Source organism: Mixophyes fleayi, chromosome 4 (assembly GCF_038048845.1).
Source record: "Mixophyes fleayi isolate aMixFle1 chromosome 4, aMixFle1.hap1, whole genome shotgun sequence".
In the NCBI taxonomy this organism is placed as follows: Eukaryota; Metazoa; Chordata; class Amphibia; order Anura; family Limnodynastidae; genus Mixophyes; species Mixophyes fleayi.
The window spans coordinates 79314311-79423611 of record NC_134405.1 but is presented as its reverse complement, the minus strand read 5'-3'; the positions used below and the strand labels follow the sequence as shown (position 1 = coordinate 79423611).

General features: G+C 41.5%; 2 protein-coding genes across 9 annotated transcripts; both read left to right on the top strand.

Moving 5' to 3' along the window:
* Positions 1-33737: 33737 nt before the first annotated feature.
* Positions 33738-64488, top strand: GLCE (glucuronic acid epimerase). Of its 3 annotated transcripts, XM_075207551.1 has the most exons (5): positions 33738-33945; positions 38841-38880; positions 57091-57662; positions 58496-58738; positions 60498-64488. In XM_075207551.1, exons 3-5 carry the CDS (start codon positions 57104-57106, stop codon positions 61520-61522), a joined length of 1827 nt encoding a protein of 608 aa, XP_075063652.1. In that variant the 5' UTR covers positions 33738-33945; positions 38841-38880; positions 57091-57103; the 3' UTR covers positions 61523-64488. The 3 variants fall into 3 exon arrangements, with proteins under 3 accessions (XP_075063652.1, XP_075063651.1, XP_075063653.1); XM_075207550.1 differs by lacking the exon at positions 38841-38880 and having other exon boundaries at positions 33740-33945; XM_075207552.1 differs by lacking the exons at positions 33738-33945; positions 38841-38880 and adding an exon at positions 55390-55502.
* Positions 64489-83449: 18961 nt separating this feature from the next.
* Positions 83450-106986, top strand: PAQR5 (progestin and adipoQ receptor family member 5). Of its 6 annotated transcripts, XM_075207544.1 has the most exons (10): positions 84352-84508; positions 94559-94722; positions 96060-96192; positions 96270-96397; positions 98786-98991; positions 99595-99721; positions 103500-103544; positions 104644-104740; positions 105658-105802; positions 106559-106986. In XM_075207544.1, exons 3-10 carry the CDS (start codon positions 96142-96144, stop codon positions 106792-106794), a joined length of 1035 nt encoding a protein of 344 aa, XP_075063645.1. In that variant the 5' UTR covers positions 84352-84508; positions 94559-94722; positions 96060-96141; the 3' UTR covers positions 106795-106986. The 6 variants fall into 6 exon arrangements, with proteins under 6 accessions (XP_075063648.1, XP_075063645.1, XP_075063647.1 ...); XM_075207547.1 differs by lacking the exons at positions 84352-84508; positions 94559-94722 and adding an exon at positions 83450-83466; XM_075207546.1 differs by lacking the exon at positions 94559-94722.
* The last annotated feature ends 2315 nt before the right edge of the window (positions 106987-109301 follow it).

Sequence of the window (109301 nt, the reverse complement as noted above, 5' to 3'; positions counted from 1 at the left end):
GATTTGCTTGGAACAAAGAAAGGAGAGATGCAGCCTATTCTTGGTAGTGTGGTAATGTGGTCTAGCTAAGAGGTGTAATGCTGTGAGTGATACAGTGGTGTGTGCAATGGGAAGGTAAAATCAATGTGTGTCCGACGGACATGGACTAAGGAGAATTAATGAGTGGTAGTGAATGTATGGGGGATGTAAGAAATCGCTGAGTGATTGGAAGACGTGTGGCAAGTGAAAGACTATTTAAGAGTCCATTATAAGCAGTATAATGAAGTATTGCATGATTTTGAGAAGCGTGGGACTATAATATAATAATATGAAAATAATATGCAGATATAGAGACAGATGTATAACTAGTGAAGTAGAATATTTACAAGCAGTGGTGGAAAAAACTGCAGTAAGCACAGTGCTCAAGCTGCTTGCATAGGGCACCCATAATATTGAAATGAAAAACCAGACACCCATGTGACCTGAAATTTTCTTAGGCCATGAAATCATCCCATAGTACAATGTGTTTGCCAAATAAAGTTAAAACAGTTCTATAAAGCTTTTCCCACAATTTTGAATGTATCAGGAGTCTTAATTGTGGGGAAATAAGAACTACGAGTTAAAGATTTTGGGTGGAAAAATGTGGTGTGCCCTGTGAAAACCAGGACAAATATCTTACATGTCATAGTGCTGTCAGCTCTCTGGATAGAACTGCTATCCAGGGATTATAGTAGTATTACTGCGGTAATAATCAAAGACACATCACATCCAGCCATGCCATTTAGTCCAAAGAGGACTAGTCGTCAGGTACAAGAGGGTAGAATAGCAGTGGATGAAGCCAAAGTCAAGGAATTGTAGAAGGTAGAATAGCGATGGTTGAAGCCAAAGTCAAGGAATTGTAAAAGGTAGAATAGCGGTGGTTGAAGTAAAAGTCAAGGGATTGTAGAAGGTAGAATATCGGTGGATGAAGTAAAATTCAAGGGATTGGAGAAAGGAGAATAATGGTGGGTGAACCTGAGGTGAGGTGACTAGCTAGATTGCTGCTCTTAGCAGAGTGCTGATTACAGGATGGAGAGAGGGTTTGTAGCTATCATTGTGAACTGTTTTCTGACAGCTGTCATCTGGAGCTAGCGTTGTGAATCCTCAAACTACACTAGCCTGTAGTGCTGAGATACTACAATCCATTGGGACTTTTGACCAGGAAAGAAAACTCCACCCTATCTGCATTTACTTCCTGTCTAGCCCCTGCCTACGTACTGAAGGCCCCCGTTTTCAGAGAACTGGGAGCAGAGTTCGGCATTTAGGGTGGAAGAATACTGCAGCACAGGACAGAGGTATAGTTTTCTATCCGAAACAAGTATATATATATATATATATATATACAAGTTAACCCGTGCATGATACTCATGCATTTTTTTGTCAAATAATGTCAGTATACCAAATTTCAGGTCATTCGGATGAGCCCTTTCTGAGAAAATAGTTTTTTCCACAGACACACACACACTAACACACGCCGCTACTCATGCAGGGGCGGATCTAGAAAATGTTTGTTCCCCGGGGGGATGTTAGGGCGGGGTGATTTAGGCCCTGCCCCCTTTCCGACTTCTGAGGCTGCCGGGGGCTGCACAGTATGTGCAGGTCCGCTCGGCAGTGACAGGCAGAGACAGTGTGCTGCCCGGCTGCTCTGATTGTGTTTAAAACACAGCAGCACACTGTCCCTGCCAAACGGACCTGCACATCCTGTGCAGCCGTCGGCAGCAATCCCCTGCTAGGGGGGAGCGATTGCACACATGTGTGTTCATGAGGTAAAATTACCTCATGAAAATGAGTTTGACCCCTCAACTCGTCAATAATGTCAGTATACCAAATTTCAGCCCTTTTTGAGGGTTTTTTTCAACACACACTAAGAATTTAGTAGGTCAGTTAACCCGTGCATGATACTCATGCATTCTAGTCAAATCAAGCTACTTAAGGTGTTAAAAACTCCCCACTGTCACCCCCGGCCAGGCCCGGCGCTCCCATTAGGCAAGGTTAGGCACTTGCCTAGGGCGCCGGGCTCTGGAGGGCGCCACAGAATGGTAAATGACTTTAAAATTGTGCGGCGACCGCTGACCATACCTGTCATGGCCGCCGCACAGCATTCAGATGCACACGGGGAGGGGGGAAGAGGCTATTGCTCACCACCGCCGCCTCTCTGCTCCGTCTCCTCCCCTCCACTCACTGTCAGTGAGTGGAGGGGAGGAGACGGAGCAGAGACGCGGCGGTGGTGAGACAAGGTAAGGAAAGACAGGGTGAGGGGGGAGGAGGGCGACGATTTTTGTGGGGGGGCGACGATTTTGTAAAAATGCCTAGGGCGCCATGGACCCTAGCACCGGCCCTGCCCCCGGCAACCACCAACCACTCCCAACTGTCACTTCTCCTTCAAGAAATATATAGGTCAGTGTATAACTCTGCCCAGCAGGTGGCGCTGCAGCTTGTTTTTTTTTCCCACACACGCCACTAGGCATTTATATAGTAGATAGTAGATATATATATACAAGCTAACCCGTGCATGATACTCATGCATTCTTGTCAAATCAAGCTACTTAAGGTGTTAAAAAGGTTCTTGTCATGCATTTGGGCCTAGCCCAGGCCTCCTCAGGGGAAGAGCGTTACTTCCCGACGCAAGCGCCCTTTTTTAACGTGGTTTTGTCCACATGTCACCACCTCATCATTTTTCTCCATCACCTCATCCTTCATCTTCATCGCCACATCCTTCATCAAGCTACTTAAGGTGTTAAAAACTCCCCACTGTCACCCCCGGCAACCACCAACCACTCCCAACTGTCACTTCTCCTTCAAGAAATATATAGGTCAGTGTATAACTCTGCCCAGCAGGTGGCGCTGCAGCTTGTTTTTGTTTTTTTTTCACACACACCACTAGGCATTTATATAGTAGATACATAACAGTAACAAAGTTGTGGAATCAGGACACCTTTGTGCATCTAGCGGTAGAAGAGACCAGATGCATCTGTAAATGAAAGAAGTATAAGTAAAGCAGAAAACTCCTTTAAAGTTTACTTGTTACGTACTTGCAACCATTTTGTAGGCTGCACCAATATTCATGCTAATACAGCATAGAAACTAGTGACAACATGAGGAATGAAGCACTTTGAGCTTCGTTGATGTTACTAGTCCAAGGTTATTGACAGGCTGAATATTTTGCGCTCCATGAAACAACTATGTATATTGTGTGCAGGCGACTGGTGAGCCTAAAACTAATTTTGTCATCAGTTGTCTCCAGATTATATGAAACACTTCAGCCGCTGATCTGTTTAACAGCTGGGTTTATTGCTGTGAGATATCTGAATTATTCTAAGCAGTGTTCTGTCTCGGAATTCCCTTGGCTCTCTCACAGCTTATCGCTTGCTCACTGGCAGATGAGCCAATATCCTATCTTGTGATTGAGCAGGGAAAAACCTGAGTACCCCGACAAGTGCTTATGTCTTCCACTCTTGTCCTCCCAGTGGCCCCCTTCAATGTCTTCATTTAGACAGAAGAATAACAAGTTGCTGCTAACAGTCCAAATAACAAGTGCACCTCGTCTTTTAATCGGTTTCTTATCTGCTCACACAGCCTCACGGCATTGCCAATCTGTCTCTGTGGGGCCTTCACAGCCAAAGCATCTTTGTTTATATTAAACAAAGTGAGAGGAAAGCCATTTATGAAGACATTTCCGTGCCAATAAAGCAGAACACTTTATTTATTTATTTTGCATCTTCAAACTGAAAACTGTTCTTCCACTGCCACCAGGTTACTCTGCATAATCACATGCAAATAAGAACGCATAATGACAGTCTTTTTCGAGTCTGTCTACTTGAAACGAAAATTGCACCCACTAAGAAATGTGTTTTGTTTCCTTGAGCTGAGATGAGAACGCAGCCTTCCCCAAAGCCGTGCTTGACAATCTACAACCTTTCATAGAAAACTACAAACAAAGGCTCAGGAGCGTACGCTAAGCACAGGGAACATACTTACTACAATTAGATATATAATATATCCTATAAGCGCACTCTCCACCTGTCAAGAATGTGTGCTGGTCAAGAGCAACCTCCTATCTCTCTCTTGTAATTCATAAAAAATAAAAGATCCCCAATGCACAGCAACCTTGAATATTTACATCTCAATAAACGAACTATACACCTATAACCATAAAGTATGACTTTATTACAATAGGGAAACTCCTGCGTAAAATAGTTCATATGTGTTGATTCTCCAGTATAGAACCATCAATATATTGTCTCCTCGATGCAGGCAATGAATCTACAAAACAAAATTGTATCTTGATATAAGAATATACAATTGTATCAACTATAATACACAAATGACCAATATCTAATGACTAAGAATCAACACATAAGAACTATTTTAGGCAGGAGTTTCCCTATTGTAATAAAGTCATACTGTATGGTTATAGTTCGTTTATTGAGATGTAAATATTCAAGGTTGCTGTGTACTGGAAATTGATCTTTTATTAATTAGATATATAGGTTCGGGATTTATTTTCCAAAATGTTTAATAGTAGGATATTCTAGATAAGGTGGCTTTCTGTCATTTGGAGCAACATGCCTACAATATACTAAATTACATTTAAAACTGACCCGTTTCTCACCACTTCCTAGTGGGCCCCGCAGCACCCTCAGTGGAGTTGGTTACATCAGTTTGTATAGTATGAATGATGAAACTTTGCACTGCACATACCCACAGGGAGAGCACACTTATTGTGCGTGTGACGTGGTTGTGTGTATGCGTATGTGTATGTGGCTGTATGTATGCCTGACGTAAACCTGCGTATATGATGCAGAGCTAGAAAGCTCTTGGAATGAGTGAGACTCAGCATATGGGCGTAAAGAGGCTATTTTTAATTTTTTTGAGCGTAAGTTACAGCCAACATGCGTCCAACTCGGCATCACCCCCTTTAATGTTACTGTGTACATGACATTATTACAGAACAGCTATGATTTTTTACGTTTTTTTTTTTTTTTTTTTAAACTTTATAGAATGGAGATTCCGTACCTTTATATGTATAGTAAATTCTGTAACATCCTTATGTAATATAATTTTACAATTAGACATTTTAATCAAATTGTAAATGCCCAACTATCTCACCAAAGTGGTTTCATTCAGATGGGTAGCTGCACTAGTGTAGCCTACAGTTGAAGCTCATTTGTAGTACGTAGACAAATGCCACTGAGAGGCGGGGGCAGAACTATAGCTGTCCCAGGGGTGAGATGGTCAGGTGCACTGAGGTGAGGGGTGCCCAGAGATCCTGTTCATTCCCTTGATTTGCATTTCTTATACATATATATCCCATAATGCATAGTATGCTCTCAGTGATTAATGTGTGCTCCTGAACTGTGTAGCACCTTTCCATACATTTGATACGGACAAACCCCTGATTCTGTGCCACCATTCCTACAGTTCTGTTTTCCACCATGGGCCTATCTGCACAGGTGCTTAAAGAAAACTGTTTTTGCCACGTCTCTCATTTTCCAGTGGCACAATGCAGCTGGCATGTAAAACGTTTGTACACCATACCCAGGAATTCTGCTGACACATAGATTAAGTGGTAGTGAGGGTCACACTCTTGACAGCCCGCCAGGTTCTGGTTATTTTGAAAACAAGGTAGGTAAAAGTGACTTTCTCCTCTGTACATATGATTTCTGTGCAGCCTTTCTAGTAATTATGTCTTGCAATGACTAATATTACATTATGGGGGGAATTCTATAACTGAAATTACCGTAATAACGGTATTTAAGGCCATTTAATTGAGTGCATGCTATGAAGAGTAGAGCGGAGGCATGGGAGGATAGACTGCATGGGAGGATGGACTGCATGGGAGGATATACTGCATGGGAGTATGGACTGAATGGGAGGATGGACTGCATGGGAGTATGGACTGCATGAGAGGATGGACTGCTAGGGAGGATGGACCGCATGGAAGGATGGACTGCATGGGAGGATGGACTGCATGGAAGGATGGACTGCATGGAAGGATGGACTGCATGGAAGGATGGACTGCATGGTGCGTGGGAGGATGGACTGCATGGAAGGATGGACTGCATGGAAGGATGGACTGCACATGGAAGGATGGACTGCATTGTCCCCACACCCACAAAAAATTGTTATGGAGGTCGGTGATGTAGTGATGTAGTGTTCCACCCCTGCCCATACTTTTAGTAGGTTGGACTTTGAAGAGACAATTCACTTATTCACCACATATATTTTCTGGTGGAAACAAAAATCCACAAAGCTAGGCACAGATTGATTCTCCAGGGGCAGTTTCAATTAGATGAGCAAATTGAAATGCGCTGGGTGGACAAGTACATAACAGAGCATTGTGGGACTGCACATACATACAATTTGTAAAATGTCCTTACTGAGGGTCAGTCACTAAAAGTAAAACACTGTGTAGAGCAGCTAACTGTTTACTAAATCATTAGGCCCTACCTAACTTTAATTTTGGTATTTTTCTTCTAAAATACTACTCTTTTCACTACATTTACCTTAATGAATGGAAGGGAATATTATGTCTTGCCTTTTCCTTTTATATGTGTCTAATGCAGTGGTCGAAGCAGAGATTTCGAAGTGGTGGTATGGAAATATAGATGTGACGGTGTGGAAAATGTAAGGGAATGGAACTTTATAGCTTTACAATTAAAGCAGTAGAAGTGGTGGCGATGATATACCACTATATACTGGCCTATTTCAACCACTGGTCTAATGGATAAGCTTTGCGCATTGAGCCTATTTCTGCAGATCCCGTGTTACAGTACATATGCTTTCATGCACAATAGGACATTTTTCTGGTTAAAATGAGAATTTGCATAAACTATTTGTTGTAAGATTATTCAGCCCACCAATAGGTCCACAGCCTGCAGTTTTTGTCAGGCTTCATATACTCACAATCAGCACTACTTCCAGAGTATTATGATGTGTATGTGGGGAATACATCAGTTTTTGTAGTATAAATATACACATTTCTGTACTGTGCATGTTTACCAACATGCTTCTGTATCTAGATTTGTGTGTATCTTATAGTTGCTGCTCCTTAAGGGAAGGGGGGCAGGCATGCTTAAAATGAGTACAGTACGGGTGTGTACAGGTGTGGACCAATGAGATTTGGACGCATCCCCATATACCCTTCTTAGGAGGCCTGGTGTAAATATACATGATTATGATGATGAGAGTACTCCATTCATCAGCATTGTGGCTATATTATGTAATATGTGTTTGGATTACTAATTTGTTTCTATTTGGAGTAGAGAAGGAAAGAATATTCCCATTTGGTTTATAAAGTGGTAAACAATTGATGTCAGTACTTCATTACAGTTTACATGGAAAATATGACTTTCGTGTTTATTAATAACACTGTCAAAAATATTCTCTCTCGTGTATATGGCACTGCGTTACATACTGTTTATAATTAGAGTAATGTTTACTCATAACACAGTCAAGCTGCATCTCTATGCTATCGTGGGAAACAGGTACAAGCACATGTACATGATGGGATATACTTCTGTGCATTGAGTTGGATATACCTTGACTGAAGTACATGTTTTTGCGACAACGTTTTTACGCGTACGTAGTGGTAGAAGTGGGCTGCTATACGGTGGCATGACATACCACCAGTTCTTCTAATGGTCTTATTGTAAAACTATTCAACTCAAAATCCAGTCACTTACATTTTCCATAACACCACTTCTAAATTTCCACTTCGACCACCATCCAAACACACAAATACTTACGCTGTCCTATAAATAAATAAATAAATATATATATATATATAGCACATGGTCTGTAAAGGCTGTTTTGTCAAAGTTCTAGTGGATGTGGCTAAATGACCTTCAATCAGGGCCATAAAGTAAGATAGGGTGAGACTTGGAAGAGCTGTGCAATTTAGGATGCAAAGCTTCCTACATTAGTTTAGTCCTTTTGGTTGCTAGACCTTAATATTTACATTTATATGTACATCTATTTTGGAATCTGACCTGTATAATGATCTTGTAATGATGTAATTACTCCCCTCTCAGGGGCGCACGCAGGATTGTCATGCGCAGCAGCTCCGTTTCAGCAGCGCCGTCCTATACTGCTGCCGCGGCGCTGTCAAAGAAGCGTCCAAGGCAGTACCGCGGCTGCCACTTAGTTAGCGGGGGGGTTTTCTGGAGACTCAGAAACCCCCCCTGCGTGCGCCACTGCCTCTGATTGGACCACTGCCTTCGCTTCCTCTCCCCCTCACCTTAATCATATTTTAATATCTCAATGTTAAATTAAGCCTAATCTCCTGATCTTGACTACTGTCTATGAATAGTCGATTCACATGTGGTGACAGCTGAAATCAAACTTTGTAAAATCAATAAAAAGACATTAATAAAATGATGGCAACTGTACAATAGTAAAAGTGATGCCGACATAAAAGAGAATTACAACAGAACAAATGTAATGTAAATAAAAATCCAGCCACAGTAATATTACACTGCATATCCGGGGACAAAGGGGAAAAATCAGTGTGACAGATAGCAAGGTAGTAGTTTTAATCGTACAGCTATATTGTAAGTAAACCTTAGAGCCAGAGGCAGAACTAGCGAGCTGTGGCCCCGGTGCAGGGAAGCGGGGAGGAGGGAACCGGGGCCCACAGCATGCTAGTTCCGCCCCATTATCTCCATGGGCCACTGCACCAATGGTAGTTCCGCCAGTGCTTAGAGCAGTGACTCCCAATACCAGTTCTCAAACACCCCCCTCTCCCCTAAACAGTCCAGGTTTTCAGGATATCCATGCTTGCACAAATACGGCTGAATCCAAATAACTGGCAATAATGAAGTCTCCTGTACTCAGGCACTGATATCCTTAAAGCAAGCTTTTATAGGAGTTTGAGGACTGGAGCTGGGAAACACTGATTTATGGATTCTTCACACAATGACCAAGTTCCCTTTTGCATTCTGTTGTTTCCTTTTAAATGATCCACAGGGAACAATTGTTAAAAGATAATTTTCCCCAGCAGGGCCTCTTTCTCTGGCTTGATTTATAAGGGCTGTGTTTGCCAATGCTGTGGAGTACATCTGTAATTGACCCTTCTTATTCACAGACATTAGATATTAATGACCCCGACCCATGAACTACATATCTGCGATCTTCTCTCTGGAAGGATTCAGCATATACAATAAAATACACTGGCCTTGCAGAGGCAGGAGTTATGATCAGCGTTAATTAAACCAATGGATGTCTCCTGTCAAATGCAATTGAAGTACATAGGACTTAAGATTTAAGTTCTCATATTTTTTTATTCTTTTTATTTATGTTGTTTTGTTTTTTTAAAATTTGATTAAACTATCTGTGATACTAATTGACTCACCTTTGCTTCTGAAGAGTGATCCTAAGACATATGCATTTTAAAAGGATGGTTTAGAGCAGAGATGGCCAAATGGTGATTCTGCTAAATAATACACTGACACACAGACTTTACAGGCTTTATACTTTATTACCTTTTGTTATTGAGTCAATTAGGACTAAATTAAGACCATCGTTTTAAAATAGCAAATCTGACATGGACATTGCCTGGTATGGAGTTGTTATTGGTTGAGCTAAAGGATAAATCCACTTTCCTGGACTTTCTATGGGTTAAATGTGAAAATAACCTCTTATCCTATGTTTAATGAGTTGCAAGATATAATAGAGTTTATCTAGTCCTTACCTGTCTTGCAGTTTTTGGAATCTGTGGTGGGCCCTTGATTCATCTTACTGCAATGCCAATTCATTTGCGCAAAAAAACAATTTTCTCTACTTTTTTCAAACCTGATAAAGTTTGTGACAATGCGACAGGGGCTGTCTTTACCAAGATTATTCTAGGGGTATGGACAGCCTAACAGTGTTTTAATAATCGGCATAAAAGGTAAGAGTGACCCTACTTAAGGGTCTCACTAGCAAACCATTACAAGTGCAAAATAAGAGGATTAATCTACCTTGCACACTTAAGCCCTAAAAAAGAGAAAATAAAGACCACAAAGGTGTACAGTCATGGCCAAAAGGTTTGAGAATGACACTATTACTTTTCACAAAGTCTGCTGCCTCAGTTTTGATGATGACAATTTGCATATACTCTAGAATGTCATGAAGAGTGATCAGATGAATTGCAATTAATTTCAAAGTCCCTCTTTACAATGACAATGACCTTTATCGGAAGAACAACATTTACACTGCATTTCAGCCCTGCCACAAAAGGACCAGCTGACATCAGGTCAGTGATTATCTCGCTAACACACGTGAGAGTGTTGACGAGGAGAAGGCTGGAGATCAATCTGTCATGTTGATTGAGTTAGTGTCACAACTATGTGTTGCGTACCTGCTAATGTTGGCACTACTCGGAGGAAGGTGCTTAATCTAACATGCCCCTGGTATTCACCAGGGACCCCCGCAAGGAGGTATGGACTCCGCTGCAGGAGACACGCAGGTCCCGGTCCTTCCCCAAGTCGGATAGCGAGGCATGTGAGAAGAGTTGCCAGACAAGCTGGGTCGGTAACAGTGCTGGCAACAGAATTACACAAGGAGTATTCGGAGGGATGGAGAGACAAGCCGGCCGTCGAGAACTAAGAGTAGCGTTCCATTGCCTAGCAACGTGACGTGTGTGGACAGCGGGGCCGGACGGCCGGAAGTGACGCGTCTGGTTGCCAGGCAGGAGGAGACAAAACAGATGGCCATTCCGGAGAGATCGCGGGATGGCGCCTGGCAGTTAGAATAACAGACTGAAAGCTTTAAAAGGAGGGTGGTGCTTGAAATCATTGTTCTTCCTCTGTTAACCATGGTTATCTGCAAGGAAACAGGTGCAGTCATAATTGCTTTGCACAAAAAGGGCTTCACAGGACTGTCTCCTAAAGTTGATTCAGCTGCGGGATCGGGGCACCACTAGTGCAGAGCTTGCTCAGGAATGGCAGCAGGCAGGTGTAAGTGCATCTGTACGCACAATGAGGCGAAGACTTTTGGAGGATGGCCTGGTGTCAAGAAGACCAGCAAAGAAGCCACTTCTCTCCAGGAAAAACATCAGGGACAGACTGATATTATGCAAAAGGTAGAGAGATTTGACTGCTGAGGACTGGGGTAATTTTCTCTGATGAATCCCCTTTCAGATTGTTTGGGGCATCTGGAAAAACGCTTGTCCGGAGAAGGAGAGGTGAGCGCTACCATCAGTCCTGTGTCATGCCAACAGTAAAGCATGCTGTGTGGGGTTGCTTCTCAGCCAAGGTAGTGGGCTCACTCACAATTTTGCCTAAGAACACAGCCATGAATAAAGAATGGTACCAAAACATTCTCCATGAGCAACTTCTCCCAATCATCCATGAACAGTGTGGTGACAAACAATGCCTTTTCCAGCATGATGGAGCACCTTGCCATAAGGAAAAGTGATAGCTAAGTGGCTCGGGGATCAAAACATCAAAATTTTGTGTCCATGGCCTGGAAACTCCCCAGACCTTAATCCCATTGAGAACTTGTGGTGAATCCTCAAGAGGTGGGTGGATGAACAAAAACCCACAAATTCTGACAAACTTCAAGCATTGATTAGGCAAGAATGGGCGGCCATCAGTCAGTATGTGGCCCAGAAGTTGATTGACAGCATGCCAGGGCGAATTGCAGAGGTCTTCAAAAAGAAGGGTCAACACTGCAAATATTGACTCTTTGCATAAACTTAATGTAATGGTCAATAAAAGTCTTTGACACTTATGAAATGCTTGTAATTTTACTTCAGTGTACCATAGCAACATCTGACAAAAAGGTCTAAAAACACTGCACAGACTTTGTGAAAACCAATATTTGTGTCATTTTCAAAACTTTTGCCCATGACTGTATTAATGCTCATTATCATTGTCCATGCATATGTGTTTGTTTTTATCTGTGTCATGTGTATAACAGTAAACACAGACTAAGACATGGGGTACACATTGTAGATAAACACAAAATAGATAGACATGGGAGCGTGCTTATATATACATGTGTTTATATATAAGAGAGATATACTGTATATATATATATATATATACATATAGGCATATTACATACAAGCAGATGCAAGTCAGATATGGGTGACACATTAAAGATACAAAAAATAAAGGATACACCACAAGTAGGCACATAGTCATTGAGGTCAAAGTCCATCCATTTTTTTTTTACTAAGTGGAAGTCCAAGTTGGGACTTTAGGTTCCACCGCGCATGCATGAGCCAGCTAGCTGGGCAAGTATTTGTATTTAGACTCCCCCGAAATGCAGTAAGTTAGCCCCTATCGCTCGGGTAAGTATCACCAAGGCAGCTGAGTATTAAGTGGCGATAGAAAATCAATCTTATTGCCTAAAAAGTAAAAAAAAAAGCTACAAAATGTAAAAAAAAATACAATATTATAAAGCTGTTGCCGAATGTACTAAATGCCTTATTGAAACAATAAAGCGTATTTTTTCCATTCATTAGCTTATGTTATGGCCATCCAGTATGAATAAAGTAACTCAGTAACAGTGAAGTGTACTCAGCATACTGTTACAGAATGGGCATCCACCTCTATAGTGACAGTAACTTCTGCCCTGTTTGGTACCACATCTGAGCTGAATACAGGATACAAAATCCCCAGGGATCACAAGTGCCAGTGGTAACATTGACACCTGTCCATCCTAGTGTCATAAAACAATGGGGGGTCATTCCACATCAGATCACCCAAAAAAACATGGTTTGTCCACCACCCGTCTCAGATTTTTTTGAAAATTTTTTAGTTAAGAGAGGATGTCAAAACAACTATTTCTGCCAAATATCTCGACTGTCTGACAATTAGTTGATTATATATTGATTTTTCAATTTATTAAATAATTTACTAATCGCGGCTTCTTTATCTAGTTTATTTGAAGTATTACAGGTGTTAATTAAGGAATCAACACAAAATTTGGACACCTAAGGTGAATAAAGAATCAACTTTAAATTTCAGTGTACAAATAAGCTATCAAGTATATGTGTGCTACATGAAAAAACAGTCAGTATTTAAGTAATGTGCAAAACAGAACACTCATTTGCACCCCTTGCATTGTAACATGGTTTTGTCCAGGAGACTGAAATAAGAAGTTTCTCAAGTTAAGATCCTTAATGAATCAGGCCCAAGATGTGCTGATACACTTAATGAAATCAAATAAACAAATGTGCTGTCCTGGTCTTCAAGAGATAAGTGTTTTGTTCCTTTTATTCACGTCCTCTGTGTAACGGAAGTGCCTGCTATCCAAGGAAGTACTGGACGGCAGTATACACTTTCTGCTATCACTTTAAGGAAAATTACAGACCGTTAGAAACAAGGGAAAAATAATGAGATTGTTGACTCAACTTCAGTTAAGGGCTTTAGTTATGTTAAAGGTTTTAAATTTCATGATTTCTTGTGTTAATTATGTATGCGATGCAATAGTAATCGAACATCAGCATCAACTTCATTATTTTTTTTCTCCACTATGGAACAGAGTACCCTGCTGATTTTTTTTTGTGGCAGTAATTTATACCTTTTTTAATCACCCCCCAAAAAATGGGATCCCTAATGTCAAATGTAAAGTGGTGTCAGCTATGTAATCCAATGGTTTTTGAGTAAATAGTAATATGGCAGTCCGTATTTAAACTAGGGATGAGCGCACTCGGATTTATGAAATCCGAGCCCACCCGAACGTTGCGGATCCGAGTCGGATCCGAGACAGATCCGGGTATTGGCGCCAAATTCAAAAGTGAAACTGAGGCTCTGACTCATAATCCCGTTGTCGGATCTCGCGATACTCGGATCCTATAAATTCCCCGCTAGTCGCCGCCATCTTCACTCGGGCATTGATCAGGGTAGAGGGAGGGTGTGTTAGGTGGTCCTCTGTGCTGTTTAGTTCTGTGCTGTTTAGTTCTGTGCTGTTTAGTTCTGTGCTGTTTAGTTCTGTGCTGTTTAGTTCTGTGCTGTGCTGTGCTGTGCTGTGCTGTGCTGTGTTCTGCAGTATCAGTCCAGTGGTGCTGTGTGCTGTGCTCTGTCCTTCTGAGGTCAGTGGTGCTGCTGGGTCCTGTGCTGTGTCCTGTTCAGTCCAGTGGTGCTGTGTCCTGTGCTCTGTGCTTCTAAGGGCATAGTTATTTCCCCATTATTCCCAAGTTTTTAAAAAATAAAAAAAAATAAAAAATTTAAAAAAAAAAAAAAATATATAATAATTATAACCAAATTTGCAAAACCAATCCAGCAGTATAAGTCCATTGGTACTGCAATATTACCAAGTTCACACATTCTGCAGTATCAGTCCAGTGGTGCTGTGTCCTGTGCTCTGTCCTGCTGAGTTCCGTAGTGCTGCTGGGTCCTGTGCCGTGTCCTGTTCAGTCCAGTGGTGCTGTGTCCTGTGCTCTGTGCTTCTAAGGGCATAGTTATTTCCCCATTATTCCCAAGTTTTTAAAAAATAAAAAAAAAGTGAAAAAAAATAAAAAATTTAAAAAAAAAAAAAATATATAATAATTATAACCAAATTTGCAAAACCAATCCAGCAGTATAAGTCCATTGGTACTGCAATATTACCAAGTTCACACATTCTGCAGTATCAGTCCAGTGGTGCTGTGTCCTGTGCTCTGTCCTGCTGAGTTCCGTAGTGCTGCTGGGTCCTGTGCCGTGTCCTGTTCAGTCCAGTGGTGCTGTGTCCTGTGCTCTGTGCTTCTAAGGGCATAGTTTTTTCCCCACTATTCCCAAGTTTTTTAAAAATAAAAAAAAAGTAAAAAAAAATAAAAAATTTAAAAAAAAAAATATATATAATAATTATAACCAAATTTGCAAAACCAATCCAGCAGTATAAGTCCATTGGTACTGCAATATTACCAAGTTCACACATTCTGCAGTATCTTGTGCTACATATAATGGAGACCAAAAATTTGGAGGATAAAGTAGGGAAAGATCAAGACCCACTTCCTCCTAATGCTGAAGCTGCTGCCACTAGTCATGACATAGACGATGAAATGCCATCAACGTCGTCTTCCAAGCCCGATGCCCAATCTCGTAGTACCGGGCATGTAAAATCCAAAAAGCCCAAGTTAAGAAAAAGTAGCAAAAAGAGAAACTTTAAATCATCTGAGGAGAAACGTAAAGTTGCCAATATGCCATTTACGACACGGAGTGGCAAGGAACGGCTTAGGCCCTGGCCCGTGTTCATGACTAGTGGTTCAGCTTCACCCACGGATCTTAGCCCTCCTCCTCCTCCCCCCCCTACAAAAAATTGAAGAGAGTTATGCTGTCAGCAACAAAACAGCAAACAACTCTGCCTTCTAAAGAGAAATTATCACAAATCCCCAAGGCGAGTCCAAGGGTGTTGGTGGTTGTCAAGCCTGACCTTCCCATCACTGTACGGGAAGAGGTGGCTCGGGAGGAGGCTATTGATGATGTAGCTGGCGCTGTGGAGGAACTTGATGATGAGGATGGTGATGTGGTTATTGTAAATGAGGCACCAGGGGGGGAAACAGCTGATGTCCATGGGATGAAAAAGCCCATCGTCATGCCTGGTCAGAAGACCAAAAAATGCACCTCTTCGGTCTGGAGTTATTTTTATCCAAATCCAGACAACCAATGTATGGCCATATGTAGCTTATGTAAAGCTCAAATAAGCAGGGGTAAGGATCTTGCCCACCTAGGAACATCCTCCCTTATACGTCACCTGAATAACCTTCATAGTTCAGTGGTTAGTTCAGGAACTGGGGCTAGGACCCTCATCGGTACAGGGACACCTAAATCCCGTGGTCCAGTTGGATACACACCAGCAACACCCTCCTCGTCAACTTCCTCCACAATCTCCATCAGATTCAGTCCTGCAGCCCAAGTCAGCAGCCAGACTGAGTCCTCCTCAATACGGGATTCATCCGAGGAATCCTGCAGCGGTACGCCTACTACTGCCACTGCTGCTGTTGCTGCTGTTAGTCGGTCATCTTCCCAGAGGGGAAGTCGTAAGACCGCTAAGTCTTTCACAAAACAATTGACCGTCCAACAGTCGTTTGCCATGACCACAAAATACGATAGTAGTCACCCTATTGCAAAGCGTATAACTGCGGCTGTAACTGCAATGTTGGTGTTAGACGTGCGCCCGGTGTCCGCCATCAGTGGAGTGGGATTTAGAGGGTTGATGGAGGTATTGTGGCCCCGGCACCAAATTTACTACCGGGGCCACTCCACTGTGCAGTCCATATTTAGGTGTATCAGATATTAAACAACGGTGACAGTTGATGCCCAATTTTTTAATTATATTGTGGCCTCGGTACCAAATTGTGTACCGGGGCCACCACACTACGCAGTCCAGATACTTGTTTGGTGGAATTCAGACCAGTTGAGGGTTTTATTATTATATTGTGTGGACCACTCTATCTATACCACACTACAACTCTATACCACTCTATTTCATACTTTAATTCTATTTCATACTTTAATTCTATTTCATACTTTAATTCTATTTCATACTTTAATTCTATTACTAAATACCATAAAGAGGAACAAAATAAACCAATTTTACCAAAAGTATAATATGACTTAGACTTACAAACACTACACTTGAAAGATCGTGCCTTTAAATGAAAAAGTCAGTCTTCATTGCACGACTATGTGCAACAGGGACAGTTTTTTGGGTTTACAAAGTCAAACAATAACACTTTGACCCTGTCTGTCTGGGATCTCAATGACGAATTGTCTGTACCATGTTTGGAGGAGGTATTGTGGCCCCGGTATCAAATTGGGTACCGGGGCCACCCCACTATGCAGTCCAGATACTTGTTTGGTGGAATTCTGACACGTGGAGGGTTTTTTAATTATATTGTGGCCTCGGTACCAAATTGTGTACCGGGGCCACCACACTACGCAGTCAAGATAGATAGATGCGTATTGCGTATCATAGATAAAGTACATTCAGTGGTGTGGGGCAAATTGAAAAATATTCAAAATGCACTGACATTATCAAAAACAAGAGGTTGTCACACGCTAAAACTCCAACATGTATATGATGGAGAGGATGGAGGAGCAGCCGTATGTGTAGTGTAATGCAGATCTGTTGAAGGTTTTTTATATATTTTATTGTGGTGCCCAGTGCCCACTCCTCTACGCAGTCCAGGTACATTTATTGGTGCGAATCATAAAAGTTCAGGGTTTTTAATATATATTGTGGTGACCCACTCCTCTACGCAGTCCAGGTACATTTATTGGTGCGAATCATAAAAGTTCAGGGTTTTTAAGATATTGTGGTGACCCACTCCTCTACGCAGTCCAGGTACATTTATTGGTGCGAATCATAAAAGTTCAGGGTTTTTAATATATTGTGGTGACCCACTCCTCTACGCAGTCCAGGTACAATTATTGGTGCGAATCATAAAAGTTCAGGGTTTTTAATATATTGTGGTGACCCACTCCTCTACGCAGTCCAGGTACATTTATTGGTGCGAATCATAAAAGTTCAGGGTTTTTAATATATATTGTGGTGACCCACTCCTCTACGCAGTCCAGGTACAATTATTGGTGCGATTCATAAAAGTTCAGGGTTTTTAATATATATTGTGGTGACCCACTCCTCTACGCAGTCCAGGTACATTTATTGGTGCGAATCATAAAAGTTCAGGATTTTTAATATATATTGTGGTGACCCACTCCTCTACGCAGTCCAGAAAGATACCTTGTTGCAACGTTTTGGACTAATAACTATATTGTGAGGTGTTCAGAATACACTGTAAATTAGTGGAAATGCTTGTTATTGAATGTTATTGAGGTTAATAATAGCCTAGGAGTGAAAATAAGCCCAAAAACTTGATTTTTAAACTTTTTATGTTTTTTTCAAAAAAAATCCGAATCCAAAACCTTAAATCCGAACCGAGACCTTTCGTCAAGTGTTTTGCGAGACAAATCCGAACCTCAAAAATAACGAAAATCCGGATCCAAAACACAAAACACGAGACCTCAAAAGTCGCCGGTGCACATCCCTAATTTAAACGACTACCAAATGAGCAGCTGCCATGATTGACTCTTTCTGTGTCTCCCTCTCTCTTTCTCTGGAAAGTTTCAGTTTTGGTCTCTCTAAAGAGAATCCCCTTCCCATAAGTTTCTGTTTGTTTCATTTCCTTGTATGGGAGTTTTATCCCATTGCCTCAGTTAAGTTCACTTTTTTGGTATGGTTTTTAACATTGTGTAAATTATGTATGCTGTACAGCAGTAATCGAGCATCAACTTCATTATTTTTTTTCTCCACTATGAAAGAGAGTACCCTGCTGATTTTTTTTGTGGTAGTAATTTATACCTTTTTTAAACACCCCCCAAAAAATGGGATCCCTAATGTCAATTGAATCTAGCGTTTTTAATGATATTTGAAAAATGTGCGTTTTTGCTGTAACGCAAAACATGAGGCAGATACAGTAATTTGGTTTGGATTTTTGTATTCGGGAGGAAGAGTCACCTTAGGGGTCCAAATTTTGTGTCGATTCCTTAATAAACACCCGTAATACTACAAATAAACTGGATAAAGAAGCTGCGATTAGTAAATTATTTAATAAATTGAAAAAACAATATATAATCAACTAATTGTCAGACAGTCGAGATATTTGGCAGAAATAGTTGTTTTGACATCCTCTCTTAACTAAAAAAAATTCGTAGAAATCTGAGACGGGTGGTGGACAACCCTGGTTGAACTGACATGGAATGACCCTGGGGCAAACAAGGATGAGAAGAGTTACATCGATGTTTGAGAACAATGATATTCAGAAGAGGAAAAGAACAGGATGAAAGCTTCATAAATGAATAGAGGGCTAATATTTATTTTATCCCATCACCAAAACATCAAGCAATGTTTAATACTAATACAAGCCATAAATATGTGCATATAACAACATAGATATTCATTCTGCACCAACAGAAAGTCCTTAAGAAAATATGACAACTTGTCATCGCTTATGATTGAGCCTTTACTATACCTGACAGCGCCTATTTTATAAATGCTTCTCTTGGACTCAGCTCTGAAAGTTCCCTTTTCCATCCACGCGTGTGAGTTCATGTTTCTGTGATGAAATAATAACTTGTCTTAGCTTGAGCTGTTGACAGACATGAGATACAGAAATATTTATGAAGGTTAAAATAGTTTTATCAAATAAGAACACGTGTAGTTTAGCTGTAATTGTCAGCTCTGTGCCACAAGTACATCAATTTTCAGCTAGTTTCTCATTTTGCCTCATACTAATTAAACATAATATTCTGATTAGCACTTTTACTGAAGTTTTATGCTGCATCTTCGTTCAGAATATTTCTGTTGAAACAACCTGTTTGTGAGGAAACAGAGATGGATGTTTCATGTTAATGTGACCGGTACTTTAATTACCTTCCTCTGTTTGACAGAGTTGATTAGAATGGTCAATATATCTTATTTCCGAGCGATTGTCTGTTCAGCAATTATAAACATGTCTCTAGCTATTCTTGTGATCTCAAGCCACATCAGTACTCTTATGTAGTGAAACATCCTTCAGAGCTTAAGATGGACCAGTCATCACAAATGAACCAATATCCTCAATGTGCCTCATGCCTCAGTAATGTCACTGGTTCCTTGTGAATGTATAGGCTGCATTCTCGCAAATCTTAGTTCAGCTCATAAAATGGCTGCCATCACAGGTCAAAATGTCTGCTACGCAGTACAGACAAGACACAAGAATACCACCACATGGGTTTATGGAGGAACAGAAATTTACACAGGCAGAGGGGAGGAGTTGGGCGGAGTGAAGACTATTCTAGTAGAGCATGGAGTAAGCAGGACAGGAATGAGATTCCGTTAGACCGAGATATTGAAATGAGTTAAAGGGATGTAGAAGTTGCATTTTTAGCGGGATTTTCTTGCTGTGTGGAGGGACACACACGGTTTTGCATTCTGCAAAACAACTTGAATTTTGCCCCAGGCCAGAACTGGCGGTCTTTAGGTCTTGACCTATACTTTTAATGGGACCCAGTTTAACCCTCCATGTTGCTCTATATGATAGGAAATAAGAGACAAGGATATTAGTAAAGAAATGGGGGGATGGGGTTTCTGTGATTTTGTTTTGCGTGTGTGTTGATAAGAATTTCTAGGCACACTCTGAGCAATGTAAAATACAACTTCAAATGCACAAATATGCCACATGTAATGAAGGGCAGATATACTCTCAGGGCTAGATTTACTAAGCTGCGGGTTTGAAAAAGTGGGGATGTTACCTATAGCAACCAATCAGATTCTAGCTTTCATTTATTTAGTACCTTCTACAAAATGACAGCTAGAATCTGATTGGTTGCTATAGGTAACATCCCCATTTTTTTTAAACCCGCAGCTTAGTAAATCTAGCCCTCAGTCTCATTAATTTGAGTCTAAACCAAGCCGTATTTTGAGAGGCATTTTATGGTGGACACCAGATGATCTCCTAGCCTCCCACCAAATCTGCAGGTCATCCTCAGTTATCACCAGAGTCAAGGTGCCTAACAATAGGGGTGTAGCAGCTAAGGGGCCCAGAAGCCCCTTCTGGATGACCGCCATGCTCTATAAAGAGTACAACGGAGGTCTCTCTGAGCTGAAAATATACATAGGGTGCATGCACTGGACCACATATGCTCTGAAGTGGCCTCCAGGAGGCAGGAATGGCGTTGACGGGCATCTGCCCAAATTTTGCTTTGGGTGCTTGACCAGAGAATGTGTTTGCAGTGTTTGTCAACCATTCTTCCAACATCTGTTTCATGCTATAACCCATAGCAACCGATATGAACCATAAACATTCAAGTGTATACAGATAAGTACAAACTAATATTTGGTTAATGGTACAGGCTACATTAAGGAATTGCAAATTTGCAGCATCTTTAAATTATGCAATACCATCAAACAGTTGTATTAAATATGCCTTCTATCTCATTTGCATATGTTGTTCCCTGGACCATTGTAGTGATACACTGTACGACAGCTGTGCAGGTGGATGATCCTAATGACTCTCAGTCAGATTTCCACAGCTTGGGAAGCCGCCACTAGCAGCGTAGCCAGACATTGTAATTATAACCCATGTGCTGGAGCAGAAGGTCGGTCTATTAAGCTGTCAGGTCTAAAAGCAAAGGAAAGAAGATGTTACCATGTTTCCAAGATGACATGACCTACACATCTAGCAGGGATGCCGCCTCCATACAGCTTGTGCATAGAGAGATGATGTGAAACATTAATGACTTGTACACACAGACGTTCATTTCCTGTGTTCTGCACATGTTCTTAAAGCTTATGAAAAACACTTTGATGCTGATAGATAAACTAACACTGATAGGGTATGGACCTGTACACACACACTTTCTGATCAGCATTTGCTTTGATTCATATTAATTTTAATGTTGGCAGCAGCATTCTAAAGTATTGTCTTTAAAATACAATGGAGTTCTATGGGAGCGCTCATGAAGTAGATAGTACACTATACTGAAGGAAGCTTTCAGGACTCACTTTGAAAGCTCGGTTAAAAGCAACGACAAAGTACAAGGGTTTTGTGAGTTTTTAAAAGATCTTTTATTATTATTTATTTTTTAATATATAGTATATTCTATTAAACTGTAGACATATAGAGGGAGATTTAATTTGACACGAGGTCTCAGGAACGTCCGTTTTCACGCAGGTGTTATGGCAGGAATCTCACGCACACCACAGAGGCACAATAAAAAATGAGCAGAGATTCATACCGTAATAGCCGGCAATGTACATTGCTTGACATTGCGGTGATGTCCGCATCATCATCATTTATTTATATAGCGCCACTAAGTCCGCAGCGCTGTACAGAGAACTCATTCACATTAGTCCCTACCCCACTGGAGCTTACAGTCTAAATTCCCTAATATAGACACACACTCACACACAGACACAGACAGAGAGGGAGAGACTAGGGTCAATTTTGATAGCAGCAAATTAACCTACCAGTATGTTTTTGGAGTGTGGGAGGAAACCGGAGCACCCAGAGGAAACCCACGCAAACAAAGGGAGAACATACATTTGTATCAACTTTGAAAAATATAGCTGAAATTTTTAAATATTTTTGACACGTCGCTGGCAGTTGAATCTCCCCCATAGAAGCACAAAAATGTAAACGAAAGCTAATAGTCAATTTGACAACAGGTTACACAGGAATAGAGCAGCTTTGAGCTGTCCTGTTGAGACATGAATGAGCAAGGAAATGTTCTCTTAAAATGTAATGCAGATGTTTAATATGTCACTGCTGCTCTATCTGTCATGTTAGTGGATGGCTGTCTATTCAGGGCCGGTGCTAGGGTCCGTGGCGCCCTAGGCACATTTACAAAATCGTCGCACCGCGCCCCCCGCCCGGCATTTTCAAAATCGGCGCCCCCACCCTGCACACTTACAAAATAGTGTGTAAGTGTGCAGGGTGGGGGCGCCGATTTTGAAAATGTGCGTCTTTTCTTACCTGCTTCTAACTTGCCTCCTCTCTGCTCCGTCTGCTCCCCTCCACTCACTGACACTGTCGGGCCGTGATGATGATGTCACGCCCGACAGTCAGTCAGTGAGTGGAGGGGAGGAGACGGAGCAGAGAGGCGGCGGTGGTGGTGCGCAATAGTCCCTCTCCCCCTCCCTGTGGATGTATGTGAAGCTGTGCGGCGGCCGTGAAAGGTATGGTCAGCGGTCGCCGTACAGTTTTAAAGAAATTTTTAATCTGTGGCACCCTCCAGAGCCCTCCAGAGCCCAGCGCCCTAGGCAAGTGCCTAACCTTGCCTAATGGGAGTGCCGGGCCTGTGTCTATTATATATAGATAGCAGATCAAACTTTGTTCATTTTAGAATAATTTACACAGTCTTTAATAAATCATTAACAAATAAAATAGAGTACACTGTGCTCAAAATACAGGCTACACGGTTTAACACATGAGCAGTGGAAACAAGGTATCCCTCCTTGATGTGACAAGACATATTTTTTAATCCAACTGCACTCGTATTAAACTTAATCAAACTGAAATTGATAAGTCTTCTAAATCTCAATAGCCCGGAGAGGACCAAGCCGAGAATGGGAGCAAGAGATCTTAACAAAATATTATTTGCAATCAGTAACACATATATATTGCTCGTTAAGGAAAGAGATAGGTCTATTTAACCACAAATGGAATTATTCCAAACACAAGTTGACATATACGAGTGTCCAACAATACATAAAAGTCCAAAATTAGTAAGTTGATCAATCGCCTAAAAGCAATTACAGAACTAAAAGTGTCCAAACGTACCACACTTTCGTCAAAGTGGTGGTTGATCTGTTGTGAAAAGCTGCTGGTGGTGATCACAACTTAAAATAACTTGTGGACAATGTCTTATTGGAAGCTTCTCTATATTCGTGTTCTTAATATGATACTTGTAAATCTTCTAAAGTTCATCTTTGGACAAAATAGAGTTAATTGTATGGTCGTATAGCATTCATGAGGTAAATAGTAGATTTATATCCAGTATTCCTCAAACAGAACAAATAGTGGGGTCAGAGATAGGAGACTTTATTGGTTCTCTCGGGGGTATTAAGATTTAGAAGACTATCAATTTCAGTTCGATTAAGTTTAATACGAGCGCAGTTGGATTGAAAAATACTTACGTTTTAATAAATCATTAACCCTACAACGGTATGTAAAATCTAGTCAGGGCCGTAACAAGGCTGGTCTGGCTGTCAAGGGCAGCTGTAAAGGGTACAACAGCTGACTGCTGTATGCCGAATGACCAGCCCCCAGGTAAACATTAATGCGGTGCAGGGCTGTACTTGGCCGGATCCCAGCTCTCTTGAACGTCGCTGATGTGCAAAACACTGTCAGAGGAGCTGAAATGAGCTAGCAATCAAGAAAGGAGTAGAGAGCAAGGGGAGAGAGTTGGCTGGGGAGAATAGGCAGGAAAGGTGGCTGGAGAGAACATGGGGGATCTGGAGAGAACAAAGGAAGAATCAGGGGGTTGGAGAGAAGGGTGATTTTCTTTTCTTGTGGTACATAAATATATAGTACATAAATACTATAAAACATAATAGGTAATTACATATAACTATAAAAAAATAAATCCGTAATATATTCAAAAGGAGGTGATGTCTTTATTAACAATAATAATTTCAATTAAACGTGGGGGAAATTTATAAACCATTCATCTGAATTTTGGTATAGTGGGGGAAACAGACCTTTTTGGTAATTGGGAATACTACTAATTTAATGTTGAGGTGGTGGGGCAAAATAGATCTACATATTAATTTGGAATACTATTCATTTAATGCTGGGACTGATTGGAAGAATGGGGCTGATTTATTTCACTTTTTGATGTCGGACTGTTAATGGAGAAGAAGTTCTCATTATTAAACATAGGTGCAATTAATTTAATATTGGGCTATATTGGTGATATATTTATTAAATGTGATTGGGACTGATTGACTGGACGACAACCTGTTTATTAAACAAAAAAAGCTACTGATTTAATTCTGCTGTTTGAGGGGGGGGGGGGAGGCCTATATAGTTGATTCGCTGCTCGGCTGTTCTGGAAGTGAATAGAAACTATCTCTTTTCCAAACAGGGCATCAATCTTCCAGAATCAGGCCAAGCAGAAACTGAGCTTAAGACCCTAGCAGCAGCACCAGGTAGTTGTTTATTGTTTATGGGCAGTTCTGTTTGATTTATTGGATCTACATTATGCACTGTACTCTGTGGTAACTGCTATGTTTGTTACATATTCTTTTACTAAAAACTTAATAAAAACCTTTTGAGAAAAAAAAAAAGCTGTAAGAACAGGTAGGAGAGAGCAGCACAGGGTTGGAGAATGGTCTTGCACTGATAAAGACACGTCCCTCTACTCCTACCAATATGCAGTAAGGGGGGAGGTGTCAGTGATCTCTCTTGCCCAGAGTACTAAAACGTGTCTAGTTCTTCAGTTAGTGAAGGTCATGTCACTGTTATAGGAGTCAAGTACAATGTACTATATTTGGTCAAATTATCCCATTGGTTGCATGGTATATATTGGCCTACAACTAGATAAAAGCTTGTTAATAAACCAGGAGGTGTATTGTAAATTGTTAGTTGCAGTTTCTTTAATTTGAGATATGTATAGACATTTTCCATGTAGTGAGAACATTTTGAAAAAATGATGAGTGATTGTGCTGCATGGCCATAGGTGTGTCCCTGACCATCCTGGGCTACTTGATATATTGTTCCTCACTCACCTTTTGGTTATCTGCCAGCTCAGGGTAGCTATGTGACTAGTGGTTTTCTTTGACATCATGCTTCATCGTCATCAACATTTATTTATATAGCGCCAGCAGATTCCGTAGCGCTTTACAATTGGGAACAAACATTAATAAGACAATACTGGGTAATACATACAGACAGTGAGGTAAGAGAACCCTGCTCGCAAGCTTACAATCTATAGGATAATGGGAGTTAGAAACACAAGGGCATGTGCTACATCATATTGCACAATGGACCAGCCAGACTGCAAAGGTAAAAGTACTGAGTGGGTTATGTGTGTTGCAGTGTTGGTCAGAAGGTTGTTGTCTTGCGTTAGCAGTGTAGAGGATGGTAATAGGGTAATCTAGGGAAATTAAGATGATGGTTGAGGAATATCATAACCTTGTCTGCTTGCTGCAAGATACAGAGCCAGGACACTTGTCTGCGCATTTGCAGGTAAGTAGATCCTGAAAATAATCCTATCTGTGGTCTAATAACACTCACTGGCACCGCCATGTAATTTCCCACTGCCTTCACAAATGTTTAATGGATACATGTATATATGTATGTGTGTGTGTGTGAGCATTACTAGTAGGTTCTTTAAATAAGGTATCTTACATTACAGGTTTAGGGGGCCTTTGAAGCACTAAAAAATGCACAAACACAAAAATAGTTAGCAATGGTGAGGCTGACAGGATTCATCTTCTATAGCATAACTTTCAGACGTAATTCTGTAAGGAATAAGAAGTTTGGGCTGATATTCCACATGTTTTATAGCTAAAATGACTAGGTAATAGTGTACTTTCTACTAAATGAGAGACACGCAACTTAATAGCCAAGAGTATCCAGCAAAAGATGTCCATTTTGTTTTCTATGCAGATAATTGGCAGTTCCTTAACCTTCAGTGACCAGTAGCTCCATTTGGTACAAATAATATTTAGAGCTGTGAAATACTAAGTATATGTGTAAAAAACAATATGCATCAGAGTCACATGTTGTTGGCTTTCAAATCTTGAGCTTCAAACTAGGGCCAGATTAAGATTTGTGGCGGTCCCAGGGAGAGCAATTTGTGGGAGTGGGGGGGGGGGCTGCTACCATAAGGGAATTGCATGCAGTTAATGCTGTCTGGCCTCATCACATTGCTGAACAGTAGACAAGCGCTACTCTCTGAAGATTACACGGCGTGCTTCGCACCATGAGCAGGATGAGCTTGTTCAAGGGTAGCTATTATAAAAAGACAAGTTAACCCGTGCATGATACTCATGCATTCTAGTCAAATCAAGCTACTTAAGGTGTTAAAAAGGTTCTTGTCATGCATTTGGGCCATAGCCCAGGCCTCAACCACCAACCACTCCCCACTGTCACCCCCGGCAACCACCAACCACTCCCCACTGTCACCCCCGGCAACCACCAACCACTCCCCACTGTCACCCCCGGCAACCACCAACCACTCCCAACTGTCACTTCTCCTTCAAGAAATATATATATATTTTTTTAAAATCTTTATAAACACTTTTAACAATTAACAAATTAAATTAACAAATTAAAAACATCTTAGTATACCAAATTTCAGCCCTTTCTGAATTTTTTTCCCCACACACACTAAGAATTTAGTAGGTCAGTGTATAACTCCGCCCAGCAGGTGGCGCTGCAGCTTGGTTTTATTTTTTCCACACACACACACACACACACACACAGACAGACTAACACACGCCACTAGGCATTTATATTATAGATGGTTTTTTTAAAGAAATAAAAATGTGTCATTTTCAACTAAAATATTGTAAATAAGGTTAATTATAGGTGCTGCTGTCAGATTTCATAATTGCACATCCACGCCCCTTATTTAAAACAGCCCTCCCTGAACTCTGCCTGTGAGTCACTTTGGCTAATATAATAGTTCTTAGAGAATTCTGGTGACAGAACAATCTCTTCTCCATACTAACATGGAACCTGACTAGTGACCATAAAGCGGTCATGTGACTGAGACCACTCATGTGATTAGTGAAGTGGCCAGCACAGAAGTGGCATCTGTCAAACAGGTAGAGGGCTTAGTACATTTTACACAAAGCAAAATATCATTCATGATATGTGCTTTCTTTTCTAATACATCCTTTTGGTTCATGCACACCTGACCACAAGGACTGTATTTGACCAAATCTGCACTAAATGCCATCTTAGTAAAGGTAAGTTTATTAATCTCCCCCTACTCACATCTTCCTATATAGAAGGCTGATCTAGGTGGGGGTATAGAATTAGATTACTAGTCTAAGATTTGCAATAATCCCATTAAGAGCTCCATTAATAGATCATTCCTGCGGGCAAATTATAAAGTCCTTATGAGGTGGTATATGCTATTCAAGCATTATTATTAATATTAATATTTATTTTTTTTGTAAGGCGCCACAAAGTGTCCTCAGCATCATACAGGAACAAACAGGACAGTACAGGGTACACATCACGGTACAATAAACAAGAAACACTATTACTCAGGTAGTTCAGCGCACAGCTAATAAGAAGGGTGGGGGAAAGTCAGCACAGCAGGGAACCTGTGCCCAAGAGTGTGGGCGCAGCTAACAGGTTAAGAGCTACTGACAGGGTAGTTGATGGGATAAGTGAAGCATTATGCCTCACTTATCCCATCAACCTCTGTGCTTCAGAGGATGTGCAAGGAGAGATCCTTTATCACAGACTAAAGGTCATAGATTCTGGGTCTGTGTATATTGTATGATGAAATGAATCTCGCATGTTAATCTTTATCTCTGTTAAATGAACTGACCCCAAATATAGTCACAAATTGAAATTACTTACTGGCTTTTTAGTTAGCAGTGGCCAAATCATTGTGCTGCTATAACATCTATCTAGCACAAGTCAAATTTACATGGATTATAATGAATGAAAAAGTATGTGACAATTTATTTGATGATCAGGGTATTTTCAAGAAAGTTTGGGAACCTTGGATATCATATATGCTACCCACATTGATTATACCAATATGTGACTTCATGGTGGGGTCCAGCAGGGATGGGGAATGTCCACCCAGGTGGCTCAGTGCATGCCACACCAGAGAAGAAATAGCCAAGCCACCGAGGGGAGTGCCTAGATCGCCCTCCAAACGCCTCCCTCTCCAATCTTCCTGCAAATGCAACACACTAGTGTTCAGTACGTCCAATGCAGAGCAGCATAGAATTATGCCCAATTATCCCTTTAGACTCCATTGTCCCTGGCTGTGTATCTTGACTATGGACACTTGCGAGATATGTGAATACCATGACCCTCCCACCCCCACCTTTCCCTTGTTCATCATCATCATTTATTTATATAGCGCCACTAATTCCGCAGCGCTGTACAGAGAACTCACTCACATCAGTCGCTGCCCCATTGGAGCTTACAGTCTAAATTCCCTAACATACACACACACAGACAGAGAGAGGCACACACAGACTAGGGTCAATTTGTTAGCAGCCAATTAACCTACCAGTATGTTTTTTTGGAGTTACACATTATGCCCCACACTGCAGCAAACAAATGATTCTGCAAATCATTATAACAAAACTATTTAAAAAGGAATCATTTTCTCACACAGCCCCTGAGCTGCATTATGCAGAACACAATGTGAGAGGAGGCAATTATTATATATATATATATCACTGTGCGTGCTGCATGCTGCCTCTCTCCAGAATGACAACACATTTATAGAGGGAGGTGGAATTAAACTTGTTGGGTCTTAGAAGAATCCACAATACACTCATTGCAACTCAACACTCCAGCAAAAAATTATTCTGCCACTGTATGTAAAAAACAAACAATTCAGATTTACACAAACAATTTTAAATATTATTTTTTGTGTTCTTCACAATCATCCACTGATGTTTATAGTTTAATGTGGGGCATTGAGTTATCCTTCGAACAGCTCATATATATTTAGTCAAGTCCTCAGCATCTGTAGCATCTCTGGTGGAGAAAGGGGTCACAGGGCTGCCTCTGCTCATCCATGTGGAGGGAAGGAGACTGTGCCAGTGCCTGTGGCTCCCTATGATGATGTCATCAGCACGCTGCACATACTCATTTCACCCACATGAAGCAGCCCTCTGACCCCTCCTCAAAAAACAAGGTAGGCTGGTGGAGGGCATAGACAATCATGAAGGCTAATATACAACCAGCCCCAGGGCATATGCCTCCGTGGTCCTGTGGTCCCTGGCCTAGATTGACCCTGGCGGCCAAGGATGGCAGAACTAGGCTGTTCTAATATAATGATACTATCAGCCTGATTGCATTTCTTGCAAGGGTGTAACTGGAAATTACTGGCATCCCACATAAGAAAAATAAGTTCATCTTAATTGATAATTTTTTTCTCAACTCACCTCCCTCTAACCAATGGTACTTTCCTCTTGAATGAGCTGTCAATCTCAGTTTAAGCTTTAAAGTATAGATCTGCATCATCGCGGCCCCACTGTGTAATGTCGCTGATGGGGGATCCGGAAGGGTGGGAGAATGCTACGAAATTCCTGGGGCTCTTGGACATTCTTGAAGAATAGGGAAGTATGGTTTATCTGTTGAACCATAAAATAGTTTTCCCTATTAATTGTTGGATGAGGAGTAGGGTATTCATGTAATGGTAATGTTGTGTTTAGATAAGTACCGTAATGCTTCTCAAGGTAGATTAGTTAATGAACATAAGACTAAGACTGATGTACACACAATATTTTTTAGTAAGAGAAAAATTGTACACTGGAGGGGAATGCCCAGAGATGTAACTTAAAATTTTAGTGCCTGGGGCGGAAAATAAAAATACCGCCCCCCTAGCCCTCAATTTTAATCAAGTAAAACTAAAATGTTTATAAACTGCGCCCTCCTTCAGTGTTGCGCCCTGTGCGGTTGCCCCTATCACACAGCCCTGGGAATGCCCATACACCAGTGTTCCTTTAAGGTGGAGCTTCCAAGGCCCAGCCTACCCTGCAACTTTCAGTAACAGGTTTCAAGCTGAAGACACTAACCAGGGTGGGGATGAGGACTCCACGCATACTGGAGAAGGTGGCAAGAGGCCCCTGTTTTTTTAGCCTGCATCCCGACTAACCACTTTCTCCCTGTGGAATCCTCATCCCTACTCTGGTTAGTGGCTAATGTTCCTCTCTCGCCGGTCTACATCTGCCTCCCCTCTAGCAAGCATTACACTGTCTCCCCCTCTGCTTTAGAATCCTCTTTAAACTCCTTTCCCTCATCTACAAAACCCTCTCTAACTCCACTGCTATTTACGTCTCCCTCTTGCCCTCTACGATCTGCCAACGACAACCGACTCACGTCCCTTATGGTTACCACGTCTCATTCCCGCATACAAGATTTCTCCTGTGCTGCCCCCCTTCTCTGGAACGATCTCTCACATTCTATGCTATCCCCTAGCCTGCTAATCTTCAAACAATTCCGCAAAATCCACCTGTTCAGGAAAACGTACCCTTCATATGCCTAACCTCCTCTGTCCCCTCCTCAACCCAGCTCTTCTTGATCCTTCTGCACTCACCATAGAACGCTTCTCTTTTCCTCCTCTGCTACTCATACTACCCTTCTGCTCATCTCTCCCTCCCAAGTACTATCCTAAAATTAGTATGGGAAAGGTTACTGTTGGTAGGTTAGTGGAGGGAAGGAAGAGGAGAAGGGAGTTTGAGTATGTGTAATAATTATAATTTAGTATTTGTGAGCTTAGATAACCAGGGGCAAATGCAGGATTTGTAGAGGGGAGTTTCCACCCCACGCCACCAGTGGGTGTGACCAGCATGCATGGGGGCGTTGCTATAATATTAGACAGTGCTTGGCTGCTCTCCAACTCTTCCTATCCCTATAATATACATGGGCAATGCTGCATGCACTACTGTTAGGTGCACGCAGCTCTCCCTTTTCAAGCAGGTTCAGTCACCTCAATTATACAAGGCACCAGGCTTGGAGGGGGGTTTCCAGGCACTAGGACCCCCTCGGTTCCAGGAGATATTTGCGGGACATCTGGGTATTTTGGAGTTATGTAGATAGCGTATTAGGGTTTTTATAGATTGCTTTGTGAGAGGGAGGTTTTCATAGCTAATTAAATATGTAAACTAGTGGAGGGAAAGTCAGCAACTAAGCTCTTGGATAGGTCTGCTCAAAGTTGATTTGTGAGCTCTCCAGGTTAATGATGGTCTAAAATGTTGAGAGATGAAGATTGTTGAATTGTGCTCATAGCACCTAGGTTTGTTAAAGGGAGTATGAGCTGTTCCCCATTATACTGGTCATTAGCTTCATCTCATATGTATTTCAGATCTTCTTAATGAGAGTAGATAGTGTTGAAGGGTTATGCTTCTTCCAAGAGGCAGGTAGACGCAGTGAGCACATGACTGCATAAATAAAACAAAGGGTAGATAAATCCTGCTCATGAAAGAATCATCATCATTATCAGCTATTAATATAGTACAACTTAAGTTGGGTACACACTACAGAAATTTCGACCAACTTTTTATGCCGAGCTTTTACATGCGACCGATGGCCCGATCGCTCGGTCCATGGACTGCATACACACTAGCCTTGTTTAGGACGATAAAGTGAAGAGTAGACGTCCCTTTAGCGACTTTTTACAGCCATGTTGTCGTGAGCAATGACTGTAATTTCGTACTCACTGTTGTGGATCAGTCGGAAGTTTATACACACTGCACAGCGGAAACGAGATTGGGCCGAAAATATTAAACGGTACGACCAACCAAATGAGGCGATAATCGTCCATTTGGGCAGACTTTCGACAATCGTGTCACTGCACACACTGACCCGACTTTTGAACGAGCGGTCGTATGTCCGCTGTTTGAGCCAATTATTGGACGAAAACAGTGTAGTGTGTGCCCAGATTTATTCCACAGCAAATTACAATCTAGGGAAAAAAGGGTAGAACGAAGACAATTGGCTCAGAGTGCAGATTGGGACAGTGATGTGGGTATACCAATATAAGTAGCACATACCTCCCCACTGTCCCAATTTACAGTCCACATTTGAAGGCTGTCCCTTTGGGACAGTTTTATCCGACCAGGTATTAAAAATATTTTATCGCTTACCAATAAACATTGTATGCTGCAATTGTTGTGGTTCCAACTCACACTGCGATTTATTAACACAAGCAAAAGAATAATAATTCAATAAGTACAGCCGATTACATACGCGGACGCTCTGGATCCAGCATACAGCCATTCAATCCTGAAGTCTGTGGTCAGAAGACTGTTAGCCCCAGAGCCCCTGCTTATATACAGTTAGTGATACAGTGAAAACAATACAGATGATTTGGCATGTTTCCATAGGTTCAGGCTCCAGGACATTCCAGTTTAGTGTAGTTCATAGGTCAGTTCAAACGACGCCCTCCAAGGGTGGGGGTCAGCTCTCTAAAAGATGCATACTAATCTTCCCACCGAAAGCTGGTTAAAACTGGTCTATTTATATTACACACACAATACCATTCTGATTTATTCCCTTTAATCCTTATCTTGCATACGTGATCCTTAGGTGATTGACCCGGACGTCTTAGGATAAATAGGGGATTAGAATGATACTAGTCATGATCTGTTTCCTGTGGCCTGAACCTTATATCTCACTAAAGTATATATAACATTATAATATTTAAACATAAACTCTGCTACATTTGGTCATAAATGTGTTGGAACTATTTTTAATATGAACTAATTACAAGTGTATGTGTAACTGTATGTGTGTGTTATCGTGCGATGGTGTGATAACACGTGGTACACTGATCGCAATCGCATTGGTAAAACAATATTAATCAAAATGGTTCACTTCATCCAATTATTTGACTTCGACACAAGCCTTAAAGTTAGCAGAGCAGCAGTGAATGGGTGCCATGTGCACCTGTCATTAGTGCGCATGGTATTCCAAGGGTGTTCTTAGAAGAGACAGGGGCTCCCCGCGGAGAGTGGCCACACTCCCTTCTTATGCATGCGCTGCCCTTTGCGCACATTGTTCCCATTTCCCAAGTTAAAAAGCTGGCAGATTTGGTAGTGTCAGCTGGTAGTATTGTAGGCTCCAATGAAGAGGTGGGTTTTCAGAAAGTGCTTAATTGTGCAAGGGTTTTGCACTTAATTTGTATCTATAAAAATTTGGGTCCACAGTTAAATGACATATTCTCTAAACATTTCCCTGTATAAATAAAATGTCTGCAAATATTTAACTAAAGAAAGTCATATTTGTCCCGAAAGCTCGTATATCACTATGTTGTGTTACTAATCACCAAGGTATAAACCACCGCAGTCAGTAAGGAGCCTTCCAGCCTTCCAGCCTTCCAGCCTAGCACCGGCTACCGCTCCTTTTCATTTGCCTGCCAGTTTATCAAGCTCCGACCAATAATAATAAGGGGCAGAGATGACGTTTGATAGTAAAGTTCACGCCCAATTTTGCGTTTCAAAACTCACTCTGGATACAGATCTAGCTCCTTTAGGGGGCGGGACTTGTACACACCTACCCGTGAAGGTGTCATTGTCGCCTCCTGATTCGCTGTTCAAGGAGGTGAGAAACCCACGTGAATGACGAGGCTTCTAGTCTACTGGCTGCTAGTCGGGCTCTCTTTTGAAGCTGATTGGCTATGGTTCTCGTTGTGGCAGGCAGACAGCTCGCTGATTGGGTGCCTGTTTTCTCCCGGGCGGAGTGCGGCTGGATCTGGGAGCCGTGGGCCCGATAGACAGAGGCGAATCCGGCGCAGAGAGCAGACCAGCCCCGGAACGGAGGTTTGTTCGGAGTAGCGGTCACTGGGGTAGATTGTGGTGGAGTGTTATGGTGCTATCTCCCTGCAGCTGCTGGAGCCGGGACGCGGCGGCTGTATGTGGCGGTGTTATGGCAGTGTGCGCTGGCTGTGTATGCGGTGTCGGTGTTATGGCAGTGTGTTATGGCTGTGTATGCGGTGTTGGTGTTATGGCAGTGTGCGCTGTGTCGGTGTTATGGCAGTGTGCGCTGTGTCGGTGTTATGGCAGTGTGTGCGCTGTGTCGGTGTTATGGCAGTGTGTGCGCGGTGTCTGTGTTATGGCAGTGTGTGCGCGGTGTCTGTGTTATGGCAGTGTGCGCTGGCTGTGTCCGCGGTGTCGGTGTTATGGCAGTGTGCGCTGGCTGTGTGCGCGGTGTCGGTGTTATGGCAATGTGCGCTGGCTGTGTATGCGGTGTCGGTGTTATGGCAGTGTGCAGCGGCTTAGTGTGCGGTGTCGGTGTGAGAGACGCGTTACACGGGGTTGTGCAGTGTTCCCGGTATGTAGTGTGCACTGCGGTGCAGCGACTGCTAGAGGACGGGTCGCCTGGCTGATCCGTGTACTTATAGCTGACCCAGGGCTGTGATCCTGGCTGTGGCGCACAACAGCGGGGGGTGCTGGGGGACCTTGGAGGTTGTGGGGGGTTGTTGGCCCTGAGCACTGCAGTAACAATTGTCCTCCATATCCCTGGAGGTAACCTGTTGCTTGTACTTGGCAGTGATGTTGGCTGTGCATAATATCCATAAGTATGTATATTTAGGCTGTCATTTTACTTCTTATACTTCACAATAGCTTGTTATGGATCAGGGGTGCTTCACCTGGGATCCATAAATTCAGGGGATGTCATTGAATGTAGATGGGGGAAATTATATCTTTCACTAACTTCTAACTAAAAATAGAATTTCCTTCATTTGTGAATGTAGGTAATAAACCACTTTGGTATTGGCAGTGCATACAATATAAATCAGATGTTTTCTTATCATATATGTAACATGTATGGATACGAGGTCTACGAGAAGAGGTCCAAAGGCTTCACCAGACTGCCAAAGGGTCCAAAACTATTCTAGATAGAGTGGACCACTTATACACTTATGTGCTTGGGACAGGTTTCTATTATTATATATTCTTATAGCACTGATTATATTATAAGCACATCCTTTCCCAAGACTGATAAGAATGTCCTGTTATCCAATCTACATTTTTACAGGCATATATTTAGCTTGTTATATATGCACTGTCTGATCATAGACTTTGGAGAATTACTCTATGCAGGTGAATCTCTTTATCATAGAACTCAACCTCACTTGTTATCTTGCTTGTTATCACATATGGAATCTGATAGCAAAACCAGTTAGGGCTTTGACTTGTTGTGACAAGAGATGGTGAGATTTAACCTCAGAAAGTGAAGAGAAGCTGTCTTGGTGACTGGATTAGGTTAAGTGCTTGTATGTTTGAGAAAATGAAAGCTGAAACTGTACAATTGTTGCATAAAGCTGGGGTGATCACTCTCCCTCTGCGTGTTGTACTACAATAGATTTTTCAGTTGGACTAGATAATTATGCAGTGCTTGACTGTTGGAAGTGAGAGACTTGACATGTTGGCTTGTATTAGTTCAAAGGGAATACATCTGTATAGAGAACAGTAAGCTAGTGTGCAACTAGTAACAGGTTCAGTAGCTTCCAGCCCTTTAACTTGTGCTGATCATTGACCTCATACAGTAAACGGCCCTCTCAGCAGCAGAGGGGGCCTGCTATGGGTTAAAGGTATGTAAAGCACAATCCAGACACAAGTCCGTGTTTATTTGCCAGAGTCTGGTTTCCGTAATCTGCCCTTCATAAGGATAATACCATCAATCCGTAAAGAAAGCTCAGTCATTTGGATAATAATCTTGTCATTTTTTTATGTAACAGTGGAATGCTGATGGCTACAAGAGATGAGAACTATATATGCAGTTTATAAATCGTGTTAAATTTAAGTAATTGCTGCAGAATCTCCATTCCTATGCCATTTGCTTTTAGAGCAAAATGCAGTGGCTGTAGTTACTATTTTGTATAGGCCTTCACAAGAAATCTAGGGAGGAAAATGTAAACATATTTAATATTAATGCAAGATGAAATACACTTAAATATTGCAAATATTTCATTAGTAAAAAAAGAAAATGTAGTTTTGGTTATATTATGTTTTCCCTTCTCTGTAGTATATGTATGAGAGCTCGTTTCAGGTAACTCACCATCCAGAGATGTCTGAAAACCAGAAAGAAAAATAAGACTATAACTGCTCTTTAGTTACACATACGTGATCCCTCCCACAGTTAATGTGAGGTGCACTTCTATAGAAGATAATGTGTGTACTTTTTAAACATAAGTTAGTATATTTCAGGTATGGTGCTCCTAATTATGATAAAACTCTTTATCCAGAAACCTTAAATCCCAAACATTTTGAATTTCAGGATAAAACTTATTCCATCTCAGGGCAGTGGTGTTTACCTGCTCTATCTGCATGCAGTGTAAATACCAGGACCTGTCACAGCTCTGTTAAGCCCTATAGCTTGACGTGTTGTGACATAGAACTTTGGAGAAAGTACATGAGAGCAAAACAATGCCTCAGAACTAAGCATATTAAATACACTTAAACGTTCAGTAATATAGCATTTGAAAATATTGTATTATAATCTGTATTTCCCACGGACATGTTATTTTCTGTTTTTTTTGGGTAATATCCTTCTACTCAGACATTTTTGTCTAAATGATGGGTTTGTCATGATAGGATCAAACAATACCTTTGGCTTCGTCCTACAACTTGACCATTAAGTGATCCTAATCCAGTACAAATTGACATGCCGGCTACAGTTTTAGTTCTACACTAATCTAGTGGTGCTAGAATTCACCTGTACTTCTGAAATAAATTGATTGGGCTCACAATACTGGTTCTACTGATGCCCCTCTTTCCCCGTGCCAAACAGTAAACCGTGCTTTCTGAGTTAATGTAGAGCAACTCCAGCAACTGATCAACACCTCCGGGATACCCTGTGTCTTCTGGGCTAGAACAGGGGAGGGTTTTGTTGGTACCCCCTGCCGTTATATCTGGATAACAGATCTGTACAGTGGACATAAATATTGCACACAAAGTTGTGTAATCACTTGGAAAAGGGCGATACCATAGTCTGCTTCCCAGTTTAACCCTTGACTATACTTTTGGCAAATATGGGACTCCGAGCTACCTAGCTTTCCAGTTTGAGGTAGCCAACCACTACGGCACACAGTCCAGGTACCTGGAGTATTAGAGTTTGCCTCTTATAGCTCTTAGAATAAGAGGGGCTCATTGTAGGACTGGGTAATAGTGCTTCCCCGGGGGCTGTAGGTCTATTGTGAAACATGCAATTTTTACTGAAACATAAAAAATAAATATATACATAAAAACAGTAATGCCACAAGGCAACATGTAAGAACACATGGGAAAATGCCATCGGCATTCCTACCAATGGGAGGGGTCCCAAACTTTTTTGAGATTGCCTAGTACCCCACTCTAATCATAAATTTCCTGTCTGCAGAGATGCATTTGCAAGTAACAGACCATTAGCTTATTCTGCAATATAATGCTGTCTGCTCATAACCAGCCATTTGCTAAATACTTAACCATAGGGTTAAATACTTCATATACGTTGTTTTTCATTTATGATCCTCCACTTTTTGCTACCATTCCCACATGTCCGCTGCTCTTGGGCTTTACAAACATCTACAGTGTAGCTTTTAACATCAGTTAATTTACTACATTATGAAATAACTTAAAATAATTATCTTTTGCAGCATAGCGGCCTTGCTTCCCCTCTGGGCCATACACAGAAAATCTTAGGCTAGGTACACACTGGAGAATTTTCTGACCAATCTTATCTTCAAGGATTGTACCTACGACTAAAGATCCGACCAGTAATGCATACACATTACACACGATTTACCTTCAGCTCTCTGCTATTCATCTGGTCCTATAGTCGTTTAACGAATGATAGCACATTATGCATTCATTCCTTCATGTCACACTGATTAATCACCTTGCTATAGCGATCCACATGCATAACGAATTTCGTTAGCTTCTGTGACTCTAAAACAAAATATTCAGTATTACAAGGAACAAATAAATTATTCCATCGATAGCCCTCTCTACATTTAGTCTCCAGGACATGTTCATTAAAGGCATCAGCTGAAAAGACCAAGGGGTAAATGTATCATACACCGGTTTCTTCAACTCGCGGGAGTTCGGCGAGATGACAGCTAAAATTTAAAGCGGCACTTTACAAGGCAGCGCCGCTTTAAATTTTAGCTGTGATCTCGCCGAACTCCCGCGAGTTGAAGAAACCGGGGTATGATACATTTACCCCCATGACCTGTGTGTGTATTAAGAAATTTAGACTGTAAACTCCAATGGGGCAGGGACTGATGTGAGTGAGTTCTCTGTACGGAGCTGCGGAATTAGTGGCGCTATATAATTAAATGTTGGTGATGACTCTAAACTCTGTGGAGATCGTGATCACAAGTGCAATACACACTACATGATTGGCATGAGATTATCAAACAATACGAACAACCAAATTTAAACGGCAGTCGACACTTTGGAACAACTGTCGTTCATTGTACAAGTATATACACTAACGCGATATCGGATCCAGCAGTCGTTTATCGGAGTGATTGGCCCGATAATTGGTTGCATAACCTCCAGTGTGTACCTAGCCTTAGCGTGAAATAGCTCTGCGCATACTCAGAAACAAGCCTTATGCCAGTGAATGTAATTACATGCAAATCATGTCTGAATGCAAATAATTTTCTTTTGAGAGGACACCTGTAGGAAATATATTAAATATCTGTGCTTTTTTTTTTTTTTTTTTTTAGAAAAGCAATTTGCATGTGGACCTGAGTCAGGACCTTCATGGTTAAGTGTTAACTTCCATGTAATGTATTTTTTTTTTTCTGCAGATATTTTTCCTATTCCTTTAACTGGCAGTAATGCTGCCAATTCAATTAGTCGCAGGTCTATAAATTTTATACGAAGCTGGTAATTTCAGACTGGTGTGGCCAGCTTATCAAAGTGTACATAGTTCTGTCTTTGGAGCCAGTGTATATCTATGATATATAGCTAGCTAAATAGCTTGATACATAGAAATTAGATGCAGTTTGGCTTAAACAGAAAATCCACTTTTGGAAATGTTTATGGTGGCTTTAAAAAGTATTCAAACTTTTGGACATTTTCCACATTTTACTTTCTTCCATTATGCCATTAAAATTGTTTTGTTTGGAAATTGGAATTGTAACCACTGATCCAAAATATTATGTAGTGTCTAATAAAGAAGTTCTAACATTTTTGGTTACAAATAAAGAAAAATCAAAATACCTGAGATTAATATTCTCACCTCTTGTTTTAGTACTTGATAGAACCACCTTTAGCTGTAATTATCGGTCTGAGTAAGTCTCTACCAGTTTTGTACATCGGGACCCTATAATTTTCGCTCCTATTGTGAAATATTGCTGAATATACAGCAGATTGGATGGGGATTGATTCTGTGTAGCAGCGAGGTCTGGACTTTGACTAGACCATACTCTAGGACATGTTTTTTGTTTTAAGCCATTTCATTGTGACTTTTGCTCAGTGCAGTTAGGCTGAAGGACTATAAATCTACCAAGCCCCAAGTCTCTAGCACACTGCATTAAGTTTTCCTTCCAGGATTTGTCTATATCTTGCTTCATTCATTTTGCCCTCTATTTAAACTTGTGTCCAGTTTTATAAGCAGAGAAGCATCCCTCCCATAGAATTATGCTCCCACCACTGTGCTTCATGGCTAGGGGATAATGTTCTTGAGGTGACGTTCCGTGTTTGTGCCAAACTTATTATTCAGCGTAGAGGTCAAATATTCCATCTTGGTCTCATTAGACCAGTGTTGGCTAACCTGTGACATCCCAGGTGTTGTGAAACTACAAGTCCCAGCATACCCTTCCAGCAATAGGCTGCTATATATTGGCAAAGCATGCTGGGACTTTCTGGGCTAGTTGGGCTAGTTTCACAACACCTGGAGTGTCACAGGTTAGCCAACACTGCATTAGACCGTTGAATCTTCCTCCACTTGGTATGTGTATCTCGCACATGCTTTTGGGCAAACATTAGGCACGATTTCATGCGAGCTTTCTTTAACAATGGTTTTCTTTCTGCCAGCTTCACATAAAGCTCAGATTGATGAAGTGTCCGGCATAGTCTTATGGGCAGCCTCTCCCATCTCTACCATAGAATATTGTGTCTTATGTCGGAGTAGCTGTAGGCCTCTTAGTGGTCTCTTGCATGGAAGCTTAGGGAAGCCTGTTGTACAGAAATACACAGTTGTGACATGTTTTCTTCTTTTAACTTTTGAACTAGAAGACCCCTCACAGACAGGAGTATTTAGCTTAAAACTAATTGAAACATTAATTGCCCCCAGATTGGAATCCAAACAATTAATTGTGTAACCTCTGAAGACAACTGATTGCATCAGGGATTATCTAGGTCTGTCTTGGCAAAACTGGTGATCACTTATGTAATCAGTTCTTGACTGTTTTTATTTGTAATTAAGGAAGCTTTGGAGTTGCTAGTTTACTTTGAGGTTTTACTTTTCCAGGCTGGAATGTGGAGTCACTGGTGCTATAGAATATTGTTGCAGCACTGATATAATAACGCTGGTATACCCTGCGGGAAATTGATGCTCTAATGCAGGATAGCTGGGCATACTATTCAGGTCATTAGGGTTGTATGATGCAGTATATTCTCTGTAATACATTTAACTTGGGGGCCTATTTATCAAGTCTTGAACCATACGGAAATGTCTGTTTCCACATATTTTAGTATGTTAGTAATTTAACACAAGCAGTATCGCAGAATACTGCAGTGCCCATAATTCTCCTCCGTTCTATCCCAGAATGTTCCTGCAGATTCCATGCTCTCCCCTCCGTAGTCTAACAAAACACCTTATGGTTGCACATGTGCAGTAAATGAAAACGAGTCATCGTCAGGACAGCCTCTTATTAGATCCGGTGACTTTTTTTTGATAAATGTCCCCGGTACATCTATAAGAGATGATAATGTACGTGCCAGTTCTGCAGTTGGTCATAAATAGACCCACAATCTCTTATATAGGCACACCACAAATTTCTCCTTCAAAGATTGTGAGCAGCTGACTTTTGTTCTTACCTTCCTAGCCTTTATATAAATTTGTCCAGGATTGGTGTAACCAAAAGTTTCTTGGAGTAAGAATAATGCAGAAACCCAAGGTAGATCAGAAATGTCAGACCTGGTGGGAAGAGAATTATTGAGCGCTAATGGAAAGTAATCACAGTACTTTCAGACATTGCTGTTTGTCTTGAATGATATGTTCCTACTAATTGCTGATTTCAGACAAACCTCTCGGTTTGTTCTTTGGCAGAGTGTAGGGGCCTGTAATTCATATTGATTTTTCTGATTGATGGGACATTCTGGGACATGTTGATTCCAAGTGATATTTTATGCTCTTGCTTTTTGCTGGAACGCTAATGTATTTGGGCAATTTATATATGTGGGATTTTTATTCTTCTCACTTCTTTAGACTGGGGAATTGTGTTTGCCATAATTGCTCTCTAGCACTTGCCTGTAGGGGCTAACAAATTTTGCTTTTAATTGTGAAACTTTTAGTGCTTGTTCACACATCTATTTTATTTTTATTTTTTTTGCTTTGCATGTTAAGATGCATTAAAAATGTTGCAAATAAGAGTTGATGGTGTCGTTCCTAGATGCGTGTTTTGATATGTTTGTAGACCTGGGTAACACAAGTCAAGTAACAATCTATACATACAATAGTACAATGGTAGCTGTAGAGTCTACATCTTCCATATTGTTACTTGTCTTGTAGATCTACAATAGGCAACATAAATTAAAATATTAAGTTCAGGAAATAATCTAATATATACATAACCATGGGGTAGCAAATCATTGAAATGTATAATATATATATATATATATTATATATAAAACCACATAATTTTTTTTAGTGATCTTGCAAGTTACAGGCATTAGAATTCAGTGAGTAGACTAAAGTGTATCCTAAAACAGTTGTTATAAACATTCTGTCCTGCCAGCATTGGTACCTGTCACTTCTGTAAGGCTGACACCCTGTACAACAGTCAATGAATACAGCATTCAATGCAATGTTCCAATTACCAGGATGGACAAACCATGGCTGCTGTATCTACAGATTGCTATGAACAATCTTTTCATTCGAAGTTCTCCAGGGAGTCAGCCTTGCATGAAACATTAATGTCTAATGGGCGGTAGTTTAGGTGCTGGCATTCTAAGAAGCCTTTCTGGCTTCCGTGAGAACTTTTAAGAAAAGCTTGTTTGTCATATTTGATAATACTACACCATAATGAGTGCATTTATTTAGTTTGCTTATGTTGTTTTCCTTCAGCAACTTCAGAAATCTATTTTTATACCAGCCAATTGTAATTTCCTAAAAGAATGTTCTGATTACTTTAGTAGTTGGGAACATTACCTATTTTCTCTAGACGTTCGTTTGACTGCCCTGTTGGAGTGCATAGATGTTGAATCCTTTTACTGTAGCAAAGTGTTATTGAAAGTTCACGATTTATTTTATAAAATTTATGTTGAATAAATATATGGACAGTAAAATGCTATGAAGGATGAGGAGAGAGATGGAGAAATAGGGCAAGGGAGGAAGTCTGTGTGTGAGGGGTGGGTGTGAGGGGGGTGGCCATTTGATCCCAAAAAAAGTCAGTGAGGATTCCCCCATATTTTGAATTAAAAAATAAGATTGTTTGCAGCATGACTTGTCCCATGTGTTTTATTAACCATTATAGAAAGTAGGGCCAACACTGTGCCCACACAACACGGTTACACACATGCAGGTGTACCCATAACAAACCGCTTCACCAGTCTGTCTCCCCACTGACCCAACTTCAATGCACCCGTCGGCAGCCATTAGAATTGGTTTAGCACGTTGGTTCAAAACTGTGGATTAATATTACTGTTACCATGGCCAGATGTGCTCTGGCTCAAATAGAAAACCCAGATTATGTTGTGACTGGTGTTTCCAGCAATAGCAGTGGTACACCATGATGGAAGATGTGTCTGGACACATTAAATGATAAGAACAGGCTCTAATGTTTACAGACAGGAGCCCTGGCCAAGGGGCTCATCCAGAGGCTGCCTCCAGTGCCGTAGAAGAGGTGACTACACTGTCCTGCCATGTCCAGCTGTCTTTCCACAATAACCCACTTGCCTCCGCCCTTTGATTTATTTCTCTCATCCAATCTCTCTCCCAGTCCTGTCACCCTACACCCTGAAATATTGCCAGAATATGCCCTTTTCTTACCCAAGATGCCAAGAAAACTCTTATTCATCCGCTCATCCTCTGACCTTGAGTACTGAAGCCTCCTAGCTACCAATCCCCTCACCCATCTATCCACATGGCAATCCGGTTTAAATGCCACAGCAATACTGATCTTCTTCTTGCGCCTCTTCACATCTGCCACCCCACTTTGTAAATCCCTACACTTGCTCCCTGAGCCCTCAAGAATACCATTTAAATTGCTCACTATTTCGTACAAAGCCCCCAACAACAACCCCCATCTGCATCTCAAAATACTCTCCCTCTTGTCCTCTTAGATCAGCTTCTGACCTGCACCTAGCCTCTGGTATCTACACCCCACTCCTCATGCAAGGCTTCTCATGTTGTTACCCACTTATGGACTAAGGTTTTACTCCGGTTTTAAATCTTTGAACACTCTCTGAAAACCCATCTCTTTTTATTAGTTTACCCTACTCCCACTTATACTACCCACACTAGTATACCTTCACAAATGTCCCAATCTCCACTCTGGACCACACACTTATTGTTTCAGCTGTGCCTTCTTCCCTACCCTTTGTGTTCATGTCTGTGTTTATTCTGTCTACCATGTATGTCCCTGTTTTCCCCACTGGCGCTGGGGAGCACTGTGGTACCTTACAAATCAACGATAATATATCCAACCTTCTTTAACTTATAGCTATAGTGGAAAAATATTCCCGTGTGGACATCGGCTATTCTGCTGAATGTACCTTGCTGATATTGGACCAACTATAAAGAGTGTATAAGAGGAAAATACAATCGTTGCCAAGGCTGAATTTGAACGCCTGTTAATATCGTTGCCCACCTTTACTGTAGACTGCATGGATAGACTGATCAACTGGCTGCAAAACGTACTTCACAATCCAATACTGGCTTGGAAATTAAGCATCTTGGTTATCTATAGCACAATGTGTTTTTATTTTAATTTGTACAAGCTGTGAGTGTGTACACATTTCTAAAAAAGAGATATATATAGATATAAAAACATACTACTAGGTTAATTGGCTGCTATCAAAATTGACCCTGGTCTCTCTCTCGCCCGCTCACTGTCTGTGTGTGTGTGTCAGGGAGTTTAGACTGTAAGCTCCAATGGGGCAGGGACTGATGTGAGTGAGTTTTCTGTACAGCGCTGCGGAATTAGTGGCGCTATATAAATAAATGGTGATGATGATGATATAATGTATTGAAAGACCTTTACAGAAATGCCTCACTTTGAGTGTTTGAAGTGTTCCTAGGTATGGTGTAGTAATAGAGATTATATAAAAGGGATTAATAAGAGATGTGAGGGGTTTAATAATTACCAATGCTTTTGGGCAAATGGAATTTTGTGGGATATTGGTGTTTGTTATTGTTGATGATGCAAATCTATGTTTTAAATACCTGCATGTTCAGATTGAGCTGTGGATACAAGATTTGCAGATCTTATATTTTTTTTATATACTGGTTTATGATTTTCTTATTTATCCTGCATATTCCACTTTGTCTGTAACAAGTGTAATAAAGGGCTTAAAGACCCTGAACTAGTCCTCTGTGCCCATAGACTTTATCATCTGGATACATGGGGACACTCACGTGGGGAGTAAATCTACATTTGTCTAACTCCTCCTCTTACCAGGCAAAAAAAAATTCTGTCGACGTGAGAAGCTAAACGGAAAAGCGGAATACATTAGTGAGGCAAGCTTGAAAAATGGCTTTAATATTTAAACCTTTAGAGTGGAGTGTCTGGAGACTGCGTTTTAATCCTTAAATATTTAATGTTCCAGAGCAGTCTGGCAGGCTGGGTGTTTGTGCCCTTATTTTGTTTTGATTACATAATGTTGTTTCTCCAGAGTCTTGCGAGCCTCCTGTTTAGTGACATCGGTATTGCGGTCTATAAGCTGTCTAAATATTTGGAGAAGGTGGAAGAAGGATTTTGATAACCCCTGCGTAGCAGTCTAGATGTAAGATGTTGCAGGGTACAAGACATCATCCCGCTGACCTATTCTCGTCTCAGGCAGAAGCGTGTGTGTATATAGCTGGGCTGGATAATTGAGAATGCCAGAGCGTGTCATGTGGGGATAAATGGGATATTTTCAGTAAAGCTTCTAAAATTCTGTAATCTGTAAATTTGCACTGTTAGGGCATTTTTACTCCTGCGGATTTATTTTTTTGAAGTGTTTGAGAGGGGAGGAGAAGGGGGCTGGTATAGAGGTTCAGGCAGAGTATATAGAACTATTCCTTGCTTCGTTGCAAGCCATCGACAGATCAGATGAACTTCAAACTGCATAATGTAATAAAGCTGTGCAAGAATTGACTACCCCCCCCCCCCTCCCTTCCTTCCTCCCCTTCCCTCTTCTTGAGTCATCAGTATGTGGCCTTATAAGTATGTGTGGTTTGCCTGAATAGGATCACTTTAGAACTCGGTACATACATATGGACAGGTTATAATCCTAATCCACTGCCTTTTCGTAAATTTGGATGCCTGTGTGTATTTGTATAGCCAAAATTGATGTGTTTAGATAATCCAAATGTCTGCACACCATATGTGCCTCAAAATCTGATTTTCCATTTGTGCAAATGTTTGGGAATGTGTCCCTTCCATTGTATGTTCCCCTGAAATGCTAGAGACTGGCACGCCTGCTCCTTTTATACAGTCAGACGCTTGGGATTTAGTTGAAGACTCTAGGAAATATATTTACTAAACTGCGGGTTTGAAAAAGTGGAGATGTTGCTTATAGCAACCAATCAGATTCTAGCTGTCATTTTGTAGAATGTACTAAATAAAGAACTAGAATCTGGTTGCTATAGGCAACATCTCCACTCTTTCAAACCAGCAATTTAGTAAATATATCCCTAAGTGAGCACTTAGACTAACACATAGATAACATGAAACATGTTACTGTAATTTCTGACACAGGCCGAGGTTCAAACCCACCGTCCCCTCTGTTTTCAGGCTTATATTTAAGGGTGTGTATGTGTAGTGCATGCAGCTACTGGTTCTCTTACTGTATATCTGTGTAAAGATCTGTATCCTATGAGCTGCTGTATGGAGGAGAGGATAATGCTTTGCCACAAGTCACTCGCTCTGAGCAGATTAAGCATCTATCTTACCACACAGCCGCTATCGCTTGGTGATGACAGACACAGCCAGAGGGCACATTTTCCTTATGTGATTCTCTCACATGTAGTTCTCTGCACTCGGATGTTAGTACAGTGATTAATTTCTCCAAATGGCCCTGTGTACTCAGAGAAATGGACTCTGAGTCCTCTTCACTTGTATCTGTGTATTTTCAGAAGGCAACAGTACATGTTGGATGTAGGTTATTTGAGGAGAGTTGAGCAAATTTGTAATTTGTGTCAAAATAACATTCATATGTTGATTATTTTTTCACGCACATTAGCTGAGATGTGTTATGTAAAGTAATGCAATAACCACAAGCTATAGGTGAAATCATTTAGGGCTAGATTTACTAAGCTGCGGGTTTGAAAAAGTGGGGATGTTGCCTATAGCAACCAATTAGATTCTAGCTGTCATTTTGTAGAAGGTACTGAATAAATGAAAGCTAAAATCTGATTGGTTGCTATAGGCAACATCTCCACTTTTTCAAACCCGCAGCTTAGTAAATCTAGCCCTTAGTGTTAATTTCATGTCCTTCATTTAGTCCTTACCAAAGCTGTGTACCGGTTTACTGATAAACATAAGTGACCTATTAAGTTCTCTTAATGTGGCCATTGAGACTAAACTGTAGCCCCCAAGGGCAATGTTCATTAACCACTCAGCCCCTGGACTTTAACTTGTAGTACCAAGTTATTATATTGACATAGCTTATTTTTTGGCACGATGGAGGTGACTTACTCATTCATCATCACCATTTATTTATATAGCGCCACTAATTCCGCAGCGCTGTACAGAGAACACACTCACATCAGTCCCTGCCCCATTGGGGCTTACAGTCTAAATTCCCTAACACACACACACACTAGGGTCAATTTGTTAGCAGCCAATTAACCTACCAGTATGTTTTTTTTGGGAGTGTGGGAGGAAACCAGAGCACCCGGAGGAAACCCACACAAACACAGGGAGAACATACAAGCTCCTCACAGATAAGGCCATGGTCGGGAATTGAACTCATGACCCTGTGTGTTTTAAGGCATTACTGCTTACCACGTTGCCACCGTGCTACTCATTAACCAGTATTAGCAGTAGGTGCGTTAACATTCTGCTTCACAATCCTGAGCATATATTTCTGATACAGTGATCTCATGATAGCAGGTGACTAAGGTATCAATATAATCCATATTGCACGTCTTGTTGACCATTGCAGCTTTAGATACTTTCTGGCCCAGGTTGTGCTGCAGGCTACTGAGGCGACCTGTGGGCTCTCCAGCACTGAAGCTGTATTTGTGTGGCCAATAGATTACATGGATGGTTTACAACAAGCCATTCATTAGGATATCCTGCGATTCAGGGCAGTGATAAAATCCTCATGACCATACAGAATGTTAATTTGCACCACTGTAGATGGTCTGCTTGTTGCTGGGATTATAGGCACTTCTCACACTTCACATAATACATGTTTCACACTTGAGATAGGTTGGTTATTTGCAGGGAAACAAATGGTGGCGATAGGGCAGATTTAGTCTATTTAACACCACAGTGGTTAAAGCTGTCTGGCTTTATGCAAAGCACTGTCAGGGCTCTGCCACAGCTCTGCACTATTAATGCGCTTTTCAAATACTAACTAGCACCTGAAAAGCGTTTTAAAACTGATAGTCGTTTCCTATAGGCTCGTTCCCACCGTTACATTCTAAAATTTTAACACATTAAAAAAGTTTTAGAACACAGCATGGCCTATATATACATTAACATGCACGAACAGTAAAATTGTAGTGGTAAAAGCACACAGAAAACACCTTAAAATTCATTTAAAGTGTGCATCATCTTGCGTTTTTTGTTGTGTTTTTTTTTTTTTTTACCAATATTCCCAGTGCATATGTGTGCATGACGCCTCATACTGTAGGGAAAAACTTTAACTTTCACAAAGTCTCTTAAAATCATCTACACTGTTATCTTCCCAAATGACAAGCAGAGTGACCCTTCCTCGCCAGCCTCCCTGGGGTAATAATAATAATGGAGACCCCAGAGATGACAAGTAATCACACACACACAAGGTAATAGACAGGTGTTCCACAGGTCCTTATTGCATTATTGTATAATTAAATAACACCTACCAGTTTTCAAAATATTTTCAATTTAAACAACAATGTTCATACTCTTATCACCTTCATATAAAACAAACAAAAAAGTAACCACGTGGATGCCATGTATGGCTCATTCACAAACTTGCCTAATATGGTTCCATGATGACACTTCTGTTTTATGTGGAGTACATGGCATATAATGTGTCTGTATCACTTATACCGGTGATGGGCAGGCTGGTCTCTAATAACTTCTGACACCACTCATTATACAAAGTTATTCTATCATGCTCATCAGTAAAATCTATTATGTAAATATCTCTGAATGGATGTGCATCTATTAGGTGCTTAACAAGCTCATTAATCATTGGCTTCTGATGACACTTGGCATCCTAACCATCAAATGTCCCCTTCTCATCCTCTAGTCCTGTAGTGATCTTGCTGGCAGCAAGGCACCTGGAGATCGTGCTGTGTTACTGGGAAGATTATACTGATGTTATCTGCTAGACTTGGGTTATCTGCACATAGACCACACATATTAAGTTGCTCTATTTACAGGAAACATGTAGGTAGGATACAGGTATTACCTGTAACATTCCTGGTATTAATACTGCTCTCCTGATGTGTGTTTACAAAGTTTCTACATTCACAGTATGCTGCAGATTGTGTTCAGCAGCCAGGTCCTTTATAAACACATGCAAAGCCTGTGAGAAGCGGAGGGAATTTACCGCCTACTCCACAGAGTGATTCTGACAGGCGCGTCGGCTGCTGTGGGTGAGAGCCTGAATTATTAAAGCTGCCTTTGTTTATTAAATTCATCTTGAGGCGTTGAGAGCATGTGTGATTATACAGAGAGGAAAATATGGTCTTCATTAGGGCTCCATTCCAATTGGAAGTCTGTCGGCCAACAAGGACACACACGAGAGAATGGAGGTAATGGGGAGGTTACGTGCCAAGTAATCCTATAGCCCTTCTGTGCTTACTTCTCAGGCTCGGTATGGCTGACCTTGTTGTTCTGTACCTTAATATGGCCACTCTCCAGGTGCTGTATGTTGTATTAGGCTTGGTCTGTTTTGGACTTCAAAGCGTTTACTGTTGTGAATGTATAATTTGTTAATGTCTTTTTCGTTATAGAAACTCAGCATCTGAGGGAAGATTTGTTGGTGTTTTTACATAGCTATCAGAAAATGCAATATGAGATTTTAGCCCTCACTTTGTCGTTTTGCTAGATATTTATCTTTTTGTTTGCTAAACAAATTCATACAAAGATTCAAGCAACTGGCTTTATCAAGTCAGAATATGCTAATAAACATAAATGTTAATGCCTCATTTCACGATCAGTCACTAATAATTTCCATATGAACTTCTCCTAAGATCTTGGAGAGAATTGGGTGTAACAAGCTGGATGTGAGGAACTGCAGATTTTTGGAGACATGAGCATCACCCAGTCTGCACAGCTTGCAGGCAGTCTGGTGTATGTAGCTACATAGGATGTAGTCAGCAGTGAGACGTGTGCACTTCTACACGTATGAGATGAGCGATACATGCTACACATTATAGTTAAAATGATGGGTCTGGTGCATCTCGCTAGATGTGTGAGCACCAAATACAAGGAAATTGTCATTTTAGTATCTCTTCTTTTAAGTGTGTTTTTGAGGTATACTCCTACAGTTTGTCAAATGTATGAAAAGCTGCATCACTGACATTTCATAATACAGGACAAGAATGCAGGACCACAGTGTAGACATGAAAGACATAGTAATCTCAGTAACAATCATTTGTGTTGCATTCCGTGAAATTAATTTACAGTATAATATCAGAAATAAACACACAATTCTTAGTGCACATTTGTGAATGCCCGTCTATCGCAATAAGTTGAGATCAAATTTGTACCTACACTAACAATTTCTATAGTAGGGAACATACTGTAACTATATCTGTTGCATCTGTCTGTAGGTAAGATGGTAGCACCTAGCGGACAGCTACCCTAACTAAGAACACCTATGAAATGTTTCTGGATAGCACTTATAGGACTGGGGCTACCTTCCCTTTGTCTCAGCACAGCACCCAGTTATACATAGTAGCCTTGTGTGTGTATTCCCTATGGAGTTATTGAACGGTCAGCCAGATTTGCTGCTTTCTCCTCTAATGCTGGGAAGCACAAGCTGCAGAGCAGTGAGTAGGTTACAGACTGGCTCCAGCTTCTCTGTGTACAGAAGGTGGCTGCTGCTGATAAGCCGCGTGGATTGGGTTGGGCCTGGAGTAAAATTAGCTGCTGCAACTTTGCCAACTGGTAAAGTTTTACATTTTGGATGGTTTGGGTGAAGTTGGGAGAGATTCCCAAGCGCTGTGTTGAGTTATTGTGTAATGCACTCTCTGCATTCTGTAGGACAAGTCACATGCTCTACATTAGAATGGGGTCAGGGTGTGTTGTGAGGGCATTAGTGTGATACTGATGTAGTTATTCATGTGTGTTGTACAGACAGCTCTGGATAATGATTACATGGCTGCTCTGCCTGGTTACTGTAAACATTAATTACCATTAGGAATAGTATTACTATTTAGGTTTCCTAGGGGGTAAAATACATATTTGATTTTGAACAAAGCATCTTCCGGACAAGGAGTGTTTTGTTATGTGAAGAGATTGTGTGCCGTTGGGATGACTATGATGAAACTAGAGATTAAAGATAGTAGGCAGCCATTTTGTCCAAGGAGTGCTCATGAAAATGGTGCTGCCTGAACTGTGAGTGTCCATTAGTGCTTTCTGGATATATTGTATTTTCTCCCTCCCTCTTTACATTATATTGAATTGTAGGAATCTCTAGAGTTTAATTATAGAGAGCTGCCAAGGATTTCTGTCCCTTTGGTTTTGGACCTAATTGGCCACAAATGCTGATCCTAATGACAGTCTGATCAGATGTCTGTCAGGATGGGTGGTTACAATAGCCACATCTGGTGGATCAGTGTATGGACACATTTGATAGAGATCTGACCTTTTGGTGGTCTGACAAGGAGCTCGATCACATGCGTGGTATTAGGATTAACAAAGACACTTTTTTTTTTTTTTCTTAATTACAGGTTTACATCAGCTCTTGTTAAACCTGGTTGTTTTAATGCTAGCATTAAAAACAATACAGTGGAAAATGAAAATCCATATTTGATTGCACCTGTTCATTTAATCCTGATTTGCAGTGTGCAAATGGTTCTGGCCCTTTAATAAATCCAACCCACCTTTATACCTTTTCAAATCCTTGTGATAAATCAGTGTTCCCTTATGTTTCATTGACCATAAGCCACCTCTGTTTACTTCATAATCTCCCAACTTTTCTTATGTTTCCTACTGTCTGCCACACAACATGTCTGGTAATTCACAGAGTATGTTTATTTAAAGCAGTCACCCTGTTAAGTCAATACATTGCAAATTATCAGTGTATCCCTGTTCTCAATCGGCAGACACTACTATAGCTTTTTCTTTCATTATCTGTTTGTTGGGGTGGGGGTTATATGCTGCAGAAGATATCCTATACATGATTCATGTGATTTTGTTATCTCTATATTGTAAAGGTACAACACCATACCGTCTAGCAGCCTGCTATTGTGTATATAGTTTTGTTTTAAACCTGCAGTTATTGTACATTTAGATTTGTGCAATTTATGATTATATTGAGAATATTATGATCCTTTGCAAAAGAAGATTTGTGTCCCTACGGGCATATGTATCCTATTACTGGAAATAAGTGACTTATTGTGTTTGCGAATTGTCAATAGTGTATCTGCTGTGTCATTATTGGACATGTTTGCTGCTGATCCTATAACTTTGCCCTCCTGAGCAGTCTGTAGCCGGACACGGTTACAGTATACGTCTCTCCGTTTCGGCTAAACTTCCAGAGACAATGCAATTTAAATCATTCTTCTGGAATTTCACAGGCTGCTCGAAACTGCTTTGTCAATAGGCTTACTTTACTGGAGATCAATATGCCCCATTTTGGCGAGTGATTTAAAGAGTCGTTCTCCCCCTGTGCAGTACTAATGTTGTTCTGTGTGAGATTAATGGCTGGATGCACAGCGCTTGTCACTTTTAGCTCTGATTTTCTGATAGATGCTCATTAGATTAACAACGGGGTGTAAATTTGTCTGCAGAGTGATTATTTTACATTTAGCTCAGGAATATTATTTACAATGTGTCGGGAGGAAGGGAATGTATAAATATGGATGCCTTGTTCTCTGCAGAGACACATTCTTCCCCAGACACAGAAAGACTTGGAAGATGGAATGGGGTGTGTTTTTTGTTTAGTTTGTTTTTTAAATAGGATTTTGGCAAAAGTGAATTGGTGTAAAATAGGGATGCGCCGGTTGGAAGGGTTTTTGGGAAAGATTCTGTTTCAGCCGAATCTGAATCTCCATTTAACTGAAATTGTAGGGTGGAGAATTTATTGTTTTCAGAGAAGTTAAAGAAAATCTCATTTAGGTCCCTTCTGTTCTGTTTTATGTGTAATGTATGTGCTGAATTCCTGAATTCTGAGGTGTTTTGGGTTTTTTTTTTTTTTTTTAGTTTCTCTTCTCTGAAACTATATTTTTATGTAGAATTGGTTACTTTTTTTGGGGGTTTTTTTTTTGTCTTACATTTTTGGACTATTGAAATGATTATATTACACATTTTCAAGCACGTCCTGCTTTATTGTTTTGTGATTTGTTTAGTCTGCCTGGCGAACCCCAGTAGGCTGATCACAGTATATGATATGGTTTCTTTTCATCTTGACCGTGTCTTGTTTCTTTCATCTGGGTTCTGTCGTCTCATAAACTATACTATCAAAGCCTTAACTGAGGGCCCTCCGTCCTGCCCCCATCACTTTGCCTCTATTCTCCAACCAGCTCCCACATGTCTTTCGGTACAACCATCCATTCCTATGGTGTCTATTATTCACATCATACACATTTCTACATTGCTCTCTGGCTGGTCAGAAATGAAATATATAGACTTAACCTCATGTATCCAACTCCTATTGTCCCGTAGATCATAAGCCTGTGAGCCGGGCCTTCTTACCTCTCTGTATTACCCAGTATTGTTTATAACCGTTTATCCCCAATTGTAAAGTGCTACAAAATTTGCTGGCGCTATATAAATAAATGTTGATGAAAATGTATTTATTTGTAGACTTCTTTCTTTAGCAAATTGCATATATCCTGTTCTCCTTCCTGTCATTTACTGTCTTACCCCTCCCCATCCCAGTGTCTCTCTATGCTAAGGAAAGAGAAGTAACAGATTTGGAGGGAGGTAAGGGAGGGGGGCGTGATAACACGTGAGTGCAGAGTAAATTATGGGTAAGTAATTTATATTCTACAGCAGCACATTCTATAAATGGATGTAGTTGAAGTAGACTTCAATCTAAAAGCTCTATGGACTAAAAAATGTGTTTTAGCCGTATAACTCCTGATTTTGCGAACATAAGTCTTTGGTATAAAAAAAATGAGATTAAAACATTTTTAACATTCTGTCAGTGATGTAATTTTAAACACCCACCTGTGCTAATTTCAATAGTTTTGTTGAACTAAACTGGATAAGTGTTTGGGGTTTTGTTTTTTTGGGGGGTTTCTTTTTGGAAAGTCACTCATTGTTATCAAACGTTTTCAGCCAAGTGTTTTAGAGGTATAGACTGTGTTGTAGGAGTAATACAATCCTGAATCCAGTTAGTTGTATTATAATTTTGATTCCCTACCGATCTGATGCTTGTGTTACGCACTTTGGCCCTGTGAAACACTCATTAATGTTTGAAGTCCTTTTTAAGATAGTTCACATTTGTGCTCTCCTTATGGACTCCAGACGTGAGCGGTGACTAGTATGCCCGGATCTGTAGTGCTCATCATTATCCATGCTGTGTGATTGTAACAAGTGTCATGCCTGCTGATTATGTGTGTCCCCCCCACTGTGAGAGCTGCAGGAATCTCCTGGGGACCTGCGGATGCCTGCAGTACATCAGTGTGTTTATCCCCCGGCACCTGAGCAATGCCAGTCACCTTAGCAACACGTCTACCACAAAGACTGGGGCATAGCTGGATGTGTAGGGATGGTTTATACCGTTTATATCCACTTCTATAGCTTTCCTCAATGGGATGTTTCAGGTGCATCAGTCATGTGGTAAGAAAGTAGGTCCAGAGGATGATCTGAAATGTACACGCTCAGCTCGGTATAAGTGCAGATTACCTGTTTAACTGTGGTGACTTCAACATAGCATCATAGTTACTGTTCACCCGGGAAGGAGAACATATTAGAGAGAACGGACTTGCAGAATGTTTTACATGCGTGTTCTCCCAAGTGTGCTTGTTACTCCTTGTCAGTGTGCTCTAATTGCAAGGTATTGCTCTGCCTTGCATCATCTAGCTTATTGCTGTAGCAGGAACAGGCCATTGGTAGGTAAAGGAGGAGTATACTGCAAGCTGGCATCTAACCGGGCACCATTCTCCTGTATGTAACTGGACCACAGCTTTTTTTGAGGGGTCAGTCTGAAGTAAAATTAATGTTATCCAGGTGTATTCCATGATTTATGGCCCTGATATTTATCTTATTGATTTCGCAACACAGCTGCTTTAACTTTTGTGTTCTGTGACAAAAAAACTTTTTATATTTCTTTGTGTTCTATTTAAAACCATGATATATAGCGTGGCAGCACTTGTCCTTGTGTCACCTGTGCTGCCTGGGTATACCAGCCCAGCTCTGGCTGCACTGGTTACATGGCAGGAGGCTGGGTTACAGCCAGTTGTCGGGGAGTTCCCTGCAGTCTGTGGGCTGCACACTGATCTGAATTCAATTAGGGTTGAGACCAATTAGTTTGCATTTGTATTCACATTTCACAGTGGAACGTCGCTCTTTCTCCCACTCTCAGATTAGAATTGCATGGAGGGAAGTGGCAGCCAGCACTGTGTGTGGGCTCAGGATTTATAGCAAACCTTCCTTGTCTTCAGGTCGTGGTAGCAGGAAGTAAGTACTGTTATGTGGTGAGTGGGTGGAGGGTTTGTGTCCACAGGGTATGTGAGCTGTTCCTTGATCTGTGCATGAGGGGATATGAAGCTGTGTGCAGCCTATGTAAGGAACAGTATACAATACCAAGATTCTGTATACAGTGTATGTATGTAAGGAACGGTATACAATACCAACATTCTGTATACAGTATGTAATGTATGTAAGGCTAAGTGGATGCTCACTATATGGAGATAGAGAATGTGTAGCCCTGCAGTATATGTTAGGGGTGCAGGACTGTGTATATAACAGATTATATAATCAGTGGCACAGTTGTCAGCATTGCTGGAGCTAGGAGTTCATTATAATCTGGGCACTATCTGTGTGGACTGTGTGATTAAAAAAAAATGGGCCCTAGTGTGCAGTTGATTTGAGTTTACTCTGTAAGGAACTCACTATTCTGTGTAATTTGGTGGCACTATATAAACTGCTGAGTATGCAAGCTGCGTTGTTTATATGAGGAATGTTCTGTATAGATATGAAGGCTATTGGTCTAGTGATATATATGTATATATGCACGTGCTGTGTGGCTGTATAGATCTGCACCTCATATGAGTCGGACAGATTAGGAATGAGTATGAGGGAGGCAGGATTTGTATAGATGTGTAGATTGTGTGCTGAGCTGTGTTTACTGAGGCAGGGATACGTGAACAGGTGTGTACGCCGACGGATTGGGATGGATGATGTGTATTGTGCTGACAACCCTGTGAGAGGCTGATTTAATAGACACAGCTCTCGGCTGTCTTATCGCCTCTGGCCAGTAATCCTGCTACTGACATGGGGCATTTAGTCAGCTGTTGCTGCATCTATTGGCTTAACTTTATAATTTTACAGATTTCTCAGCACAACCTTTAGCTTGCAGTACTCTGTGGGGAAGGCTTACCATTTTCTTTTTATTATGTAATATACATTATTTAACGGCATGCTTTTAAAATCTACAAATGTGGCTGAATGTAATTCTCCTGCTATTTACCGAGATGTTTTGCAACCACATCAAATATGTTTCTCTTGCTGATTTTACATATACTTATCTGAAAACCCTTTTACATTTGAGGACAGCTGTTACTACAGTATTTTAAAAGGATTGTACCATTTTGTCCATCCCCTGCTAATTACCCCATATACCCTTTTGGTTCATATTAGCCATGTTCTTTGGTTACACACTGTGTGGGAGTTTGAGTCTCCCACTCAGTTCTCACGGATGATTCTCTTCTCCCAGCTGAGTGTGATACAATCTACAGAGGGTTCCGTCACAAATGGAGTACATGGGGGAAATGTGGATAAATAGCGGGTTTGCCAAAGGAATATATTTAAATACCAGTAAATGCTGATTTTTACATTACTTATTGCAAGAGTCATATTTTTGTGGATTACCCCAATGATCTACAGTCTTCAAATAAATGGCCCACACATTAGCAGAAACTTACACATTTATGAGTATGTATGATTATAGTAATATGTATAATCTAACTTGTAATTCAGGTTTGCCTTCTGTTATACTTTCGCATACAAAGACTAGTACTTAATTCCTATTTTGTTTCTCCTAAAGGTATGGTCTGAACATGCGTTGCTTGGCAGCTCGGGTCAACTATAAGACGCTAATCTTCATCTGCTTACTCTTCACCCTGGTGACAGTGTTGCTGTGGAACAAATGTGCCTCTAATGAACACATCAGTACCCTGCCATGGGGACCAGAAGCGGCCCTGCGAGTTGACAGCGTGGAGAAGAGGGCGGCAGCGTCGGAGACCAATGCACCCCATGGCCAGCCCAGATCGGAGGAAGCTTCCCCCCAGGAGCAGCAGAAGGCTCCACCTCTGGTGGGCAGCAAGGGAACAGGACAGAAGTATGAGGAGATGGACTGTGTGATCAATGACGATCAGAGCGTGCGTTGCCGGAGAGAGGGGAATGAGGTGTACATGCCTTTCTCCTGGATGGAGAAGTACTTTGAGGTGTATGGAAAGATTGCTCAATATGACGGCTTTGAAAGATTTGAATTCTCCCACAGCTACTCCAAAGTGTACGCACAGCGAGGTCCGTACCATCCCGATGGGGTCTTCATGTCCTTTGAGGGTTATAATGTGGAAGTCCGAGATCGGGTGAAGTGCATCAGTGGAGTAGAGGGTAAGTGGGTGTGATTTTATATGCAGTGTGGGACTGACATTCCCTCAGACTTGTACGCACCAGGCTCCAGCAGATGCCCTATTTATTTGGTGCATTCATACTGTACTTGCCGCTCCAGTTGGCCTGGGAATGGCCACGTGTGTGTACAAATACATATTCATCATCATCACCATTTATTTATATAGCGCCACTGATTCCACAGCGCTGTACAAAGAACTCACTCGCATCAGTCCCTACCCCATTGGATCTTACAGTCTTAATCCCCTAACACATACACACACAGACAGACAGACACACAGACTAGAGTCAATTTTGATAGCAACCAATTAACCTACTAGTATGTTTTTGGAGTGGGGGAGGAAACCGGAGCACCCAGAGGAAACCCACGCTAACACGGGGAGAACATACAAACTCTACACAGATAAGGCCATGGTCGGGAATTGAACTCATGACCCCAGTGCTGTAAGGCAGAAGTGCTAACCACTGAGCCACCGTGCTGCCCATGTTATAGAACATGTTTACTTTATGAAAATGCTGTTTCAAAAAATGTCAGGACCTGCTGTACACAGCTGATAGCAGATGATTGCTACGCTAGGTTGGCAGAGCACCAACCAGTGAGCACCATGCGGTTTTTACCTTACTGTGCAGGCAGTGAGTGATGTCTGTAGAATGGGAAGTATTATCTGCAGGCTATGCCCACACCACCTATGATCCTCTGTTCCCTCATTAGGTTTATCTTTGTGTCACTGCAATTTGTTGTCAAAAAGTAAATGCTGGATATTGGGGCAAAATTTTCTTAACAAATTCTCTGTGTTTATCTGTCCTCCTCTCAGGTGTCCCATTATCCACCCAGTGGGGACCACAGGGATACTTCTATCCAATCCAGATTGCCCAGTATGGGCTGAGTCACTACAGCAAGAACTTAACGGAGAAGACCCCCCATGTGGAGGTGTACGAGAGGGCCGATGAGAGAACGGACGGTGTGCTGGGCACCTGGACTGTGCCTAAGGGGGCATCTGTAAACACCGTTTATGATAAGGCAAGAGGCAGCCATGTCAGACACTTTGTGGTGCCAGGTGAGTGTGAATGGTCATCTGCAGCTTTTGTTAAATACAGTTTTGTTTCAAACTTTACACCATTGTTTTATTGATTTTACAAAGGTTCACTCGCTTACCCGCTCCTCTGGTGCACAGAGATGTTTGTCTGCCAGAGTAATTCTTATGAAGGCCCTGCTTAGACAGCCAGTCTACCGGCTATATAGCAGACTATGAAACACACACATCCATCATTTCCAAGCCTAAGACATGACAAGAATATAAAAAACATACACAAGTAAATATAAACTGAAATGGATAAAAAGCAAAAATAAATTAGGCTTTAAAATGGGCTCACTAGGTTATTTTACCGTCATCTGTCTGTGACTGCAATAGCATTGAGCTACGGGCAGCGGTATGGGGACATGTCTGTCACTTTTGAAGTGCTAGGCTTCCTCATTCTGTCCTCCTCTCCAAAACGTTTCATTGTGGTGTGCACAAGTACGTACGGCACCTGGACTGCTGTGCAGCAGTGGAGACTTTCCCCCAACTTTCCTACCAATCGGGGCAAAGCTGTCCCGATCAGGATGGTGGGGATGATTGTAAGCTATGTCACAGTAGATAAAATAGGTAGAAAGGACCGAGAAGATATATTATCCAGACACAGCTGTGCTTATAGCTGCACATGGGAGGAAATCCATGAAGTAGTTAACTAGTCTGAAGTATTATTACTGTGCCGGAACATGTGTCCTGGCAGATCCAGGTTCTGCTTCCCTGCAGGACCCAAACACATAATGCCTTGTGCCACCGGGCAGATGCGCAGAGTCCAGTATAAATGTACGTAGTGGGACTGTGAAACGGGGAATTGTATAATTTATTCAGCACTTGGCTGAGAAAAGTTCCGTTATAAGAGGGTTTTTTTTTTCTCCAGTGCTCTCTGTATACATTGACATTTTCCCTGCTCCCTGCCTGGGGGCAGAGTTGAATTCAGGTCCCCGATTGGTTACTGACAGCCCAATTTGTCAGCTGTGTGATGAGTCTACCATGCATTAATTACTGAAGTAGAAGGAGGTGGTGGGGGGGAGCCTGTCCTCCAACATTATCCCCTAAGGGCTTATCTGGAAGGTGATGACAAAAGTGACTTCATTGTCTCCTCAAGTGATTGACTCGTTAATCCTAATGGGTATTGATTAGCGGAGCCGCCAGTACGTTAAAAGCTTGTTAAAGAGGCAGCAGTGGAGGCTATGGTGGTGAGAACATTCTTTATAAGGCTCAATAGATGAGACTGGAGGGGAAGATAACTGGTCACTTCTTGTTTTCTTTTCTTTTTTTTGTTTTTTTACTTTGCATGAAATTTTTTTCATGCATCTGTATTATGCACTCGCTTATAGACTACATGCAATGTGTCTTATTACTGCAATATCAAGGGTATCTGTACCGCCGTCCATACCCTCCTCCTTTCACAAGAAAGCTGCCATTTAATCCTAACCCTTATAGCACTATTTACCAACTTGGGTTTCTACTTCATGCCCCTCTTAAGTTTTATTGCCCTAACATTGGCGGATCCAGGGCAATGCCCCCCCCCCCTTCCCCCCTTGCAGCCAGCAGCACAAGTCTATCTGTAAATTGCATCTAAGACGCAGATCAGTACAGGGGAGGGGAGGGGCCTATCGCAGGTGGGAGGTGGGGCCAGCCAATCAGAATGAAGGGGTTGTGATTATTTTATACTTTGCCCTGTATATGTATTTATTAATTTTCTCTCCTCTTAAAAGTCTTTGTTTCCTTTTGACTTTTCTGACAGAAACTTCTGAGGGCGCTTCGCTAACGTTGGGTAACACCAGAGACTTCATCTTGTCTCTTGACTTGAAGTTTGTGACTAATGGCAGTGTCTCCGTGGTGCTGGAGACCACTGACAAGAACCAACTCTTCACTATACACTACGTGACCAATACACAGCTCATCGCTTTCCATAACCATGATGTCTATTATGGGATTGGACCCCGGAGCACCTGGAGCACACTGACCCGCGATCTCTTGACTGATTTAAAGAAGGGAGTGGGACTATCGAACACAAAAGCTGTGCGTCAGACTAAGATAATGCCGAAGAAGGTTGTCCGTATTGTGGTAGGAGGCAGTGGTTTTTTGGATAATGTCACAATCTCAACTACTGCTCACACTGCTGCATTCTTTGCTGCCAGTGATTGGCTGGTGAGGAATCAGGATGCCAAGGGTGGCTGGCCAATTATGGTGACCAGAAAGCTAGGGGAGGGGTTTAAGGCTCTGGAACCGGGATGGTACTCTGCCATGGCCCAAGGACAGGCAATCTCTACACTGGTCCGTGCCTACCTGCTCACCAAAGAGCAAGTATATCTGGACTCTGCAGTCAGAGCGACTTTTCCCTTCAAATTGCCCTCAGAAAAGCACGGTGTGAAAGCTGTGTTTATGAACAAATATGACTGGTATGAAGAATACCCTACTACACCTAGTTCCTTTGTCCTCAATGGCTTCATTTATGCTCTGCTTGGTCTCTATGATCTTAAAGAGACAGCAGGAGAAAAGCAGGGCAAAGAGGCATGGCTGCTATATGAGCGAGGAATGGATTCACTCCGCGCCATGCTGCCTCTTTACGACACAGGTTCTGGAAGCATTTATGACTTGAGGCACTTTATGCTAGGCACTGCCCCTAACCTTGCCCGCTGGGACTATCACACTACCCACATTAATCAACTACAGCTACTTGCTAGCATGGACGGGTCACCAATATTTAGAGACTTTGTGCGCCGTTGGAAGTCCTATTTAAAAGGAGGTAGGGCCAAGCATAACTAGAAGGGAAACCAGACGGAAACCAAAGGCTGTCGGTGTAACAGATGCCCAAGTCCAGCTCTTTCCCTTCTGTCTCCTTCATGCTTCACAGGTGGTGGTGACTTGGGACTCTCCACCCGCTATTGAACACCCAGCATTCTCTTGAGGTAGCAATTGGTAAGCTGGGAACTGTGCTTCAACAGTTTGAGAGTCACTTATTGCATTGCCTCCCTATAATGTGTGTTAAACATACTAGTGTTTTATTTAATATTAGTTTGTCTTTGGGAAGCTGAAAGCTGATTTTAAAGTTAGGGTTGGTTTTAAACTAGAATTTTCTTTCTAATTTCATTCTGTGCCTTCTGTCCTTATGATGTCATAGAAGCGGAGGGAACAACTTTTAAAATGACATTAGGATAAAAACCCTAGTGAAAAAAACCATGTTATCTGTGAACGGAGACTGTGGTTGGTTAAATGAATTCCCAGTATATATTATATATTGTGTTGACAATCATACAGATTAACTAGTTATCTATCAGTGACATCACAGACTAATACGTGCAGTGCTCCTATACCCTCTATGAACTTGTTTTTCCATATGCCAACTAATATTAGCAAAATACTAAGATTCCTGTTGAATGCACTTTATCGCCCCATATGTTATGACAGTAATCCCAATACAAGGTCTCTCCTCCACTTACTCCCACCCCTTATGGGGTTCCAAAGATTCTGCTCCAAAGTGTAAACTTCTGCTTAACACGGTGCTAAACGTGTTTCTGTTAAACAAGTAGAATATTCACTTTAGATCCAGTTTTAAAATATATTTAGTTTTTTATACCTAGCAGAAGAAAGCAGAATAATTTTATAAATGAAATTGCTTATATTCTGTATCACAAATATTTCTGTTTTAAAAAAAAGATTTATGGGAATAACCCTTTTGCAATCACTGCTTCCACCCCACAGTTGCCTGCTGAACACTGTGATAAAGATGTCAACACTACCCAACCGTAGTGTGTAGTACTTGCTGACTTTACAAGTAGCGTCCCCTCAAAGTACTGTGTGCTTCATCCTACAGAGCACTGAGTGTGGTCAAGACTTTTCCTCCTGGGCTCCAATGGTTCTTTTACTTCTGCATGGTCATTATCTGTAATTCTTGTGGCTTTATGGGAACACAAGTATGACACTGGTTTTGCATAAATGCCACTGTTTATTATAGTTGTGTGCACCTGACTGGTGTTCTATAGAAGATTTTATAGCCAGGTGATTATACACAGACTGCGTGCCGAGCGGCACAACCCACATAGGTTGTCAACGTAGCTACGATCTAGTTGTGCTGGGCAGATGGATCACTTTAGTCTTACACCGGGGCCAGGTTAGTGCACTCGGGAGAGGACCATGCACGCATCCAGTAGCATCATCTTCCAACCATGCTCTGTGATAATCTGATCAGTTTCGGTCTATTACCACCGGGTATTGTGCTGGATTTAAGGCAAGACATTCTGTAATATTGCACTGTGTGCGGCCAACATCCATCTCACAGCCAATCTCCTATTTCCTTAGACCAGGTTAAAAAACATCTGGTCTCCGTCAAGTAATGGAAAGAGTGGCACTTTGTCAGCGTATTCAACAGGTAAAAAGCAGATCCATTCTATAGGGGTTGTGGAGACCAATGGTACAAGTGGGTTATGTGGACAACCCAATTACAGTGAGTAGAAGCTTGGTAGTAGAACTGCATTATTAAGACAGAGTACTCGAAAATATGTGGATGTGTATTTTTAATTTAAGTGGAGTACACACGTGTGTATGTATACATCATATATACAGTGTTTCTTGTTTTAAAACGGTTACCTACTCTATAATCTCACCAATTCTATTAAGTCTTGTGGACCAGGGTCGTCCTATTAAATATCCCTCTCTTCTTTGCCTCCGCTTTACCCTGCTGTGCCCACCAATACATCTCCGTTACATTTTAATTAGGCACCACCCCTTCCCATTGCCTCCGAAGTCCCCATGGGCAGAGATCACCTGACAACATTTACAAACAGGCCTAATACTAATCTGATCTCTGTATATAAATATGTATTTATATTCTATTTTACCTGATTATAATTTGGCATCATGGCAGCTTTCTGGCCACACAGACTGTAATAACAATTTACCAGTATCTGCTGTGATATTGAAGCTTGTGTGGTCAGGATATGTTTGATCTAAAGCAGCCAACCTAAGTCTATGGTACCTCTCCACCCTCAGACTTAAAGTGTACTTATTGCCTACACAAGTAGAAGCCTCTTTTCTTGTCTTGATTGTCCCATTCAGCGACCACCTGAAAAGCCCATGTGTCTACTAGATATTAAACTGAGTGGTCCTACAATATTTCATGCCCCAAACTAACCTTTCTTTTTTCCCTGTAACAAATTAGAGTGATGTTTATCATGAATACACAGCAGAACAAAACTAATCATGTGGGTTGGTGCAATATGAACGCTCCTCCTGGTCACTCGTTGAATTTGCTGGTGACAAACCTGAGCCTGTTATACAGCCCCAAGGAAAAACTTTCTACCAGTGACTGGGTATATGGATCTGAATTACAGAGCAGGGTATGGGAGCGACACCACAAACAAAACTGGCTTCTCCCATACCCCCTGCTATTTGAGGGTTCAAACTATGTGTTGTGTTATGACATTCTGACCTTTAACATATGGGTCTATGCCATGTGTTTGTGAGTGTGTGTGCATATATACAGCATGTGTACACACAAATATATGCAATACTTTGTTTACCGGATCCCTTGTGGTGAGGTGGTCCTTCCGATCGCTGTATAGACTTTGCATTTTAAGCACAATGTGCCCATGATAATTTTATACACAGATTTTTTTGCAAAAAAATAAGAGGTACCTGTTGCTATGTTTATATGAAAAAAAAAAAGACAGGTCAGCATCATGCTTCAATAAAGCTGCTTTATATGATTGTAAAATAAATTTTTATCTTCTGAACGGAATGTGGTGTTTTTCTTTTCTTAAAAGAGACTGTATGACCTATATATGTGCTGTTACTGCATGGCAGCCAGGACAAATGTATAGGACTGGTACTCTGCCCCAGAGACGTTCCTGCTTTCTCAGAAATGGCTCCTGCTCTGAAGTCTAAGTATTGATTTCTTTCCTGATTTTCCAACAAGCAATTGTTCAAATCTGTCAAATGGGCACAAAGCAGAATGTAATGCTTTCGATGAGAACAATCTTAGCTTGTGGTAGAAATCCCCATAGATTGAGCAGACGACTGGGCTATACATCATGGGATCTCAGACAGAGAAAATTGAAGTGGGATAATCGCACATTTATTCATAATTGGTAAAGGAGTAATATTACATATTACTACTGGGGTTAGATGCTCACGTGATCATCTCATAGTGATGGTATGATTTGGACTGCAAAATTTTTCTATAATAAATGAACCCTAAATATCATTTAATGGTCAGTAAACCCCCTTATCCTCATCCACTAGACCAGTACATCTGTGAAAGTTTCTCTCCAGAGACCTGTAGCAGATAACTCTGACCCAGTGCTAGAAATGGCTGCACCAGAAGTCACATGACCATCCAGTTCGGAGCCAGCTGGCATCTCGCTGGATGTATTCAATGGAGTACAGGAGACTACCGCATTGTGGTTAATGTTGGGTTGTGGGGGGAGGGGGCGTCCTGCTGATGTAAGGAAGTGTGTAAACTGGGCATCACCTCAAAAAAATACTAACCTTTTTCAGGCACCTAACATCATGACTGAAGTTTATTTTCAACATATAAATAATATATATATATTTTACAACATGACTGAAAATTAATTGGAATGCTACAACACACCTTAAAAAAAAAAAAAAGTTGTAATTTTTTTTTTTTTACTTTGCACATATTAAAGGCTGTGTGCCGCAGCTGATGAACACTTAACAGCTCACACATGAATGTGTCTTACTTGCAGCCTCTCTGACCTGTGAACCCACTCCCTTCAGTCTTTGTCAGGTGCCTGAATTATGCAGCACTTGTGCATCTCCAGACACGTCTGGCACTTGTGCATCTCCATGTGAAAAGCAGCCAGTTATACAGAGCTATCCTAAACCTTTACATCAGCAACCAAATATTTTTCTTAAGTTATCTGATTCAGACAAGAATTAATATACTTTAATTTAGCAAGCCTGGACCTAATCTTTGCTCGTACTATGAAATCAGCAGGCCTTCTGCAGTTCAACTAATTTTGTGTTACTTTTTCTCCGGTTGTATTATGTGTTATTCGCTGCCTGTTTCCCAAGAAGAACATGAAGTCTCACTTCAGCTAAAGCAGTTCAGTGAAATCAGGTAAATGTGGACAAGAATTTAAAAAACAAAACAAAAAAAAAAACAGCTGGCTCTGCTTGTTCAGGGATAGTGAGAAGGAAACTATTCCTTACCAAGACTTAAAGTAAAACAAAAATGCTATGGATTTATTTTGCTTCTGGAAGTGTTAACAATCAGCATAAACCAAGCCTCCATTAAGGCTAAATCTCTATGGATGTGATCATAGTAATATTTGGGCCAAACTGCAGAGATGAAACCTTTTTCCTTCGCTGGGAGTTTGCTAGATTTGGATACACAAATACACCTAGGGGTAAATGTATCAATGTCCGGATTCTTCAACTCCGGCGAGATTGGTGTCTTCAGCGCTTAAATTTAAAGCCTTCCCTTGTAAAGGGAAGTCTCCCTTTACAAGGCAAGGCAGCGTAGCTTTAAATTTAAGCGCTGAAGACGCCAATCTCGCCGGAGTTGAAGAATCCAGACATTGATACATTTACCCCCTAGTTTAGTTAACGTAAGAATTTGGTTTATGGGACAGGATTATTCAAATGAGCTGTTAGCGCTGAACAAATAACCACATCTGCAGAAGGATCTCTGCCGCCTCATGAGGTTTTCACCTTGTACATTTTACACTTTACAGTAGAAATGCAACATAATAAAACCGTCAAGCAGACGAGTGCCAGCTTATAACAAATGTCCTCATGGTTTAATTTAAGACCTAAATTAGATCAAATTAAGCTGTGAAGTTTAAATTAATAAAGGGATGGAACTAATGAGATAGTAGGCTGGACTTTGCAGTAGCATTTACATTCCCCTGCGATCATGATTGGCAGCTGCCTGGCTGTCACAGGCAGATCACATGATCGCAGGGGAATGATTCCACCCCTGCGATCGCATTCTGGTGCCTGGTTGTCACGGTGACAGCCAGGCTGAAGACAGCAGCGCAGAGTAGCGTAGACCAGCGGACTACAAGACAGCGGGCCCCCAGGTAAGTTTGTGTTGTGCTGTTGTACCGGGCCCGGTACAACAGTACCCCCCTGATGGCGGCTCTGGTTGTCATTGTCACAGTAGTACGTTTATATGCAATACAAACTGTTAGCCTTTTTTCTTTTAATATATAGTACACACATTGTCATTATACTGCTAGCATCCCATGATAATGGATTGCAGTTGTAGCTGTGAGGTCTGTAGCAGGATATAACTATAATCTTTATTTTGGCTGTATTGCTGATGGAAACTGAAATACATGGCAGGCAAGAAATTGCCATATTCTGCTACATAAATGTATGTACTATGGCAGCACGGTGGCTAAGTGGTTAGCACTTCTGCCTCACAGCTCTGGGGTCACAAGCTCAATTTCCGACCATGGCCTTATCTGTGTGGAGTTTGTATGTTCTCCCCGTGTTTGCGTGAGTTTCCTCCGGATGCTCCGGTTTCCTCCCACACTCCAAAAAACATACTAATAGGTTAATTGGCTGCTATCAAAATTGACCCTAGACTCACTCTCTCTGTCATCTGTGTGTGTGTGTGTGTGTGTGTTAGGGAATCAGGGGCAAACGCAGGACTTGTAGAGGGGGGTTTCCACACCACGTTGCCAGTGGGCATGACAAGCATGAATGGGGGCGTGGCTATAATTTTAGACCGTGCTTGGCTGCCCTCCAACTCCTTCTATCCCCATAATATACATGGGCAACGCTTTGTGCACTACTGTTAGATGCACGCAGCTCTCCCTTTTCAAACAGAGTCGTGAGAAGCGGGGGCAGGGTCCAGCCACCTCAATTATACAGTACCCCAGGCTTGGAGGGGGGTTTCCAGGCACTAGGAAACCCCCCTCTCGGTTTGCCTATGGGAATTTAGACTAAGCTCCAGTGGGGCAGGGACTGATGTAAATAAGTTCTCTGTACAGTGCTGCGGAATGGGTGGCGCTATATAAATAAATGATGATGATGATGTACTATTTCAGGCCTGGCAGACCTGTGGCTCTCCAGATGTTGTGAAACTACAAATCCCAGCATGCCTTGCTGGCTATCTACTGGCAAAGCATGCCCAGGTTTGTAGTTTCACAACACCTGAAGAGCCACAGGTTGGCCAGGCCTGAAATAGTTGGTGTCATTCCACACAGACTCAACACATTTTATTCTAAACAGAGGATGCTAGCAGTACAAAAGCAATGTAATGTGTGTAATATATATTATTAAAATAATATCTAAAAATCCAGTTCTTATAATATCAGGATGACTTATAAAAAGCAAATCAAAGCTGTTTATTTTGCACTTTAAAATAAGTATATGGTCATCATCACCATTTATTTATATAGCGCCACTAATTCCGCAGCGCTGTACAGAGAACCCACTCACATTAGAACCTGCCCCATATGGGGCTTACAGTCTAAATACACACACACACACACGCCAATTAACCTACCAGTATGTTTTTGGAGTGTGGGAGGAAACCCACGCAAACACGGGGAGAACATACAAACTCCTCACAGATAAGGCCATGGTCCGGAATTGAACTCATGACCCCAGTGCTGTAAGGCAGATGTGCTAACCACTTAGCCACCGTGCTGGTCCGAGGCAAAAGCACTATATATAATCATGTGTGAATTCAAAGTATTAATGGCTATCCATCCTAAATCTATTTTGAATCATAACACATACTTACCTACTTTCTTCAGCTCCCTACCGGGAGCCAGCCAGTGGAGGGGGGCGTGAGGGGGCGGGGCGGCTAAAATCGCGTCATTTCGGACGCGCCCCGTGACATCATGACGCAAATTGCGTCATTTGACAGCGGAGGCCGGGGCTAAACGCCGCGATTCATCGGGAATCGCGGCATTTGGGATCTAATTCTGCCCACTTCACTAGGAAGTGGGCAGAATTCGGGAGATTGCCACACTCGCCCGGGAGACTCTCGCAATATGCGGGAGTCTCCCGGACATTCCGGGAGAGTTGGCAAGTATGTTATAACAGACTCAGCATAGTAAAATGACAAAACAGGCCTGTGGCATGTCCTGGGAAGCTCGACTTGATGGCTAAAGGCATCTTATGTCGCCACAACTTGAGCGCTGGAAAAGGTTGAATGTGAATTTGAATCTTCTGGGGCTACTCTACAGGCCTGGTAACCAAAGGTCATGTTGGGCATACCATGCTCATTGTGGGGAGGGGAGAGTACATTTTACACAGATGAGTCTGCTCTTATTACTTATTGGTACACATTCACGCTGCTTTTTCAATTAAGCTATTATTGCCCTTTATATACTTTATAAATATAGATATTTTCTATCTTTTCACTTTTAGAAATAAAATGTACTTTGTTGGTGGAGATACAATATAAATGTGTGGTGTTTTGTTTTAATTTCCCAAACAACAGCTATGTTTTTTATGCAACATAAAGCACATGTGCATCAAGTGGATCCTGGCTGCCACCTCTTGGTTGGTTGGAGAATTACATGTGTGTCCATTTTACTGACAAAATTCTAACCCATTTTATACATATAGATAGGGTCGCTGAGAGGAGCCACCAACTTGGTGTGGCCCCAACCCCTTTATGGGCTATGGAAGAGTCCCCAAGAAGTTGCTGTGCTAGTGCCTGAATATATCACCCATATTCCATTTCACCTATTGCAGGAAAACACCCTCCAAATTTCAAAACCACATATTGCAGGAAAATACCACACACATCCAATCCACCTATTGCAGGAAAATATCATCCACATTCCAATCCACCTATTGCAGGAAAATACCCTCCACATTCCAAACCACCTATTGCAGGAAAATACCCTCCACATTCCAAACCACCTATTGCCGGAAAATACCCTCCACATTCCAAACCACCTATTGCTGGAAAATACCCTCCACATTCCAAACCACCTATTGCAGGAAAATACCCTCCACATTCCAAACCACCTATTGCAGGAAAATACCCTCCACATTCCAAACCATTTATTGTAGGAAAATACCCTTCACATTCCAAACCACCTATTGCAGGAAAATACCCTTCACATTCCAAACCACCTATTGCAGGAAAATACCCTCCACACTCCAAACCACCTATTGCAGGAAAATACCCTCCACATTCCAAACCACCTATTGCAGGAAAATACCCTCCACATTCCGAACCACTTATTGCAGGAAAATACCCTCCACATTCCAAACCACCTATTGCCGGAAAATACCCTCCACATTCCAAACCACTTATTGCAGGAAAATACCCTCCACATTCCAAACCACCTATTGCAGGAAAATACCCTTCACATTCCATACCACCTATTGCAGGAAAATACCACACACATCCAATCCACCTATTGCAGGAAAATATCATCCACATTCCAATCCACCTATTGCAGGAAAATACCCTCCACATTCCAAACCACCTATTGCAGGAAAATACCCTCCACATTCCAAACCACCTATTGCTGGAAAATACCCTCCACATTCCAAACCACCTATTGCCGGAAAATACCCTCCACATTCCAAACCATTTATTGTAGGAAAATACCCTCCACATTCCAAACCACCTATTGCAGGAAAATACCCTCCACATTCCAAACCACCTATTGCAGGAAAATACCCTCCACATTCCATACCACCTATTGCAGGAAAATACCACTCACATTCCAAACCACCTATTGCAGGAAAATACCCTCCACATTCCAAACCATTTATTGTAGGAAAATACCCTCCACATTCCAAACCACCTATTGCAGGAAAATACCCTTCACATTCCAACCACCTATTGCAGGAAAATACCCTCCACATTCCAAACCACCTATTGCAGGAAAATACCTTCCACATTCCAAACCACCTATTGCAGGAAAATACCCTCCACATTCCAAACCACTTATTGCAGGAAAATACCCTCCACATTCCAAACCACCTATTGCCGGAAAATACCCTCCACATTCCAAACCACTTATTGCAGGAAAATACCCTCCACATTCCAAACCACCTATTGCCGGAAAATACCCTCCACATTCCAAATCACCTATTGCAGAACAATACCCTCTACATTCCAAACCACCTATTGCAGGAAAATACCCTCCACATTTTTTACCACCTATTGCAGGAAAATACCCTCCACATTTCATACCACCTATTGCACTCACTTGGCCCCTGGTTCAGGAGTGTGCTGTATGATACAGTCAGTTTTGCTGACCCGGGTCTCTTCTCCAGCAATTCTCACCACTGGCTTTTCCTTCCCTTTCGTGTCGCAGCTGATCCCATCAGAATAAAAGAGTAATGGAGGCCTTGCAGGGGTATACATTCCATTCGCTGGCAGAACATGCCGTTTCCCTTGTAGCTAATCGCAGATAGGATCCTGAAGACCCAATATGTGATTTAATCTAGATCACGGATTCTCATTCATTTTGTATCATACAACGTTATGAAGTCAAATGTTGTAATTTGATTCCAAGTATCTCATCATTATACTTCAAAAATGTGTGTCCTTTACATATGACAGGGGCAATCGCAGGATTTACAGAGGGAGGTTTCCATGCCATGTCATCAGTGTGTATGCAATGGATGTGGCTATCAATTGAGGCTAGGGAGCTCTCCAACTCATCCCATCTCCTTCAAATATGCGGTCAAAGGTAGCCAACTGTCCTGAGTTGTGGCAGAGCCGGGGTAGGGTTTGTCTTGTCATGCTTTCTGGATTGTAAATGTTGAGAGGTGTGCAATATAGAGCCCCACTAAGTACCTTTCCTGTTTCACTTTTGTTCTATCACTATGTTTGTTCCCAATAGTAAAGCACTGCAACGTATACTTGCATAGATAAAGAAATGTTAGGGGAATGACAGGATGGGGCGGAGGTGAGAACCATTAACACCGAAAGAAAAATAGACTAAAAAAACTCTTGTAAAAGTTTCCACAGTAAAAGAGAGCTTTGCATAATGCAGCACTGTTCTAGGGCAGCATATTAATGGTTTCATTATAATTTTAGTTTTTCTCTGTTATGGTTACTTTTTTATGCTAATTAGTAATGTTAATCCACCCACTTACCCAGTGAAAATAATATAATAAGTGTAATGGAGAGAAGAGGTTTGAGCTTGTGGGTTTCACAAACTACAGATTTAGCACAAAGCTTACTAACAATGCCTTGGGCAGCACCAACTCTAAATACAGCCCTGTGTGGTCATTCCTGGCTGTCTTCCTCTCTTTTGTTTGCCTGGAGAGTATGTGGACAGGTGACTAGCTCCAGAGAACAACCTGTTCTTAATATGTACAAGAGGAACAAAAGCTAAAATAAGAATGAGCTTTAAATAAGGGTGCAAGAGAAAAAAAAAAATTGTTCTTCACTCTCTCTTAACGACATATGCAACCTGTTTCTTCTAAGGTTCCAATTCTATGTGTAAAAGTAAAAACAGAAGTATATTCTAGATCACGTCCCCACCACCTATCTTACAGCGCACTGTATTTGATACTGGGTAGCACAGCAGGAGTTGAGTTCTCATGTTCATTTTTACTTGCATGCAGTACAGATATATACAGTATCTTCCAACTGGGACATTCCATTTCGCTCACCGCAAAAGGGATGGAGCCGAAGAGAAAATTAGGTGGAGCAGTACCCAAATCTGCCCATTTGTGGGTGGGGTTTAGGCAGATTGGGGTGGGGCTTATTTCAGGATTATAAATGTTGGGGGATATGCAGATATATGTGCTCACTGTGCCATGGACATTGCAGGCCATAGAGATTATGTAGTTCTATGACTGTGGGTAACTCAGGTTGGGTACGAAATTCCAACAGAAGAAATACCAACACTCATCTTGCCAACATGAAAATGCCGACAATCTAAATGCCGGTATTTCAATTGCCCCGATACAGAAAATACTGACATTGTGACAGTGAAAATGCCATACTTGCCAACTCCCGGAAGAGAGGAAATTACGGTTTCGCGGGGGGGGGGGGCAAAATGACTCAATTGGCCTCGCCCCGCCCCTCCCTCCCTCCAAAATGGCGTGATTCACCGAGAATCGCGTCAAATGACACGATTCTCGGTGATATCCAGGATCCGGGAGAAATGCCAGCTCGCTCGGGAGACTGACCCGAATTTCGGGAGTCTCCCGGACTTTCCGGGAGAGTTGGCAAGTATGGAAAATGCTGGCAGTCACAATGGCGAATTAAAACAACAATGCTATACAGCTACAGCTATACAACCACCAGACCCGCAGACAGTAAACAGTATTAAAAATAAATAAATGGTAAAAACGCTGACAGCACTAGGGCTCTTCCCACACCCCAGGTTGGTGGGTGTGGTTTAATAAATTGGATACAAATTAATGAATGAAATACTATTTTACATAGGTGAACTACAGGTCTCAGTAAGCCCGGGCAGCCATGAACAGTCTAGGCATGCTGGTGCTTGAAGTACTACAAGCACCAGCATACCAATGGCTGCCTGGGCATACTGGCACTTGGGGAACCACAAGTGCCAGCATGCCCTGACACCCAGGGCCACCAATTCGAAGTGTAAATGAAAGACACCCATCATTCAAACCACAACATTTTATTTAAAAAAAAATGCATTCATACTTACCAACTCTGTACTCTCTTCTGTACAATTCAGTCTTGTATAAGCTTTTAATACAAATTTTAAAAAAATATATAAATCCCCCAAAAAACTGTGTTTGCAAAAAAAAACCATCTTGTCTGGTAGCATGATCCCCAAAATAATCCAGCAGGAACATGCTTGGCAAAAAAAACCCAAAAAGCTCTTCCAGAGATGCCGAAACTGCTTATGAATACAGAAGCAACCTGCTGCATAATGAAATTCTAACAGGCAGCAGGTCTGTTTATAACCTGGGGCTTGCGTCTCTGACAGCGTCGGAAAGCATGGGCACACTGGCTTCAACCACCATAAGTAAAAGTGCCAGACAAAGGAGTGGCAATGTAGATAGGTAGCTAGAAGTCAATGTTTTCAATGCACATTTATTATCATTTTATCCCAAGTAACTGCAATAGTAAATAGGACATTTGGGAGCACAGCATTTAGTACAAAGTGGAAGGGGTCATGTTGGAGTGTCAGCTGAAATTTCCCTACTGGACTGATATTGGGCATGGTTGTTAACCATCAGTAAAATTGCTGACAGTCAAAAAAAAAAAAAGTCACACCTGTTGCCCATAGCAAAAACAAAAGACCATCAAAGACACCTTATAGCAGTCACATTACTAAATTACGCATAGCATGCACAACACTGGCTTTGGGTCTGAATGTGGTTATGAACCATTTTATGTAACTTTATACTATAGATGCTACTTTCCCAGAGCTTTGTAAATAATGTGACAGTAAGAAATATAGTAATACATTCTTCTGAAATAGGGAATAAAAATAGTTTCAGAAGTTGTGTGAGTGTAATAAGTTTAGAGGTCAGCATCAAATATGGAGACTGACACCTTCTAATGTCCCTCCTTCCTATTGGTTTGCAAGTGGAGGGAGGGGCTTGTTGTGTCTAGCTTCAGGAGCAGTTTACAACTGTGCAGGACCTTTAACTCTATAAGGAACTAAAAGCTAAAGTGAGTATGTGTAAAACTAAGTGCATCTGACGGCCTCCCTTTTGTTAGGATTAATTGTTCTACAGTGATTCTATCCTGTGTGTGTAAATACACATAAATGTCTGTTTCTGGTGCTCTGTACTGAAAATGTTTGTGTCACTTATTTTTTATTTTTTTTTATTATTACACTAAGACATTTAGGGCTAGATTTACTAAGCTGCGGGTTTGAAAAAGTGGGGATGTTGCCTATAGCAACCAATCAGATTCTAGCTGTCATTTTGTAGAAGGTACTAAATAAATGAAAGCTAGAATCTGATTGGTTGCTATAGGCAACATCCCCACTTTTTCAAACCCGCAGCTTAGTAAATCTAGCCCTTAGTGTTCTTTTATAGAAAATAATACCAGTGCGTACTTATACTATGCTAATACTATTTCACATGTAAATATGCTAATGTCTTTTTTGTAGTTGGGATGTACATAAAGTAAACACCTTCAGTATGTGGAAGCTTTATCTGTGGGAGGATTGCATTGCAACAAATGTGCAATATATTCAGCTGACACTTGTCAATCCGTCCATCATCTTTAACGCTCCTAAGTGTAGCTGAAGCAAAAAATAAAAGATGGCAAGTATTTTTTAACCACAAGCTAAAAAAAAAGTCTCATGGGCACATCCACCTATAGGAAGCTGGGTTTTTCTTCAAGTAGAGACAAAAAAAAGATAAAAAACACATTAAAAAGCATTTGTACTTGTGATGTGATGGAGTTTTCACTTGTTGGTCAATTTAATGTTAACACTTTAACACTTTATTGGACTCATTTTCTCAGTGTGATAATGAAATTGTTTTGCTTCTTTTTCATTTGCAATAACCTGTACTGAATTAATTAGCATTTAAAGGAATATTGAGCATCACTCAGCTAATACAGTCCAGGTTATTTCCATAGGAATTAAGTGGGAAAAGCAGAATAGGACAGGTATCACATTGTGCAACAGAGTCAGTTTGGCAGGTATTTATTAATGTATAAAATGCAACAGAGCAGTACAGCATAGTATATTGTAAAGGGAAGCGGCAGTACAATGTGCCACTAGTTTGCATGGAAATCAATTGTGGTATAATTCCCTATAGTCTATTCAACAGAGTTGCTTAGGAAATTTTCAGTTCTTGTGCCTACATAAAAAAAAAGGGGGATGGGCTTAGTCCAAAAAGAGTGTGGAGCTTATTTAGAGGGACTGCAGCACAAACTTTAGGATAGGTAAGTAGTTATAATATGACCTGGCCCAGAACAAATACAAGGTTATATTTGGGGGGTATTTATAAATGTAGAGCATATTTTATTGTGAACTATTTGCCCTGTGTTGCTGTGTTACTATTTTGGTAAATGTCCCCTTTAGTGGTATGCTTTTTATGGTGTTTTGATCAATCTGATTCACATGAAAACTGCATAGGTGTGATTGTGCAGCACATAGTCATACAATGAGATCTTATAACTGTTGGATAAAGGCACTGCTTAATAGCTTAACACTTTCAGGTGCGTCCTACATGAGTCTGACCACATGGATATATATTCCTTCTCTTGGGAGGGGGACTCTGAATGGGAGCCTATGTCCTATACCTGGCGTGTTCTAAGAAATAATCTTCTTCGGTGTTTGCCTGGTTTATGTTCAGAATCCTGTTTGCTGGAGGCATATTGGGAGTTTTAAGGAGTGTCCGATATGCTCCTAAAAACCCATCTGGATGTACACTTATGTACACTTAATTTTTATTTGGTTTTGAGTGATCTGTCACTTGGGAAGAATCATTCTTAAATATATTCTGAAATGGAGCCAAATTAGGTTGATCAGCAGCTTATTTTTATAATTGATGAGACACTCCCTCCCCACCTGCTGAAGAATGAAGCCTTTGTGGAGCCTATTTGACCAGTTTCATGGATACAGTGCTCCATCCAAGCCATCTAATTTAAGAAGATCTCCACTTTAAAGGGCTTTTTAGCATCTGATGTACTACTGCTGAAAAGTTAAAAGGTTAATACTTTAATTTCCCAAATGGATTGGGGGGAGGGTGGGTTAGAGTATATGTTGTCTTGTATAAAAATTAAAGTCAGTTTTCCATCAATCAATCAATCTCAGAAAGCAGTCTCCCTAAAGTATTTTCTCCTGCAGTGCGATGCAGTTTCCTTCTTGCAGACAACGAGTTATGTTCCACCCACTAGGAGGCCGGGTACTGGGAGACGGGTCTGGCTCCTTCCCTCCACTCTAGGCCTCCTGCTCCCATGTTTCTCCTCAGAGTTTTGTCCAGTGCCCTAGTTTTAATTTTTACTTTTTAGTTTTACTTTTATATTTTTTTTAACTTCCCTTGCAACGCTAAGCTGAATTTTTACAGAGGTTCCCGTTGGCACTGCAATGGTGCTTAAAAAATAATTACCTGTACTGCTTTTCTAGCACCACCTTGGAAGGACGTCCTCCTCACATGAAGGTTAACCTTTCTTCAAATTGCCACCTTATGTTTTTCCCACATGTATAGATATTGTTATGCTTACAGTGCACCTATGTCTGTACTGGGTAATATGCCACTGAAACGGCTGTCTCACAAAGACTGTTCAGGCAGAAAACAGTCCTGAGACAATTTGACCACCCAGTCAGCATCTAATGAGTCTCTTGTTGTGACTGACACTGTCGACTGCCTAAGTAACGCAGTACTCTAAGGTCCACACCTCAACTTTAGAGAACAGACTTGCCAGACCAACTTTTCAACAAATTGGTTTTGAGAGGAATGGGCTAATCCAGATATGTTTTTGCATCTCATGATGTTTTGTAACTGTGGGACACTAATGTTCTGCCCTTCAAGACAAAAAGAGGAAGGGGCTTTTATAAAGCCGTATCCCACTTTGTGGTTCGCTCTTAGGACAATATTTGCTTCCACTTGTTAATCACCTTCACTATCCAAGTTGTTTGAGCAACTCGTGGAGGGGTTGCACACTAGTTTGGCTTTCTGTATCCCAGAGCTAAACTAGCTGCCTGAGTTTTGACTGATATGGTGCAGTATCCTATGGCTAAAGTTCTTATCAATGAACAAAACCTCAAAAAAAATTGTCTCACCTTCATATTGCTGGAAAAACCCTCTTAGGCAAAAATTGGAGAAGTTCAAGATGCAGAAGGAGAGAAGAACAGACATAAGTGAACACATTTGTGCAGCAGGAGCTCATTTCATCCCTCAAGCAGTAAACAGTCCTGAGACCAGCCTGCAAAAGGGTGCTTTGTGGACCCCAATTCCAAAAATGAAGTCCTTTTATAAGCTTCTATATGGTGACCTTGAAGTACTTGGAGATGGGCATGTCCTCCTGATGATCTGCTGAGCTCCATGGATGGTGGGTGCTTTACAGATCTCTTTCAGCGACATCTGGTTGCACTCCATGCCCTGAAAACTATTCTCTGAACTTCCTCAGAACAGATCTTTCCTGTCATGGTTTCCCAAGGACCCACAGCAAAGAAAAGCCTTCTTTCCGCAGTCCACTGGCTTTTGAAAGCAGCTCTTATATGTCCTGTTCCAGATCTCAAAGGGGCCTGGAAATTTTACAAAAGTCTCTATATGGTGTTCAAATTGAACAGTTCCTTTTATTTCATAATGGGTCTAAAAGCCCTAAACAAGTTCCTTCCTTGGAAGCAATTCAAGAGGAAATAACTTAATTTGTTGATCCAGGCCATGAAAGAAAAGGAGTATCTAGCACCCCCAGACATGAAAGCTGCATATTTACACTTTTCCATCTGGACGGATCACCTTCACTTCCTCTGGTTCTATTGGGACACACAATTTTGGGCATTTCTCTGTGGCCTGTGATTGTCTTTAGGTCTCCATTAAGATCATGGCCTTTATATTAATGCTTCTTGACCAGGGATCATGACTGCCCTTTATCTAGATGACATTCCAAGGAACAGGCCCTTCAACATCTCCAGCAGACCATCCAAATCTTGGAAGTCCATGGCTAGATTGTCAACAGACCAAAGTTGTCTTCAATGTTGTCAAACTTCCATGATGTTCTTGAGTTTACTGGGGGCACTGAATGTATGGTGGTGACCTTGGTCACTATTCTGAACATGGTCCCTCAAAATAAAGTTTCAAATGTGTATCAGTCCCAACTATCAACAAGGGTGCCCTGTTCTGTTTTTGGAAGGTGGTTATTACAGGAAAAGCAGTTTACCTTAACCATCATGTCCAGCGAAGGTGGTCTCCACACAAGATTACTCGATCATCTAATGCTCAGGTCCATTTATCATCTGATTTTGAGAAACTTGACTGTTCTTTAAAAGCCAAGTAGTTTGTCCTTATTTTCCGACATGTTATTGTTACTTCCGGACCCTGTATACTCTATTCCCTCTATATTGCAGACTTTTGCCAGATTTGGCTTCTTTGCAGCCTATAAAATCAATGTGTATAAGTCAGAAGTTCTACTTCTCACTGATCATACTCCCTCACCTGATTTACATAACCTACTTTCCCGTTTTAAGATGGCAAAGGATAAGCTTAAACATTTGGGCGTGTATATATATATATATATATATATATATATATATATATATATATATATATATATATATATATCCCAGCTTACTTATTAAAGTTGTGTAAATTTAATTATACACACACAAATAATATCTCTTCTTGGTAGAAACAAACGCTGTTATTAAATCTGTATTGTTACAGAAACTTACCCACCCACTGCAGATTCTCCCTGTCTGTCTCACTGCGACAGATGCTGCCAAAAGTACCAAACTGTTCTCCACCTTTTTATGGCGGAATTGTAAACCTAGGATAGCTAAATCTAAGCTGCACTTAGATAGAAAACAGGGAGGCATCGGCTTTCCTGACATTATGGCCTTTGCTCAATCAACCTGATTCTGTTCTGTTTCAGGGTAGTGGTTGCAACAGGATTTTTATGTCAATTTAGACTTTGAGGCAGAGTTTTATTTTGCACCCTTCTCTCCTGCTGCTCTAATTCACTTACCTAAACACCCTCCTCCCCCACCACCACCACCATAGAAGGTAATATTCTTTTTAGAGACACATTCCATGCATGGCATGCTATTAACACAAAATGAAACAATCTCATGATTACTTTGCATACTAACATAAGGGACAATACTGCATTTTAATCTGGGCTTCATAAGAAACAGGCGTATTTGACCCCAGGGAATCCTTATAGTCCTTCCAACAGCTTTCTCACAAACACTCCTTGGATAATAAACAATTCTACATGTACTTGCAGGTCCATCATTACATAATGACGATGACACATAACTAGTCTAAGTGGCCAATATCCGATGCTTTGGATAACTTGTTGCATGTTCTGAAGACTAACGAGTTCAGAATCCGATTTTTGTATCCAGTCTTGTAACCAGATACTGATAAGCTTTGGAAACGCACATTCCAGAATTGATGTAATGACACCGCTTCCATTACTGGCCTTTATACATTATTGAATTATCAAGATATAATTCTGAGATGCCTCACATCAGCACAGTCACAGGAAGTACAAATTAAAACACTCCATCAGGCTTATATCTCTCGGGCACAAAGAAAACATTTTGTGACTGATGAGCAAGGTATCTGCCCAAAATGCAGACAGTCTGCCACCTTTTACCATAATTTTTGTGAATGTCAAAAAAATATCCTGATTTTTAGAATAAGAGCCTTTCTAAACTCAACTTTTGGGATAACTTTATGTAGGAACCCCATCCCACTATTTTTATGCAATTTCGATGTCTGGAAAGATAGTCTGCCACCTATTGATATCAAACCGGCCTTAATAGTCATACTACCGCCTTCTTCTCCCCTTTTGGAACACATTAGAAACAGACTTATTGCAGTTTTTATTCTTTGATAGATATGCAGCTTTTTCAGATATTGAGAAACGGGTACTAAAATTTTATTCTGAGAGGGCTCCTTATATAGTAGTGTCATTACCCACAGAGACACAAGATAATATCCTTAAGGTGTTTCCATCAACTACCTGGTCTCTCTATAGATTAGGCACTGACATTTAATTTTTCTTTTTCTTTATGACCTGCAACTTACACTTATGCCTGGGCACTCATCCCTTTAGATCTTAATCAGTAGACCGGGTGTCAGATTGTGTCTTTCCATATTCTTTGGCAATCTCCTTTACCTTCTCATTGATTGGATTGGCCATTTCACAATACTTATGCTCCTGAACCTTTATTGTGTCTTTACGGTAATATTCCCCCACCCCCTCTACTGGTAGAGAAAGATATAAGTTGAATGTACACCCTACTTACATAAGCTGTGTATCTGTTTGATCTTAAATCTTCAGTGTGGTTGGTTCATTGACGTCATTACTTGAAACGTTGCGCACAGTATTTATTATTCTGTCTTTCTCATGTCTTGTTTCGTTTTAATTCTTAGTGAATGGGGATACTTTGAGTGTTGCTGCTTGTTTTTGGGTCGCTTTTCATATGTACTGTATAATTCATCTATAATAGATCTCTTGTATACATAGTTTACTTCATATTATATAATCAACATTCTGATATTTGTTTTCTTCTTGGTTGATGTTTAATGTTTGAAAATGCAAATAAAAAGTAAAAGAAAAAAAGTGGTCAGGTTCCAGATATAGAAGGCTATAGCAGTGATTAACCTGAACCATCAGGTTGCTGGTCCTAGGGAGGCGTTTCAGATTTTACGGTAGGCAGAGACTTTCATTCAGATCGTGGTAACAGTCTACATTCTAAAAGTGGGCACTTGGGAGGCAGATTTACTGAGTTGTCATCACCTAGAGGAACCCTAAGGACAGGCTATGGATTTAGCTGGACACAAATTTTTCGATCAGAAGTTCTGTTCCTTTTGAGAGGCATAAGAAAGTATGCAGTGCCTTCTCTGTCAATCTGCAGCTGGCCCATAGATTGTAAGCTTGCGTTTGTTTATTAGTTTACTGTGTTTGTCCCTGATTGTGAAGTGCTACGGAATATGTTGGCGCTATATAAATAAATGATGATGATTAGGCCTATTCTGTGTCAGAGGTAGCAGTTTTCTCTGGGCTCTCAATCAGGGTACTTGGTCCCTCTTGGTTGTTTTGTTGTTGGAGCTCAGCAGACCGGCCACTTTGTGGTAACATCATACACTTTCTACAATCTGGATGTGCAACATCTCTAGGTACTGCCCTTGGCAGGAAGATCCTTCAGGTGGTTGTCAATTCTTAGGCATTCTTCCTCTCCCCTATGAGTTGGCTTTGGGACATTCCTATGTTTGTGCCCCCTGCTGCAGTAGGATAAAAAGGGTTATGTTTGTACTCGCCATTAAATAATTTTCTCCGATGCTGAAGAGGGACACAGAACAAACCACTCAGGAATGTTAGGCCCCTCTTGTACTCTGCTCCGGTGCTTCTTGTCTCCTTGCTGAGCTAGTGGCAGGAGCAGTAGCGTTATAGGGGAGTGACAGTATATTTTTGTCATAGTCTTGCCTACTAGAGGGTGGAACAAAACCCATTGTGTCTGTCCCCCTACGACATCGGTGAATGGTATTTTACGGTAAGTACAAAAATTCATTTTTATCATGTGCTGTACATATATTTCAAAGTTATGTTTTTACCCTACAGCCTGGTCATTCTCCATCATGAGGATATTTCCTGTGAGACAGTCGTGCCCCCATCTTCAAAGAAGAGCCCGTAAGAATATTCTCATCTGTACGGTACCAAATGAGATGGATTAAACCGGTGGTTCCCAAACTGTGCGCCGCGGCTCCCAGGGGTGCCGCGGCGCTGTCTCAGGGGTGCCGCGGGCCAGCCATAAAAAAATCTCACGCAGCAGCTGTCATATCAGTGCCAGCTGCTGCGTGAGAGAGGAGGATGCTGGGTCCCGGCGCCGCGCGGATTGGTAAGTGTTTCTGTTTGATTTTTTTATGGCTGGCGCGCGGCAGAGGGGGCAAAGTGAGAGAGGACAGAGGAGCGTGACAGGAGGGGACAGAGCAGAGTGACAGCGTGACAGGAAGGGACAGAGCAGAGTGACAGGAGGGGACAGAGCAGAGTGACAGCGTGACAGGAGGGGACAGAGCAGAGTGACAGGAGAGGACAGAGCAGAGTGACAGGAGGGGACAGAGCAGAGTGACAGCGTGACAGGAGGGGACAGAGGAGAGTGACAGCGTGACAGGAAGGGACAGAGCAGAGTGACAGCGTGACAGGAGGGGACAGAGCAGAGTGACAGGAGAGGACAGAGCAGAGTGACAGGAGGGGACAGAGCAGAGTGACAGCGTGACAGGAGGGGACAGAGGAGAGTGACAGCGTGACAGGAGGGGACAGAGGCGAGTGACAGCGTGACAGGAGGGGGACAGAGGCGAGTGACAGCGTGACAGGAGGGGGACAGAGGAGAGGGACAGCGTGACAGGAGGGGGACAGAGGAGAGGGACAGCGTGGCAAAAGAGCTGTGACAGAGGGCAGAGGAGGGGGACAGTGGGCAGAGGAGGAGGACAGCGTGAGAGGGGCAGTGGAGGGGGACATCGTGACAGGAGGGAGACAGCGTGACAGAGGGCAGAGGAGGGGGACAGTGGGCAGAGGAGCTGGGACAGCGTGACAGAGGGCAGAGGAGGGGGGACAGCATGACAGAGGGGGCAGCATTTTTGCATACAACTAAATAAGCATTTCTGTCCTGACCTAAATACTTATTACATGTGTATGTTACGGACGGAGAGGGAGCGCGTCCAGACCGAATAGACTCTGATTTACTACCTGCATCTCCTACACTTAGCGAAGTTCCCCAATGTCCCTATTAGTAGTTCCATGGTGACCATTCGACCAGTGTAACTTTCACGAATTGGAAGGGATCCTATTAGGTTCCCTCCCTCATGTGTTCAATATGGCTTAACAGCAGAATTGTTTAATGTGTTCCCCCCACTATGTACCCCTTCAATCCTTCCCCCTTTTTATTTTGTGTCCTTTCCTTACCCCCCATCCCTTTCTTCTTTCTGTACCCCATAATTTTTGAAAAATTAATAATAAAAATACTATTGAAGTTAAATACTTATTACAATTTTTTGACCCAACTACTTCTAAAACAGGACTGCTCGGTAATTATTTTGGAGGGGTGCCTTAAAAAAATTATGGAGACTCTAAGGGTGCCGCGAACTGCAAAGTTTGGGAACCACTGGATTAAACCATACAGGTTAGTCAGAAGAGTTGAAATGTATGAATCTATATGGTGCATCCAACGCATGTATCAACTTAGAATCACAGGGGTTAAAGTAAGTGCAAAATTTTAACCTTGTTTACAAGCTAGTAATAAAGTTGATGGATGGGACCGATTATAAAATACTAAACTATTTTATTGCCCATTCAATGTAATTTTTTTTTCATGGAGTAAAATTGTAATGAATCGTTCTGTTGTGTTTCTAATATAACTGCTATTTGTCAGCACTACCCATCACTAGGTCACAAGGGTGTGCCTAAAGATTAAACATTATCCTACAACTATGCACAAAGAATGAGAGAGAAAAAACAGAGCGATCACACCCAAAGGAAAAATGTCTTTAAAATACAGTTGGTGTTTACTAGATGTCTGTAAATAGCTATCTTTTGTTCTTTTGTTACATTTTCATATTGGTCGTACTGATCAGATTAATTTTGGTGTTTAAAGAAGTTTTGAAAAGCATGTTTTACATAGTACCTTATGCTGTTGTATGTATGTACGGTATGTATGTATGTATTAGAATTAAACACCACTCTGTTCCCTTTGCACAGGAGAGAGCCTAAAATATCAACGTGCACTATAGGCAAAAGCTGGGTGTTGGCTTGAATTTCTGTATCATGCTTGCACCTAGATGGCTTCTTTCTACCGTTACTTTACTCTCACAAGGCAGAGGGGAGATGTGACATAGGGGGAGACACCGGGCAGCTAGCATGCCTCCAAATTTACATCATTCGTTTATATATGCAAGTGCTATCGCTGGAGGGGTTTTAAAAACCCAGACAGCAGTGCTTTGGACAAGTGTCCAAAGATCTTGATACAAACGCTTCCTAATAATTTAGACTTTTATTTTTTTTCCAGCAACACCCAGAGTGTTTGATGCGCTCATTACAAGCTGTGAAGTGTAAAAGTGCTGCACTTTTGCAGTTGCCATAAAAACACTGTAAATATCAGCCCGGAGTGCTTCTGAAGTTGGGGAAAAAGCTAGCGTGGAAAGCGTCCATGTGCCCCGACCCTACAAGTGAGACCAAGTGGCAGGTATTACTCCCTCCATATTTCCATCTCTTATTTATTTATAGAAATAGTGCATTAAATATGGTAATGTTTTAGGTAGTATTAGTGTTACCAGGTAACGAGTTGAATACACAAGATTTTCTGGCACAGATCCTGCCTCAACATGCCCTGAACATTTATTGCCTATTATAATTATATGGAGAGGTACCGTTAGTTTATTTTTCTATTACTAAACAAGTTATTTTGTCATATAAGGAACTTTAATTACTGGAGTATGCCCCTTCTAGGATGTGGTTCTATTTATGAACAATGTTAGAGGTTAGTGTCCTGATGTTTGTGTGTTCGGAGGAGGTAAGAGGTCTGTGTCCTGTTGTTTGTGAGGAAATGAGAGGATTGCATGTTTCTGTATTAGTAGGAGGTAGGAGAACTGTATTCTCTCCATATAAGAAGGTGTTGAGAAGACTGTACCCTTAAGTCTATGTATTAGGTGGTATTGAGAGGTCCCGGTTGTAGTACGTGTGTAAAGAGGTCTGTGTCCTGGTGTATGTGTGTTAAGAAGAGGTGAGACATCTGTATTCTGAGGTCTGTGAATTATGAAGAGATCAGTGGCAGTGTGAGGTCTGTGTATTAGGAGGAGACAGAAAGGTCTGTGACCTGATGTTTGAGTAAAGGATCTACATGGGGGATGGGTTTCAATAACCCCACTGTTAGTTTAAAAAGTCCTGCGTGAGGTGGAGGATCTCCTTCATTGGATTGTTACTGGCACCGCGGGATCTGTTGAACGGCAGTATCATTGGCGCACATGTAAGTTTTGGGTTTTGTTTGTTTTATTTAATTTTACTTTATTCCATGCATAACGAAGTGTTTAGTTTTTAGCAGGTACATGTCAGATGTAATACTGTCTAGTGATTCACAAATGGCCCAGTGAAGACAATCAATGCTGGAAGCTTGTTGGTAATCTGTTGTTGTTGTTATTTTTTTATAATAATTGTATTTATTTTGTATTATTTAAAAACAAGATACAAAAAATGTGTGACCTTTCAGAGAAATTGAAGGCCACATGTAAATCCTGGTGCCTTTTATGGAGGAAAGAGGACAATAGAGGTTGTACGAGGCCTCCAGAGTTCTAGATTCCACAGTCACCTAAGTACCAGAGATAGAATTCCAGCAAGGCGTCCCTCTTTGCAGGGGAGCAGAGTCACAATTGGCTGGAGAATCAGGAGGTACTTGCACAAGTACATACCTGTATTGAGGTTCCAAGACCATACTAAGGAGCCTCTGGGTGGACTAGAAGCCTCTGACTTGAAAACAAAAGAGATGTAACATTATTATAGAAATAACAGGCTGTGCAGACGAGCTAGACTAAAAAGAAAATCGTAGAACTTAGCCAGGCCTGTAGCACAATGCGAGCTCCTATTAAAGGCAAAGTTGAAAAACTACCAACAGGTGGAGAGTAAAGAGGAGCATTTGGAGATTTGAAAAATCAAAGTAAGACAATGACAGCGCTGTTGGAGATCCATAATCACATGAAAGAAGGCAGAGTACTAAAGCGCAAAGCATGGAAGACGAATAGACACAAATGTGATTCTGCTTTTTCCTATGATAATTTTGACAATAAGTGATCCTAGCCCCATTCCAGTTTCTGACAGCAACTAATAAGCCCCAGAAAACAGACATAAACGCAGTAACAAAGCTATCAGCACCAAGTAAGAGACATACACAAAAGTTAAATGAAGAAAAAAAGCTTGCTCATAACGACTTCCAGACCTGCAGTACTGAAGACCAGTGTCAGAAACTAGACAGATGCCGCTCCGGTTCAGGTCTGTTCTAGACATCAGCACCATGGCTTAGTGTCATTCGAGAGGAGAAGCAGCTGTAGGAGATTATCAGGTGGTCTGCCGAGATTGTGCATGGTGTGAATGCGGCAAATGGAAAAATGGAGGTGTGAAAGAAGGCGCTGTAATTTTTAAATCAAGGAAGGTGGCAGCAATAGAAAACAATGGAGGGGGGCAGTGGAAGGAGTCAGACAGTACTCAAGTGGTTAACAAGAGAGGTTAATAAGACATGGAGGAAGTGAAAGGAATAATGACACAGAGGGCAGTAATAGAGGTGGAAGATATAAATGTAGGCACAATCTAAGAAGCAGTTGGGAAGACTGAGAGTGAAGAGAGAACTAATAAGAAGAAGGTAAAGGTGGAGAAGGATCAGCAGAAAAGAGAAAGAATAGATAATACTGAGCAGGGTGATAATGGAGTGAGAGAGAATGAGGACCTAGTGGAGGGTAATGTAGGGTAATGTAACAGAAGGTAATAGTGATACGGATGATGTAGACTGAGACGTGAGGTCAGAAATTTAAGAAGAGACTCTAGATGAAGAGTCTTCAAGAGAAGATTAACAGTTTTTAGAAGAGATGCCCACAATGTAGCAGTAGGACGTAGATAAAAGTAGTACATTTGAGGAAGGGGTTAGGAGTAATGAAAATGTAGAGAAGGAGAGTGAACAGTGTAGGAGAACAACAGTACTTACAGCAGAATAGGAAGGTGCATCAGTAATGCAGTAAAGCCTGCATTAATACCACGCGGCCAGGACATTTATTTAGAAGGAAGAAGTTATATGCTGTAACTTTGCTGAAGGGGACATTCCAGATCGGAAATTGTCAGTCTTTGGAATTTACGACTTGCAATGCTTTTGCTCTAATCAATTTAAACAATCTTGGGATTATAGTACCCGTTTAAATTGACCCTAAATTTAGACTTCCTTTCAGTCAAAATATGAAAAGGTAAAAGATGCAGCTTTCGTGGACTTCCTTTGTCATGCCCATTTCTAAGGCTAAAGTAAAGACTGTGACAATTGTTGAAAAGTGAAGTAGTTGCACCTGTTGATATCTTGGTGTGGTGAGACTACATTAGTCCAATCGCGTTGACCAACACATACCTATTTTATCAGGAGTGAATGTTTGTTCATAAATCATACAACCAGGCATGCTTTAAATGTGCAGAGATCTGAATACGGAAATAGTTATATGTCAGGAATTGCACTTGACCACCTGTACTGAAATTAGTGAACCAAATTGGGACTGGCAGCATAGTCACTCATCATTGGCGGGTGATTGGGACAGGGGGAGGGGGAGGTCTTAGTGAAGCAATGGAATGTTGCTTCTGGGTAGTGATGGACTTCAGGCCACATTTGGGCAGTAGTATGAGGTTGCAATGGAAGTGTAGAAACTAGATGTGACGAAATGAGTTTAATAATGCCTTAACCAGCCTGTCCCTCGTTTCTCACAAAATGTTGAGTATAACAACATGTACTTTCTATATCCTTGTTAATATTCCCCAGCTCACCAGAGTGCAACTGCAATGTCTAATTACATGTGGATAAGTGGACATTGTAGCCATGCCAATATAGGAGACTGTCATTCTGTTACCCATTGTAAAAATCTGTTTGTTGTTATTTCAGTGATGCTCTTATGCAATGTTTTCCAATTGAAGCCAGGTAGGTTATGGGTAAGGATTGGGTGGGGTTCATTTCCAGGATACAGGTAAGGGGAGATGCAGCTGCATACATTCTCCCCCCTATTTTCTCTACAGGAAGTCCTGATCAGCTGGAAGCTAGTTCTGGCTGAAAAAGCTAGTAAGGGGTTAATTCTGGGAGTGCCACTTAATCATCTTGATTAATTAACCCGAGCATGTCCCCATTGTCTCAGGTTGTATTCCACCAGACTCTTTGGAGTTATCCCAGCAGGGGACCAAGGGATGTATTGGTATGAGAAGGGATATACCTCTATAACAGCCCCTGTTGACAGACAGCCAGAGGATCCCACTATCTAAGGCCACCCCTGACCCAGCCCTTGGAGTGTGTGAAAACTACAGGGTATAGAGGGTAGAGTGAGACACGGGGGAGATTGTGTCTCTCTTTTTTTATTATTTTATCATGGGAGGAACTCCAGTGTTGAGGTCTAGGCTTCTGAAAGACTGAGCATCCTGCGGTTACATCTGCAGCTCAGAAGAACTCCATGGGTCTTGGATTCAGCAGGTCAGGCCATCCAGGTGACTGTAACGCTAGTGGAGTAAGGGACAGATAATGTGGTAAACCTGCCTTCCATTTATTTACTGTTTGTACATAGTATTCTAGTGGTGGACTTTTAGGAGAAGACATTTTGTGCAGTTTTATTGGGAGGTTTTTATGTAATCTTTGTCAATACTAGCACAAATGCAAAAAATGAAATGCTTTGAAAACCAATTGAGGTTCCAGAATTCCTAGATTTTCACAAGACATCACAAAAGTTTACCAATTATATGCTAGAGAGGTTGGATAGATGTTGAGGAAAGGGGTGGGAAGTGGTTTGTTGGATGAAACATGGGGGGGGAGGACTGGAGGGATGGGTGTAATCTAGAATCTAGAGAATCTACATCTTCATTAATTGTGTCCTAAATTGGTATGCTTCTATGGGGAGGACCATGTCTGCTGTGGTTTGTTCACGTGGACATTGTAGGAAGATGAATTTTCTGACCAACTAATACCAGGGTGTATAAATTCTTAATATCTTTTTGTTGATGCTAAAGTCAAATTCAGTTCTCCCTAAACATCCCTCTATTGACGGAGGGGATATCTTAGCGGTGGTAGTCACTAACGCGACTATCACTACACCGACAAGGACTTACACGACTTGATAAGGTAGAAGGTGCCAATGACAATAGGATGGGAACAGCGAAGCTTTGAAAAGAGAACTTTGCAGAATTGCGATCAATAGAGAAGCCGGCACACAGAAAGTCATGTGACTTTCTTGGACTGTACTAATATTAGGGGTGTTTAATGAGTAATGAAGGGAGTTTGAAAATGTACCAAGTAGAAGGGTTGCTGTAAAACGTTTTATATTGTGCGGCTCCCTGCATTACTCATTAAACCTCCCTAATAATTGCACAGTCCGAGAAAGTCACATGACTTTCTGTGTGCCGGCTTCTGTATTGATCGCAATTTTGAGAAGTCCTCTTTTCAAAGCTTCGCTGTTCCCATCCTATCGTCATTGCCACCTTCTACCTTATCAAGTCGGGTAAGTCCTTGTCGCTCTACTCAGTTGGGGACACGTACCCCACCCTATCTTAGAGGAAGACCTTCAGTCAGATTGAAGTGGGTAGAATTGGGCCAGAAAACCCGGTTTCTTCACAATAATTTTCTTCACAATAATTTTCAGCCCAAGGGAGCATCCATTTCCTATAGACACTAAAGGAATTTATGGGATTCTCCTGATCTTTTAAAAGACGTTTGAGGATATCCCTGTGCAAGCAGTACAGGTACGGTACACCCCGGATCTGGCATTCCACGATCAACTCCTCCGTACTCATTGTTTCTAGTGGATCTGTAGAATCTGTTAATGGAACCGATTCTATTAGTACATTTGCAGGGGATTCATCAGGCATATCCCTGTGCTGTAACAGTCCATTTTTGTCTTGTTTGTACTGCTTATTATTATTGTAACTGGATTTTCCCTTGGCCAGATTCTGCATAGTACAAACAACTTCATTTGTAGAATCATCCCATTCTGGTTCATCCTGAAAATTCCAGGCACTTGAACATTAGGAATACATCCAACAGGTTCTCCAATTTCTCCTGTAGACTGGCTCCTTTCCACATAATAATATTTGTGCACTCCCCATCAAAATAATCCAAAATGTGCTGCATCCATATCCCCATCCTGCAGACACTGCCACAGTCCTTCATCCTAGAAAACCTTTCTTCTGGTTGCACTGGACTGTTTCATCCCTTTTGTTTGGGACCTTTTTAAACACTGGGCTGTGATCTGCTCTCTTCTTCCCAGAGCTCACACTCATTTTACTTCCAGGGATCACCTCTCTGTAATTTCCTCTCCTTGAGACACAGCTCCATCTTCCGTTCTCCACTGGCGGGGTGCGCCTCCCTTTATCAAATTGGTACTTACTTAGGCCGCATCTTCCCTCGCCTATAGCCCACAACGCTTTTTGTGACACTTTCTACCTTAAAGTCTTTAGGAGCATGTTCAAGATAATGTGGTAACTGGTTTCTAGTGCTAACTGCTTTGCAGAGCCCTGGAATGTATCACGATACAGTTTCCCTGCAGCTCTACCCAGAGATGACCTGGGACTGAGTGACCCTACTGCTTGCCACCAAAAATATGATAATACCTGGTTTTCTGGCCCAATTCTACCCACTTCATTCTGGCTGACCACCCACGGGTGACTTCCTAGGCCAGGGAAGCCTACCCAGTACCTTCTTAGGTTCTTATTAGTCACTCAGGCAAATCTAGTTAGAACGCAAAGCAATAAATTTATTGTGATAAAAACAATCAATGCCAGGCAGGTTTACCACATCATCTGTCCCTTACCCCACTAACTTAAGGAGCTACACTCACCTGTATGTCCTGACTTAAAGACCCATGAAGTTTGTTTCTTAGCTGCAGCTGTAGTCCATTGGTAGAGAATGAAAACTCAAAACCAGCTACACTGCACCTTTCATGAATCAGATCTCAGAATGAATATCCTCCCCTCCGGAGTGGCTCCTTATATCTAGGGTCAACTTTTCACAGTGCTTTCCCCTCCCTGGGCAAACCCCAGGGCCTCTTTGTTAAACATTGGTGAGTCCTGGACTAGGGTGGTTGGAGAAGGCAGTGGAGATGAGATGTACTTCCACAGAACCTCCCCCTCCAGATTGTAGACCAAACATCTGAAGTAGTCTTGTGAGAACAATGGATACTAATTAGCCTTCCCCCTCACTAGTATCTTGCAACCTAATCCCTACCCATAATCCCCCTGGCTTCACTTTAAGGACAACGAATAACAACCTCACTGCCACATCAACAATATACAATAACCAATATACATATTTACAATGAGCTACAATATCCCCTTATCCACCTGTAATTAGACACTTCAGTTGTACTCTGTTAAGCTGGGGAACAAAAGCAAGGGCTATAAAAAGTACTTGCTATAATCCACATTAAGTGAGAAATGAGGGACAGGATGGTTAGGGTGATATTAATAAAATGTTTAACACCCTGTGAGCTAGATCAAAAATGTCTTGCTCCAATATTTTGTTAAATATTTTAGCTAAAACATCTATGGTTCCCTGGGGAGGGATATCTTCAGGTAATCCCCATAAATCTCAGGTTGATGTGCCGGCCTCTATTATCCAGATGGTCCAGGAGTTTATGGATTTCTCTTAAATCCTGAGCTTACAGCTTGACTGTGCATATAGAGATACAAGTCTAACTGCCACATGTGCGTGATCAGCTTGAAATGTTAACTTCTCTACTGACAGCCTCTTATACTTATCTAATTGCTCTTTCAGTGTTAATTTCTCTGGAACAGCCTCCACTCCTTTTCCTTTATCAGTTGGAGTACCACAAGGCTCAGTCCTGGGTCCTCTGCTATTCTCTATCTACACCACTTCTCTAAGAAAACTAATAAGCTCCTTTTGGATTTCAGTATCATCTCTATGCGGATGATACACAAATTTATCTATCTTCTCCTGATCTCTCACCATCTGTGTTGTCACGCTTTACTGACTGTCTTTCTGCCATTTCATCTTGGATGTCCTCTCGTCAACTTAAACTCAATCTTTCAAAAACAGAATTAATAATATTCCCACCCAGCAATAGAAGCTTACTGCCTGACATTTGTATTTCTATGGACAACATGACCATAAATCGCACCCCGCAATCTTGCTGCCTAGGTGTAATCCTTGACTCGCAACTATCCTTTATTCTCCACATCAACTCTGTATTTACATCATGCTGCATCCCTCTAAAAACCATTTCCAGAATACGCACAAAGACACTGCAAAAGCTTTAATTCATGCACTCATCATTTCCCGCATCGACCATTGTAATTCCCTCCTTACTGGTCTTCCCAAAATCAGACTTGAGCCCCTACAATCTATCTTGCACGCAGTGGCTAGATTGATTTTCCTTGCAAATTGTTTTACATCTGCTGAGTCACTCTGTCAGTCTCTACATTGGTTACCTGTTTTTCAAAAAATCCAATATAAAATTCTTCTACTAACATACAAGGCCATCAACAAAATTGCACCAACATACATCTCCTCACTTGTCTCAAAATATCTCCCGACTCGACGGCTCCGTTTTGCATAAGATCTGCATCTCTCTTCCACTCTCATCTCTTCCTCCCATTCTCAGTTACAGGCCTTTTTTCGAGCTGCACCCACTTTATGGAATTCACTCCCTCGCACCACAAGACTTTCCTCTAGTCTTCAAACCTTCAAGTGTTCTCTGAAAACCCACCTCTTCAGACAATCTTATAATATTCCTCTACCACCATATTAATCTCCCTAGGTTACCCTATTACCACCCTCTACACAACTAACACAAGACGACAACCCTCTGACCAACATAGTTGTGTGACTGATCACACTATATACTTTGTAACCTTTGCATTCTAGCTGGACAAATATTCAATATGATGTGGCACTTGCCCTTGTGTATCAAACCATTGTCCCATAGATTGTGGGCCCTTCTTACCTCTACGTATGTCTTACCCAGTATGGTTTTATTACTGTTTGTTCCCAATTGTAAATCGCTACGGAATCTGCTGGCGCTATATAAACTGATGATAGACTAAATCATTGGTTGGACCAAGTCTGTGGATTGGTTGAAGTGTTAGGCTAGGTACACACTGTCCCGATGATTGCACGAAAAACCTCCAATCAGCCAACATCTGACCATTTGGTCAGATATCGTGTGAGTGTGTATAGTGACACGATGATCCCAAAGTGTCTATCATCGTTTCATTTGGTTGGTCGCATTGTTTGACACTTTCCGACCAATCATGTAGTGTGTATGCACTCATGCTTACGATCGCCATAGTTTTTACAGAGTCGGACTCTTTTCAGCGTGAATAGCTATAACAAGGTGTTTTAATCAGTGTGACAAGAATGAATGAATGAATATTGTGCTGTCATTCTCTGAAGACTAGAGGACCAGATGAAAAGCACAGATCTGAAGGTAAATCATGTTGGTGTGTTTGCATGAATCGTCAGACTGATCGGACCTTCAGTCGTAGGTACAATCGTTTGAGATAACACGTCGGTCGGAAAATTCTTCAGTGTGTACCTAGCCGTAGCTGGTATAGAATCAGATTGGAGTGAGAGGTAGGAGCTGGGTAGCAAACAGTAGCACCACCACAAGGCTGAACTATTCCTGTCAACTCTGTCATTGATCGGGTGCTATTGAAATGGAATGGGAGGCCAGTGGTGCTGTGAAGGCAAAACTATAGCTGTTACTAGAGCCATTGGTAGTGGATCCCACTGACAAGTGGATTCTGGGCAGCTACTAGGTAGATGGGTCTAGGATTTAGTGAGATCCGCCACACGACCCACTTCAGGATTGTGGAGGTCTAGAAGGGTATCTCCATTGTCAAAATCTGTTCACAAGTGTGGTACAGATGGAGCTAACTTGTCAGCTAGTATAACAGAGCTACTGGGAGAGGTGTTCACCCAGTCTTTATGGGGATATGGTTCTAGTTAATTACAGGGGTGGGGGGTGCAAGGTTTATCTGTTTGTAATTATTGAAAATAAACAAGAAAAAAACAACCTTCAATTTACAGATATTAGGACATCTCTCTTCTTCCTAATACACACATATTAGGACAAACTTCTCTCCTCCTCCTCTTAATACAACCTCTTCCTCCTAATACACAGACATCAGGACCCAGACCTCTCATCTCATCCTAATGCACATACATCAGGAGACACACCTCCTACCTCCCCCTAATACTCGGGCATAAGGAAGCGCATCTCTCCTCCTAATACACAGGCATAAGGACGCACGACTCTCCAACTAATACACAGACATCAGGACGTGCGTCTCCCCTCCTTAATGATGTGACAACTTTCTCCTCTTTAATCGTTAATATAGTTTCTGATGCTTTTACTCTGTAATATTAATTATTTTTTTTTCTCATGTTGCAAAGGACTTGCTTCAAGTTATATTGAAAGCATGTCGCTGAGTCACACAGTCCTGCCATTCACTATTAAGTCGGTTTTGGTTGCTGTCTCCCCACAAACCAGTCAGACAAGTCCAGGGTGTTTGGGGCAACAAACACAATCAAACGCATTTTGAGGAGGAGTGAGAGTGTTGAGAGGAGGAGAAAGGTGAAGTTGGTGGTAAAATGCTGCTATAAGAGTGAGAGAAAAATCAAACCTGGATGGAATGCCCTTGTGGTGTGTTTAAGGTGAGTGTGTGGTGTGTCTTAAGGTGAGTGTGTGGTGTGTCTAAGGTGAGTGTGTGGTGTGTCTTAAGGTGAGTGTGTGGTGTGTCTTAAGGTGAGTGTGTGGTGTGTCTAAGGTGAGTGTGTGGTGTGTCTAAGGTGAGTGTGTGGTGTGTCTAAGGTGAGTGTGTGGTGTGTCTAAGGTGAGTGTGTGGTGTGTGCTTCGAGTTCACACGTCTAATTTCGTAAGCAATCACATTACTTTGTAAATGACAGGTTAGGTGTTAGAGATACAAACTATACAGGTCTACTAAGCTTTTTTTTTTTTTTTTATATTCTAGCAGTAGAATTATACAAATGTTCACGTGTAGATGTGCAAAAGGCATAGGACAGGGTGACCTGAAAATCTACTGCTCTGCTCTGTCCTGTTATTGACTGCAATACATTTAGTAAAGTGTTTTTGGGTCAGACTCTGCATGTAGGTATATGATGCACTAGGGCTGGTGCTGGTACGTGTGATTTAGTTTGGTTTCTGCTTTCCAGATTACACTTTAACTAAACCCATCCCTTCTTGGTTACTTATTAACCCCTGAAATGTTCATTTCTGATTTAAATTCTCCTAGGACATGACATTGAATTACAAACAATCTCTCTTAGGCAGACAGTAACCTGACAGGGCGTTAACTGTAGCAATAAATCTATAGAGAGGGAGTTATCTCCATTTATAAATTCAGCTGGAGCCTGGCGCTGAGTCCCGGTGAAGGATTATATATGGATTAGGAAGGTGTACAAGGTAAGATATTGTATGTGGACATCCATTTTCCAGACTTAAACTGAACTATAATTGTGATTATATAGGGGCCTGATTGTGTGTATCCCCTATATAGAAAATGCAGTGTGTTGTGTCCCTTTGTAGCTGTCTTCTGCATCCTCAAACTGATTTATAAAAGAATAAACTCTCTTTTTAATTTACTTTTTTCAGTGACTCTCACTGGTGCACAGTCTAATTTAGACTTTTTGACACTTCCTAGGCTAGTCCTTAACAAAATCATTTTCTTGGCTCCCTTGCCTGATTAATCGGCAGCACCTGTGTGCTGATGATATATTATTGTTGTTGCTTCCATGCATTAAATTGAATTGTGTCCAAATAGTCAGGTTGTCTTATTGTTTGTGGTGGTGGTAGTGGGGGGGGGAGGGGGTGGCCGTCACAATACTGACAGCTGATATTGATAAATGAGCAAGCAGATAAGGTGTGTAGTGGATGGTACGATAGTGGGAGCAGCAGCACAGTGTTGGTGTACAGTGAGGTGCAAACTGTAAAGCTTCTTGGTGATGCATTCATCTGATCACCGTGTCCATAGAAGCAGTAAGAGGAACTCCTTACAAGAGCCAACAACAGGAAGACTCAACAGAACTGTGAAGGATAAACCTTGAGCCAGTACCATGCTGAGCTGGAAGTTACCCAGGCTGCTAACTGTTCAGCAAGTGCCCAAGGTAAGTGCCACTGACGCATATGGGAACATTTATCCTTTCATGTACAATCCAGAACCTGCTTTGTGTCTGTGTCCCAGGTCTTTCATGAAGACAGTATTATATGTGGATATCGTTCCCCACGGAGTTCAGCTGCTGCTTGTGTCCTAAGCCTCTTCCAAATGACCAATGAGACCCTTAATATCTGGACGCATTTCATTCCTACCTGGTAAGATATGGTATTAGAATTCTAGCAGGTGCTTGGCGCTAGTTTGTGATAATTCATATACCTTCAGCTACTGATCAGCCAATCTACTGTCTCTGTTCTTCAAACTGCTAGAACTTCTCATTTTGATTTCCGTACAGTGCCAATGATCCTGTCTGATTCTATTTCAGAGTCTCTACTTGCTCTTTTCTGGATATGTTATATCTGTCCAACCAAATCTCTGGGATCTTCTATTCTTCTTTTTGTAAGTTATTGATACTTGAACTGCTTTACTCCTTTTATGCATTGACCCCCTGACAAGATTACTGCAACGTCCTACAGATCTTCAAGGGATATTTTACTCTATAGTTATCTATACAGTCAGCATTTCACATCTCTTTCCTTATTAAATTTCTTATACCCATATCATTTATTAATGAATGACAGGTACTGCTACTTTTTTAGGCCTTTGTGTTCTGTTTCAACATGCATATATACCCCTCTGTTGTTGCACCCTTGCTTGACTGCTTTATATCTGAAAAGATTTACATTTTCAGATATGAGCCATGAAGTTCATATACATTATTCATAAATAAACTCCACACTCCATTAGTGACAGCGGAAGCCCCTTCCACATTTTTAGGAGGGTAGTGTCCAAATGGGGTCTTGTGCAGGACAAAAAGCTAAGATCGCCGTCATTTGACCAATCCAGTCAGTGCATTTGTGCAGAGCAAAACTGACTAACGCTGTTTAGATGGAGCAGCACCTCCCTCTTAAACATGACAGAGGGGTGAGAGAGCATGATGAACATATTTAGCGAAGTATAAACCCTTCATTTCTTACAGAGATATTTTCTCCTTCTGCAGTAGGATGGGTTATGTGCCACCGACTAGGAGAGGTATTAGACACAAAAACTGACTCCACCTTTTAACCCTGTGTTCCTCTAGTGTTTTACAGTGCCCTGCACATGAGGTGGACTGAAGGTCTTCTGACTTCTTTTTTTTTTTTTTTTTTTATCTTCTATTATTCTGCATATTAAGGGACATCCGTGGTGTATGGTAGGGGTGTATCCTACACCAACATTCCCCTGTCCGCACTATTTTCCCTGGCTGCAGATTTCTTCAAGCAGCATGGACCCTCGATTAGCGGCCTATTACTCCAGCAACCTGTCTCCCACCTGCAGAATTTTCCTGCGTGGATATGGCCGCCTCTCTGGAGCAAATGCCTTAGACGAGGGACCACTAACGGCCCACCTTAGTGGTCCACAGTTACACCTGTGCAAAATACCAGTGCATATGGGATAACCAGCCTCCTCTGTAGTCTTTCCAAGGTATCAAGCAGCACCCTCCAAGGAAGCGACTTATCAGACGATGCTGGAGCCTCATTGAGCCTAATTCTAAGTCCTAGTGCCCCCATCTTTGAAATGCTAAGTAGGCGGTACTTCATTCTTACTTCACGGTGTATCTTACCAGAACCCTGGAGTTTTGGTGCTTAGGCGTCTGATATTTATGATTGGCACAGATGAGGATTCTGCACATTTCCTCAACCAAGTGGTCCTATTGGTAGGCAAGTCCTCCAAGTGACTGTTATTTCTTAAGCATTTCTCCCCTTGTGTTGAGTGGTTATGAGACATCCCATTGTCTATCCCCCTACTGCAGTTGGAGAAAAAGGGATTTTATTTGTACTTGCCATTAAATCTTCTTCTCCGATGCTGGATCTCTGTCCTTGCAGCTGTTTGAGCCTTGTCTCCTTGATGGGCTAATGCTAAACTATGGAGAAGCAGGGGAGCAGAGGGCTATAAGTAAAAATCATAGTGTCAATTTTTGGTCCAGCGGGACATAACCCATTATGTGTTACACAGCCTTAGACATAATGCCAAGTACTGGCTTAAAATAGCCTTACCGTAGAGGTTATGGAGGTTTTCTGGAACACAGAAAAGTGCTGCGAGATTGATTGCACTGGATAATTCTCATTCCTAAAATACATCTGTTCATGTCCATGGAATGCATAGCAGCTCTGTATACTGTATAATTCAAAGTCACCATCCCTTAGTGACTGATTTTACTAACTTACTGCCCCTGTATGTCACCAGTTCCATTATGTTTTCCAATGTGAAACATTTTAGTCCCACACACTGCACCTTCCACCTTACCACTATCTGTTTTATTTGTGTCTGTAATGTCACATAGGACAGATTAAAAGCTCTTCAGAACAGAAACTCCTGACCTACAACTTTCATATATATGTATAGACAGTGCATGTTCCCACTAGCAATAGTCTATTAATTATTAATGTGACGTGTACTTGGTTGGCGCTAAACACAAATATCTCTCTCCTGGAGTTTTATCTTTAGTAATTGTCATTGATTTCTTTATAATAGGAAACTAAGAAGAATGTCCCATCTCTCTGCAGGTACTTCCTATGGAGAATGATGTCTGTCCTCTCTTCTCCTGGGGCCTTGCATGACCCGTTTTTGTGGCCACTGCTGGTTTACATGTTGTCCTGTTGCATCTACCCACTGATGTCCACCTGTGCCCACACCTTCAATGTCATGTCTACCCAAGCTCGACACATCTGCTTTTTGCTGGATTACGGGGCTCTGAGTCTGTACAGTCTGGGTAGGCAACTATACTTCAGATACATTTTACACTATATACAAGAACCGATTAAGGTCTTTATCATAGATAGTGTCACTATCGGTAACATGAGCTGGTCTATGGAAAACTCCCAACAGGTTAGCTTTAAAGTGGTACCCCTCCTATACATATCCACATGAGTTGTGTGTTAGTCAGTGGTTGGGTGGTGGGAATATCATATTAGATAAAATAGAATTACCTTCCTATTTACCTACTAGTGAAAACATATACACAACGAAGGCTTCATGTTGCCCTATAGAATGGTTTTATACAATATAGACCGATTTGGAGACGCTCCGATTTAGTAGCACTAAGTTTCATCTCTGGTGTTGTCTCTTGGCCCAGAACTTCAGCTGTAACTTCTCAGATCCCGGGTCATGTTTAGTATTTCTAATGTCACTTTAATGGCGAGTATGCAAAATACGATGGAATTGTCTGTTGAGTGTAGACCACTGTTTGTGACCCATTTGATATGCACCTGCCTAGCGGCATGGTTTTCTGTAAACTAGTAAATGAAACCTATATGTACTGATAGATGGGTAGTCTGATCCTGTTTCTTCAGTGAAATTTGGTTTCTAATTTCAGGATCGGCAATTGCTTACTCCGCATATGTGTTCCCAGATCGGTGGGTGAACAGCACCTTCCACCAGTGGTTTGTGCCATGTGCTGTTTTCAACACCATCATCAGTACTAACATGTCCTGTTATTCCAGGTATGTGCAAGGGATTTATTGGGGTAAAATATAATGTACATGAACAGGTCGGTCAGAAACTAGAAACTCCTGAGCTCCAGATGCAGCTGAACTATTCCCCACTCACCCTCTCATGAAGCTCAACAAAAGCTATTTCCTTATACCCAGGTTACAGAATAGAGAATCAGTGAATACAGGCGTCAAATAGCCAGGGCTAGATTTCCTGGAGCCTGTAGGTACCGCACGGAAGGTGCCCAATACCTTCCTCTTGACTATTTCTGCCCCTTCAGTTTATTACATTAGACCTATATCCTCCGTTATTGTTACTTCCTTTATGCAACATTTGCTTTATAATTACAATAAAAAGTTAGATTAAATGCCAAACATTAATCTTCAACATCTGGCAGAATATTTTTCCCAAGTGCAGGTCACGTATCTGAAACGCCTTGTGCCCAGTGGAATATAGCAGCATTATAAAGCAGAGTTTATTACCCCCTTATTTAAACCATGTCCCTCACTCCTAGACTACTTGGATAATGTAACATTTTCTATCCTCAGTGTGCAGGGAAAGCCTGGCCTCTCATCACTTGCAGCCCAGAGGCACAGCACTACCTGAAACTTACCTGCAAGTAACTACACCTGTTTTTTATTTTTCCTTGCTAAGCTCACAAAAAAGTTGGACAATGCAAATTCAATACTTAGCAGTCAGTGCTGCTGTGTAACTTGTTTTTCCTCTACATTTTGAAGTATAAACCAAATTCTTAAAGAAGCAAATCCTCAACACATTTCACATTTCTGTTATGTTTATCCACCTCTCTACACTTTCAGGCCTAGTGTATAGACGCGGTATTTACCCATTATAGATTTTGTACATATTCAGTTATTGCAGAAGTTCAAATAGAAAATGTTCTGCTTTCAGCCATATTGAGAAACTTCTCAAAGTTACGTATACAGAATGTACCGGCAGGTGTTACTTGAAATTTTATATCTGTGTACTTCTTATATTCCTGACGGTATATATACTAAACTGCGGGTTTGAAAAAGTGGACATGTTGCCTATAGCAACCAATCAGATTCTAGAATGTACTAAGTAAATGATAACTAGAATCTGATTGGTTGCTATAGGCAACATCTCTAGGCAAGCAAAGAGGGATTAGTATGCTATATGGCCCAGTCATACAGCAATGTTTGCCAGAGGGTCGTTGTCTTGTGTGGATTGTGTAATGGGTGGTAATAGGGTAATCTACTGAGGTTAAGGTGGTGGTAGAGGAATATTATAAGCTTGTCTGAAGAGGTGGGTTTCAGAGAAAGCTTGAAAGTTTGACGACCAGAGGAAAGTCTTATTGTACAAGGGAAGGAATTCCATAGAGTGGGTGCAGCCCAAAAAAAGTCCTGTAACCGGGAATGGGAGGATGTGATGAGAGTAGATGAGAGACGCAGAATGGAGTTGTCGAGTTGGGAGACAAGAGAGGAGATGTATGTGGGTGCGGCTTTGTTGATGGCCTTGAAGGTTAGTAAAAGTAGTTTATATTGGATTCAGTAAAAAAACAGGCAACCAGTGTAGAGACAGAGTGACTTAGCAGAAGAATAACCATTCGCAATTAAAATCAAATAGTAATCTATTACGTTTTCAACAATCCACCTTTCTGCAACAACTTCTTTCCACAAGTTCTACATTCTCCTGTCCTGATCTTAATCACATCCTAGCACAAACCCTTGATTCAGTGACTCCAATTACTTTTCACGTTCATATTTACTAAGATCTCAGCCGTGACACACAAAGGAAACGCTGTGCTTTCCAAAGCTGTGTCGCAGTGTAGAACATAATTGGAAAAGTCTTGTACTTCTGCTGAGGACTTTTTCAAATATACCACTCTTGCCCAAATTCAATGGGCATTACCAAATAAATGTATCTCTTCTTCAATTAATTTAAATCAGTTCTCCGTCCACCCCACACTAACCCTTCTGATTTCCGTCACTGCCCAAAATATTGCTTCCTACAGCAAGATTGCCAGAATCCGATATTAAATTGTATCCTCCTCCCCAATAGCCTAGTCAAATAGTTTCCTACATCATCTCTTCATTGGAAGCCACAATGAAGACGATCGTTTACTCACTTCTTCCCACTCTAATATCTGGCAAGTCCACCCTGTCCTCTCACAAATCAGTTTTCACTGTCTCCGTTGCTTATCCCAGTCTAAAATCGCTCCCTCTCCACTACTATATTTCCATCATTTTTCAAGTTTGCAGTAATTCTTTTTCTAAAAAAAAATAAAAACTAAAGCTGACCCAAATTCTCTATCAGATTACTGTCTCAACTCCCATGAACCTCTAAGATACTTGCTTACAATCGCGTCATGCGTTACCTTTCCACACACAACCTGTTAGACTTCAGTCAGTCTTTCGATCTTAACACTCTACAGACTAGGGTGGTCAGTGATTTGATCATTGCTAACTCTAAATGCGACTAGTTGCTTCTAATTCTCTTTGACCATTCTGTTCTAATGGGCGCTGTTAGCCACTCACTTTTCACAAGAACACTGAATTTACTAGGTCTTTAAGACACCATCCTATCCGGTCTTCTAATCCCGTTACATACATGCAAGAAACCTCCCCAGAATATGCATGTATCTCACACAAGTTACTGCAAAACAGTTACTTCATGACCTCATGATCTCTCACATTGACTTTTGTAATTCCTTTCTTATTAGTCTAGCTAGACTTTCATCCCTACAATCCATGTGAAGGTAGAGGCTAGTCTAATCTTCTTCATAAAACATTGTATTACTGCTGCACTGCCAATCCCAAACTTGGTTGCCTTTACTTTTAACCAAATCCAATAGAAGATACTTTTACTAATAAAGAAAGCCATTGGCAAAACTGCACCAACATTCATCCCTTCGCTAGCCTTATAATATATCCCAACTCGATTCCCCTTTATCTGTGTCCTCAATCTCTTTACTCAGAGTCTTTCCGGTTGCACCCACTCTGTGGAATTCCCTTCCCTTATATAACAAGACTTACCTGTAGCATTCAAACATTCCTTATAAACACATGTCTTCAGACAGGTTTATCAAGCTCCCAAACCACTTTCTTAACTGGCCCAAAACATTACACCCTGTTACCACCCTTCTGAACGTCTCACACACAAGCATACATTTATTATTTTTGTTATACTCAAATAGCCTTCTAACCCACAAAACAACTTTGTTGTGTGTCTGGATCATATGACTACACTAAGCATTTGTTCTCACTGCAGTCTGGCTGAACCAATATGCAATACGCGGCATTTAACTTCGTATATCAAACTCCTATTTTATTATAGATTGTGAGCTGGGCCCTCTTACCTCTTTGTCTGTTAATACCTTTGTCTTGTTTTATTACTGTGTTTGTATGCTAGCGTTCTATAAATAAATGTTTAATATATGAAATAGCTCTCTCTTGATATTAAATAACGCTTGGGAAGTTGGGGGATTAAAAAAAAAAAAGCATTGCAATAACGTGACCAGATAACCCATTCTTCCAGTTTTATTTATTAGACCCTTGCAGACATTTGAAATGAGTTGTATGATATTATAGGATTGTACTGTATAAGTATGCATGCTGTATATGTAATGTGGCAGGTTCTATAGAATCCCAAACCTTGTATCTCTGGGTAATTGTGAAACTCAGAGACACACATGAGGCATAGCACATAGCTTTGTGTTACATGCACGTTGTTTGAGATCATTGATTTTTCATTACTATGTCTCCTCGATACTTAACGCTGTATTCACACTTCTATAACTGTCACCGACAGGCTGGGTGCTCCTCTTCTGCATTATAACAAGCTCCTGATAGAAAGGTAAATAATGGGCAAGGTGTGGGTACCTCCACATCCTGACCATTCCTATGTGTCCTGCGGTCTAATGGATCTATCAGGATTACAATCTGGGGGAAATCTGGAGTAAATCTTGAGCTTTGCAAGAGCATTTTTCCACTCTAGTTTATTCACTTGTGGTCAGTTCACTTTTAAATCACTTGTTTTGCAAAGTTGGATTTTAATTTGCAGTTTATCAAATCACCAAGCGTTAAAGTGCACCTGTCATCACAATGTGTTCTGATTTAGTGATAGATACCAAGAAACAGCGGACACCCTAGCTGTTTCTGCCATGAATTTTTGTCTTTTCTTACTGTCTTATAAATTAGCTTGAAGCCACCCAGACCGGCCTCATCATTTTGCTTCCCAAGGTTTCACCTGAAACTAAATGCTTATCGGCCTTCCACAAAAACCATAACATTTGCATTAGTGTAGCATACACTGTTATAGACAAATATTGTTTGTAGATAATTAGAACCGCTCCTTTGTCTTGTGACACACAGTCATCTAGGCAAATAGTAACTCTTTGTTTAAAGGGTTTCTCCACGCAAATGTAAAAATAAACGGGCAGTACACAGTGATATAATGGTACTTTGCTCAGGCCATCCCCCGTTGTCTGTCTGTTCAAATGCGTGTACCTGCCTGTGAACCAGGCCTGCTCACACTGTTAGTAGTGCAGCACGCTGTATGCACCCTGATAGGTGTAGAGGGAGCGGAGAGGGGGGGTGACTGGAGGATAAATGTATTACTCAGCTTGGTTAATTTGAACGTTTTTGTAGAGAAACCTTTTAAAACACTATTATGGTACTGACAGGTACACTTTAAAAATATTTGAAAGCCACAAATGTCTTAACATGGTGCATGATTTGTAATTGGGGTTCATTCACTAAATGACATTCCAGTTTTAATTTAGCTTCTCACTAATATATATATATATTACATATTATATAATGCGCTGACATACTGGATCTCGGCACTATATAGCACTGTTCTATGTGTACACAGATGATCATGTCTGTGTGTTGAGTTAGTTCAGGTCAAGCTGCCAGGTTGCCAGGGCTGTTCAATGTCTGTCTGTTTGCAGGTTTCCAGAGGCCACTCGCCCGCGACTCAGCAAGGTATTGCGGACCTCTGCCTTCGCACACCTCTACCTGTTTGACAGCATTCCATTGTTTTATCGGGTAAGAACAGAAGCATGGCAGCAAACTGGGAGGAGGGCTGTAATTAAATCAGTTGGTGTCAGGCATTGTACCAGCAAGTTAATAAGTAACAGCCAGCGCTGTGTGTGGGTCATGCAATTATTGTATTGTATAATGCAAAACATATATATTATCTGCTATTATTTCAGCATTTATTAGGAAATGATCACTTTGTTGTATAAGAAATATAATTCCTCACACTGTGACTAAAATTAGATAATGCACATAGCGTTATATAACATATATAAAAAGATATTAAAATGCCTGGAGTAGTTTCATGATTGATATAATTGATATCTGGCCAGCAGTTTGTGCAGTACTGTACAAAGTAACTAGCACACATAAAGGTATAACATAAATACAAGGCCATGATACACTAGAAATAAGTCCCCTGCTGACAAGTGCTTACAATCTAGAGAGATGAGAGTAGCAAACCTGGTCACTTAAGCTGTCCATACACCTAGACACTATGGACACCAGTTTGGTAATTTTTAGACCAAATTGTCCCAAAACCGCATATGTAACGTTCACTATGTATTTATGTTGCTGACTGTTCAGTGTCATATGATCAGTGTCAGTGTTTATATTGTCCAGATACCCAGTATATGTGTCTTTAAGGGTATTTGGAGACAATTTGTCACCACACAAAAACTGCTGTACTAAGGAGTGGTAGAGTTGTGGGTAACTGGGGCTGGTTTTATTTTGGCATATTTAACTTTTAATTTCTATAATAGTGAATGAATAACCCATAATTAGGTCAGGAGTCCGCAGCATTCTCATTTTACATTAACGCCAACAGCTAGGTTGCAGTTCCCCAGACTATAGTTATACCTTTCATTCATTTACCTTCTATGTATGCTCAGTGTTCTGCAGTCCTGTAATATTCTATCTGTCCCCAGCTATTTCTGTGCTCCGGTGATGACTGTGCGCACAACGCTGCACTCACCATGCACATCTGGCATACCGTCTTCGCCTTCCTCACTGGCTTCCTGTTTGCCACGCATCTTCCTGAGAGGCTCGCCCCCGGATGCTTTGATTACGTGGGTGAGTGACTATGCAGCACACTGCCGCTCTGCAGACCACCTCTGCCACTGAAGGCCACTCTATGGACTCTCTTAAAATGCAGACGTCCGTGATCTTTTTTTATATAATGTAACGTTCCTTCCTGACACTTGGAATAACGACACTCTAGGGCTAGTATCTGCTAAAAGGAGAAAGTGTATTGAGAGGGGGGTGGGGTCAAAATATCTGGTTTGTGCAACACATGTTTTAGAAAAGGTTTAAAGGTTTGTTTTCAGTCTCACTGACTTTGATTATACTGTATTAGTTAAAAATACACTAGTAACCATACAAAACATATACTGGCATTATGGACATGTTGGGGCAGCACGGTGGCTCAGTGGTTAGCACTTCTGCCTCATAGCACTGAGGTCATGAGTTCGATTCCCGACCATGGCCTGATCTGTGTGGAGTTTGTATGTTCTCCCTGTGTTTGTGTTGGTTTCCTCCGGGTGCTCTGGTTTCCTCCCACACTCAAAAACATACTGGTAGGTTAATTGACTGCTATAAATTGCCCTTAGTCTCTCTCGGTCTCTGTGTGTGTGTGTGTGTGTGTGTGTGTGTGTGTATGTTAGGCAATTTAGACTAAGCTCCAATGGGACAGGGACTGATGTGAATGAGTTCTCTGTACAGTGCTGCAGAATCAGTGACGCTATATAAATACATGATGATGATGATGTTGTTTTGACATGAACCCTCAAAAATGCCTTCACTGAAACCAGCATTGTTTTATCATCCTAGGTCACAGTCACCAGCTATTCCACGTTTGTGGTATCCTTGGCACCTATTTCCAGATGGAAGTACTGATTATGGATATGAATCTACGGAGGACATGGCTTCTGGACAATAGTTCTCTGCCATCGCTCTCCAGCACTCTGGGGGCCTGGTGCTTGGCAATGATCATTACCTTACTGGTTATTGCTGCCTTCTCATGGGCTCTATATTGGAAGCCAAAAGAACAGGATAAAAGGAGATAATTGGGAGCTGGTTGGGGTGGAGCATCTACTATAAGGTGAACATTTTGGGAAGAGCTTGGCATAGTACGATTTTTTTCGGGGCCAAATTGTGTTTGAGAGGATCATTTTTTTTTTTTTTATAAAATCGGGTGCTTTCAATTGATCTACTTTAGGTGCTAGAATGCAGAGTAAAGACACATGACAAGTAAGCTACTCCCAGACAATTAATCCATCGCATGGAAGATAGTATAACCGTTCAATGTTGCCCACATCATTATCCCGTCTGGGTGCCATGCCAGTCAACATACAAACCTCTCTTGGATACCACTTCCCCCTCCAGACTTTCGTTCCTTACTACATTAGCACACGCCTTGGAATGGACGATGAGCCCTGGGCTGAGAAAGATTAAGATGGACTGTTCTTTTCTTGCCAATATCCTGATTTTGTGTCAAGCCAGAGAGGAAAAAGTAGACGTTTCATCTCTTTGAAGAGCCAAACACTACTTTGATCACTGGTTTCCTTTGAAAACATTTTTGTTTGCTGCTCACAGTGGAGGCAGCTGTTTTGAGGACTGAACTCATATTCAGCTATCTATTAATCAGTAATTGGTGACTAGTTCCTAGTGAATTGATAGGCTTCATTCCTATGAATGTGGGTTGAGCCCACAATATGACTGCCTCCTACTGCAAGTAGGTGTCCGGGCCACTCTAACCTACTATTAGTGCTCCGTCACACTACTAAATCCCAGCACCCTCCAGAAAAGCACTCCCATGTCTGGCTACTTGCCAAGGTGACTCTGCAGGACGGATCACGCTGAGGGCTAGGTTTTCTAATCTGCGGGTTTGAAAAAGTGGGGATGTTGCCTATAGCAACCAATCAGATTCTAGCTGTCAATTTGTAGAATGTACTAAATAAATGAAAGCTAGAATCTGATTGGTTGCTATAGGCAACATCCCCACTTTTTCAAAACTGCAGCTTAGTAAATCTAGCCCTGAATCTCTTGCCTTTTGTTGCTACAGCACAATCTGTATATGAAGGAAATTGATAACTATTTTACATTGAAAGTATTTAATATATGAGCATGACATATTTATTACATAGAGCACACTGTGTGGTCGGATTTATTTTCTTATCCTAAAAAACAGTCATAAAAATAAGATTGTATATATCTTAATTATAGGAGGACTATAGTCTGCTAGAAGGGATTTTGTTGCAGTTATGTTGTTGCAACAAGAAGTTATATAATATATACATTTTTAAAAAGAATTGTCTGTTATGTGACTTTCCTTTATAGGTTACAAGGAAACCGTAGTATTCATTTAGGTGCAGTTAAGATTAAATGAGCTATATGGTCTGCTATTGTCAGGGCCGGTGCTAGGGTCCTTGGCGCCCTAGGCTCACTGTGAAAATCGGCGCCCCCCGCCGCAGGTACCCTGTCAATCAAAATCGGCGCTTCCCTCCCCTTCCCACGTCTTTCCTTATCTTACCTGCATTAAGCTGCTCCTCTCTGCTCTGTCTTCTCCCCTCCACTCACAGACACTGTCGGGCCGTGATGATGATGATGTCACGCCCGACAGTCTGTGAGCGGAGGGGAGGAGACAGAGCAGAGAGGAGCAGCTTAATGCAGGTAAGATTCATAGCCCTTCCCCCCCCCTCCCCTCCCCGTGGATTTCTCGGAAGCTGTGCGGCGGCCATGTATCACCTACAGTACATACACACATATCCCAGGCCATGCATCACCTACAGTACATACACACATATCCCAGGCCATGCATCACCTACAGTACATACACACAGGTATCCCAGGCCATGCATCACCTACAGTACATACACACAGGTATCCCAGGCCATGTAGCCAGGGCCGTCTTTCCCATAGGGCACAATGGGCAGGTGCCCAGGGGCCCTGCAGCCCAGGGGGGCCCGTCGGAGGAAGCCCCAAAAAAAAAAAAACCTGGAAAAAGAAAATACTTACCGTGCTGTCAGCTGGCGATCCGGCTCCCTCCCTGTTCTCCTCCTCCGTCGCGCTCGCAGTGCATGTCGGGCGTGACATCATCACGCCCGCCCGACATCAATTGCGGAGCGCGACGGAGGAGGAGACCATGGAGGGAGCCGGATCGCCAGCTGACAGCACGGTAAGTATTTTCTTCATATATATATATATATATATATATATATATATATATATATATATATATATATATATATATATATATATATATATATTTATTATTTATTTTATTTTTTTGTATATATAGGGGCCCCGGTGCACTGCTGTGCCCGGGGGCACAAGATGGTCTTAAGAGGGCCCTGCATGTATCACCTACAGTACATACACACAGGTATCCCAGGCCATGTATCACCTACAGTACATACATACATACCCCAGGCCATGTATCAGTTATACAAAAACTAATATTAGTAACCAGGCGTATTTACGAAAGATAAGCAGCCAGTGGCTCTCCGTCAGCTGTGGAACAACAAGTCCCAGCACAGTCAGCAGGAGCGCCACAGGTTGCCCTGGGTCCTAC

Coding starts and splice junctions, on each gene's coding strand:
- GLCE (XM_075207551.1), top strand. CDS start 57,104: ATGCGTTGCTTGGCAGCTCGGGTCAACTATAAGACGCTAATCTTCATC. Junction 57,663..58,495: donor GTGCATCAGTGGAGTAGAGG/GTAAGTGGGTGT, acceptor TCCTCCTCTCAG/GTGTCCCATTATCCACCCAG. Junction 58,739..60,497: donor CAGACACTTTGTGGTGCCAG/GTGAGTGTGAAT, acceptor CTTTTCTGACAG/AAACTTCTGAGGGCGCTTCG.
- PAQR5 (XM_075207547.1), top strand. CDS start 96,142: ATGCTGAGCTGGAAGTTACCCAGGCTGCTAACTGTTCAGCAAGTGCCC. Junction 99,722..103,499: donor AACATGTCCTGTTATTCCAG/GTATGTGCAAGG, acceptor TGTCACCGACAG/GCTGGGTGCTCCTCTTCTGC. Junction 103,545..104,643: donor AACAAGCTCCTGATAGAAAG/GTAAATAATGGG, acceptor GTCTGTTTGCAG/GTTTCCAGAGGCCACTCGCC.